This window comes from Schistocerca serialis, chromosome 6, assembly GCF_023864345.2.
Source record: "Schistocerca serialis cubense isolate TAMUIC-IGC-003099 chromosome 6, iqSchSeri2.2, whole genome shotgun sequence".
Lineage (NCBI taxonomy): Eukaryota > Metazoa > Arthropoda > Insecta > Orthoptera > Acrididae > Schistocerca > Schistocerca serialis.
Window position 1 is genome coordinate 355,951,187 of NC_064643.1, and position 144,179 is coordinate 356,095,365.

The following is a 144,179-nucleotide window of genomic DNA, read 5'->3' on the forward strand; positions in this document are numbered from 1 at the left end:
ACCGTAATTATAATCTTGTCGCTATTTGTGAAGCGTATGGTGTGGCTATTTAAACTCGTGCTAGCCTCGCATGTTATAAAATAATCTATGAGTTTTACTTAATGAATTAAAAGTAATCGGAAGTTTCTTTAGTAATGGTTAAAGAAATCTTAGGCATTTGACATTGTTGAGACAGAAGCGAATCCTCTGTTAGAATTGGCATTTTTCGGTCGAGCCCGCGTTTCATCGCTACCACGCAGCTCTTACTTAGCGTTTCTTTCTGGTTGTATGTTGGTTAGCTTGTTTTTCGACCAGTGATCTAATTTCACTTTTTTGTGGATAATCTGGCTGATCAGTCAACACCAAAATCACCGTACATAAGCAGTATTGAACAGTGAGGCAACGTGGGAGCTAGCACATAGCGTAATTCGCTGGCACAAATGTTCTTGCTCTGGAGAAGAGCTATCATACCCACTTGCTCAGAGACGCTATAAAAATATACAAATAGCTCCAGCAAGAAAGATGTTAAACGTAAACGGATTATGGATTCCGACCGTCGCAGGTGGAAAGGAAGCAACCACACCGGAAATGGCCACAGAAAAGCCCTTAGACGTTGGCACGGTAGGTAGATACAATCTGTGTGCGCGAGCTCGACTCCAGACCACAACCAGCAATGGAGGGTGAAACTTTGACAATGTCTGCCACTCGTTCTGGCAAACCGCCAGAAAAATCATCAAACAAACGTCGGACGAAGAACCCCAGACAGAAGCCAACAGGCAGTTTATCAACAAGTGGCCACGAAATCCTTAACATTCCTAATTTCACTTTGTAATCTTTGACATTTCACGAAGGCTGCCACAGTGCATCTTCCATTAAGCAGATAAGTGTATTATCCACTAAATATTCCTAGTAGTCTCATAGGCGTTTGGTAGGAGCTGAGGAATAATCATCCACCATGCACATGTACTGCTGTCAGGTAAGCTGTGGTAGAGGGAGAGAGTAGATTCCACCTCCCATGTACGGAGTGCCATAAGATATATAAGGTCTATACTTTGTGATTCATGCAGTGTATATGAGGTTGAGGGCAGATGTTGGACTCCCCCATTGGTGTTCTGGGCAAGGTCGTTGCGGAGGTGACATTCTGTTGCATTTTTGCAACCTATGATGAAGGATCAAGTTTGCATCAGCGCCCGGTAGATGGCCACGACATACAGTGATGAGTCAAAACATTATGACCACCTACTTAAAAACGTTTTGGTCCCCTTTGGAAAGCAATTCGGCATTGTTTCTGCGTGTCGTCGATTCATCAAGTACTTGACAGGCTTCCATATGTTTGTGGCGTAAGATGCTTACGCACATTTCACACTGTTGCCGTAATTTATGTGTGGTTGGTTTGAGGGCGCGGAGCTGGCTACCGATAGCGTCCAAGTTTGTTTTCATCGGGTTCAGATATGCCGAATTGGATGGCAAAGACATCAACGTGAGTTCACTGTCATGTTCCTCAAAGCATTGCAGCACGATTCTGGCCTTGTGATACGGGCAGTTATCCTGCTGGAAAACGTCAAACATAAGGGCTTCATGTTCTCCCCAATAATGTTCGCGTAATCCACAGCTGTCATAGTGCCTTGGACTGCTGCCATGGAGGCTCAGGTGAAAGTCGCCCTTAACATTACACCCATTGGCCTGAATCGGTGGGGAGCTGCATTTTTCGAGCAGCCGTTCGCCTAGATGACGGAGTATCTGGACACGACCATTGCCCTGGCTTGGTAATAAATGGGATTCATCCGACCTGGCCGACCAGGAGACACGATTCCTTTGATCCGCGATCATTCCTCGATGATTCCCGGCCCGCTGTAATCATAACTGACGATGTTGTTGCGTCAACAACATCGGAGTTCTTTGCTGCGGAAATCATGTTTAACAGTGTGCGCTGAACGTTGTGCTCCAAACACTTTTGCTTGCGGCAGCGCTGTACTCTGTCGTCATATCTTCCACAGATCGCCACCTATTCTGCTTTAGAGACCGGCCAAGCCTCCGATCCCTATGTTCTGTAATAAGGTATGGACGTCCAACTTCTCGTCGTTACTCGCGGTTTCAGCAGCATAATACACGACAGTAGCACGCGAACAAGCGACCTGCTTCGCCGTTTCCGAGATGCTCGCTTCCAGGTGCTGGGCCACAACAATCTGTCTTTTGTCAAAATCACGTAAGTCGGTAGATTTTCACATTTGCTCCTCTTAGTTGCTAGAAGGATTCCTCATTCGTCTCTGCTAGGCTCATATACTTCTCTTACTGCGTTACTACGCAGTGTACAGCCTCACAGTGGGCAGTGATCATAATGTTTTGGCTCATCGGTGTATGCTTGTCAAGTTTATTTTTGACATCTAGTAAGAGATGGTCGAGAGTGAAACCCAGGGAGAGCACAAAGCCTATTCGTCTCTAAAAGCACAAAATGTTAGGAGATAGTTTGGGATCTCAAGTGGAAATACCTACAGAGGATGCGACGTTCATTTCGAGAACATTCTTGCGCCATTTGAAGCTGACTGCAGAACGATTCTGCTGGCCCCAATATACGTAAAGCGTAAGGACCACGAAAATAAGATAAGAGAAATTAGGTCTTACTCGGAGGAATATAGGCAGTTGCCTTCCTCTCGCTGAATGACTAGTAGTAGTACAAAGCATACAGGGACCCAATGCTAAAACCCAAGATATGCTGTTCATTATGGTACGTTAGAAATATACATCCAAAAATAAAATAAGTTGACAGACATAAAATACTTAGATCTGTAGAAATTGCATTATTAGTATAATATTTGTGACCAAACCCAGAGTACCACATTAAATAATATACGGAGCTTTATCCAAAGCAACCATCATTTGCAGCCTGAAGGCCATATTCAAAACCAAACCTTATTTGTGCATTTATCATGTATACATTATAATGGTAGGTTATACACCCTGACGTAGGGCTACGTAACAAAAGACCATCTCATAAATTATACGCACCATCATGAGGTGTACAGATTTTAGTCATAAACGTCTGAACAAGTGTATTAAACAATTATGTATGTGCACATCCTAAGTGTGCTGGTAATTTAACTTCAGATGCTTTTCGCTCGGAGAGGGATTAATCATAAGTACCGTTGACACATACACCATTATACATTTTGTGTGACAAATGTATAATGTATCATACAATTCCTGTTTCTGGAGTAGAGCCCCTTGCCATTTTTCATATCATGCATCCACAAAATTTCTTGTTTACTACAAGGTGTAATGGCTAAAACATGAATGTATTATGAAAAATGTAGTGCTTGTATATATTCATTTATGCCAACATTGTCATCACTTGTGGTACTATCTTAAATTTTAGAACATGAACAGTTATTATGGTACATTAATTGCTATGAAGAGTACTTGTGATACGGTGCCAAATATTCTATCACCTTGAAATGCATTAGCCTAGTTATTCCTGGTCTAGTACAGTGTACTGTAAGAGGATTCTGTGCCGTGACCCTCATCACAGATTTTGGGCTCAAACTCACAATCCCTTTATATATCCGGTGCTAGCTACTGTGTGCCATGAATATTACAAATCAGTTGCTGCTTACACGTCAGTTTGAACACATTTTCAGTTATAAGTGACAAACTGTGGCGATATTATATGCCATTAACAACCAAAGCTACATAACAAATTATACCTGGTCCAGACATGAAATAATATTTGCAGGGTAGACATTTTGGGATGTACGTAAGATTATACTGACTGTTTAAGTTCTATTGAAGTGCCAAGGCATGGCTAATATCTGTAGATGGGTCACAGTCACGAATCCTGTAATAGACGACTCCGGCGTCTGCGCGAACTACCAACAGCATATATCTGTTCCAACCAAATGGAAAGATTCGACCACTATAGTACTGACTGTTTTGATGTTTGCTATGGCAGTGTTCATTACTGTGCCATACAGCATTCTGACGTCAATTCCTTTGCGTATAATAATATCGTTACACACATATAAAACATCTACAACCGCTCATTATTTAGGTAGTACGCATCTTTACTGTATCCATATCCACGGTCACGTGTATATACTGGGTGCAAACCATGTGCGACTTCTGACAGAGCTAATACTTGCAACGTCCAGTACACAACATACCCGTGATCAGTAGCTGTCATATTTTACAAAATAGTACCTCCCCCACACTATAGTATGTAAACCATACATTTAATACATTTTTAAGAAACTGAAAAAAAAAGAATCCTATTCTTAAATTCTGCCTGTACATTGAGCAGTTTGCAAGGTTCCTTGGCCTTCGCCCTCTATATTTCGAACCCTTTAAGGATATCTAATTTGGCCGGTTTTTTGCCTTGTGAAAAATGCTCATCATGTTATCTATGATACCTCAGTTCTTACATTCTGTCTGTAGCTCATTCTGTTCGACATACTGATGTGCTCTTGATATCGTATCTCGAAACTCCTACCCGTCTGCCCTATGTAGTTCTTATCATAGGTACCACACTGTAATTTGTAGGCGGAATTTTCGAATTTATTGTATTTTTTGCTCTCGGCTGGTTTACCAGCGACTGACTTAGTCTGTTCCTTAATAGACCCTGCGTCCTGTATCTAATTTTTCATTTCTTTGGGAATGCAGCACCAATTCGTGGTTGATATCCAAGCGATAGTGTACAGTAATATTCTTAATATTTTTATTAAGAACACGCTTCTTTTGTCTATGATCACGGTACAGATGGTTTACAGTTTCAACTCTGTAACCGTTAGCAACAGCTATTTGCTCAATTGTCCTGAATTCAGCACCTAACTCCGTCTCAACAAATGGAAGTTTCCATACGCATGCCAATATTGCGGTAGGAATGCAATATAATGGCTTCTAGGATGAATAGTGCTACTACGGATAATCGTGTCAGTTTGAGTGAGTTTCCAGTAAATTGCAAATCCTAAGAATTTCTCTTTACTGGACAGCATATGGTCTAGGAAATAAATTTTCCTTTTTATTTTATGTGCCAGCCTGTATATGACGTTCCTATCATGCGAATTAAATACCGTTTTCGAATTATAAAGTGTTTCCATTGTGCCGTTTATGATGATGAATGTATCATCAACGTACTGTCCATAAAAGACGACTCTGTTCCACTATTCTTTATTTTCTCTGAAATCCTACGGTTCCAGTGCGTTTATATAATCTGGTCCACCACGGAAGGAGGACTATGGGGAAGTAACTGAGTTTAATGATTTGCTAAAATTTCGTTTGGACTATAATTTCTTGAGTTTGATGGGAACGTGTATCTGCAATGTAATGGCGTAGCGTTGGGTAACTATTTACCAGGTCTCATAGCGGACATTAAAAGAAAACGCTCCGGAAACGAAGGTTTTCAGAGAAAATCCAGAATTGTGGTACAGGGTCGCCTTTTATAGACGGTACGTTGATGATACATTCATCATCGTAAAGGGCATACTGGAAGCACTGTATAATTTTATGGCGGTATCTAATTTGCTTCTTAGGAACGTCGTATACACACTGGAACAAGAAGCAGAAAACGGAAATTTACTTCCTAGACCTTATGGTATCCAGAAAAGAGGACTACTTAGGGTTTGCAAATTACAGGAAACCGACTCGTACCAACACGACTAGCCGTAATAGCTCTAACCATCCTAGACGCCTTAAGATACCATTCTTTAACGCAATGTTGACACGCTTTTGCAATCTGCCACCGGATGAAACGAATATAGGCACTGAACTCAGGACACTCGAGCAGGCGCTTTTGCCAACTGATACAGAGCTGAAGTTTAATGGCTCTGTACCGTAAGAACAAACAAATGAAGAGTGTTCTTAATAAAGAGATTAAGTATATTACTGTACACTATCGCAGGGAAGTCACCTACAACTTGGCTTCCGTTTCTCCCAAAGAGATGCAAAATCGCGTACAGAACGTCGGGTCTATGAAAGAATGGGCTAGAACAGCCGAGGTCAAAAAATACAATAAACTGGAAAATGTAGGTGTCTAAAAATTACAGTGTGGTACGTGCCATACGTACTACAGAGTGCAGACGGGCAGGAGTTTCGAGATAGGATATCAAGAGCACATCACAACATCGACCAGAATGGGTTACAGACAGCGTGTAAAAACTGAGGGGTATGCTCCGGGTACCACAGAGAATACGATGAGTATTTTACACAAGGCAAAAAAAGTGAGTCTAATTAGATATACTTGAAGATTTGTAAGCATATAGGGTGAAGGCCAAAGAGCCTGACACTCTGCTCAATGTGCAGACATAATTTAAGAATAGCAGACTTTTTGAATTTAAGAAAAATATATTATAATTTATGAAATGTGTGGTTTAGATAATGCAGTAATGGAATGTACTGTTTTGTGAAATGTGATAGCTACTCCTCACTCACTCATGTTGTGAACCTGACGTTCCAAGGTGTGGTACAGGGTTTGCGCCCAGTACACACACATGACTGAGGATAGCGATTACAGTAAAGATGTGTAGTAGATAGATAATGAATAGTTGCAGATGTTTTACATGTGTGCAACAGATAAATGCAGTATGGTGGTTTGTGCTGCGCCACAGTCATGTGGTATGGGGTTCATGGCTAGTCTATAGACATAAACCATACCTTGACACTTCACTAGAACTTTCAATGTCAGCATGACCTTACGAACATGTACCACCATCTAATTGCATATTTTCTTTTATGTCTGGATAAGGTATGATTTGTTACATACTAGTAGTTCTGGCGACTAATGACATATAATTTTTGCCATACATAGCGAATTATAATTGAAAATGCATTTACATTGGTGTGTTAACAGCAAGTGTAATATTCTTGGCACATAGCAGCAAGCACCATGTATGTAAGGGGGCTGGGATTTTGAGTCCAGTACCTTTGATGTGTGTTACATATTGTATTAGACTAGGAATAACTAGGCTAATGCATTTCAGGGTGGTATACTACATACATCAAACAAGGTTTTGCATCACCTCGGTTCCGAGAGTTACGGAAGCTGTACAGAAAATTGGAATAGAGGTCAACATAAATATCATTTCCGCCATTTTTATTGCTCATGGAAAACACACATTGCATGCTGTACCACCTTCACTGGTGGTGGTCCAGATTGCTGTACACACCAGTACCTCTAATACCCAGTAGAAGGTCCTCTTGCATTGATGTACGCCAGTATTCGTTGTGGCATACTATCCACACGTTCATCAAGGCAGTGTTGGTCCAGACTGTCCCACTCCTCAACGGCGATTCGGCGTGGATCCCTCAGAGTGATTGGTGGGTCACGACGTCCATAAACAACCCTGTTCAATCAATTCCAGGCATGTTCGATAGGGTTCATATCGGAGAACATGCTGGTCACTCTAGTCGAGCTATGTCTTTATCCTGAAGGAAGTCATACACAAGACGTGCACGATGCGGGCGCGAATTGTGGTCCATGAAGACGAATGCCTCACCATACATTGCCGATATGGTTGCACTATCGGTCGGAGTATGGCATTCATGATCGTACAGCCATTGCGGCGCTTTCCATGACCACCACCAGCTCACAATGCCACCCCAAAACAGCAGGGAACCTTCACCTTGCTGCACTTGCTGGACAGTGTGTATAGGGCGTTCAGTCAGACTGGGTTGCCTCCAAAAACATCTCTGACGATTGTCTGGTTGAAGACATATGCGGCACTTATTGGTGAAGAGAACGTAATGCAAATCCTGAGCAGTCCACTCGGCGTGTTCTTGGCCCATCTGTACCGCTCTGCATGGTGTCGTGGTTGCAAAGACGGACCTCGCCATGGACGTCGGTAGTGAAGTTGCGCATCATGCAGCCTACTGCGCATAGTTTGAGTCGTAACACGATGGCCTGTGGCTGTACGAAATATGTTATTCAACATGGTGGCGTTGCTGTCAGGGTTCCTTGGAGCCATAATCGGAAGGTAGCGGTCATCCACTGCAGTGGTAGCTGTTGGGCGGCCTGAGCAAGGCATATCATCGACAGTTCTTATCTCTGTATCTTTTCCATGTCCAAACAAATTCGCTTTGTTTCATTCCGAAACGCATGGCCACTTCCCTTGTCGAGAGCCCATTCTGGCACAAAGTAACAATGTGGACGCGATCGAACCGCGGTATTGACCGTCTAGGTATGGTTGAACTACAGACAACACGAGCAGTGTATCTGTGCATGGTTGGGTCCGAGCCAGTATTTCCGCCGTCGTGTGTCTGGAAGTGAGTGGGAGATGCACCAACAGTGCAGTCGCGACGGAGCAGCAGTCGCGGACGGACCAGCAAGCAGTCGGTCGGTTGCTGCGGACCAGGGAAGTCATCTCCGCGCTGTGTAATCGGCTGGGTCCGCTGGCCGTCCCTGCGCCGTCTCGGAACGTGTGCGATTTTCCTGTGAGCAACACCGAGTGTTTGTATTGCAGGAATTTAGCCGCCATGTGGTAGAATTAACTATATTGGTTGACTACAATTCAAGTGCACCAGCGGAATGTTCTGCCTTGTGGCCTTTGGTGTTCCGCTTACCACCCCTAACCACTAACGTAATTTCAGGCTGTGTCCATTCCACACCTGTTGTCGCTGTCCAACACGGTGTGTAATTTTGACAGCTTAACACATATACATATTTGATTGTGGATAATCACGCCCATAACATTTTGTGTTTGAATTCTCATGTACCGATTAGTAGCAAGCAAGTCGTTTGTCAGTCGGTCCATGGCTGTCTCTCGGTTGGGTTCCAACGGATCAAGTGTAGTTGGGCTCACCACCTGTCTCACCTAAGTAAACCGGGGCAGACCGACCTCGTGGAGGCTTCTGAGTGCTGTTGTCTTTACTATCTTTCTCACCGGTGTTTAATTGCCTGTTTATGATCTATCATAGCCAATTATTAAAAAATCTTGGTTTGTGTTTTATGTAAGTAAGTTTGAATTCCGGCAAGTGGATATTTGCTGAAGGTTATTGCCGTTGTGTGGTCTTTTCTTTTAGTCCAGTTTCAGCTGCTTAAAACTTAACGCTTATGGTTATTATTTTTTAAACTTTGGAAAATTAATTGTGGGATTTCAACCTTGGAATATTATTCTTAAAATTACCTTTCAAGCTTAAACATTGCGGCCTTTTGCCTTTGAAAGACAACGGTAAATTATTTTTAAAATCTTGAAAATTTTATTGTAGGCCTTCGGCCATTTATATTGCATCTTGTTTATGTTTATCTATCCACCCTTGTCTTGAGGCTTTCAGCTTAGCTGTGATAATAATATATTTTAATTATTTTATTAGCTATTTTAATAGCGTTTTTATCTTGTTGATTTTTAAGATTTCTTGTTGAGGCCTTCAGCAGTGAAAGAATTGCATTTTGAAACGCATAGTTCTAAGGGTTCGGCTAAGTGCCGCTGTGGTTGTAAATGTGTTGTTAAATTATAATAAATTACAACGTTATGGTGAAACTGACCCCAAACTTATTTTGCCCTTTCCACAATCCTAATCACCTGTTCTACCCAGCGGGTTTAGCGGACGTCTCAATAGCTCGCGTTTTATCGGCGATCGAAGTAGTCGTAAGTATTCTGCAAGCAGCTCATCTCTGCAGATGAGACGTTCTTTGAATATTTATAACCCGTATACCCCAAGAGCATTATGTAAACTGTGACACATCATCCTAACCTTGTCCTGGTACAAGTCAATCTGCCACCTGTATCAAAAGAATTTTGGATGAGGTAGAGTACTATTTTTTAAAAATATAGGTTAGGTTGAATTTGTGCAGCATGTTTAAGAAGTATGTACTGTCATTAATGTGTTCCAGTTTTAGGTATTGTTAGTAACAAGGGACATCAGACAGACATGTGGTTGATTTCGTGTATCCCATAAAGTGAATGTGTGAGTGGATCAAACTGGGACCTAATTGCTCTATTCATTTTTCGAAGATTTTGTGCCATGAATTTGCTACTTTTGGGCACTAGCATGGCATTAAAACAGAGTGTCACGAACCTTTCGGTAAATAATGTAGTCGTAGAACACATTCGACGTTTGACTGAACATGTTACCAAACATAATACATCCGTATACGTTTCAGTTTTCCAACAATTCCACAACTAACTGGCTATCTAGGGGGATGGGGTTGGGAGATTATACAATAAGTGTGAAACGGGTGTTATTGTCAAATAGCCTTCCATCTGGGCTGGTCAGGAGAGGTTGCACACCTTTGTATGAATCAGTAAAAGGCGTGAGTCCACTTATTCTCGACGACCGAGTTCCAGACACCCTCACGTCAGTCCAAATAACGAATAAGTAATCTGATTATCTGATAAGCTCTCACATATTGCTTGGAGGACGACGGTTCAAATCCGCAACAGACCATTCAGACTTAAGTTGCCCATGATTTCTCTAAATTACTCCAGTGAAGTGCTGGAATACTTCCCTTGAAAGGGCAAGGCCAATTTCCTTCCCCATACTTAAAAAGAAAAACAGACCGAGTTTGTGTTCCGTCTTCAGTGAACTCGTTGGCAACGGGACGTTAAGCTCTAATCATCCTTTTTCCCAGAAATCAAATAGATTTTTCGTACCCTGTTATGGGGAGAAATTACGACAAAAGTAGAGAAAATGAATGATCAACCTCTGAGTTAATAAATGTGTTGATCTGGAGGAAAATCATAATGTAGCTGAGAGAGGAGAACATTATAAAATTGATTAGAATAGAAAATGGTATGTTTCCAGACTAGTTTCACGGAAAGAGCAAAAGAAGCTTAGCGATTTGGTAGGCGAGTTCTGTGGGGGCTACATACAGCTTATATCAGGCACTCGTATAAAATCAGAAACAAATAGCGAATGCTTACAGAAGGGAGACACAAGACATGGAAAATGTAAATGAAACGTGTCAGAGTGAAACATATCAGAACAAAAATCTAGTATGAGCGTTCGTGGAAGCAGGATTGGCTCATTGCATTAGTAAAATTATTTGCCAACTCTTCAGTAGAGACACAGATCAGAGTACCTTAGTGATGGAAGCTGAAAAAATGAATTATATTTTGTGCCACAGACGAGACTCGAACGCGGGTCTTCTTGCTTACCAGATATAAATGTTGACCATTACACCACCGCAGCCCTATGGTCAAGACGGCTGCACGAACTACCGACGTCCAATGCCCTACCCGACAAAACTTCTATTCGTAACTTCAGTTTACTTTCCCCTTAAAGTGTCACTATTGCCCGGGCAATGTTGATAAATATGAGACTGAAATGTCCCGGGGAAAATTTAATTATAAGAGAGCAGAGTGTACTAATTAAATTATAAACGCTGGACTGATTATCATATTGAACATGTAACAAAGGGAGGTAAAAGGAAAGGCACAGGTAACTTACGAAGAGCTCCACTTGTGCTGCACTTCATTTTATATCCTTCTTGCTTCAGCTGTCTTCCAAATCATGCTCCTCAGGATGCAAAAAACCTATTCTTCTTCCATGGCAGTCTCCTCATCCAAATATTTTCATTTCTTGTTCTTTGAATCTCTTTCAATTGTTTAGAGTTTTTAGTTATTCACTGATAGAAATAACTTGTTTGGAATTTGATAAACTGCAATTTTAGTTATACCATAATTGACTGATATATTACACAGAACTCTGTGGATGTTAAGTGGCGCTACGCGGTACTTGCAGACATTTGTGTATGGCGGTGACCAAATTTAGACCAATATCCCACATCGACCTCGATCGTTGCTTTTGCTTCATAAGATAATTACAGATATTATTTATTAAAACCGCAGTGAGTCTGTGATTGACGTGTGAAATTATTGACTGTCAGTTGGGCACAAATATCTGGATAAAATAATAAAGAACTGTCTACTGTCATTCATAAGCTTGGACTAATCGTAATTTTCAGCTGAAAGGTGTGTGTGACACTCGCGTCCACATCCAGAGAGGATTTCTGTTAAATATTTGTAGTGAACAGATGCTGCGGTGCCACTGTTTTATGAAAGGTAATTTTGATGAGAACTTTTCCTGCAATTTTAATAAGTTATGAAATCATAATTTCCGAAATTTTTCGTTAGCTATTGTTGACATTGATTAAAATTTGGAGATTGAAGAGAATGGACTGTTAATAACAAACAAAGCTATTTATCACCATCGAGACGCTGCAAAAGCATTAAAACATTCTTCGGTCAGCCAAAAAAAAAAAAAAAAAAAAAAAAAAAATTACAGCAATTACATTTCTGGCAACAGCTAGAGAGAAGTCCACTGAATGACAAAAATGACAAAACTCTTTGGATGTCTCTTCTGGCAGGTTTAATGCGGCCCGCTACAAGTTCCTCCCTTGCGAAAACCTGTTCATCTCAGAGTAGCACCTGCAGCTTACATTCTCAATTATTTATAGAAATTATTATGCTCTGTCTACCTCTACAGTTTCTACCATCTACATCTAGTACCACGGAAGTTATTCCCCGATGTTAATTTCTTCGGCTGTTCTTCTGTAAAACTCCTTAACATCTCGATCCACACAATTTTCAATATTCTTCTGGACCACCACATGTCAGCGCTTTGGTTTTCTTCTTTCTAGTTATTCTTACAGCCCAGGATTCATCTCCTCAGAATGCTATTTAATTTCCGAAAATGCTTCTTGATTGTGTAGATTCAACAGTAGTGACGAGAGGCTGCATCCCCGTCCTACACCCCTCTTATCCGAGCACTTCGTTCTTCTTCTACCAGTCTTATTGTTCCTTCTTGGCTCTTGAACATATTATGCATCACCCGACTTTATTTGTAGCTTACTATCGTTTCTCTCAGAATTTCGAACATCCTACATCATTTCACATCGTCGAACCATTTTTCTAGATCGACCAATTCTATGAGCGTATCCTGATTGCTCTTGTCTTGCTTCCATCACCAAGCCTCTCTCGGGCCTTTACCTTTCCTGAAACCAAACTGATCATCATCTAACGGATCCTAACTTTTTCATTCTGCTCTATATTATTCTTGTCAGTTGCTTGGATCCATGAGTTACGAAGCGATAGTTTCGCACCTATCTGCTATTGCTGTCTTCGGAATGTTGTGAATAATGTTTCTCCGAAAGTCTGATTGTATGTCAGATTATACGCGCCACAACAATAGTCCTTTGGTTCTTATACGTCAAAATGGTTCAAATGGCTCTGAGCACTATGGGACTTAACATCTTAGCTCATCAGTCCCCTAGAACTTAAAACTACTTAAACCTAACTAACCTAAGGACATCACACACATCCATGCCCGAGGCAGGATTCGAACCTGCGACCGTAGCAGTCCCACGGTTCAGGACTGCAGCGCCTAGAACTGCACGGCCACCGCGGCCGGCTCTTATACGTCATTTCTTTCCTTCTTTGACTCATATTTTTTGTTATTTGATCTTATATCTAGGACTTAAATTTGTTCATGTTAAAAATGGAAAAAAAGAAGATAGAAAATTCCCTTATCCTAGATTCCGATATAATTTCTGGTGCAATAAAAATAGAGTTGTACTCAAAGAGATTCGTCAGAACGCTTTGATATTAAATCCGTATTATTCTTCAATGCAAACCAAAGGAGATGATTAAGCACTTTTGGAATCTCTCAAAGTATTTTCTGCCTCACCTCTGTTTGATGACTCTCTGTTGATATTGCGGACTGGTAGTCTAATATGCCTGAAGTAACTGAGGTAATAGAGTAGTAGGTGAGACGAGCCACGTGCCACGTTCAGGTAGATGGTGATATGCCTAGTTCTCGTAATTAAAACCAGTTTCCTTCTTGTCCACGACAAAATTACGTTTTGATCTGAACTGACGCATTCATGTGCCACTTTATCCTTTAACTGACACTTTTTGCAGAGCGGACTTAGTGTTTTATTGATGTTGTACGACTTCACACTATTTGGAACCTTAGTATAGATTACATCTAACCAAGTGAATTTGACAGCCGATGGTGGGAATTTTTTATGAACATTTCGTCATACTCTACTTTATTCTGTCGATGGATAACTCCTGTAAATTTCGCGTACTGGTAAATTCCGAAATGTTTATTGGTACAAAGAGGCTACGGAACGGTGAAGGGATTCTTCCCCCATTTGCTTTGCCATAATGAAATATGATTACACATAACGCATCTGTGATTCTGTTTCACGCATGAATATTGGCGGAGACATGTCGATTGTGCTAGAGTCGTTGAACAAGGTTTCAGTTACTGAATATCTAGTACCTGATAAGAAAATGAAAATAGTCCTGGTGTTAATAGTATTGACATGCATTAGAGGATTGCTAAACTCAGACCATGTTCGAGAAGAAGTTTGGCTGTTCTTGGAAATATTTAGAGGATCAGATAGCCTAAGCAGCGGCTGCCAGAATTTATGTCGCTATGTTGACCGGGATGAAGTATACTGATACCGCGCGGTGCAGGTTAGGCAAAGGACAGGTGTGAATGAAATGGGGCGTTTGTAATTTGTCAAAATACCTCAGTCAGGTTAACCAAAGGGGTTGCATTTTCTTCATCTAGTTCTTGGAGTTCGAAGAGATGTATAAACCCAGCTACTTTCAGAGAGTGACATTTGGAAGCCAGTGCGATTGCTGTATGACTTGTTCACGGCCCATCTGTATCAGAAGTGACTTAAGGTTATTGAAGATGACGCCGCTAACCACTTCATATTAGTGTATAAGTTATTGCTTCGCCAGCAAGGATAATGTTGACTTCATCTACAAATGTCTGAACTCCAGGTTTACGTCCGAGTAACCTGAAGACCTCCAAATTAGAATTAAGACGTCGCAGAAATGGTTCAATGGGTAGCGGTTATAACATTGCTGACAGCGGGCATCCTGATCTCAGACTTCGATGTAAAGCTACGAGAGATATATGGTACGTATTAACCTTAATTCCTGTTTTGGTGTGCGAGATGCATCCCATTATAATTTGAATGAAGCTGGGCTGGAAACCAGCAGTGATTTACTTACATAGTAACACACGATGCGATCGCAGGCCATTTTACAGCCTAAAAAAGCGAAGAGCAAGAAGTGCTCGTATCCACGCCATTGACACAACGTCTCTAGAGAGTGCAAGAAGCTCTCCTATGAATCGACGCCGTACCGCACTACACTGATACTCTCCCAATATCACGGAGTGACCGCCTGCATTCGGGCTTGAAATGAGCGTTAAAGCAAGTGATAGGTCGTTAATGCCATAACATTGTAGGTTTGGCTTGTTTGGCTGTAAGGATGATGAATCCCACAGTAAAAGTGTGCAGTGGAAGAGTCCAGTAAATATAGGCTGTAAAGTGTGTATCGTAAGAGTTATAGGCACTTTTGCAATAGAAGATATGTGTTTCAAAATACCGAAGGTGATCAGATGTTCATAGCTCGTAAGGTACGCTCTTTAGAGCCAATATTAAAGAGACATTTTTTTCTTGTTTCGCTCTGTAGTTCCTCCTCCAAAATATGGATATCAAAGTGGTTGGCAGTACAACACATGTATTTCACAGTAACCAATATGAAAAAGTACTCGTAGCTCTGAAGGTATGCTTTTTAGAGCCCATGTTTACTGCTTGTCTTGGTCCATGCTACCACCTACGAAAGCTAACCATCTGACAATCTTAGAAACAACAGTACCCGTATTTGTATTCCACTGTCAGAGGTATAAAAACGATGTCAGAACGATTTTCTCTAATAACTCTCGACTCAGCCGTTTCATGAGCAGTATTCCTTACCTCAAATTGACACATTTAACCTTTCCATCATCCCTGAAAGTTTGTAACTTCACTATGGAATCATGCTGTGTGTCCAACTTTGCTAATTTTTGCATGACCAGGGCTCGCAAATAATGTTTATACAGTGCTTAAAAGAGCAGCGTGTTTTGTTTCTGCTGTGTTGGAGGCAGAAAGAAAGGTACAGCGTGTAATAGTAGAATTATTTAATTACTGTTGAACGACACACTCCGGCAGACGATGAACCCTTAAACAAAGGAACATCATGCTAAAAAACTTTCTATAGCTAAGACCGCATAAATAGTTACATACTTTCGACAACCGGTTTCGCCATGTTTTCCTGTCATCTTCAGGTCTTCAACAAAACCTGGCGAAACCGGCTGTAGAATGTAAATAAGAATTTATCCGATCTTGGCTACAGAAATTTTTTACCAAATAAAACAGGTCGCTCCCTCTCATTTATCAACATTAGAAATTTCAAGCAGGAATACCAAGGCGCTATTCGCGACTGAGTTGCTGGAACACAGCTCTAAGGTGACATCACCATATCGCCATAAAAAGTTGTTATACGAGAACATACGAGGCGTGTTTTTTAAGTAAGTACCGTTTTGAAACTAAAAAAAGACGTGCTCAGATGTCTCAATAATTTTATTTTTACATGAAAGCCTGTACCTTAATCTACTTTTCTACATAAATTCCGTCAATATTGCCGGCCGTAGTGGCCGAGCGGTTCTAGGCGCTGCAGTCTGGTACCGCGTGACCGCTACGGTCGCACGTTCGAATCCTGCCTCGGGCATGGATGTGTGTGATGTCCTTATGCTATGGCTCAAATGGCTCTGAGCACTATGGGACTCAACATCTTAGGTCATAAGTCCCCTAGAACTTAGAACTACTTAAACCTAACCTAAGGACATCACACACACCCATGCCCGAGGTAGGATTCGAACCTGCGACCGTAGCAGTCCCGCGGTTCCGGACTGCAGCGCCAGAACCGCACGGCCACCGCGGCCGGCTGTCCTTATGTTAGTTAGGTTTAAGTAGTTCTAAGTTCTAGGGGACTGATGACCTCAGCAGTTAAGTCCCATAGTTCTCAGAGCCATTTGAACCATTTTTTCCGTCAATGTTAAGGCACTTGTTATAACGTTGTACCAGTTTTCGAATACGCTCCTAGTAGAAGTCAGCCGCCTGACTTGTTAACCACTGCATTCTCACTGTTTTGACTTCGTCATCGTCTTGAAGACGCCGACCGCCCAGGTGTTTCTTCAAGTGCAGGAACAGATAGTAGTCACTGGGCGCAAGATCGGGGCTGCACGGAGGATGATCTAGAGTTTCCCATCCAAAAGATGTGATGAGATCTTTGGTCTGATTCGCCACATGTGGACGGGCATTGTCTTGCAGCAAAACGAGGCCCTTGCTCAACTTCCATGGACTGTTGCTTTGAGTCCGATGTGACGTAGGCCACCCATGTTTCATCGCCCGTAACAACTTGGTTTAATAAATCGTCACCGACGTTGTGATACCGCTCAAGGAAAGTCAATGCACTGTCTAAACGTTTGGTTTTGTGCACAACCGTCAATATTTTCTGTACCCAACGTGCGCACAATTTTCGGTAATTCAAGTGCTCGGTCACAATGTCATACAAAACACTACGAGAAACATTACGAGAGTCATCCCGCAAGGAGTAAATCGTAAAGCGTCTGTTTTCTCTCACCTTATTGTCCACTTCCTGCACCAAACTTTCATTAACGACCGAAGGACGCCCGCTCCGTTATTTATGATGCACATTTGAGAGGCCATCTTTAAATGCTCCCACCCACTTGCTTACCATTCAATCACTAATAATGTTTTCTCCGTAAACTGCACAGATCTCACGATGAATATCGATCGCTTTTAGGCTTTTTACACTAAGAAATCTTACAACAGCCCTTACTTGACAGTCGGCGGGACTCACGATTATCGCAGGCATCTTAAACACTCAGTACACAACGTAAACAAGGAAGAATCAGACTGTAATGGCGTCAGTGCGTAGATTGAGGTACAGGCTTTCATGTAAAAATAAAATTTTAGATATCTTAGCACGTCTTTTTTTAATTTCAAAACGGTACTTATGAAACGTCCCCTTATAAAAATTATAAATGACTGTGCTTAAACTGAGACACAATATTTTTAGCGCAACGAAATATTACTTTCAAACATCCCTACAAAAGAATGGCCCTGACTAACAATAACCTATACCTTTCATGAATCACCTCACAAAAATCTTCGTTACTCGAACTACTGCAATACAGTGAGCGCCAATACTGCCAGCTAAATAAAGGATTCTAACTACTGAAGGCAGTAACTACTGATAGGCATAGTTAGCAAATGAAAGATTTTGATAGAGAACAAACAATGTATTTACCTTAATAGTGTTCAAAAGTCATTATATATATATATATATATATATATATATATATATATATATATCAGTTCGTGACATCCAGTCTTACAAATTTACTGTCTCTGATGGACACACGTCCAGATCATCCGCTCTCAAAACTCCGCCATCTCTCTCCCCACATCCACCACTGCTCGCAGTTCACCTCCAACTGCGTAACGCTACGCACTGTTAATAGCCAACTGCCCAGCACTACAGTAGCAAATTCCAAAAATGCAAACCAGCCACAGGCTGCACACAGCACTGTCAGTGATTTTCATATAGAGCGCTAAATGGCGTTACCATCATAAAAACCTAAACAGGCTACTTACACGTACTTAAAAAAAACACGCCTCGTAGTTAGCAGAGAGAACTCTATTTCCATTCTCGCAGTTGTTTACCACTAACGTCAGTGGTCATTTGGTCAGATGGTGTCTAACAGCGCTCTATTTGTGGCAATTCTGTGCGTATGAAGTTTGTAATCACTCCTTATTCGGGCATAAAAATGACAGCAGTACCGTATTACGCAGGACTGTAGTATGCCTCTTCGTTCAGTACTTCGGGAGCTCAGCAAAATATCCTTATAATCCCCTTTAACATGTAATATCAAATTACACGCGGAAGGTTATTACCAGTGTGCTTCAGTTTTATGTCTTTCAAGTGAGAAAAAGTAGACAAGGTCAGCGTGGTATCCAGCGCCCACAGGAGAGGAATTTTTTCGCTCCCCAGCGATCTATCCAGGTGAGTAAGGGTCTCAGGGCGCCCCTCTGGCGGCACAGCCTGAAAAATCGCAGGTGCTGGCCGCGGAGGGCGGCCGTGCCATTACTGGGATGGCCAGGAAGGCCGAAGAGGCGACTTAGCGCCCGGGCGGCCGGCGTCGCTTATGATGCCGGCCCAGGCTCGCTGCAGCTCAGCGAAGCTTGTTCTGCCGACGACGAGCTGCATACTCTTCAGACTCGAAAAGGAGTACGAAATCTTCAGAGCATAGGTAAATTTCCTCGTACTACGTATAGAGGTACCGATAACTATACTAGTTTTGTGCCTATGCTATAGACAGTCATTGAAATTCATTTCGGAGATAGGTATCCGCCATCCCCAAAATGTTAGTACTTATAAAAGTTATGGCTCTGAGCACTATTGGATTTAACTTCTGAGGTCATCAATCCCCTAGAGCTTAGAACTACTTTAACCTAACTAACCTAAGGACATCACACACATCCATGCCCGAGGCAGCATTCGAACCTGCGACCGTAGCGGTCGTGCGGTTCCAGACTGTAGTGCCTAGAACCGCTCGGTCACCAAAGCCGGCATATAGGTTATGACTTATGACAGAATACTTATCCTGACTTAAAGTGGTTAAAATTCTATATTTAATATCGACACATCAGTATACAAAATCGTAAAGCTTTTGTTCATATGCAGTTTCATTTAATGCGCTAAGTTTTTGCACTGCTGATGCCATGAAAACGGTACTCTCGTCACACGTTTGTAGCATCAGAGAGTGACAATTGAAAGTTACCTGTCACAAATGTAAATTTATGAAATGATTTCATTGCTCACTGCAAAGATGTTTCTCTACAGAGCAGTCGATCACTTTGACGAACTTTGTAAGAAAATTTCAAGTGAAAGACTTTGGCGGACTGTAAACCTAGGCTATGAGAGGCGAGCACGTCAAGTGGTTCTGCTGGTTACTGGCGGTCTGAAAGGGACAAATTGACTGTAACCTCTCTGTAGCCTCCTGTCAGCGTGTTTCCAGCAGAACTGACGCTGTTATGCTTGAGTTATGTATTAAGTAGAAATGGAGTCACTTTCTGTCGAGAATTCTCAGATTTCATGTGACAAATGCTTGCCAAGATTGTCCCTATGTTGCACTGCTTAGCATAATAGTATCTGCTACTTTTTTATGATTTTTACTCTGCATTTATCGGTATACAAATTTAAACTTCGTTGTATGATCAAACCGTCAGTTTTCGAGGCATGGTACATAATCGGGTTCAGATTCGTGCATGTGAATATTATGGCCATTGGTTTCGTAAGAACCTCGTGGAATAAACTGCATTTAACGATTTCTAAGTTCTATGAATATCTTGTTGTTCTAAACATTTCCTTATGGTGATCTTTTGTACCGCGTGTTTCATGCAAAGAGACTTTAATGCTTCTTTGTGACTTGTCATGCCTTATATGAAATAGCAATAAATATTTGAGCCGAAGCCAATGAGGTACGCTCGTAATCTTATGCCACTGTTTAGAAAATCTATTATTTTCATTTCAGTCTATACATTTTGCAGTCTGCATCAAACTATCACACGTAATGTTATAAAACTTTCTGCCTTCATCAGAGATTCCAGTTTTACTGACCTATTACTGCTACCAGTATAAAAGTTTCTCAAATAATCAGAAATATATTTCGGCTATTTCTTTCGATATTTATCAGGTCAGTAGGTAGATCTTCAGTTGGAGGTGCTGCGAGAAATGGCGTCTACGAAAGGCTTCTATATGTCTTTGAATAACAGATTTATAGTTAGAAAATGTTGGATTAACGGAATGAGCTATCCATACTCAATGTATATAATTTACCCACAATGAGGACTACGTACACATTCTTGAAACCGGGCCGTAAACTTATCACAAGTTAGTACGATCCACTCCCTCACCGTTCTCCTCCCCTCCCCTCTTCTTGGCCAAACACCTTATTTATAAATGGTGTGAGATTCAAAATCAGAGATAGGGTGTTGTCCTTTTCACGGAGGCGTACGAGGATAGCATGCATGATTGCCCGACTTCTCACTGATACTGACGGTATAATTTATTTCCCAAGATGACCACCTCCATATTGACGTCACCCTTATCTTTTGTTGCTACAATTTATGTTACAATGTGGCTGCTGGACGCTTTTCCACGATAGCTTTGTCTTAATTAGTATAGTGCAAGACACACTACGATGTAACTATCAAACATGACTGCCGAAGGCATCAAAAATGTGCTACAGGTACCACATTTATGCTTGTTAACGACCATTACTAACGCATTATATCTTTTTATAGTTGTTATTCATAAATCAGGAAGTTGTGATTCGCAGTTAAACCGGGCTCAATTTATGCAAACAATTGCTATGTAATAATCGCACAGTGGAGGCACAGGTTTCATTTAATATTAACAATTACACTACGGAGGTGGATAAGAAATTAACTTTCAAAATTAACTACAGTGTTTTCTATACAGTCAGACTGAACTATCTGGAATAGTAGGAAGGAATGGAACATTTGTATCTTTGCTTAAAGCAAACAAATTGCGGGAATGCCTCTCCCATGAACCACGTAAAGGTAACTGTGGCAGTATATTTGTAAGAGCAACCATCTCCATTATGCCGATACTGGGTGGCTGAGCCGTACCTCGAGTGATCTCTAGCACCGGTCTTTTAGGTCTTCTTCTTCTTAAGTTGCCAATCCTAAGATTGATTTGCAGCAGCTCTCCATTCAGTGCGATTGTCGGCCAGCCTCTTCAATTCCGTGAAACTTCCGCATCCTAGGTGCTGCATTATCTGGCTTATGTACTTTCTTCCAGGTCTGCCTCTTGCCCTTTTGCCCTCCACAAGGCCTTCCGTTATAGTGTGGAGAAGACTTTCATGTCTCAGAATGTGTCCCATCCATATATCTCTCCTCTTCTTGACCGTCTTCCAAAGAACTGGAACTTCCTCTGCTCTCTGCAGGACTTCTTCATTTGTCATCCTGGCCGTCCATGGAATTTTTAACATCCTTCGCAGACACCACATTTCGAATCCTTCAGTCCTTCTTCTTTCGTCCTCTCCAAGTGTCCAGGTTTCGCTGCCGTAGAGAAGCACACTCCCAACAAAGGTCTTTATTAACCGCTTCCTTAACGACAGACTTATCATATTTGATGCGAGGAGTCCTTTCCTTTTATAGAATGCAATCACCCAGATCCACCTATGAGACAGCACTGTGAGTCAGGGTACGCCAAGGGCTGACATCAGCCGGAAGTGCATTCACATAAACACATGTTAATGGTTCCACCCCACCTCTCAACAGCAGTGCATTTCTTGCTCCTGTGTCCCCGGCCCGGGAAGACATGTGCTAAACACACAGCAAATACTTTTAAGCTGCTCCTTCCATGTATCTTACGAACATGATATTGAGGAGCGAGTAATGCTGGCTCTACTGACGGCATTGTGGCCACAAGGGTTGTTTCTGGTTTCCATTAATGTAATGTGTAATTCTCTAAATTCTCTTCTCAACATATAAATTATGCAATCCATATAAAACAATAATATACTACAGAGTACTATATCAGTAGGTGATCATGAGCTACAGAACATGTCCAACACTTTGCCCTCTATGGGGCATTGTCACCCCATCATTGATAAATTTGTTCAGAAATGCAGTAACGCTTATTTTAAGGGAAAGAGATTCACGTTGACTTAGTTTTGGTTCAGAACATGCTCTGTTCACTTTTCCTGCTTGCTATCCGAGAGTGGAATGGTTGAGCCATTTGTCTGGTAGACAGGTCGACCTCATGGTTGTACGGACATCCACGTATGCAACTTCTGGCGTTGTTCACAACGTCCCTTCCGAGTTGTCCTTTTTTTTTTACTGTAAACCTCTGCATGAAGCACAACCTCTTTTGGATCGTGAACCGCTGGTGTTTGTTGACCGTCTCCATAAAGACGTTGTGCTTCCTAAGCGATGTTGCAACGACATATGCCTCTCTTGGTACAGTCTTTCGTTAATCAAATGGTTCAAATAGCTCTGAGCATTATGGGACTTAACTTCTGAGGTCATCAGTCCCCTAGAACTTAGAACTACTTAAACCTAACTAACCTAAGGACATAACATACATCCATGCCCGAGGCACGATTCGAACCTGCGACCGTAGCGGTCGCGCGGTTCCAGACTGTAGCGCCTATAACCGCTCGGACACTCCGGCCGGCGTTTCGTTAATCAACTTTGATGAGCACGACTCAGAAATCTATCTTCCCACTGGTTTTTAAGCCACTTGTTTTGTTGATGAATGTAATTTCCTTACGATTCTTCTAATTAACCTCCCATAGCATCTACAGTCATTCTAATTTAGCTCAGTCCAGACAGTTACTCCTAGATATTACATCAGTGTTGCTGTTTCCAGTGGCTTGTTGCCAATAATGCAATCTAAAAGTATCGGTTCTCTTCCCCTATTTAAGTGCGCTAATTATATTTCACTATTTTCAGGATGAACTATTCGTTTCCTGCACCAATAGTCGATCCTCTGCAGGGCAATAGATCAAACACATAACGCTGTTTGATCTAAAGTCATTCTTTCTGATGATATATTAGTTGCTGTTGGAATTTCGCTGCAATCAACTGGTCTTACCAGTCTCCTATGTTGAAAACTATCGCCTGTGAAGAGCCAAAGTCCGCATGCATAGAGATACTCTGTACGTCAGTGTACAGTGCATGGCGAAGAGTACGTCTTAGCAGTATTATCCACCTCTGAGACATACTCTAGAGAAATCACCATGTGCCCACACCCCTACCCCTCCAAGTACACACATAGTAGCACAATTGGGCTAGGATTTCACGGTCGGATAAGTTAGTACGTCGAACATTTACTATCTATTACATACATGTTGGACATTTAGATTATATTTTGAGCTTTGACAGGTGCGAGATTTTTTAATAATTAGTAAGGATAAAGCTACACTTAAGACAGCTAATGTTAGCACATGCAGCTGGGATGTGCTAAGTAACATTACAACGCACTCCACCTCCACTATAAGCCATGCGATTTATATATATAAGAACTGGTTTTAACAGCTAGCATTGTGTTGATGGAAGTTTATCTGAGCAGACATTAGGAAGAAGAAATGGTGTGCTTGCATTTTATAGGTACTTAGACCGGTTGGAGGAACTTGAATCAGTTTTGGATGCTACAGAAACCAAGCCACACCTCGTAGTGTGTCGAATAGGGAAACAAATATTCCAGTACAGAAAAATTTAACAGCTAACATGCTTTCCACGTGAAGGAAGGGGGGATGGGAGTTGAATGATAGAAGTACTTTCCACCAAACACTGTAAGGTGTTACACTTCTAATTTTTGGTACAGTTTTCGTTTGGAAAATAGAGCTTTCTGCTATAGACAGTGACGAGAGCACAAGTGGAGATTAGGCAGAGATGATGGACGTGTCCTTCACTTTAGGAAACAGAAAATTTTGTATTTAGTTTTATTATTATGATATTGGTCCACGTGACTGCTTGCGTGCCGAAACAGCTTTCTAACTGGTGTAATGGTTTTTATTCTGATCGAATTTCAAAATAATCGCTGAGAATATTACGCTGCACTATCTCGAGACGAAACACTTAAAATGTATAGAATAACATTTATGATCCCGACACGGGAAGACTGGCCGGAAATTACATTTATGAGCGTCCAAACAACTTTCAGGTCGACCTGTCTAGCAGACAAATGGTTGAAAATCAGGCACACATGTCTCGTCCTTGATAGGCGCGATTTTCTTCAGCAGTATGCCCGCTAGAACTTTGCTACACGTAGCAGAAAACCTATATCATAGTCACCCAAAGCACTCATTCCAGTCTCCGGTAGCAAGCAGGAAAATTGAACAATGCTTGTTTCGAACCAAAATGAGCCGACATCACATTCTTTCTTTAAAAGAACAGTCATTAGTGCGTTTCTGAACAAATCACTGACAGGGTATCAATGTCCAAAAACGATAAAGTGGAAGCAGCGCTCTGTAGCTCATGATTACTCACACATACTGTGGTCAGTAACGTCTAATCGTGTAGTACGTATTGCAAATCGTATGTGTTGAGAAAAATATGAATTGTGAGAGAAATGCATATGACAGTGATCAAAGCAAGTGTCTTACTTGTGGTCACAGTGCCATTGACAGAGCTAGTTGTTTTCATCATAATGTGTATGGAAGCAGCAGCTTAGAAGGTTTAGCTGCGCTTTTAGCATTCTGGTCCAGGGATCTGTGACATGTGGGAAAAAGATGAACTCTGGTGCGAGGTGGTGTGAGGCGTTGCATGTATCTATATTGTTGCGCAGTTGGGTGGTGCCTGCCCTCAGCGTGACCTCACTCGCACTGCAGTAACACAGCGGGACTCGTAGTGAGAGAAGGCAGCGGCAGCAGTGGCAGCGAGCGGTGACGAGCCTCATTGCCTGTATTGCTTGCGCTAGACCGCGTACAAGTTGCAGCTCTGCCGTCCGCCATCGTCAAGTTGCATTTACGAGTGCACCACCGGAACGGGCTTCACATGGACTGCATTTTCCCACTTTAGAAAAAAAAAAAATAACGATGAAATGTTTCCATCCTTTCTACTACGAGGATGTGCTGAAAAGTAATGCCTCCAGAGTTTTTACTCTGTTCTGAATATCGATTGGGGTATTTCATGTCATGCATATTACTCGGTCGACTTACTCCCCTCGCTGTGGCAGATTGCAGCCCGCAGCTGCTAGAGGGCCCCAAATTGTGACGCGTAACATGGAGGTGTGCAACGCAACTACGTTGCTGCATGAGAATCAGCGTGCTGTAATCGAATTTCTGGAAAACGTCTGTCCACACCTGGAGCACCCTTTGTTTCAGCACTACGGTGCCAGTCCACACACGAGCGCTGTGACGTCTGCAACAATCCGGCGCCTTGGGTTCACAGTCGTTGGTCATTCTCCATACAGTCCTAACGTGACCCCATCCAGTTTCCATCTGTTTCCTAACCTTGAACACCTACGAGGACTTCACTTTATTAGTGGTGAAGATGTGGAAACAGAGGGGAGGTTGTTGCTCTGTCAACAAAGTGAAAATTCTACAGTGACGGTATCAACGAAATGGTCTGTCGTTGGAAGAAATGTGTTCGTTGTCAGGGTCACTATATTGAGAAATAAATATGTGGACATGAAGAATACAGATACAAAATGTTATTAAATTTAGTTTTATTTTAAAAAAATTAAAAAGGTTTTTAAGCTTTCTCATAAAAATCCAGAAGCATTACTTTCAGTAATTTAAAAAGCTTTATGACATTTCACATAAAAATTAGGAGACATTACTTATCAGCTTGACCTTGTACTTCAAGTGGTACAATGTTAACATATAAAAAGACGCTTGCAGTAACTGGTAAATATGAAACTGTGTGCTACCCGTGTGATTTGTTTATGCGCCTCCACAGTACACTTGTTATCTACCAAGAGTATTTTTGTTACATATCAAACGGGCACTTACTTTACATACAATGATCCTGATGTAGGCCTAACAGCTAATAACAGTTTCCGATTGATCATTAACGATGCTAAAATTTATACACTAATACGAGGGTTGTTCAGAAAGTAAGTTCCGATCGGTCGCTAAATGGAAACCACAGTGAAAATCAGAAACATTTTATTTGAAATAGTTAGCTACGCTTTCCCGATACTTATCCACATAGATGCCGCTCCGACTTAAACCTTTGTCGGAGCGTTGTGCCAAATTTCCAACACCATCGTCCAAGAAGGCAGCCGCCTGTGCTTTCCGATAATTCTCTACGCTTGTCTATAGCGCTTAACCTGCGTCTAGGTGTTGTCTTCGTGTCCAGCGTTCCATGTGAACAGAGATGATACCCAGGACGAGCCAACTAGGGCTGTGTTGTGGGTGATCAGACACTTCCCTTCGAAAAGGCTGCCGGAGCGTCTTCCCTGCCGAGTGCGGCTGAGAATTGCCTTGAAGAAGGAAGTGCGTGGCAGCTGTGTTAGATGGGCTGCATTCATTAAGGCGAAGCCTCTCAGCGGGCCCTCCTACTTGGCGGGAGACATCGTTGTTCTAGGCACCTTTACTCGCTCACAGTGCACTCACAATTGATAAGAGCATCTTGATGTGATCGAAAGTCACACTAGAGACACTAACCAACACATCTGTCCAAAGCTTCATCGGGTTTTCACTGTGGTGTCCATTTCTCAAGCGATCGGAACTTACTTTCACGACAACCCTTGTGTACCGGTAACTGTTCTTAACAAGCACTTTTCCTGCATTTCATGCCGATTTATACTTAGCAGAGTGCTGGCGAGGCCTGTTTTTAAGTCTTGGGCGGCGATGTTTTGTAGTGACTTCATAGTGTGTAAAAAAACTATACTAATTATGATATCGATATCTAGTGAAGCAGCTGCTGACCATATTGTGCTATAAATTATAGTGATAAAGATAAGGGTTACAAAACATAGGGATGGCCATCTAGGGTGATAGACTGCATCCTATATATAAATGGGAAATTTGCCAAATGCAGGCTGCCTTCATATGCCTCAGCCAACAGGTCAACAGTCCTTGATATCCAGCCATTTATATGTAAGGCTTTTGGACTACAAGGGAGGGGTCGGAGGTGGAGGGGGATTTAGAAGAGGAAGGAAAGTTACACTGACGTTGGCCCTAGACGAGGCCTGGCCAAAACGCTTTCTTCGGAAGGAAATGCCGGTTTTCACACTAGGATATCCTGTCAGTGCCAAAACGCTTTCAAGGAGAGCTGGAAAAACAAAACCACACATCAGTGATGCAAATGGCTATAACAGGAAAACATGACGAAGAAGCCGTACATCCTGGTGTGCAGCGATGGAAAAAAAAATTATTACGTCGGATTACTCTTGTTTCAAACTATTTCCAACTTCTGGCAGAGGTTGGGTTTGACGTACGACTTAACAAACGTATGACCCAGGCAACTCATTGCCAATAGTGAAACATGAAGGGTTTCAGTGGTATTCCATGGGCTGCGTGGTTACTCTGCCAGGTGGCATTTTTGCCAAGTATCATGGGGCCATTTTGGCTGGTCAGGTCCATCCCACGGTACAGTGTTTGTTCCCAGTGCTAACGCTGTGTTCCATGACAACAGGGACTCTGTACACACAGTCCGCACCGTCCAGGACTGGTTTTGTGAGTATGAGAGTGAAATGCTCCTAGGGGAATAGGGGAATTCCACCACTCTTATTCATCATTCTGTGGAGTAAATTGTACAGCTTCCTTTGTGCTGACATTTTCTTAAGCAAATGAACCATCCTATACTTTGTGAATTCTTAGTAAAATACAAAACGAAACCTCTTCCTAATTCTTCCATATTGCCAGAGGCCTAAATGTGCCAAAGTTATAAATAATAATAATAATAATAATGATACAACAATTACTGTAAATCAAACGACATGTTGCAAATAAAAAAATGCGTATCAGTTAATGAAACTACAGACTCTGCGGAAAATACGAGTATATTGGCAATGTCATTGTGGGAACTTAGAAAAAATTTTATCCACTCGAAAAATTCTAGAATCCGTGAAAATTTAGAAAAATAAATGTTTCAAGCATTAATTGATTATTCAACTGAACCATGGGGCTCAGTGGTTCGATACAGTTAAGAGTGACAATATATCACTCTTTGTAAAGGATATTTAGACCTACCATGCTGAAAGCACCGATTCACTCAAAGCATTGTGCAGTAAAATGGTGTATATGATTTGTGTTACTCACGCTGTACAGTGTTGCAGAAGAAATTGGTAGATCATTCAGCGATGTCGACAAATTTATTGTCTGTGTCAAAAAGGTCTTCTGAATGCTCGTCACGTGTTGCAAAATTTGTTAGCTCCAGACATTGCCTTACCACCATCTCCCATTTTGAAAAAGTTTCGGGACGTGAACTGATTACTGCATCTATTGCTGTCAGAACTTCAACGTTAAACACCAATGATTCATTCCATGCTACTGAAGCTGCTTCAGTTCTTTTAGCCCAAGAATTAATTCCTAATACTTAAATTTCAGCCAAACTTTCGTACATAAAATGAGATCTTGAATTTCTTCCTGCTGCCGTAAGTGCTTTGGAACAGTCGGATACGCCTCTAGGGAAGCAGGCGAGGGAAAAATTTGTGAATAAATTAGAAGCTGTTCGTGGCGAAGTGGGAAAAGAGGAGTCGAAGAAAAAGAGAATGGTTTTTAGAAGGAAATACAGGGTATCATACTGTTTTTCATTTCGGCGACGTCCGCCCTGGTAGCTGAGCGTTCAGCGTGACAGACTGTCAATCCTAAGGGCCCGGGTTCGATTCCCGGCTGGGTCGGAAATTTTCTCCGCTCAGGGACTGGGTGTTGTGTTGTCCTAATCATCATCATTTCATCCCCATCGACGCGCAGGTCGCCGAAGTGGCGTCAAATCGAAAGACCTGCACCAGGCGAACGGTCTACCCGACGGGAGGCCCTAGCCACACGACATTTCCATTTTTTATTTCGGCGACATTGTTAGTGAAAACTTTCCCGTTGATCATTTAGATTTAGATGCAAGAGATGTTTAGTCAGATGAAGGAAATAGAAGTTTTTTGAAGTGTAAGATTTTCCTGAAAATTTGTACAAGGTATCCATTGTATATCGCAACTCAAAGGTCATAAACTGAAGTAAAAATGAGACTGTGAAGAAAAAGTTTGTCCTGATAATGTTAACAAAATGTATACTTCAATATCAAATTCCATAACTATTTTTATTACGACATAAAGTCAAGCGCTGGCACGTGTCGGGAATGACAGAGGAGAGAGGGCTGTGAAAATACGTCAGCCAATTGCAGACTGACCGACCCCTCTCCAGGACGACAACGTGACAGCAGTGGCCTCTATGCGAAGAAGACATTACCGCTGCACCCGACCGGTCGCAGCCAGTTCTGCAGCAGCTTGAAGACTAGTGACTAGTACGGCAGCGATTTAAGTATTGTTATACTGAAGAGATTTCTTATTTGTCTGTCACCCTTTGTTTGCAACACATCTAAGAAATTCTCAAGGTTAAGTATTGTCATTTACTTTTCGTAATAAAACTCATGAATACGATTTTTTTGAACTGGTTGTCCAGCGATCCGAGAAAGCAGGTTTTCTATACTCTCCATATTCGACGACTAGGCAAGATTTAACAAATTTGATTCTGATATGCGTTTTATTGTTAAACAGGTAGTTCATTATCATAAAATGACTTACTAATTTCTTTTACAATACAGTTATTACATCATTTTAATACTGTTAGGTCATATTTTTATGTTATTGTGTACGTTTTTCTTTAAATTTTTGGCCATAATGACATTTATATGCATATGGCAGTGATTATTTGTTCATAAAAATCCTAGTCCTTGTTAAAACTAATAATTACCGTTTTAAAGACGTTGTATTAAAATTAACCTGGCCCAAAATCATTACTATACAAAAGACACGATAGTATGCAAATTCCGTCTCACTGTCCCCTAATAAAATAAATCTATTATCACGACCATTGGGTCGTTATTTAAAACTAGTCACTTTAGAATACTCAAGCAAGCGGTTAAACATTCTCACTAAAAGCTTTGGGCCACATAGTAAAGATGATTACAAAAATATAACCAGATAAATGCAGGCTCAAAGGAAAGAGAGTAAAGAAGAATTCGAGTTTCTTGTCTTACCGGAGCATTGTAGTCGCTTCAGTAATTAGTTGCTTGTGACTACTTTCGAGCGGGAACGACACCGTGGCGTATTGGAATCACACCACTTTCACCAATCGTTGTAAAGCAAATAAATAAATCAACGATCGGAACAAATTACATAATCATCAACTTACATTATTTTCGTATTCAGTTTCTGGATAGTAATTTTCAGTAATTTATTTGTTGGCACCAGCAGTAGATAAAACTGAAGCGTTACTGACACATTACTGAATATATACGAAACCCTGCTCATTGTGCAGGAATTGTTACAAGCCAGCCCTTACGTTAAGAAATATTTATCCCTCGCTCTTTTCCTCCTCCTACTAGTCTGATGGACACTTTTGGCTTTGTGGGCAGTGTATATTAATGTTCTGCCACAGACTATAATATCGTGTTTCTCAAATTGCGGAAGGCCAGACGGAGTTTAGTCACTTGCTTTACTTGATGTAGATGTCATCCAATAACTTGGAGCATGCAGAAATGATAGGCAGCAGAGGACAGCAGTGAACTTTGTAAAGTTCTGCATGACACAAAATATGGATCACCAGGAGATGCAGCCATCTAATACAACACCGTGGTGAGCAATCCAAGTGGAGCCACTCGCTGAGGATTTGGTCGACAATTTCACCCAATTTACGGGATGCTGATGTCGGCTGTTTACTAGCTGTTATAACACACCCCACAGATTTTCTGTGGGGTTCAATTCAGGTAATTTTGCAGGTCGCTCGAGATGGAGTAGTATCCGGGAGTGTTTCGAAAATCACTCACATATTCTTCCAGCGCGATGATCTTTGCTGTTGTCTTTATATGGTTGTGTACGAAATGGCCTATTGTGGTCGACTCCAGATGTTTACTGTATGGAGTTCCTGTCTCGACGTTCTCTCTCCAACAGATTGGGATGGAACTTCGTTCAACGCCTGCTGCAATTCCTGTCGGATTTGGAAGCAATTTTGATTCCCAAGCCATTAAATACCTCTCCGTTCCCTCTCAGTTAGGATCTTCTTTTCAGAACATTCCGGATGCCGCGTTTCGTGGTTACGTGTTTTACACCTATGCTATAGACGAATTGAACAGAAAATGGTTCGAATGGCTGTAAGCACTTTGGGACTTAACATCTGAGGTCACCAGTCCCCTAGACTTAGAACTACTTAAACCTAACTAACCTAAGGACATCACAGGCATCCATGCCCGAGGCAGGATTCGAACCTGCGACCGTAGCAGCAGCGCGGTTCCGGACTGAGGCGCCTAGGACCGCTCGGGGATTGAACAGTCCGCCACGAAACACCAACAAATCCAGCAACTGTACAAGCCGTATACCCAGGGGAAGGCCAAACGCGATTGCCCCTTCTCTGCCAATCTGTCACATTTACACACGTTAACGTACAATGTCCGCTTAAAACATAAATGTCTCACTGATCGCTGCTGCCTTCTGCTCACGTAGCGGCAGTGCGCGCGCGGTTGATCGCTGCGCCATCTATAAATGCTTAATGATTATCTGTGTGCGCGCACTCCCGTGACAAAAATTTTTGTGCGGTAAGCTTATAGAGGGTCTGAAAAGCTTGTAGGGTGTTACAGTGTAGGCTGTGTTGGGAAATAATCGTTAAGCAAGAAATTAATTATGCTGCGCCGTTTCCGGGTTAATTGGCATTGACTTTAGCCAATCAGGTCATTGTCCGCGCAAATTCAACCGGCTCTCAAGAGACGGTGTCGCCAAACGTGTACTTTGTTTGGTTTCCGAAAACTGAACAGCAAAGCGTTACAAAAATTGGACACAGGAAGGTCGTGAGGATCAAAGCGGAGCCAAAGGCTAATAGGTCTCGTGAGCTATCAACATTGCTAGGAGAACAGCTGACACTAATTGCATCTGCCGAGGCACTTGATTATGTTCGTGCAACGACATGATGGGCTAACTTTAATGCTTGAACTCGAAACTGCGCAACACATCATTTGCCAGCACCATCTGTCTTGCAACATCCTTACAACATTTTGTTTTAACCACCATTTGTTCCTGATCACCGTGTATAGAACGCAGTGACCAATCCGGTTAATATACGGGACTGTGCGTATATTTTTTTACGAAAAACAGGACAAATCATCACATCATCCGTTATATGAATGTCACATCCTGTACGTTATAGACATTGTTGTGAAATATAATTGCACTTGTCTGTAACTCTACTGCTTTCTAATCATTTGTAGTTACTTGAACGTATATTTCCCAGAAAATTTCATAATGCATAAAAGAAGTATGTGATATATTAAGCCGGCCGGAGTGGCCGAGTGGTTCTAGGCGCTACGGTCGCAGGTTCGAATCCTGCCTCGGGCATGGATGTGTGTGATATCCTTAGGTTACTTAGGTTTAAGTAGTTCTAAGTTCTAGGGGACTGATGACATCAGATGTTAAGCCCCATAGTGCTCAGAGCCATTTGAACCATTTTTTATAGGTTAAACCAGTCTTCACACTTTACATTAAAAAAATTTCTGTAATACTTCATGTATCCATTGTCATGAAAATAAATGTGATTTTGTATTTTGACATATATGTCATCATCAAGTGTGACTGAATAAAATTTAAAATGTTTAGTTGACACTATTAACGGCCACTTAATGGCTATGGGTTGACGACCGTTTATGGTGTCCAATAAACATGTTCAAGGTGATTTTGTACTGATTTACTGCACTCAGCATCAGTTACTGATGTCGATACATTTCAGAAACCGAATGTATGGAATAGAGTGCGTTATTAAGAGCAAATATATTCATTTGTAAAATATGAGGTACAAAAATGTGTTGTACGACACATGATTGATTCACCAACCAACTTTTGTTTTCTTTTTATTTGGTGTCGAATTAAGATAGTTCTCAGAAAAGTTTCTACTTATTCAGCCGTTACATTCCATCTGGTAGTATTACATTGTTAATTAAAGAGTGATGTTAACCTGTTTTGCAAAACACGCGTTGTATGTTTCCACTGCATAACACACGCACTCTCCTCATTTCTACGCCGGAGAACAGAGTGACGTTTGATTATGATTTCGAGTGGCTCCTCTGAACTGTGTGCTAGTGCTTCTCTCTCTCTCTCTCTCTCATTACAAGATCATCGTTAACCGGCTGCCCACTACTTGGTGCAAGCAGAGCACGATATTATCAGCCAGTTTATGTTTGATTGTGGAATGATTGGCAATCAACGACCAGTAACGGTGTGGCCAAGTAACGTGTACTCTGCCTGCGACAGATAACGGACCTATTCAATTGTGATTACGTAAATATTCTGTTTTGTTATCGAGAAGCAGGAACAGTATGCGCACGTGTGTGTGTGTGTGTGTGTGTGTGTGTGTGTGTGGGTGGGTGGGTGGGTGGGTGTGCTTGTGGTGGTCGGTAGACCCAGGAGACTCATAAATTAGCAGTACAGTAGCAGGGGCTAATGTTAATCTAGTAAACACACCGATGGGCGTGCACACGGACGACGGCTAGCTGCTGTGGCGGGCACTGCAAATATTGTTGCTGCAGCGTCGCACACAACGCGCCGAGCGCAGGTGTTGTAAATTAGCGTATTCACCGATATATACAGTCGCAATGCGGGCGCTCCATTTCCTCTGCGAGCGGCCAGCCATTCGCGATAATGACTGTAAAACGAGAGATCGCCATGGAGCGCCCTTTCTGCAAGTTGCGGTATCAGAAAACGTTTAAATCCCGAAGAATGCTCTACATCTACATACATACTCCGCTAGCCACCGTAAGGCACATGATGGAGGGTGTCTTGTACTAGTCCTTTCAGAACAAAATTCAGTCGTCAGTTTAAAACATAATTCCATTTCGCTTCATTGCATAGCATGTCTCATGAACTTTCAAAATTAACTCCTTCCGCTGATATATTAGACCGACGTGCCATGTTTTTTCAAATGTATTATGCATAAATTCTTTAGACACCTTACTTATACTGTAATATGTTTTCATGTGTGTTCCTTGCTCCTAACACACTAATTTGACATGTACATAGGCCATTTGACAATAATCACATTTTTTTTTTTACTCATGTCTTCTGACTGGTTTGATGCGGCCCGCCACGAATTCCTCATCTATGCCAACCTTCTCATCTCAGAGTATCCCTTATTACCTGCGTCCTCAATTACTTCCTGGATGAATTCCAGACTCTGTCTTCCTCTACAGTTTTTACCTTCAAGAGATTCCCCTAATACCATGGAAGCTGTTCCCTGGTGCCTCTGCCTCAACATATTTCCTATCATCCTGTCCCTTCTTTTTGTCAGTGTTTTCCTAATATTCCTTTCCTCGTCGATTTTCTGGAGACTCTCCTCATACCTTACTTCATCAGTCCACCTAATTTTCAAAATTTATCTGTAGCACCAAATCTCAGCTGCTTCTGTTCTCTTCCGTTCCGGTTTTCCCGCAGTCTACGTCTCACTGTCATTAAACATGATTCTCCAAACACATATTTTCAGAAATTTCTTCTTCAAATTTATAGCTATTTTTGTTACTAGAAGAATTAATGTCAGAAATGCGCTTCTCGTCAGTGCTAGTCTGCTTCTGATATCCTCCTTGCTCTATCTGTCATGGGTTGTTTTGCTGCCTAGACAGCTGTCGAAGTGGAGGTATTGTTGAACCTCCACTTCGACAGCTGCCACCCATTCCATACCAATAAATCCCTTATGTACAGCCTAGCCACCCATGGTCGTCACATCTGCAGTGACGAGCAGTCCCTCTCAAAATATAACGACGGTCTCACTGAAGACTTCACTGACCATAATTATCCTTAGAACCTTGTACAAAAACCAATTTCCTGTGCCTTATCTTTCCAGTCTCCCACCACCTCCCAAAGTCCCACTATCCAGCCACAGAGAAGCATTCCTCTCGTCACTCAGTAGCCCCAAGAACTCGAGCAACTGAATTACTTTCTCTACTAGGATTTCAATTACCTCCCGTTGTGCCCTGAAATGAGAAATGTCCTGTCCCCTATCCTTCCCATCCCTCGCACAGTGGTATTGCGCCGTCCACCGAACCTATAAAATATACTCGTCCATCCTTACATAACCCCTGCTCCCAAAACCTTACCTCATGGCTCATACGCCTGTAATAGACCTAGATGCAACATCTGTCCCATACATCCTCCCAACACCACCTACTCCAGTCCGGTCACTAACATCACCTACTCCATTAAAGGCAGGGCTTCCTGTGAAACCAGTCGCTTGGTATACAAGCTAAGCTGCAACCATTGTGCTGCATTCCATGTAGGCATGACCACCAACAAGCTGTATATCCATATGCATGGCCACCAATGAACAAGAAACAAGTGGACCACCCTATTGCTCAGCATGCCGCCATACATGAAATCGCTCATTTCAATCATTGCTTTACATCCTGTACCATATGGACTTCCCAGAAACACAAACTTTTCTGAATTGAGCAGGTGGTAACTTTCCCTGCAATACATTTTGCACTCTCGTAACACTCCTGGCGTAACACTGAATCACTTGCACCCTAGTACCACAGTATACCAGTAGAGGAGCCGAAATAAAATTATTCAGTGAAATATGGTCAGATAATTCTTTTACAATGAGGTGATATAAATCACGGTATAGCGATATGCATGTATACTGATGGCGGTAGTATCGCGTACATGAGATATAAAAGGGCTATGTACTGGAGGAGCTGGCATAAAAAAAAAAAAAAAAAAAGACATCCATGCCCGGGGAAGGACTCGAACCCCCGCCGGAACCAGCCGCACAGACCATGACTGCAGTGCCCTAGACCGCACGGATAATCCCGTGCTGCAGCATTTTTATCCAGTTGATAAACCTGAAAAGATTTCCGACATGACTGTGACTGCACGACGGAAGTTAACAGACTTTCAACGTCCAACGGTCGTTGGAGCTAGACGCGTGCGACATTCCAATTTGGAAATCGGGGGAATTCAATTTTCCGAAGCCGACAGTGTCTTACTGCGACAACCCAGTGGCCAACGGCCTTCATTTAACGACGGAGAGCAGCAGCGTCTGCCTAAAGCTTTCAGTGCTAACAGACGTGCAACACTGCGTGAAATACCAACAGAAATCGATGTGGAACGTATGACAGATGTATCCTTTAGGAAAGCGTGGCGAATGCTGACGTTAATGGGCTATGACAGCAGACGACAGGCGCGAATGCCTTTGCTAACAGCACGACATCGCCTGCAGCGCCTCTCCTGGGTTCTTGACAATGTCGGTTGGACCCTATACGACTAGAAAACTGCCGTCAGGTCAGATGAGTCCCGACTTCATTTCGTAAGAGCTGATGGTAGGATTCGATTATGTCGCAAGCCCCACGAGGCTGTGGACCCAAGATGTCAACAAGACACTGTGCAAGCTGTGGTGGCTCCGTAATGGTGTAGGCTGCGTTTACGTGGAATGGACCGGGTTCTCTGGTCCAACTGAATCGATCATTTACTGGAAATGGTTATGTTCGGCTACTTGGAGCACATTTGCACCCATTCATGCTCTTAAAATTCGCAGACAGTTGTGTAAGTACCTGGCCACAGTTGTTAGCGACTAGTTCGAAAAACAGTCCGGGCAATTTCAGCAAATGATTTGACCATCCATATCCCACGACACTTATCCCATCGAACGTTTGTGGGATACAATCGAGAGGTCAGTTCATGTACGAAATCCTGCATAGGTAACACTTACGCAATTGTGGACGGATTCTGCAGGGGACTTTCGAAGACTTGTTGATGCCACGTCGACTTGCTGCACTACGATGACCAGAAGGAGGTCCGGCACGGTATTAGAAGGTATCCCATGACTTTCCTCACCTCATTGTGCAATTGGAAAGGAAAACGCTATAACAATCCATAGAAAGCTCGTGGAAGTGAACACCAACAGTGCACTAGCATATGGAAAAGAGGTTAGGTGACGCATTGAGTTCCAGTGTCGTAGAAGATATCTGAACGAAAAATAAGGAAATAACAGACCATTTCTCTGTGAATGACCGAAAACTGCAGGAGAAATTGTGGTCGTGTTGGTCGAAACCGGCGCATGGCAATCGACGCAAGCGTGGGTCGCGATAAACCGAAGTCTGTACCTAAATTAACTCCGATTTAACCATATTACTTGCTAACAAACTGTTACACCCACGTACTTTGTATGAGTTGAACAATTCCAAAAGTAGCTTTTCAGTGTTGTAGTTATATGATACCCTTCTAAGTGTTTTGTGAAATCCGTAATACTACGATTCCGAACACATTGAGCCGTATTAAATCCTTTATGTCACTTTGAAATTTTAATCAGGAACTTATAGGACAATTGTGCAGCTCTCCCAGGTGGTATCTCATACTAGATAAGAGCATCATTTGCAGAACGCCAGAGGATAATTTTAATTTTTTAGTCTGATCATTAAAATACAACATCATCAGCAAGATTACCAGTACATTTCCCTCACCCATTCCTTGCGTTACCTCCACATCTGTTGGTAACTATCAGTCTATGATTTGAAGCTGTGCACTCCCTAACGTGGTCACAAATGTTATTCGATACTATAGGCATACAAACATTCGTTGATAAGCACTGATGTGATAGTTAGCGAAATACTTTTCAGAAGTTAAGAGATAATGCATCCACCCTATTGCATTGATCTATAGTTTTTAGGATATCATGGTAGTTGCGCTTTGTCTGATTTTTTCAGTAATCAGTATGCTGGTTAGCATCAATAACGTCATTCTGTTAGGTGTAAAAGAGATACAATAGATGGATGTTAATGATACTGCTAGATGGGTTTGTATAATCACTTCTGCTGTCTTCGTTTTAGACTGGTGTAATTTGTGTTTTCGTCCAGTCATTGAGCATAGTTCTTGTTTAGAGGGGTCCATAGTCTGTTTCAGTTAAGGGGGGAGCTAACGTAATGGCAAATCTATTGCCTATTTAGGTTTTAGCGATTTCAGGTGTTTGTCAACTAATATTTATATCATCCATGTTTGAAATTTTGCAAGATGTGAAATGGGCCAGTACTGCTAGACACCACTTTATAAAGAAACACTCAAAAATGTAACTTAGAAGTAATTTTTTGCTTTGCTACCCTTGATTTTGGTGAGTGCTCGAACACTTGTTTTGGTATCAATGATATCTCTACATATTTCATCATTTTGAGAGTCTAAATATTATTCTATATTATTCTGTTACAATAATTAATTTTGTCAGTTTGACACAGTACCCTCTGACAAGCAAATGCCTTTCATCCTGCATCTGTATGAACTTCCTTTAAAGAAAGAGTCTGAACTTGAAGCAAAAATTTTCTACATCCTCCTGTCTAGAGCTAAATGTTTCAAATTCCTCCTTCATATCTTACATTACGTCTGGTTATTTAGTTTCACACTCGAAAATTTTTTGTCACAGTGAACAATGATTATTAGAAATCCTCATCAACTCATTAAAATCTATTTGTCATAGCTGTGCTGTGTTGGTGGAGAATAAATTTCCTTTTTGAACCAATAAAAAAAACTCTCATGTATTCAATGTGAGGGTAGGTTCGTATCCTAGCTTTTGATATTCAATAGTCAAAACGTATGCAAGTTGGAAGTGAACAAAACCTAGACTAAACATTTACTGTGGCCTAATGCGTAATGGTACCTTACCAAGCGGCATCTCCAATGGCATTGACTCCGTGCTGGATCTGAAACACTAATTCCTTACTCTGGCCTTCACTGAACTCATTCTGTCGCAACTTTCCTGCGTTCTGTAGAATGTTAATCTTTCCCTAGTCGAAATAATGGGTATTGCACACTCGTTATGGGTTGGAGCAATGTGTACAATTTTCTTTGCCCACAAATATTCCTGCAGGAATAATTAACTACTATTTTCCTATCTGTCACCATGATATGTGAAGCGTATCATCCTCACTTAGCAGAAAGCAAAGCTCTCAATGCTCTAGCTTATTTCCACACACTTGTGCGATCTGCCACGAGATAAAAGAGAGATAGAAATTTTTGGTCCAAAAAGTGCTTCTATATAATGGGGATCTCCCCATTGTGTTGAGTCTGTTACTGACATGCACCCACTTACCCTCGGTCCCCGCCTTATTTATGTTAAAAGGAATAATATATGGTTCTGCCTTATCCCTTTCTGCATGGAAGCTTGCCGTTCTCTTGCTAAATGGGAGTTTTACGATATCATTAACCACCTGCTCGGTTCGTCTCCAAAATGCGTTTCACTTGTTTGTTCATGCCAGTGCACATACTGATAGGTATTGTTTAGTTGGTTTTTGGTACATAAGATTAACTGCAATTGCATCTTGTTGATATAATATAATTATTTTCTGAGGATCTCATACTGTATTGTCCTGTCGTTATGGATCAAGCTCATGTAAGATCCATAAAATCCGAACACCTTACAATGGAATAAACAAATGGAATGGCCCTAAGTTGGACGCCAAAAGTATGTCAACTGAGGGTCGAACTGGAATGGAGCAGCCGCGTGTTGGGCCTCAAAAATGTCACAATAGGGGATGCAAATCGAATGGAATTACCCACGTTAGGCGTTCAAAATGTAGTAATTAAACTGATTAAAACATAGTTTCCAACAATAATTATATTTATTTGCTTGGAATGAATAGTATAGAAGGCCTAAAATCAATAAATTCCATACAATTAAGATGACTTTCGAATCTCCTCCTCCCATCTACGTTTTGATTTTTTACGACACATTACATGCCAGTTCATCCCGACGTACTTTTGCCTATAAATTAGGTGGTCACGTTATTCCAGTCGCTCCACTTTTAACTGTTTGGGTAACTCAGTTCAATGGTTGAAGGAAGGCAATGGTACTGCTGCAGGACCATATCCAGCAAAGAACTACGGTATTCAAACCAACTTTAAGATGGACAGCAGCTTACTCTCTTATTTATGTCAAGTTTGGAAGTGTAGTGATTAAGAGACTAGATACGTGTTCAAGAGGATAGCTTGTGAATTTTCCGTCTACTCATCGAGATCTCGGTTTTCCACGCATGCCTTAAATCGCTGACAGAAAATGCCATGATGGAGTTTTTGCGAAGGATGTGCCATATTCCTTCTCATCACTTCCGTAGCCTGAGATTAATCTTCAACGGTTTTGTTGTCCAGGGGCGTTAATCCCTGATCTTCCATCCATCCTTGGTATTATTCAACGTCGATCCCTCGTCTGTGACTAACGAATTCGACGAAATATTTGTCTTTAATCTTCCTTATTTCAGACTTTCCCCCATAACAGCCTCCTTGGAACAGGACTAGAAATTAATATCAAGGAAACCGAATACTTCATAGTCTCACACCAAACTAAAGCTTATCCTACCTTTGGATTGGTACAGAGAAAATCGAAACAATAACTCATACCTTGGAACCTTGCTAACCACAGACAACAGTGCCAAAAAATAAATAAGCAATAGAATACGAAAAACGGTTATATGTTATTTCGAATTACTGAAATTATTAAAAGCAATCTTACTTTTTAGAAATCGAAAGACTCACAGACTTAAAACTTATGATACCAGTGATGACATCCCTTCTGGGACATGGACGTTAACGAAATTTGTATATGCAAAATATCTTTCAAAGAATAATTCTGAGAAAGATGCTTAGAAGGATTCAAGATGACAACACAGCAGAATGAAGAATCTTAATAAATAATGAAGTATGTGGTCTGTATGGGGAACTAGACATGTATCCTAAATTAAAGCTACGAGACTTTGTTGGATGGCACATGCACATTGAGGTCCAGAATAAATGAAAACCTGTCAAGTATGTACACAACAACTTCTACAAGATCAGAGAAGGTACAAAGGTATTACATGTCATGAACTGGAAAACTACATGCCAAGATGAAAACAGTGTGACGTCAGCAGTGAATAGCTTTCATAGCTCGTCATGCTTGCTAGTAAGATAATGATAATAGTAATAGTAATAATAATAACAATAATAATAATAATTTGGAAGAGACAAATGTAAGATAAATAGCATAGTCAAGGGAAAATACACTAAACATGATGATTACATTTTGGATAACCACAGCGACTGCATAGAAGCGATGGAACAAACAGATGCCTATAAATATCTAGGATACAGACAAAAAATAGGAATAGAAAATACAAATATTAAAGAAGAACTAAAAGAAAAATATAGACAAAGACTAACAAAAATACTGAAAACAGAATTGACAGCAAGAAACAAGACAAAAGCTATAAATACTTACGCTATACCAATATTGACATACTTATTTGAAGTAGTGAAATGGAGTAACACAGACCTAGAAGCACTCAATACACTTACACGATCGCAACGCCACAAATATGGAATACATCACATACATTCAGCAACAGAAAGATTCACATTAAGCAGAAAAGAAGGAGGAAGGGGATTTATCGACATAAAAAAACCTACATTATGGACAGGTAGACAATTTAAGAAAATTCCTTATAGAACCAGCAGAAACTAGCAAAATACACAAATCAATCACCATTGCAAACTTCATAACCAGTTCTACAACCCTTTAGATCACATAACATCAACAGATACGAAGAAAGTAAATTGGAAAAAGAAAACACTACATGGCTGGCACCCATATCATCTAACACAGCCACATATCGATGAAGACGCATCCAACACATGCCTAAGAAGAGGCAATATATACAGTGAGACGGATGGATTCATGATTGCAGTACAGGATCAAATAATAAACACCAGATATTACAGCAAGCATATTATTAAAGATCCCAATACCACAACAGATAAATGCAGACATTTCAAACAACAAATAGAAGCAGTAGATCACATCACAAGCGGATGTACAATACTAGCAAATACATAATACCCCAGAAGACATGACAATGTACCAAAAATAATACATCAACAACTTGCCATACAAAATAAACTAATAAAACAACACGTTCCCACAAAATGAACTGGAGAATGATGAATACAAATTATAATGGAACAGAACCATTATAACAGATAAAACAACACCACATAACAAACCTGACATCATACTCACCAATAAAAAGAAGAAATTAACACAACTAATCGAAATATCCATACCCAATACTACAAATATACAGAAAAAACAGGAGAAAAAGTAGAAAAATACATCCAACTTGCTGAGGAAGTCAAGGACATGTGGCATCAGGATAAAGTTGACATTATACCAATTATACTATCAACTACAAGAGTCATACCACACAATATCCACCAGTACATCAACGCCATACAGTCACATCCAAACGTATATACACAACTACAGAAATCTGTAATTATTGATACATGTTCAATTACCCGAAAGTTCCTAAATGCAATGTAACATATACCGTACAGTTAAAAGGAAGTCACGCTTGATCAAGGTCCGCGTCACTTTCCATTTTTAATCAGACATAACGTCTGAGGAAGGAAAGAAATAATAATAATAACTGCTATGTAGCACATGGCAGCTGCAGTTTTCAAACCGAAGTCGATGAAAACGTTGTACTAACGAACATACAAATGTACTATGTAAATTATAGAAGCTTAAAATGTTTCCTTGTGTAAATCAAGCATTATAAAACTGAATGGTTGCTGGTTTTCAATCAATGTAACCCAAAGCCGCAGAGCCCAGCCGCCATTATCATTAATAAACTGATGGTAACTTCACACGATATTCCATCATCCCAGGTGTCTTCAGTTTGTGTGTATATAGTCCTGTATATCATAATCTTATGCAAAGAAGGACATAGTTGGATGGGGAGGAAAGTGAGGTGCACAGAAGAGAAGGCCGGTAGAGTGAGACCGTGGGCCACGCTGAAAGGTCGCGACACGTGGAGGCTCGCGGCGCAGCGAGGGGACGGCGGGCGCCGGATCGATGCGACGCGCCCTCGGCGGGCGCAGCCACCCTCCGCCAGCCACCACGCCCTACCTGTCCTGCGCCCCCGCTTTCGTTGGTCTGCTTCAGCTCGGCGTCCGGTAAACAATGCTGCCGCCACTGCCACCTCGCCCCTGACCGGCGGCCCGCATTCGACGCTCCGGTTACTGCAGGCGTCCGACCACGTGCTGCCGGGCGTACACGTCTGTTGACTCTTCGATTGACTCTGTGAGCGTGCGGAATATCAACGTGGCATGGGCCGCGCCGTGTTCTCCGCGTTTGTGTGTGTGTGTGTGTGTGTGTGTGTGTGTGTGTGTGTGTGTGTGGTGGATGCTGGGCGCCTCTGTATGTCTGAGGGCGTGTGAGAAGAGAAACACACACACACACACATACACAAGGTTTTTTTCCGGCATCTACCTGTCTTCGTGGAACCACATCATCTGACACACACTCTGATGTTTTCTGCAGGTCTGCGCCGTGAGGTCGACGCGAACTGGACTATGCCTGTTAGCACACACCATCCGTTCGACTCCACGTGTCCACATTTCAGTACCTGACCTGCTGCCCAGAGGAATATAAACATTAATTGTTTGCTTGTGCTACTCATACTTGGAAATACTAACCCACCAGAAACTACATTACTCTACTATACTAGTCTGCAAATGAGGTAGATGCTGGTGTAACGTTATTCAGCACACTCTTTTCAGTCATCAGTAGAAATATTTCCACTTGTGCCCCTAACAAGCTGTATAAACACATCGGGCAAAATAGCTGTACTGGTGTCAACTCGTGGTACCACAATGTAATACAGCCACACATCTTCTACTCTTGTACGCTGTAGAAAAAAAGCAAAACTAATAATTACCCAAATGGGATGGAAATTGTCAGATACGATTTACATGTTCAGGCAAACAAACGATTACCATTTCAGAATAGGTAATTTGTTCAAGAGAGAGAGATCCACAAATTGAGGAATTCACTAACGCATTTTTGCACACTTGCAAGCAGTTATACGGCTTAGCTTTGACTGATACACTTTTTGGATGTATGCCTGGAGCATATCATACCAAATACTACCCAATTAGCGCGCTAGATCGTCAAATTCCTAAGTTTGTTGAAGGGCCCTGCCCATAATACTCCAAACGGTGTCAGTTAAGGAGGGATATGGCGACCTTGCACGCCAAGTTAGGATTTGGGGAATCCGTAGACAAGCAGCAGAAAATCTCGCAGAGTGCGGGTGGGCATTATCTTGCTCAAATGTTAGCCTAGGATGTCTTGTCATGAAGCCAACAAAATGGGGCGTAAAGTATGTCGAGGTATTTTCTTTAATAACCGCTTCAGTTACATCAAATTACGAAATAGAAAACAGGCTGGCCTCCAATGATAAAATCTTCAGTTAAGTAAGTTTACCAAAAAGAAAACAGGTAGGCCTCCAATAATAACAGTTTAAGTGAAATTACCACATAGAAAACAGCCAGGCCTTCTTTAATAAGAGCTGGAAAAAATGGCTCTGAACACTATGGGATTTTACTTCTGAGGTCATCAGTCCCCTAGAACTTAGAACTACTTAAACCTAAATAACCTAAGGACATTACACACATCGATGCCCGAGGCATGATTCGAACCTGCGATCGTAGCTGTCACGCGGTTCCAGACTGTAGCGCCTAGAACCGCTCGGACACTCAGGCCGGCAATAACAGCTTCAGTTAAGTAAAAGTACCAAACAGAAAACAGGTAGGGGATTTCATGAATAACTGCTTCAGTTAAACAATCAAGAGTTTGAATTGTCTAATCACAAGGGGTGCATCACAAGGGGTACAAGGCTACACCAAACAGGAAGTCCAAGAAAGGTTTCAACGAAAGGACCGGCGTTTCAACACCAGTATCGACTCAAGAAAAACAACCAACAGCTACAATTCAAGGAACCAACTGGTGGTGAACTAGGCCAACTAAGAAATCGCAATGGTCGCAACAGATCTGTAGTCAAAACTTAACTGAAGTTCACGAATCGTAGCTGAAGCTTGTCGGTTCCAAGGATGACCCAGAATTTAGCAAAGCGAAATTGGCTTCAACTCTCCCATTGGTGTGTCACGTCCCAGAGTTGGCTGTCCAGGCTACACACGAAGACGGCACTCGAAGTCAGCCAGATTCAAATCGGCCCACAAATAAGCCCAGCAACCACTCGCAGGACTCCGTGCCCAAGACGCTTGCACAAGTGCTCTCCTTACCAGCATGGCAGACCTCTCACAAGGTCCTCCTCGCTCCGTTACCACTCCCCAACTCGCCGCGCCTCAACGTGACTCATCCCCGTCAACAAGCTCGAGCAAAGATTTTAGTGGCCTGAAACCAGACGGACATCACTCGACAGATCGACCTAGTGGCGCCAGCAATTCGAAAGGCGACGCCAGTAACCCGCCACTACTCAGTCCTTACAGCGACACATCGACGACATTCACGCCCCGTGTTGCTGCCCTTCTTTGCCACCCTGGGCATCCATTTCAGCAAAAAATGCTTTTCCTGCAAACGGCGAGAGCTTCTACTACTTCTCTTCCAGCTTACCAAACCTTACTTTGGTCAACTGGGTCGCCAGATCTCTCCAAAATTGTGAATTTTTGGTGAATTACGGGCAGGGCCCTCCTACAGTTCAGCGGTCTAACCCTCCAGTTGGATTGATACAATATCTCTCAGGAGGTCATCCTACAACTCTGTCAATTGGTACCAAGCCGAATAACTATTTGATAAGGAGCAGATGTGGACCTGATTGACTTGCCCAACTTCTGAACCTCTTTCTTTTGAATAAATCGTCAGATGCCTCCATCAGAAGTGGAATGACGCCTATACCTTTTTTTTCAAGTTGTATCAAGCTGAAGCGACCCATCAATGACTAGGCTATATTATGTTTCAGTTGCTGTTCCAAACAGCCCCTGACATTTTCTACGGCATTAAGATTGAGTGACACTGCTGATTAGTTGAGTTGCGATACGTTGCCAGAGCGCAGCTCTGCGATAACGGTGTTGTCATGTTTGAAGACGGAATTCGCTACAGCGTACTCGTCGAGAAGATACAGAAGAGAGTAAAACACTTGATAACCGACATCTTTGTAGTAAACATCGTGGTCCATGTTCAAGATAAAAACTCATGGTAGGAAAAATACTACCAAAACCTAACAGAACGACGTCGATCCTGATCTATGCCTCCCACATACTGCGGGTAAACGTTCCATTGCTCCACTCATAAGAGAAGAGGCTAAATTGAGACTTGTCGAAGCACATGTTGCGCTTCCAGACAGCTAATGTACACTTTTTGTCTTGTTTGGACTTCAGAAATTATGCAGCTTTATCCGGCGTTTTCAGCAATGATGTAATGCGAAATTCTTGAATCCAAACGTCCACAGCAGCTCATATAAGTTGAGGGCAACTGGTGCCTTAACGTGGTCATAGCGACCAGTTTTTCTGTCTGACTGTATCTTCGCTTCCTCATCAATCACATAACTCCTGGCAAAAGAGAAGAGCGTCCATGTTCATTTATATTTTTTTCCTTTTTACGCAGTCGTCTTTCCTCCTCATTTTTTCCCTGTGTAGTGTGTGTGTGTGTGTGTGTGTGTGTGTAACTGGGAGGATAGAGTAATTTGAAACTCGCTCTAAATGTATTCGGAGGCCTTTGTGAAGTCGTAGCGCTGTAGTACCAACGTACCCTTTGACTGCAGGAGCTGAAACCAGAGACGCTCGTCTGCAACATAGGCGTATGTCCTACTTCGTGGGCTGGATCTATCTAGTTTGGAAATTGTCTCTTTTGCCTGCACTCTCTCGGGGTGAGCACTGTGCATGGTTACAGAGGCGTTCTGCACTTGCTGCTCCAGCATCATGGACACAACATTCCGTCACATGAACTCCACTTTTGTTTGAGATTAACTTAGAACCGTTATTTTGGGCGATGATGTACAACATCTGCGTGTTTTGTCATTTCTTAATTTTTTCTAGGGTAAATTCACGTGTTTCATTCACTCCCATGGGTCTTGCTTTGTCTTCAGAGAATTACTGTTAAGCTGTAGTCCTGTGGTGTTCCTTCTAGTGTAAAGATGGGAGACAATTTTTCAATTTGTTTCGGCGTTCTTGCTACCCAGGAACACCAATCTACGTATTCGTTTCTCTTACTTTTAGCGAGGTTTCCTTTGTGTGAAAGTGACCGGTTTAAGGCCATATGCCAACCACGTCGGCTCCAGTTCACAGCTGTCTTTTTGTGGTGATGTTGTTCAATCAATAGATCATTTTTCGCTTAGCTTAAAAATATCCACATGCATGTATAATTCTGAATTATTTCTCGGCTTCTGATTTTACAAGGATAGACTGATTTTCGGCTTTTAGATGACCACGTGTCGGCAGTACACATGCTACTGGAGTGCTACAAAACTGTGGTGTTGGCTCGTTCTTGTATAAGTAACAGGGTTACATATACGTGTGGACATTTTCTGCGTATTAATGACTCACATATTTTTCCCGCCGTTGTATGTGCTGGGGATCGATTACACTAGTCCACCGAGACGTATCCCACTGGTACTCTCAAACACTTTCTACGTTGTGGTGAACATTTAGCCAGCTACTTTAGAATGCCTGAATTCGTGCGTGCATCAACATATGAGTGATTTGCACGTGCACCCCTCCAGTTGAGCATGGGCGGAAAGGGAAGTGAGTCACAGTTGGTTGGCGTTCACAAACTATGGGGACGGTGGCTTACTATTTGTCGGAACTCGCGGGTTCCTAAAAATGATTACACTATATTGCATAATGAGCTCATTTCGACATGAGATTTCTTTGGAGACACCTGAGAAGGAGGCAGCACGGAGAAGGGCTGATGTGATGTCTACTTAGCAGACCATCACACGCTGCCACTTCATCTCATCCCAGCTCAGTTTAACTTGTGTGAGTTCATACAGCAGTGTGACGAGCGAGTAGTAATTCCAAGGGAATAGGTGCATCTTGATCTCGATGTTTTTGATCCTTTTGGCCATGAGTGTAGAGAATCGTCCTGGGGTACGTGTCGATTTGTGATCAGGCGGTTGAGCGAAGAGCGAGGGTGAGTGGGTCGGTGCAGGCCTGAAGCCGTTACATTTTTTGGTTGATCAGATTTTACGAAGACACAGCTTTCTTCAGAGCTGAAGGCAGCAGCCAGGTGAGAGTGCATGTGATGCAAAGGAATGCTGAGACGGAACGCTGGCACCTCGCCAGCGAGACGTGACATCGCCGCAGAAGGTTCGATGATTCAGCAGCGTGCTATACTGGCTACAGTAACTGCAGTGACACAGTGCGGCTACCACCTCAGCACACTCGAAGACAGCCCGTCGTGCACTCAGGTGGAGCCCGCCGATTGTTGTGCAGATTGTCGGTTGCCACCTAGACTAGGCCCTGGTCGTCCACCATGTATCGACCACGACTGCGGCAAAGCCCTCTCGTCGGGTAGGAGGTTGTGCGGATGGCCTTGCCTGATCGGTGCGAAGATGGCAACTTGGAGATCGTCCGCGATGACCCAGAATTGGAAGAGGGATTGCTGATCACCAGTTTTCTCATCTATGTCCTAGTAGACAGCAATGACAGACTACGGCTGCGGTATGCATCAGATTGGATGTCCCTTGCTGCCGCAGTCAGAAACCAGGTGGCAGGCTAGCCATCTTTGATCAGAGTGTCGTGGTTCCACTAAAACTCAACAGACAATTATTCTCTCTGCTTCTAGCGACGCAGACAGAATGGAAACAAGACAGGATGTCTCCTACAGCTCTCAAAGCCCTTCTATTTGACGGGTCGAACCTGTATCTATGATGTAGTGGCTATGGTTGTACGAGCGTCTCTCTCCCCATTTATCAGGCACATTACCGCTCCTTGACTCGCTTCGTAATTTCAATAATGAGTGTACGTCGTTGAGATCGTTTTTTCCTTATTTTTCCTGCGTTTGAATTTTTTGTGGTGACCATTAGTAAGGTTAGATAGTGTTACCTCACAGTGCCTTCTTAAGGAGTACACCCGCTCATGTGTTTCCACCTGGTATGTTCCGAGTTTGTTTCATTGGCGGTACGCCATGTTCATATGACCACTGGCACGTAAGAACGGTGCTAACCTGCACCGTTCCAAGCTCGCCTCGTGGAACTTTAAGCCTTCATACTAAACTTGTTCTGCTCTGCAACAATAGCGTCGAAATAACATTGCGCAGTGAGTGTACCATGCTCGAAGATTTGGACGTCAGCATGCGCATGCAACATTATGCCTCTCCACACCATAGCGCCCGGACAACGAAAACATGGTCGTTCATGACCAGTTTCTAAGTAACTACTGAGCAGAAATATTGCACAACGAATTTTCTGTAATTAATGGAAGCAATTTATGAGCAGGGGGTCACTTTAAGCACTATTCATGGTTTGTTGTTGTCCCTGGCCCCATTTATGTCGACTGCTTTTAATGAAGGTCACTAATAATTAGTCAAATGAATACTTAACAGATGCTGGTAACTTAAACCGAGGATTAGAAACAATTCAACTGCTTCAAAAGGTATTATATTCAAGTACGTAAGTGGATGTGACTGTGATTGTTAACACGACTCAGAAATTGTTCTCTTTTATATCAGTGTGCGAGAATACATCGATTAATTCTGTGAGCGTAAATGTCAAGGGTAGTAATCCGATGTGTATTTTTTCATCTAAGGGTTTTATTTTCCGACATTTGACCGTACAAAATAGCTTCACTACACGGCCTGTTTCGTTACAAGAGGTCCAGTATGATTAAACATTAAAGTACCTATAAAACACAATTTGTAAACGTGTAGTTTTTGGACAAGGCATCAGCGCATAAATATTCAATTACGTACAGTTGTATTAATTTCAGTTCAAATCCTGAGTACACATCTGCGCTTGAGAGTGGACTGTTTGATGTGGAATGGAACTTTGACGGACGCTTGACACTGCTATGGAGGAAGGGAGTGGCAGCTTCTGACGTGGCTCCTATCCCTAAAGCAATCTGACGTCATTCTTTCCTGTGATAGGCCGAGGCTGCTAGAAACTTCCTACTCGTGTCCTCACGTGTACGTCGCTTTGGCCTCGCTGTGGAAAGTTCCAACACTGCTGCCACGCCAATAGAAGGCACAGCAGTCAACATAACCCCGAAATGAAGAGGGTTTGAAAGTGCAAAGATTTTATTAAAAGATTTAACGTTTATACTAGCATAACATCTGCGACAGATAAAATTTACTTAATTTTGAAAGACTCCTGAGGCGGACTAATGATACGTATGCATGAGTCCACGTGGTTGTTTCAGTGTACCGACCATATGACGAGAAAACAGTGCATTTTACGTTTAGCAGACTCCCAAGAACAAGCCCTAACAACGCAATCGGAGAGCGACGTCTGTTGATACCCACTAACGACAACGGTCCATACAAAAGTTTCGATAGTTTTTCAAGGTGTATTTCTTCGTCGTATAGACAAGATTAAGAGCAAAAGACCGGATTTCTGTATTACACACTCATTACACACTTTTTAATTCTAGCACTTGGTTCTATGTCTTCCAGTCTTGTTGTTGCCTCAAAATGGCTCTGAGCACTATGCGACTGAACTTCTGAGGTCATCAGTCGCCTAGAACTTAGAACTAATTAAACCTAACTAACTTAAGGACATCACACACATCCATGCCCGAGGCAGGATTCGAACCTGCGACCGTAACGGCTTGTTGTTGCCTCTTGGATCTTGTACATACTGTACATTACCCGGCTTTCCTGTAGTGTACTACTATTTTTATCAGTATTTCGAATATCTCGAACCTTTTACAATGCTGAGCAGTTTTTCTAAGTTAAATCTATCAAATACAACACCAGAAGCGCCTCTGTAATGACTCTACCTTTCCCGAAGCATCTAACAGATCGTCAGTGTTTTTCTCCATTTTGTGCATATCATTTATCTTAGAAACTTGGAGCCATTAAGCTAATGGTGCGATAGTTCTCGATCTTCTCTGCACTTGGTAACTTGGGGATTTTTAGAATATGTTTCTCCGAACGTTTCGTGATATGTCTCCAGCGTCATGCGTTCTACACGCTCACTTGAACACTCGTTCAGTGGCAGTTTTCAAAATTGATTTTATACGCGTAAGCTTCGAAGAGATATATGATCTGCTTATCTGATGCAAAGGCTTCTAAAGCTGCCTTAATCTCGACGCCAACACTGGCTCCCCTCTCCCCCATCTACATCTACATACATACTCCACAAGCTTCCATATGGTGTGTGGCGGAGAATACTTTGTGCCACTAGTAATCGTTTTCTTTCCTGTTCCATTAGCATGGCACCATACCACCTTTGGGGTAATTTTCCCACCCCAAGGATAAGAGAGTGCCCTGAACCTCTGCCCCTTCTCCGCATTCTTTGACAAGGCCGTTGGCAGAATGAGGGCGACTTCTTGTGCCGGAAGTGCTAATTATTAATAGAAATTTTAGCGGTGACGTGTTTCGTACCCAGGACCTACGACATTTTGATTACTAATCAGAAACGCTACCAGTAGACTGCAGCTGGTGATTCTACACATGAGTTTGAATAGTCGTTTGTTTTGCGCTTCTCCCAGTGGTGTTAGAAATTCAGATGGACTGTTATGTATCCCCTCTACATTATTTGATTTTAGTTCTTCCATTGCTCTTTTAAATTCTTACTAATAATGGATACTATGTCATCCAAATCAACTCCGATTTTATTTTGTGTCACATCATGAGACAAGTGAAAATAATTCGTTCTAAAATGTAGCTGGAGAAGTTTACGATAGAAACACGCCGTCCACTACCCACCTTAGAGTCCGAAATGTTTCCCCTGAACGTTTCGAAATCAAATCTGTCAAGGTGTCTCCTATAATTCTTACTAGCTTTTCGTTTATGCCAGGATATGAAGTAGCAGAACGTAGTTTATATCATTCACCGTTTTAAAAATTAAGAATGTAGACGTACTGACTTTCTCTCAACGTCATGTATGTCAATGTATGTCAATTTTTATGTTTCCAGAATGAGATTTTCACTCTGCAGCGGAGAGTGCGCTGATATGGAACTTCTTGGCAGATTAAAACTGTGTGCCCGACCGAGACTAGAACTCGGGACCTTTGCCTTTCGCGGGCAAGTGCTCTACCATCCGACATACCGAAGCACGACTCACGCCCGTTACTCACAGCTTTACTTCTGCCAGTACCTAGTCTCCTACCTTCCAAACTTTACAGAACATGCTCCAGGCTGTGGCTAAGCCATGTCTCCGCAATATTCTTTCTTTCAGGAGTGCTAGTTCTGCATGGTTCGCAGGAGAGCTTCTGTAAAGTTTGGAAGGTAGGAGACTAGGTACTGGCAGAAGTAAAGCTGTGAGTACCGGCCGTGAGTCGTGCTTCGGTAGCTCAGATGGTAGAGCACTTCCCCGCGAAAGGCAAAGGTCCCGAGTTCGAGTCTCGGTCGGGGACACAGTTTTGATCTGCCAGGAAGTTTCAATTTTTATGTTGACTGTCGGTTTCAAAATTATTCGACATTACTTTCGACTTCTTGTTCTAGTCATTTCAAGTTGGATAGAAGCATGAGCGTTTACATAACGGGAAATAATAAGAACTCACGATAATTTTTTACCTCCTCTATTTCCTTTTTTACATAGGAGATGAGCAGTGGACAGTTACCAATTATCTTTTTGTTCTCTAATATGTTTGCTGTCGTTTATGTAAAGTATCTACTGCTTTTTGACGTGCATGACTCCCTAATTTTGGTATTCTGTCGTCTTGTCTAGTCGGCTGATCTAATTGAGACGTGGAACACAGGGTCAAGGATACTTCAGCTCAATAAACACAAGGCAGTAATTATCAAGCAAACACGTATTCTGGATGGTAATTTTCAACATATTTTATTTAACAACTGCATGACAACAGCAAACTGGTTACACCAGAGTGATATACAGAATTTCCCTAGAATTTGAAACATTAGTAAACAGACAAAACGTCTATGGGTATCAAAGCCCGCCCCAGACAATAAATAATTTTAAAACCCTCTATAGATAAATCTTAGGAATCATACAAGCAATAAATGTTTTACTGAGAAAACTTACACAGAAGCAGGACATCTTCTAAGATGTAACACCAGAAACTACTCACAATTTCTCTTTCTGAATATGATATTAGAAACCCAATGCAATGAAAGGCATCCTTCAGACATTACAAAATTTCAGTAACAAGTAATGGTACATCAGACATGCACGGAAACTACAACCCAGATCCAGCCGGAATATCGACAGGGGTGGCCGAGCGGTTGTAGGCGCTACAGTCTGGAACCGAGCGACCCCTGCGGTCGCAGGTTCGAATCCTGCCTCGGGCATGGATGTGTGTGATGTCCTTAGGTTAGTTAGGTTGAAGTAGTTCTAAGTTCTAGGGGACTGATGACCTCAGAAGTTAAGTCCCCTAGTGCTCAGTGCCATTTGAAAAAAATATTTTTTTGAGCCGGAATGAAAGCTGAAAGGAACGGAGAAGAAGGAAAGAGGGACGCCTCAGCGTCACCAGGAACAAATAATAACATATTCAACTTAAATTCGCCGAAGAGCGATCGCGCTAAAGGCTACAGTTGGTTGGTTTATGGAATTAAGGCGACCAGACTGCTACGGTCATCGGCCTCGGCTACATTTCAGACTGGCCGCCGCCAAGGCGTCGTCCCCCAGTTAAACGACCAGTTACGGCGCTACACCGCAGATTATACCACTGAGGCAACATAAAACCACACCGCAGATTATAGCACTGAAACAACGACATAAAACCACACAGCATTTGGGCAGCATCCACAGTAATGCAATCCTTGAAACGTTATTAAGATTACAAAACAGGAATGCAGCCACATGGAACCAACAAACCATTCACATTCGGACTGTGATTAACTCTAATATATACATTCAATAAACACACACTCAATAATTACAAAACGACAGGACTCTAGCCCACAGTAAGTTTTTCATTATTAAGCTCCTTCTGGTTTACCTCTGAACAGATTATCTAAATACCAGCAGACAGCCAGAAAATCGGACCTGTGGTTATTTAGGGGTGCACAGACTCGCACTTAGGTAGAGACTCCTTGCCCGTATCTGAAGTGCGTTCAAACCAGCCAAATCTCATTTACACAGGTAACCACTGCTCAATAAGCTGTGCAGAGTGGTCAACATGAAACAGATAACATGGGCATCCAAACACAGCACGAAATTCAGTGTACATATATACAGCATGACTTTGAGATTCTGAATAATTCCCACCGCTTGAGTCTGTAGCGTATCCGGTTGCAGGTTGATACATTCCAAAGCCACTTTCACATGTTCACATCGTTTAGCAGCACAGACGACACAATGGTCCTCTCACTAGAAGCAGTACACACTCGCCGACCGCACGCACGTCTCCATCCACAGCCCCACTGCCCACGTGACAGAAAGAGGGAGCGCATGTGCAAAGAGCGACCTCTGGCCACCAGACTGCATACCGAAGCGCCAATCAACCGACCTAAAACCAGCCCTCTCCCCACAGCGTCGTGAGCTTCAATAGCCGAAATGTGAGCAAAGAGGAAAATCGCGGCCACGCGGTACAGAGATGATCTCAGAGATCTTAAATCAACACAGAGAAGCGACTGGCGCCAACGGCGCCACGTATCACTAATAATAAACTTGTATGTCTGAACATCCATTCCTGAAATGCTTGATGCCACCAGAGTCTCCTTACTGCCTGTAAATTATTAAGATAATGATATTATACTATTTATTTATTCAGAAATATAATAATTTGCTTTTCTGTAAACTATACGTATTGTTTTACTGACTGTTTCTTACGCTTGGTAAGGTACAGTCAATACTGAAGACATTAGATACGAATAACTAGCTGTATTTAGCACTAAATGAATGAATCGTCCCCGTGGTTCAGAAACCTGAATGAAAATGATGTTGCAGCGATGAGGAAGGTACAGTACTAGCTGTGGATATCCTTCAGAATTTGTTGTAGTGTAATGTTCAAAAGAGTATTTCAAAGAAAATGTAAGGTTATATTCACGGTCCAATCACATTAATGTCACCACCTATCATAATCCTGAATAACCACCTTTTCCAGCCGAGTCATGGAGGAAGGCTCAGGAAGGTACCGACGGGGAATCAGACTCACGTGCTGCGGCTATCTGCGATGTGTTTGATCCACTGTGCCCTCCAAAATGACGGAACAACCAGGGAATTCCACGGAAACATTACCCGCTCCCTCCTATGACCTGCATCCTTCCGACGACCATATTTACGATGCAGCATAAAACGTGCTTCATTTGAAAACGGCACCTGTCGCCACTCATTGGAAGTCCAGTTACTTGCGTACAAATTCCAGGCTCCGTCGCCAACGGACAGCAGTCAGCATGGGTGTATGAAACCCATACGCAACAACGTTCGCTGAGCGGTCGTTCAGGAGACATTGTTGGTAGCTCCTTGGCTCATCTGGTGGTGAATTGCTCAGCAGTTGCACATCTATTCACCCGTACACGTCTCCGCAATGGTCGTTCACCTCTGTCATCTAGGGTTACGGTGCAATACACTTTCCTCGGCGCCAGTATAGGAAAGCACCATCTTGCCATGCACTTTACACCTTAACCACGGCGTTATTCGAACAGTTTACACAGACGTTTCGGATATGCTTTCACCCTTGTTCCGAAAGCTAATGACCATGAACTTTCGGATATCAGACAAATCACTCTGTTTCCACCTTACGACAATGACTGTACTGTCGGTTGCGTGAAGCCCTGTGACACTCAGGAAGACTGAAAGCATTCCATTCGCCTAAGGACCAACCATTAATCCCAGAAAACTGAAGAACGATGCAACCACTTGTCTGGTGTGGTGTGAGCTGCAGCAACACATGATGGACCGAATACCTGGACATACTCGACTATAATTACAGTCAAAATGGAACAAATCGCTGGCAGTTTCTTGCGCATGAGACTAAAATTCAGTGTGAAAGAATATCCGTGAAATGAATCAAAAATGTTCAAATGGGTGTGAATTTCTAAGGGACCAAAATGCTGAGGTTGAAAGGTCTCTGTTGGATTCCTTTCATGTTTAATTTCTTAAATCTGTTGTCATTTATGGAGTAAATTCCTCTTCTAAATTTACTGTGGCGTTTCTGACTATCTGGGAGGAGACTGAGTAGTGGAACGTGTTACTTTTACACGTAAACAAGAACGATCTGTCACACTACTACACTTTAAAACACAGTTTATATGTAATTTCATGTCACACAGTCTCATACGGAACCTACATCCGCTTTCTGTTATATACTGTATATGATAAGATACTGTCATCCCCCTTCCCTTCTGTGTGAGAGGATGAATGATCAAATGTGTTTGTAGTTGCATGCTTGAGGGTAGCAGACAAGGCTGTCTGCTAGAGAACAGTAGGACCAACGTCGGAACAGGTAGCTACGCTTTCTTAAAGCAGAGAGGTTTCTATCCTTAGTATGGTTCTGTCCGTCCGTTGTCATGTTGGTATAGGAAGCTGCCCCTCTGGCCACTTCCGTTTGTCTTTGTGAGCCAGTCTCAGGAAGCACGCTCGGCAGTAGGCAGTTGCAGTCTGGCGGTGGCGAGCGTCTGAAGTGGTAAGATCTCCGGCTAAGCGCGTGTCTGCTAAGTCCATAGGACAATGGATTTGTTAAGTTCAGCCTAACTGAAAATTTAATCATCTTTATCTCGGGTTTAGCACTAAAATATCTAAGGTTATCTTAAATTGCAGCGTAGTGTAATTCTCGTGTGAAGTTCATATTAGTTTCCGGTTGTTGCTTTGTTACTACTTTGTGTGTAAAGTGGAACCACGTGTTGATCAGTAACTCTAAGTTCATCAATCTTAAATGTGAATGCTTGTGTGATTATAACGTCTCGTCTTGACAATATTTTACACTATAACAACTTTTCTTTATGCTTTTCTTTATGTTCAACCCACGTGGAGTGTACTTTGCGAGACCAGTACCACGTGCTTATATAACTGTTTGACCCATCAGGTTAATAGTAAGACGTTAGTAACCAGTTCAAGGTTTTGTTTTTGTCAATTGCTTTTCGATCTAATGTATTTTAATTATCAAAATTATTGTGGAGTTGTACGCTTTGTGTAAACCAAGTTGACCACGTGGAGCATGTGGTGTAATCATCAAAGTAGCCCTCAGCTATTCTTTTTGCGAAGACTTCACAAAGAGTTAATATGAATTTAGTATACCAGTGTGTGGTAATTACATGACGGACAGGATTGTGTTACGAACGTAATTTCTTTGGGTGAAAACTGAATCTGTTGGTTGTGGTTAATTTCTTCTTGCTTATGTTTCAATTTCTTTGGGTGTTGTTTTGTGAATGCAGGGTTGTATGCAGTCTCCCAATCTTGGCTCCATATTTGATGTGTTCCGTAAGATTTTCACCATCCTAAATAAGGCACCAGCTTGTTACGAATAGAATTTAATATGCTGAAATTTCGATGATCAATCTTAAAATAAATTTCCAAATATAAACTGATTTCTTTCTTTTTATTTAAATTCTCCTTTTATATATATATATATATATATATATATATATATATATATATATATATATATATATATTACCGGTTTTGTATGACTATTAAAAGATTATCATTAATGTTAGTCTGCTTGGTAAACCTAGACTAGATACCCAGTCGTGAAACAGTTGCTTAGTAATGCAAGATTAACTTCTCCCCAGACAGATCACGGCTTTTAACCCACCTTTATTCTACTATTAGCACCCGATTACAGCATAGCAAATTAATGTAGCAATATTACACATGGCGACCCTGTTCTGTGATTCCGCTAGACTCTGGAATCTCTGAAACGTTAGATTGCGAGCGTGTTATAATCTTAATTTTTTTCCTACAGCGCTCAAACAATTTCTGTGTTGTTTCCGAGCAGACTTTCAAAAGATTCACGGCGTTGTTGATCGGCGTTGCGTTGTTTGTCTTGTTTTGTTTTTTATACTTGTGTCTTTTATATGTCTGTGTGTTTTTTATTCTCGCTTGTAAATTCCACTGTTTCGATCTAAGATAAAAATTTGTTTTGCGTGTGAAAAAGTGCGTACTAGGTTGGGTATCTTTCGTGTGACTGTCGTAATTTTTGTGGGACACATTTATTTTGATTAGTGTGTCGCATACCGGTTATAAATTGCACTAATGCAGACACGTAACCAAGCTAAAAGTAAGCGGTCCGACAACTTAAGCAACATGGACCAAGGAGATAATAATTTGATTTCGAATGTTAATGCGTCGGGCAGTTCCGAAAATACAATGGGAAATACTTCAGACGAAATGCAAAACAGGACGAACGGGCTCACAGCAGAGCCAGAAATAAATCTGCCTCCTACTAACCAAATTGATTTGGCAGAACTCATGAAAACCTTATTGCAACAAAATAAAGAATCATTTGAAAAATCGTTCCGAGAACAAAAAGAGTCATCTGAAAAATCTATCCGCGAGCTAGGCGAACAAATAGACGAAAAACTAATCCAGCAGACAAATAAAGTCGACAAGTCGATGCAGAGAGTGTCTGATGATATCTCACAAAGAATAAACAATCTGGCAAGTGAAATAAAAAGTGATATTATGAAAGAATTAGGCCGTACATTTGAACAAATCGATGATCGTCTGCAAGCCTTAGAACAGAGCAAGCGGAGGGGCGATGCCGAATCTAAAGAAAGCGAAGAACGGCTACTTAGGAATTTCCAAGAGCTGAGGGAAGAATGCCAAAGGGAGCACCAGCAGGTACTCTCGAGGGTCCAAGAGGCAGAAACGCATTGTCCCACGTCCGTTAGCAACACAATAGCGGACAACAGTTTAGCGATCCACGCGTTGGAACAGCAAGTAGAACAATTGAAGCAGACTGGGGCGGAGGACAAGAGACAAATTGAGGATAAGATTGCGGCATTAGCGGACATTGTAGGCACGATGAAGCTGACGGAAAGCGAGAACAGTACTACAACGGTAGCGGCCGCAGAGACCGAAGAAGTGCGTTCGCTTCTGAGATTTCAGAAGGGACAGTTCGAAGTGAACAGGCAACACAAGGCTGTAACAGGCGAATTACAAGAACGCGTGGCGCATCTGGAAAACCGCATGGCGTGTGATTCCGAACTCGCCAATAGCACTAAAAATAGCCGTACGAACAGTGCAGAGAGGGACTCCGGCCACGAGGGAGATTTTGACGACAGGGAAGAATGTAATTTGAGGGGCAGACATGAGAAAAATAGAAACATTCAAGGGCCTCGACAGGAGGAAATGCGGGGATTTGATTTCAAACATTTCCTTATGGTAAGAAAGTTTGAGATATTCCGAAATTCGCAAAAAGGAATACATCCACGAGCATGGCTCGAGCAATTTGAGTTCTGTCTTCCTCCCGACTGGGCAAGTTCACATAAGATAGAATATATGTGTGGCTATTTGGAAGGCGAACCGGCGATTCGCATGAGGTCGGCAGCGCGTCACTGCAACTCCACTCGGGAGTTTCGACAAGCCTTTCTGTCCGCCTATTGGTCGGAAGCGGCACAAGATAGGGTCAAACATGGCATAATTATGCTGCCAAATTTGAACCAGTCTGGTTTCGGCAGCCCTGCACGCCTATTCGACCACATGCTGCAGGCAAATCAATTTTTATACGATCCATACGGGCCTGCGGAACTAATTAGGATATGCATCACCAAATTGCCGATGCACTTGCGGCACGTCATTCTTGCGGGACGATGCAAAGAGGACGTGGAAACGTTTAAAACACTTCTCCAAGAGTTGGAATATAATACAGCAGAATGCCCGCCTAATCAGGCACAAAGATATTACGGGACACAGCAGCGCGACCGCAGTCGTGGCCGTATTACTAATCAACGGCGTGACTGGTCGTCGCGACGCGAACGGAACAATAATCGGGACCGGCCGTATAGAAACTGGGGTGACAGTCGCGAACACAGGTGGAACAACAGAAATGATCGAGGACGTAGACAGAATCGTGAACGGAACAGTTACGGCAACCAGAATCGATTCTACGGTGAACACGGTGGGAATAGGACTATAGGCAGAGCACCTCATGATGTTGAAATTCGGCCAGCTAACCCTGGACATAATCCAGCAAATGGAAATGAACAAAACCGGCAATGACAAACGATCAGCGCACAAGGCGCCCAATCGGAAACAATGAACGACATGGCAAAGGAGTGCATACGGTATATAGAGAGGGAAGATATTAGAGAGGATTTGTTGCAAGAAACTACGAGTACTAAAATTTCGGGAGTAAATCCAGTCGTGACAGTTGCAGTAAACGAAATATGTTTTAAGTGTGTCATTGACACTGGAAGCCCTTTCTCGATAGTGAGCGAGGCAGCATTTCAAAAATGCGAAGGGACTGGCACTTGGCCCGTTTTTCAAGTGCGAGGAATTAAGGTGAAGGGCGCAATCTACGGTAAGAGCATAGAAATCCGAAGGCAAACTCGGCTTGATTTCACCTGCCAGGGAAGAGAGTTTGAGTACAACTTCTTTGTGCTCCCAATGCTGAATGTGGCAATGATTTTAGGAAATGACTTCATGAATGCCCACCATGCAGTAATTGACATGGGTGGAGGAGTAATGACAGTTCAAGTTGGGGATCAGCCAATTTGTTTAGAATTTGATGAATGCATATTACGTGCCGAGTCAGAAATTAGTTGCCTAAAATTTCAAGCTCAAACCGAGTCGCAACCCAGACTGGAGCTACTCGTGAACTATATAAGTGAGTCGTGCTCTCCGTCTGGTGAGCAGGGGAAAGATGTTGCGTTTGCTGATGCACTGAAAAAGAGCATCGCGGGTGTCAGAACCACGGACAGGGAAAAGGAGAAATTGTATTGTCTACTTAGGAATCATGAACGGGTATTTTCTGAGACTCCGGGGGCTATTAAGGGTTTTACGTACCAATTCAGAGTACGTGACCGTCAGAAGTTTTCTGTTAGACCATACCCTATTCCCGTGGCGTATAAAGCCCAGGTGGAGAAGGAAATAAACAAGATGTTAGAACAAGGAATAATTGAGCGGGCAGTAAGCTCGTACAATTCACCCTTGCTTGTCGTGCCAAAACGCGACAACTCAGTTCGTTTGGTGCTAGACTCGAGACAGATAAACACAATTATTATGTCGGAAACGGACAGGCCTGAGAGCCTTGAGGAACTCTTACAACGTTTCCACGGAGTAAAGGTACTATCATCTGTCGACCTCCGTTCGAGTTTTTGGCAAATCGTGCTACACCCATCTTGCAGATTATATACAGCGTTCCTGTGTTACGGAAATTGTTTCCAATTCCGGCGTCTCCCGTTCGGACTAAACGTCTCATCAGCTGCTTTTATAAGGGGATTAAATAGCATTTTACCTGATGATTTGAAACAGCGAGTGACAATTTACGTGGATGACATATTAATTGCGGAAAAGTCGTGGGAGGACCATAATGACGTTCTAAACAGACTACTGGATGTTTTTGAGAAGGCAGGTGTAACAGTCAACTTAGATAAGTCACAGTTCGGACGAGAGAACATAAAATTCTTAGGCCATATTGTCTCAGCAAATGGAATACAACCTGACCCAGAGAAAATTGCGGCGATAGCGGAGTGTGCAATGCCGACAAATAAAAAACAGTTGCGAGCATTCTTAGGCCTGTGTAATTTTTATAAGCGATTTATAAATTTTAGTGTACTTGGTACACCCCGTCTATGTGGACTAACAGGGAAGAACGCTTTGTGGGTCTGGGATCAAGAGGCACAGGATGAATTTTATAAATTGAAAAAGGCATTGGTTGAGGCTCCCATCCTCGTGCATCCCGACCTGACACAAGAATTCTGTTTAATGACGGACAGTTCCTTGTCAGGATTAGGTGCGGTACTGTTTCAAACGGAAGGAAATGATGATATTACAACTTGGAAAACAATCTCGTTTGGGAGCAGGGTGCTCTCTCGATGTGAAAAAAATTATTCTGTGACGGAACTCGAAGCACTCGCGATAGTTTGGGCATTCTCAAAATTTAGGTATTTCTTATTTGGGAGGACCACCAAGGTGTACACTGACCATCGTGCACTCCAATTTCTGATGAGCACAAAAATCACGCATGGGAGACTAGGACGCTGGGCACTATACCTACAGGAATATAACTTCACTGTAGAATACATTCCTGGACAGAAAAATGTAATTGCTGACGCTTTATCGCGCATTCCTATAGGTTTGGTTCACACAGAAGAAAGGGAACTGGGTGAAAATAATTTTAGTATCCTATACTTACAGAATGTAGCGTTCGAGAATTTTGTTACCACCTCTTTAGGGAGTATAGCGGACGAACAGGATAAGGACGCAGTATTGAAAGATATAAAGACGAAGTGGGAGGACAAGGAGAATGTAGGAATACGCCAGTACTACTTAGTGCGCAATAGAATATTATTCAAGAAACGAGCCCCGGACGACTCCAGATGGGTGTTGGTGATTCCGGAGGAACTCGTAAACAAAATTATATGGTACATACACTTGAGTTATGGTCACTTCGGAGCACAGAAATGTTGTGAAAAACTGAAAGAGACATGCTATTTTAATAACATGCTACGGCGTATTCGTGGTGTACTTAGAGTGTGCGGACCTTGTCAGCGAGCAAAGGCGGCCACAGTGACTTATGCTGCATCATTGCACCCGATAATACCAAGCAAACTTTGTGACCTCGCGGCCGTGGATCTATTTGGGCCACTAATACGATCTAAAGCAGGTTTTGCATATGTTTTCGTAGCGGTGGAGCTAACCTCCAAGTTTGTGTGTCTGACTCCGTTGAAGAGAGCCACAGGAAGGGCAGTGGCAACTGCATTTGCAAAGCAGTTTCTGCATGAAGTTGGGAGCGTGAAAAGGGTTATCTCGGATAATGGACCACAATTTAGATCGCAATACTGGCAGCGGATGCTTCGAAGAAGAAGAATTAAACCTATATATATATCTCTCTTTCACCCCAGCTCGAACCCCAGTGAGCGTATTATGCGTGAATTAGGAAAATTATGTAGGTTATACTGCAGTCGTGATCACCGATCGTGGGACATACACCTAAAAGGATTTCAGAACATAATTAATGAGTTGCCTAATACGTCAACAAAGCTTCCGCCAATCACTGTGCTAAAAAACAAGGAGCCCCCGAGCAAAATCAAAGAGGTGGTGCCTTGGCCACTAGAGCCGAGACTACGCCGGAACGCAATTGTTGACTTAGCTTTACGCAACATCAAGCGTGCAGCAGAAGCCAGAGTCAAGGCGTATAAGAAACACGTGAGAAAAACAGTGTTTCATGTAGGACAAAAAGTTCTTATCAGATCACACAAGCTGTCTAACAAACGGTCAGGTGTCTGCAAGAAATTTTTTAATCTCTTTAACGGCCCGTATCGGATAAGGAAGATTCCCCATGAAAACGCCATAGAAGTGGAAACTCTTCGATCGAAGAAATCAAAAGGGCTACACCATGTGTCAAACGTAAAACCGTACATTGAGTAGAAAGGGTAGTGTGGAGTAGAGAGGACGGTGAAGAGAATGAATTGATTAGTTTAAATTTGTGACATGCATTTTGAATAATATGTTGGTGAAAATTAATGATAAAGATGTTTTTATGTGATTGATTGAAGTGATGTTGTTAATTTGTTTTCTTTCCTTGTGCAATTAGGATTTAGTTTGATTCAAACGTAAAGATAAAAGGTTTCCTTGTGAACGAGTGAAATGCTGTTTTTTTTTTTTGTGTGTGTAAATTGAAAAGAGCCGCTCCTGGGAGAAGCAAGATCTGTGTTGAATTAATGCAAAACTCAGGGGAATATCCGATCTGTGGGTATTATGGGTCTGGCAAACCCAGGTCCCCAGCTGTTAGTAGCCTTGTTTCCGATTTTCTGCTTTCAGTGCTACTATCTATCTATTACTATTCTATATCTGTCAGTATAAATGAGGATCTCTTACTATAGTATGCGTGCTGTATGAATATTTTAAGATAGGAGAACTCTGAGAAAGGAATGAGTAAGTTTAGAATCTTGAAAACAGGATGCGATAATACAGTTGTTTAACTATTGGCTTCCCAATATGCGATGATATGTTAATATCGATGATATGTGTCTTTTTTTTTGTTCTTTATAGCTGAGTACGTAAAGTGCTGTCTGTGGATTTCGTAAGTATATTGATTCCCTTCAAGGTGAAAGAAGAATTGTGGTTTGTGTAATTTACGTGGCTCTGAAATATTATTGTGGCAGTCAAATACGAGCAGTTTTTCAGCAAATGGTGAATGATACAGAAATATGGATCCTTTCTGTAGTCTTGATTGATGTTGAGCCAAAGCCTAAAAAATTATTCTGCGTTAATACTTGTCCTAGAAAAGCAACGTTTATGTATTTTTGCTGATGCTGTGAGCATTACAGCTTACTGTTTTCGCTGGTGCGGGATGCACTGCAGCCTATATGATGTGTACTGAGGAAATTTCCCTCTTGAAGGTAGAGGATGATTAAATAATTTTGATTATGGGAACGAAGGAAAGCTTGGTTTAAGGTAATAAGGATGAAGCAAAACATTTGTCATTTAAACTACAGGAGGATTCGGATCTTTTGTGTCTGTTGTGAGTTCAACATGTTAAGATGAAACTGTTTTACAGAATAGAGGTGACCACAAGTTTGCCATTCATGAGAAATGAGTCCAGAATAACCACCACAGGCGAAATAACTGATTTGGAAGCGAAAGGTAACTTAAAGAAGGGACGAAATGGGTAAGAAAATGTAGTATAACCTGTATAATTAAAATATTTGTACCCTTCTCAGAGCCATCTGTGTGATTAATTCTTGTGATAACGTAATTTTAGATGAAATTTTCTTACTGTTTTATGTGTGAATATGAGTATGATAAATGTATAATTGCGAGTCTCTTTTCAGGTGTGCGAACTGGTATAAATGTTTTGGTGTGTAAATAACCATTGTTCTTTTTACTGTGTATGTTTAAGGAAAGTTTCTCCATATTTATCATGTGACAAGACGTATGCCGCGAGCGTCAAGAAGAGGACGAATTAAAACAATGTTGTAGTGGTATATACACGGTGTTGAAATAGCATTGAAGTAGCTTATTGGCTTAACTAGTAGTGGATAGAAGTAGAATATTGAGTAATGCATGTTTATGGGTAGTTAGTTTGTAGAATAGACAACAGGTGTGCATGTATGAGTGTGTAAATAACATGTAAACCCTATGCTGTCCTGACCTATACTTGCACAAGGCATAATCCTATTCATTTTAGTGAATTAATAAGTAGCATTGGATTTATTAAAACGTAAGTGAACCACATTAGTGATGTGGATTTAAATATTATATTGTCAGTTCATTTAATTCTTATTTTTTTACATTGTAAAGTCATTTCATTTTTATTCTTTTACATTGTCAAGTCATTTAAATTTTATTTTATATTGTCGATTCATCTAATTTTTTTTATTAAAAAAAAAATTAAGTCTCACTTTTGTTCTTAAAAATGGTGAAAGACAATACGAAGTGGTATTATGTATGACATTTTGTAATCACATAAGGATGATGAAAAATTTTCTGTGAATGCAGTTGAGAACGTGAAAGCGAACCGGCTAAACTCTTACGAGACAGCGGGAGCAGCCGGACTAGTTGTAAACTGGCGGGTTTCCCAGCAGGACACGCTGTCAGCCAGGCCACTTCGGGAGCGCGGCCGACAACAAAAGAAGGTACGCGGCAAACACTTTCCCTTGTACCTGGAGCTAATGGGCGGCCGCCCCGGGCGACCCTTCCTCGAGGCGATGACCTGAGATGGGCGAGCGGTCCACCGCGCGGAAATCCATCTGCTGGCAACGCACCGCACGCACGCGACCGTGACGAGACGGCCGCGGAGAAACAACACAAGGGGCGTGGAGCCTTTTGACACATACTGTCCAGAGAAACTTGCAGACGTCAACGACGCCTATCGACATTTCCTGACGGATGCCTACTGTCAAGCGACAGTAAATCATGGTTCGATGTTCTCTGGTCGCTAAGGGTGGCACAAAAGAAGAGCCATTAAGTGTCATCCTTGCCCAGGAATATCAAACCGGCGAGTCAATTGAGGATAACTCAAGAATGTAACAACACAAAGGGCGTGGAGCCTTTTGACACATACTGTCCAGAGAAACTGGCAGACTTCAACGACGCCTATCAACATTTCCTGATGGATGCCTACTGTCAAGCGACAGTAAATCATGGTTCGATGTTCTCTGGTCGCTAAGGGTGGCACAAAAGAAGAGCCACTAAGTGCCATCCTTGCCCAGGGAAATCAACCTGGCTTGTCAATCGAGGATACCGCACGAATTTGACAACACAAACATGGAACCAAATCGAAATGTACGTGACACAGACCACCAAGAGAAACTTCATGAGAGGGCAGAGACGGCGGGATTGCACGCAACAGATGGACAAAAATCCCTACTGACAGCTGCGGCGACGCACCCCCTTCCCCTCCCCTTATATTGTGCCTCGGAACAGTGGAACTAGTGAGTGTATCAGTGAACAGTGATTATACGGTTCTTAGTTCAATGCATATACGTGTGTTTCTGTCACAGAAACTTTGACTCGTGTGTTTTGCAGGGATTCGATTTATTGGTGTTTACTAGACTGACTCTTGTATTTTGCAGGTGTTCTATTTATTAATTTTTTTTAGACTTTGACTCTCGTATTTTGCAGGTGTTCTATTTATTAATTTTTTTTAGACTTTGACTCTCGTATTTTGCAGGTGTTCTATTTATTGTTTAGTTTAGACTTTGACTCTTGTATTTTGCAGGTGTTTTATTTATTGGTGTTTTTTATTAGATATTGACTATTGTACTGTTTTATTGATCAATGTTTGTTCTTGTGTGATGTATTAGATTTGTGTTATTTTGTTTCGTAAATTCATTCATGTGGCATTGCATAGTTTATCAGTCAGATTGCTATTCATTCTCATTGGACTGTGATCAATTAGCCTTTGCATGGGGCATATTTATAGTGAGGAACCCCTTAAGGGTAACAATCACATAATTAATTGTATTTTCGGTATAATGACAGTGCTCATTGTTTGCTAACTAACTGAAATATAGTAGAGTGATTAAATTAATGCCACATAGTTATGTTAATTCTACAAATTATTAGTTTTATAAGATATAGAATTTTTTTTGCGATAACCACTTTGTAAAACATGTTTTTTTTTTCTTATCAATTTTTGCTTTTGCGGATTATGCATTGTAATGTTCTGCTTTATAATACCGATGTTATTTCATGTTCGTTTTTAATTGCTGTGGCACCTTTGGTATTTTCATAAATTTTGCTTGTTAATAAACAGTCATAAATTTGCCTGTGATCAGTTGGCTCTTGCAATGAGCAAATACTGGTGAACTCCATAAGGGTAACAACCAGAAATTGTTTTCATATTAATGACACAGGAACCATTGTTTTTACTTGCTGACCGAATTAGGTCTACACTATCTTTTAAATAGGTGTCACAGATTGTGTTCTTTTTTTTCTGTTTGAAATTAGTAGATTTTAAAGATTTGTTGAAATTATTGTTTTAGCAAGTAGCTGGTGACCTTTTGCTTTTTCTTTACACTTTTGGTTTAAGTAGGGTGTGAGAAGCCTGCTTGGGAATGTCCTAGCATGGCCAGAAAATTCCCTGCACAGTCTTTTCCCGGAGCGTTGGGGTTATGAAAGGTCTCTGTTGGATTCCTTTCATGTTTAATTTCTTAAATCTGTTGTCATTTATGGAGTAAATTCCTCTTCTAAATTTACTGTGGCGTTTCTGACTATCTGGGAGGAGACTGAGTAGTGGAACGTGTTACTTTTACACGTAAACAAGAACGATCTGTCACACTACTACACTTTAAAACACAGTTTATATGTAATTTCATGTCACACAGTCTCATACGGAACCTACATCCGCTTTCTGTTATATACTGTATATGATAAGATACTGTCATCCCCCTTCCCTTCTGTGTGAGAGGATGAATGATCAAATGTGTTTGTAGTTGCATGCTTGAGGGTAGCAGACAAGGCTGTCTGCTAGAGAACAGTAGGACCAACGTCGGAACAGGTAGCTACGCTTTCTTAAAGCAGAGAGGTTTCTATCCTTAGTATGGTTCTGTCCGTCCGTTGTCATGTTGGTATAGGAAGCTGCCCCTCTGGCCACTTCCGTTTGTCTTTGTGAGCCAGTCTCAGGAAGCACGCTCGGCAGTAGGCAGTTGCAGTCTGGCGGTGGCGAGCGTCTGAAGTGGTAAGATCTCCGGCTAAGCGCGTGTCTGCTAAGTCCATAGGACAATGGATTTGTTAAGTTCAGCCTAACTGAAAATTTAATCATCTTTATCTCGGGTTTAGCACTAAAATATCTAAGGTTATCTTAAATTGCAGCGTAGTGTAATTCTCGTGTGAAGTTCATATTAGTTTCCGGTTGTTGCTTTGTTACTACTTTGTGTGTAAAGTGGAACCACGTGTTGATCAGTAACTCTAAGTTCATCAATCTTAAATGTGAATGCTTGTGTGATTATAACGTCTCGTCTTGACAATATTTTACACTATAACAACTTTTCTTTATGCTTTTCTTTATGTTCAACCCACGTGGAGTGTACTTTGCGAGACCAGTACCACGTGCTTATATAACTGTTTGACCCATCAGGTTAATAGTAAGACGTTAGTAACCAGTTCAAGGTTTTGTTTTTGTCAATTGCTTTTCGATCTAATGTATTTTAATTATCAAAATTATTGTGGAGTTGTACGCTTTGTGTAAACCAAGTTGACCACGTGGAGCATGTGGTGTAATCATCAAAGTAGCCCTCAGCTATTCTTTTTGCGAAGACTTCACAAAGAGTTAATATGAATTTAGTATACCAGTGTGTGGTAATTACATGACGGACAGGATTGTGTTACGAACGTAATTTCTTTGGGTGAAAACTGAAACTGTTGGTTGTGGTTAATTTCTTCTTGCTTATGTTTCAATTTCTTTGGGTGTTGTTTTGTGAATGCAGGGTTGTATGCAGTCTCCCAATCTTGGCTCCATATTTGATGTGTTCCGTAAGATTTTCACCATCCTAAATAAGGCACCAGCTTGTTACGAATAGAATTTAATATGCTGAAATTTCGATGATCAATCTTAAAATAAATTTCCAAATATAAACTGATTTCTTTCTTTTTATTTAAATTCTCCTTTTATATATATATATATATATATATATATATATATATATATATATATATATATATATATATATATATATTACCGGTTTTGTATGACTATTAAAAGATTATCATTAATGTTAGTCTGCTTGGTAAACCTAGACTAGATACCCAGTCGTGAAACAGTTGCTTAGTAATGCAAGATTAACTTCTCCCCAGACAGATCACGGCTTTTAACCCACCTTTATTCTACTATTAGCACCCGATTACAGCATAGCAAATTAATGTAGCAATATTACACAAGTCGTGAAACAGTTGCTTAGTAATGCAAGATTAACTTCTCCCCAGACAGATCACGGCTTTTAACCCACCTTTATTCTACTATTAGCACCCGATTACAGCATAGCAAATTAATGTAGCAATATTACAAGGTCATCGATCCCGAGACTTACACAGTACTTAAACGAACTTATACTAACTAATGCTGAGAACAACACATCCAGCCATGCCCAAAGGAGGACTCGAACCTCTGGCGGGAGGGGCCGCGCAATCTGTGACATGCCGCCTCAAACCTCGCGGTCACTCCGCGTGGCAAAATAAATCATTTATGAAATCGTTGTCATCTGTGAACGTGAGGAAGGATTTCTGGATCTGTCGAAGGAATCAATATGTAATGAGCAACCACTTTGAAAAAAGGGAAACTAGAAGAGACACGAAAAGGGTGAGAAATATCTGAAATGAGATTAGAATGAAATTAACAAGGAAAGTGACATCGTTATGTAAAAGATGCGAAGGAGTTCTGTTACCTTTGAAGGAAAATGACATATGACAGACGAAGCAAGAACATAAAAATCGAATAATCAAACAGAGCAGTCCCGACTAGATGTATTTTTCCGCTATCACACACCGATCGTAACCTGAGGAAGAAATTTCTGAGAACACTGTATTAAAGTGGTTTCAAATGGTTGAAATGGCTCTAAGCACTTTGGGACTTAACACCTGAGGTCATCAGTCCTCTAGACTTAGAACTACATAAACCTAACTAATCAAAGGACATCACACACGTCCATGCCCTAGGCAGGATTCGAACCTGCGACCGCAGCAACAAAGCGGTTCCGGACTGAAGTGCCTAGAACCGCTCGGCCACAGCGGGAGGCATATGGAAGTGAATCATGTACGCTGGGAAAGGCGTATTGTCATCATGTGGTAACTGTTTTCCCATCGACAGCTGTATTCATTTGCGTAGTGCACTAATCTAAAAGATGACCTACGCGGTACACTGTATGATTATTCTTTTGTTGCTGGTTTTGAGTGCGAAATTGGTTCCGTTCAGCTCCTTGTGGGCAAGCGTCTTACAATTAATGCAACATACAAATATTTGTACCTGATTACCAGTCAAGCCCTGATTTCTCTCTTTTTGCGAATCCACCCCGCACGGCACACACACCCCATGGCCAGTTTACGATATCTTGATGCTTCCTGTTGTATAGTACCTCATCATCAGGAGTCCGCTCTATGCGTCTTCAACATTCTCTCATAGCAATACTTTCCACAGCCTTCGATCTAGTTTAAGCTGTTTATCGTCTACATTTCACTTCCCAACAGGAAATCGTAATAGACCAATATTAGTATTTTATATCATGCTTACGCAGCCAATCATTACTTACTTTCCTGCAAGGTCCACATACCTCCAGTTACATATGTAGTGCCACTAAACAAATTTTATGCACAATCAAGACATCAAAGACCCTCTCACCATTATGCAATTCATTATCAGAAGTAGTCTACAAGGGTCTTCCAAAGGCAATAAAGGTAATATTATAACTAAAAGTAATTGGAAATTCGTTGTCATATCCTTCGTAGCCATGTCTTCCAAATATGTGCTTCAACATCTAACGTCCACTCCATAACGTAAACCACAATCACGGACGTATAAAGCCGTTTAATGTAGATAGCAGCATGACTAAAACTATTCACTTGCACGGTCCATATACCACCAGGTAAAACATACCTGGAAACACACACGTACGTAACACGACCGAGCACTTCATATATGCAACAAATAAACAAAAGATACCGTCATCAACGATCGAAGGTAGTGCACACTCATATAGAAATGGCCAAGAGTTCAAATTTCTTCACACACTGAATATCAACAGCGTGTTTTCTAACAACTCGCCATTTTGATGGGTTCAAGAGGTAAAGCGTGAGCGTGAGCACTTAAAAAGGCATAACGACATGGCTATTTCCCTTACGTTTAGACGAGACACACACTTCACTGAAAGCTTATACTGCAAATAGGGATAAACATTACAACAGGACACCTTTTAAATTTCTTTGTCTGCATTGCATTGTGGCAAATAAAAATTTGGGTCAATCGTAGCACATTTTCAATGAGTTCCATCTACTCCACTGCTTACACTGCACCAGTTGTTGACCACTATCTGATTACAAAAGGGGTCTGAAGCAATTATGTCACGGTCTTGATCTTTGTCGCTAGAATTTTTACGGAAGCATCCCGCTTTGTTAGTTGCTTGCAAGTAGTGTGCTTGCAGCTGAACCTGTTCATCTTACGTGTTTTTACTTAACTTGTGCTTCAGGTGTTTGTAAAACTGGTTGTTGTTTGGTTGTTCATCTCCTGCTACTGCCTTCATTGCAGCTAGAGTCAAAGTTGGAGGTGTAATTTTTTCTTTTGTTGGTTGCAATTTGTCGCTCTTTCACCTACAGGTGTGGCTATATAGCCTTCTTGTGGGTTACGCTACACCGTAATATTTTCCCGTACTCCTGTAACAACAACGCTTACTGCACTCTATGACCAAAAAGCCTCTACTAAAACACAGCGCACCACCTAACAGCACTGCCGTTACTAAATAAATGTTTCTAATTTATTTCTCCGTGTACAAATATACACTGCTTGCCTATCACAATTCCTGAGGTACAGGATTCAGTATGAGACGAAATAACTAATTTACATTTTCCTGTATAGCAGTTCCACACACAGGGGAACTGGGGACGTTGCCGACGGTGACAGTCTCGTGCTGGTGTATTGTTCAGAAAGAGTTACTCGCAGAGGCTTCGATGTAAAACAGACTGCTACGACTTGCACTTGTAAGATCCAACCTCTCCTAGAAATGCTCACGAAAGGAGTCTCTCAGAGTCAGTTGTTAGCATCAGTACCTTATTTGGATATTTCCTTAATGCCTCGGCACGAGTTGTGCTCTCTGGCACAGTTTCTTACTGATAATGATTTATAAGGCGTGTGACGATTTTAGAAACATTTCCAGTAAAGCACATTACTGTTTAGGTCGAAGTAAGTGTTAATGTTCAAGCAAAAATATTATGGAATTTGTAAATACCTATTCACTCAGTGAAGCAGAGGGAAAGTCGTATCTTCAATAAAGGAGCATGATGAATACAACTGTAGTTTAAGACGGCTCACGCCTAAGGTCACAGTCCGAGTAACAGTAGCAAGTGCGTCCGAAAAAATGTTCAGATGTGTGAATTCCTAAGGGACCAAACTACTGAGGCCATCCGTCCCTCGATTTACACAGTACTTAAACTAACTTACGATAAGAAAAACACTCACACCCATGCCCGAGAGAAGACTTGAACTTCCGGTGGGAGGGGCCGAGTAAACCGTGATATGGCCCCTCTAACCGCGCGGCCAGTCCGCGCGGCAAGTGCATCCGAAGTATTTTATAGTAGTGACCAATGTGACAAGTGAAAACTATGTGCCCGACAAGAAAGGTTTGGATTTTAACAGGCTCCCCTCCTTTATGTTCATCCCTCCATTACGCATAGCCTACGTCATAAATATTTCGTTCACGCGTTCGAGAAGAATCTGGTCACCTGAAAGTGCGTCCGGCAAATGTAACAACTTTTTTGTTACTAGCCGAAAGGCGTAATAAACTTCGATGTTATTAGCGACGGACCTTGATGGCAATGATGGAGCAGGAACTAGATCGTGACGTCGGTGAAATAACAATGTTTGCAATCGACACAAATAACTGTGGAAAATCGCCCCACATTCAAACCTCGATGGTTGCAAACTACGCTGAATATCCCTTTTCTGTCATCAACACCACTGGATCACCATGTTTTTCCGGCGACTCAGGAACACTTCGGAATTGCTCTCTGCAACTCATCTGTGGTTCGTTTTGTACGTATTAACCGATACCTATTTACCATATCTTTCTACGCATCACTGAAAAATCTCGAGTATCCAATGATTACCATTTGCGTTTATCCGATTTCTCTGGCGGCAGCGGTATACCATCACAACGTCTTCTTCATCTGCCGAGATGATTTCACTTCTTCATTTCACACTGTTTTGCCGCCACTCGGAAGAAAATGCTTTTTCAACATTTTATGGTTTCAACATAACGAATGATTTTTCTCACTTGATAACTCCATGAAGCACGTTTCCAGTACCTATATCTACATCTACATCATATTCCGCAAGCCCCCTAATGGTGTGTGGCGGAGGGTACTTTCGGTACCACTATCTCATCCCTCCAACCCTGTTCCACTCGTGGAAAGTGCGTGTGAAGAATGGTTGTCGGCGAGCTTCTGTATTGGCTCTAATTTCTCGAATTTTCTCCTCGTGGTCAATACGTGAGATGGACGTAAGGGGAAGTAATATGTTGTTTAACTCCTCCTGAAAAGTACTCTCCCGAAATTTCAATAGTAAATCTCTCTGTGATGCATAACGCCTCTCTTGTAAAGTCTGCCAGTGGAGTTCGTTTAGCATCTCCATAACGCTCTCTCGCCAGCTACATGATCCCGTGACGAAACGCGCCGCTCTTCGTTGGATCTTCTCTATCTCCTCTATCAGTTCTACCTGTTAGAGATCGCAGATAGATGAACAGTACTCAAGAATAGGGGGAACAATCGCCTTATAAGCCACTTCTTTCGTGGGGGAGTTTCATTTCCTTAAGATTCTTCCGATGAATATGACTCTGGTGTCTGCTTTTTCCACTAACTGTTTTACATAGTCATTCCACTTCAGGTCACTCTTGATAATTACACCTAGATATTTTACGGCATTTGCTGTATCCAGCTGTTTGTCATCGATAGTGTAGCTGCCGGCCGGAGTGGCCGAGCGGTTCTAGGCGCTACAGACTGGAATCGCGCGACCGCTACGGTCGCAGGTTCGAATCCTGCCTCGGGCATGGATGTGTGTGATGTCCTTAGGTTAGTTAGGTTTAAGTAGTTCTAAGTTCTAGGGGACTGATGACATCAGAAGTTAAGTCCCATATTGCTCAGAGCCATTTGAACCATTTTTTGATAGTGTAGCTGTACAGCAGTGGATTTCTTTTCCTACTACTACCTACTGACATGACATTATCATGCAATTGTAAACATAACAGAACATCCACTTATACTTGCATCGTTACATCTCTGTCCCAAACCAGTAGGAGAACTGGAACTGGATCTGTCACCGAAAATACTGTCACCGACGGATCTTTGGCAGTTACGACTCACAACGCTTCGTCACAATAGCCCTTCTACCGCAAAACATCTCCTACTTTTAAATCCTCTACCTAACTACTGCATCATAAATTCCCTATTTTCTTTTCACATACTTCGATTGTGGTCTGCCGATAAAATTACTTCCATATAGTGCTGCTTAGGAACAGTTTCCTGTGAATTTTACTCTTCACCCATTGTATTTAGAACTTATTCAGTTTCGTACCTTATCAAACTACACAATTTTTAACATAAGTCAGTATCATCACATCTAATATTTTATACATTGTTACATTGTTATACTGTACGTATTTCCACACGATTATCTACAACCGAATGAAATGATGAAAAAGTAAAAATGTGAACGTAACAGTAATGATAAATCATCAAGAAAATTTTCTTTGATAATCTGAAATTACGAAGATACATATTCGAAAATGTTGACGAACATGTATTTCTGTCCAATCAGTAAACGAGGTGGGACTCTGAATACACTCGATCACTTTATCAAAAACAGTTTATTAAGAGTAAGTATACATTTTATGAATATAATACAGAGTTATTCACATCAACTAGGACACAAAAAGTCTTTGCTTCAAAAGTTTTCTCAGCATCTTTACAATCAGAAGCTGATCGCCATCTTCTTCTCCTTCTCCTTCTTGTTGTTGTGTTCATGATGCTGTCATAATCTTCAGCTTTCTGAGAGGAGCTTGGTTCACATTTCCTCCTGAAAATCCAGATTTCTAGTGTCTCTTATATTTACAACAAATTGTAGCGATGTACGGCTCCAGCTTTCTCAAATGTGCGTTAGGTGACCATCTGCAATTACAATGCCATCACTTAATCATATAATTTCATTCAATTCACTGAAGTTATGTGATTCATGGATCAAATGACCTTGATGACGGAACTACATAACTCACATTAAACTGAAAAGAGCGTCCAATAAAACGAAAAACATGAGAATAAAATTTTGAGGAGACATGCAAATTATAATGGAGTACAGGATGGACCTAGCTCTAAAGACAAAATTTCCAATCCATGTCGACCGCTTCTTACCTCGTGTTCAAAATGTCGTGAGTGACACTGAAACCCGTTCCTTGGCTGACTTTCACATTCTCCAGTTTCGCCTCGATACTTCCAATTCATCACAGAGGGAAGGGTCCTCTATATTGTTCTTTGTCATACAGACTTATTTGACCATACTGGAAGCATCTGCCCTGCCTCTCCACTGTGTAATACGACGGGGCTACGGTTGCCGGATGCCGTATACTTCCACCATCTCAGAATGTAATGCAGCAGCATTTTTCACTTGAGAAAGTGAATTACAGCACAATACTACTTTTTATCTGTTGGCTGTGTTGAGTCTTTTAGCGGCATGCTACGGCACGGTGGCGCGAGGATACCAATGTGAACCACAACATCAGACATGTACCTGAAAATTAAACAAAAATCAATTAATTAACTTTATGTCTTACAAACTGATAATTTAAACCTTACGAACACCCCTCCTAATGGTGGCAAACCTTCAAAAATTTATACCAAACGTTTAGACCAATGCATGGTTTCGCGGTGATACGTAGTGATAAAATTCTCTCGAGCTTTCAGTTGTGTCAAATGGTTTAAAAGTCACTAGTTTCCAGCCAATTACTCTTCGGCTATTATCAAGTCCTGATGGTCTTTTGGTTGCTGCTACCGTCCTTACATAGCTGCCCTGCCTTCTGTGACGCCACTGATGCTCGCTCCGGCGCCATATAAGGTAATCTTATCTTTACACGCCCGCCCTGCTTGTTGCAGCCTGCCGATGGTCGGGTCGCAAGCCGTGCTTCAGTGCAGGCTGCCATCTATATTGAGCGTGTTGTCACAAATATTTATTTCGATCGTTTCTTTATTACGCTATACCAAAAACTATTAGCCTGTGTGATAAAAGACGTCCTTTCGAATGCAATTCGATGTCCAGTTGTACTACATAGGTATGTTTTTGTGGACTAATGGTTTTCAAGAGAGCTTAATACAGAAGCAATCTACATAAAAATTTGTTAAAACACTCTAAATAAACATGGTAGCTGCCGTTAAGCACCGATTGAGACCCGCTCATCGGAACGATGAAACAGGCGCCGCTGGTGCACAACGAAAACATTACATGGCGCTGGAGCGAGTTCCAGTGACGTCACAGAAGGCAGTTCAGTTACATAAGGACGGTACCGGCAACCAAAAACAGTTAACACTTGACAATGGCCGAGCAGTACTCGGCCGAAAGCTCGTGGATTTTAAATCACCTAACGCAGCGCTAAGTTCGACAGAATTTCATCACTTTAAAACTTTATTGATGCGGACCTGATACCTTCTGAAGAAGAGGAGGAGATTAATTTTTAACATCCTGTCGACAATGAAGTCATTAGAGACAGAGCTCAAGCTTGCTAGAGAAGGATGGGGAAGGAAATCAGCTGTGCCCTTTCAAACGAACCATCCCGGCTTTTTCCTGAAGCGATTTAGCAAAATCACGGAAAATCTAATATCATGATGGCCAGGCGCGCGTTTGTACCCTCGTCCTCTCGAATTCGAGTCCAGTGTGCTAACCACTACGCCATCTCGCTCACTGGAACCTTCGAAAATCACAAAGTAGTTTCATGACATTTTTATATATGAGTCGTCAACATCATACCAGTTCTACTAACTTTAAAATGACCTTTGTCAACGATACTAATTTTGAAAAAAATGACATGCATTTACAATATTCGAAATTGGGTATCTCCAAGTTTATTCTCTCCCCTCGATTTTTCTTTTCTTTCCCCTTCTGTAATTACTATCGCTTCCATTGACTTCGCTTGAACAATGATTCAGGTATTTCCTTACAGATTTTTCGCAACCTTTCCCGCAGAACAGTGGAACACGGAAAGCCTGTCTCTGTTTCGTAAAAAGAGAAAACTGAACGTATTTGTACTGTGAAACGGGGAAAACTTTTGTATTTCTGCAGCTGTAATCAACAAGGGAAACGGGGTGCGAAACAAAGGGATTGAAATGTTCGCTTGCGCTAGCGTGAAATACCCTTCTCCATATTTCCTCGCTGTCTAAGCATGTAGCTTTGTTACCATTACAGATGCAAAAATCTAATTAATTACCTCAGACTTTTGGGAAAGATAAATGATAAAAGAATGAGCAGCGAAAGAAGCGCCGCTAATACTCTTTATTTCTCGCGCTGACATTAATCTCGCCGCTTTCTCCGTTTCGCAGCGGGACGTACGCAGCGACGGCCCCGCCTCTTCCATTATAATTCTCTCGCTTGCTCTGAGCTTTTCAGCCCGCAGACCAACTCCACACCCGCAGATGTTTTCCACTGTCACCAGGAATTTGAAACACGTTTTCCAGCAGCGAAGACGACATGATGCATGGATAGCACGGCAGCGTGCATTTTATGTGGCGTTGGAGGAAATTTGGCTGATATATCACCTGGTGTTGGTATAAATCAATTAGCCTTAAGAAATTTCTAGTTACTTGTAGCGCCGGATCTAGGTCATGGTGGGATGGTTATGAAAGCGTGCTATTATATCAAATAACAATTAATAAACAGTTTATCATAACATTTGGAGCAGGTATGGCCAACCTTTGGTGACCCACGGGCCTGATTCACATAATTAAACAAATTCCCGTTACAATCTTCTAGGACTCATAGAGGGAAATGAGTACATCATATTTAGAATAGGAAAATATGTCTGGAAATTTCATCCGACGACGCTGTTGTTGTTGTTGTGGTCTTCAGTCCTGAGACTGGTTTGATACAGCTCTCCATGCCACTCTATCCTGTGCAAGCTACTTCATCTCCCTGTACGTACTGCAACCTACATCCTTCTGAATCTGCTTAGTGTATTCATCTCTTGGTCTCCCTCTACGATTTTTACCCTCCACGCTGCCCTCCAATACCAAATTGGTGATCCTGTGATGCCTCAGAACATGTCCTACCAACCGATCCCTTCTTCTAGTCAAGCTGCGCCACAAACCCCTCATCTCCCCAATTCTATTCAATACTCCTAATAAGTTATGTGATCTACCTATCTAATCTTCAGAATTCTTCTGTAGCACCACATTTTGAAAGCTTCCATTCTCCTCTTATCCAAACTATTTATCGTCCACGTATCACTTCCATACATGGCTACACCCCATACAAATACTTTCAGAAGCGACTTCCTGACACTTAAATCCGCACTCGACGTTAGCAAATTTCTCTTCTTCAGAAACGCTTCCCTTGCCATTGCCAGTCTACATTTTATATCTTCTCTACTTCGACCATCATCAGTTATTTTGCTCCCTAAATAGCAAAACTCCTTCACTACTTTCAGTGTCTCATTTCCCAATCTAATTCCCTCAGCATCACCCGACTTACATTGACTACATTCCATTATCCTCGTTTTCCTTTTCTTGGTGTTCATCTTATATCCTCCTTTCAAGACCCTGTCCATTCCGGTCAACTGATCTTCCAAGTCCTTTGCTGTCTCTGACAGAATTACAATGTCATCGGCGAACTTTAAAGTTTTTATTTCTTCTCCATGGATTTTAACATCTATTCCGAATTTTCCTTTTGTTTCCTTTACTACTTGCTCTATTTACAGATTGAATAACATCGGGAATAGGCTACAACCCTGTCCCACTCCCTTCCCAACCTCTGCTTCCCTTTCATGTATCTCGACTCTTATAACTGCCATCTGGTTTCTGTACAAATTGTAAATTGCCTTTCGCTCCCTGTATTTTACCCCTGTCACCTTCAGAATTTGAAAGAGAGTATTCAAGTCAACATTGTCAAAAGCTTTCTCTAAGTCTACAAATGCTAGAAATATAGATTTGTCTTTCCTTAAACTATTTTCTAAGATAAGTAGTAGGGACAGTATTGCCTCAAGTGTTCCAATATCTCTACGGAATCCAAACTGATCTTCCCCGAGGTCGGCTTCTACAAGTTTTTCCATTTGTCTGTAAAGAATTCGCGTTGGTACTTTGCAGCCATGACTCATTAAACTGATAGTTCGGTAATTTTCACATCTGTCAACACCTGCTTTCTTTGTGATTGGAATTATTATATTCTTCTTGAAGTCTGAGGGTATTTCGCCTGTCTCATTCATTTTGCTCACCAGATGGTAGAATTTTGTCAGTACTGGCTCTCCAATGTTGTAAGTAGTTCTAATGGATTGTTGTCTTCTCCAGGGGCCTTGTTTCGACTTACGTCTTTCAGTGCTCTGTCAAACTCTTCACGCAGTATCATATCTCCCATTTCATCTTCATCTACACCCTCCTCCATTTCCATAATATTGCCCTCAAGTACATCGGCCTTGTATAGACCCTCTACATACTCCTTCCGTCTTTCTGCTTTCCCTTCTTTGCTCAGAACTGAGTGTCCATCTAAGCTGTTGATATTCATACAAGTGATTCTTTTTTCTCCAAAGGTCTCTTTATTTTCCTGTAGGCAGAATCTATCTTACCTCTAATGAGATAAGCGTCTACATCCTTACATTTGTCCTCTAGCCATGCCTGCTTAGCCATTTTGCACTTCCTGTCGATATCATTTTTGAGACGTTTGTATTCCTTTTTGCCTGCTTCATTTACTGCATTTTTATGTTTTCTCCTTTCATCAATTAATTTCAATATTTCTTCTGTTGCCCAAGGATTTCTACTAGCTCTCGTCTTTTTAACTCTAGAGCGTCCAAGTTGTAGGTGCCGTTAACTATGAATGTGGATATAGGGTGATTTCGTGAAGATGTTAGAAAGTTTCTAGGATAGTGGAGAAGGATAAATGTATCTATTTGAAGTAAGAGTCCCTGTACTGGAAGCGAACGACTCGAAAATCACAAGCGAATACCGTTCTGATACTTCTGACAGTGGAATACATAAACTAGCATTGTTGTTGTTAAGATTGTAGGCTAGGAAACTTTCAGTGGTGGTAGTATGGGCCAAAACAAGGAAAAACTTCCTGCATCCATGGGCTCTAAAACGCATATCTGAGAAGCTACAAGCACTTTTTCATCTTCGCTGCTGTGAAACACATCTACATTGAACAAGTGTTCGTAACTCTTAAGGAATACATTTTAGAGACCACGTTTACTCGACATTTTTTCTTGTTTTGATTCATACTAGCAACTCTGGAAGTTGCCTACCCCACAGTCTAAGCAACAACAGTACCAGGATAGGTATTTCGCTGTTAGACGTATCAGATCGGCTTTCGCTTGTGCCTTTCAACTCGTTCGTTTCCGATACTGCGTCCCTTACCTCAAATTGATGCATTTATCCTTCTTCATCATCCTAGGAAGTTCCTAATGTCATCACGGAATCGCCCTACATGTACATACCTTTACAGGCGTCGGCGTCTATAACTTTGAAACTCTGTAGGGTCGCTGGATGGCGTTTCCGGACGCGGATAGCAACTAAAACGGCAACTTGTGTCAGCCCGAAATAAGATTTACAAACGGGCACGCAGAATCACACTGGTTTACTAAGACACGCAACTGCCTCTGTAAGGATCCATATTACCATCAACTGTCACCCTCTACCAAGCTAATCAGAGAGGATAACTCAACTGCCTATATTGAAACGTAGACAAAGAAAATGCAGCACAATACACAATAGCTAATCAATGGTATACAATGATGGAATCACGTTTCTCCGTGTACAATATTTTCACTACAAAATATAACACACTTTTACACCTCAGTCCCGCCGTCAAATTCCGTCATTCATTTGGCATAACTCCTCATGGCCTTCCCGTACACCAATTCCACCGCAACAAACAGGATCCGAGTTCAGCCATCTCGACGTACAGCAAACCACTGTGATTTACTTGGACAAATTCCAGCAACGCCTTTCATTAATGTAGTTCTCAAAGCACACTTTGTGTGCTGCACTGTTTTGCTCTAACTACGTTTTCCACCGGTCCTCCTGTCTGCGAGCTGCCGTCTTCTCCTAGACACCGGCAATACACATATCCACTATCCAGTTCAACGATGCCCAAGTACACTGGTTACGTCCTGTGTTCACCATTCAAACTCATGATCTATCACGCTGCTCGTTTCCATGGCGCCGCTCTCTCCTCCCTAATCTCTTTTCCTTCCTGATCATCAACGAACTCCTTGCCATTCGTCGTCAGTTTTTCCAAGCTCGAGCCCTCGGAAAGCACTTGTGCCAGCGATGCTGAATCAAAACATGAGTTGCCAGCGTTCCATTCAAGGACTGGTGCTGATTCCCAACTCGTCCGCCACTGGATACAATGACTCGAGTCAGTGTTGCTGCTATCACTCTGAACTTCAGATACCCTATCTCTGCGCCTCTCCATCCCAAGGAGGCTTAAAGTATCTCTGAATATGTCTTGAAATTGCTGTGCTTCGAAATTTCAATTTTATGACAGTCTCCTATTTTCAGTTTCAAATGTACGACTATCAAAAGAAATTACTGAAGTTGTCGATTCGACCTGCCTGCTTTGACGACGTCATAATGGCAGACATATTTGGGGAGCAAAATAACTGATGATAGTCGAAGTAGAGAGGATATAACATGTAGAATGGCAATTGCTAGGAAATCGTTTCTGAAGAAGAGAAATTTGTTAACATTGAGTATAGAGTTAAGTCTCAGGAAGTCGTTTCTGAAAGTATTTGTATGGAGTGTAGCCATGTATGTAAGTGAAACATGGACGATAAATAGTTGGACAAGAAGAGAATAGAAGCTTTTGAAATGTGGTGCTACAGAAGAATGCTGAAGATTAGATGGGTAGATCACGTAATTAATGAGGAGGTATTGAATAGAATAGGGGAGAAGAGGAGTTTGTGGCACAACTTGACAAGAAGAAGGGACCGGTTGGTAGGGCATGTTCTGAGGCATCAAAGGATCACAAATTTAGTATTGGAGGGCAGCATGGAGGGTAAAAATCGTAGAGGGAGACCAAGAGATGAAAACACTAAGCAGATTCAGAAGGATGTAGGTTGCAGTATGTACTGGGTGATGCAGAAGATTGCACAGGATAGAGTGGCATGGAGAGCTGCATCAAACCAGTCTCAGGACTGAAGACCACAACATCAACAACATGCATTTTAGATCAAATCTTTACCGGAAATTTTTGCTCGTTTTGCTCCATACTACTTCTTCCCAAAATTTGGAAAACAAAAAGCTTGCAGTAGAAACGATCTTCTTCATAGATGGAAAATTGGTCATAGTTCTCAAGGTACGCATTTTCGACCCTGTGTCTACTTAGAATTTTTGTTTCTAGTATCGTGTACATTCTACTGTGTGCGTTTGAGCCAATAATTATGATACACCCTGTATAAGACAACAAGCGTCTGGCGCAGTTGCGAAATCAGTTACTGCTGCTACAATGGTAGGTTATCAAGATTTAAGTGAGTTTGAAATTTATATAGTCGATGAGCGAGTGATGGGACACAGCATCTCCGAGGTAGCGATCAAAAGTAGTGATTTTCCCGTACGGCCTTTTCACTCGTGTACTGTGAATATGAGGAATCAGTAAAACATCAAATCTCCGACGTCTGCAGCCGGAAAGATATTCTGCAAGAAAGGGACCAACGACACTGAATAGAAACGTTCAGCGTGACAGTAGTGCAAACGTTCTGGAAACTGCTGCAGGTATCAGTTCTGGGCCATCAACAAATGTCAGCGTGCGAACCATTCAACGAAACATCATCGATATGTGCTTTTGGAGCACAAGGCACACACGTGTACCCTTGAGGACTGCACGACACAAAGCCTTACGCCTCGCCTGGGTTCTTCAACACCGGCATTGGACTGTCGATGACTGGAAACGTGTTGCCTGGACGGACGAGTCTAGCTTCAAATTGTATTGTGCAGATGGTCGTGTACGGGTATGGGGACAACCTTATAAATCCAAGTACCCCGCAAGTCAGCAGTTCAAGCTGGTAGAGACTCTGTAATGGTGCAGGGCATGTGCAGTTGGAGTGATATGGGACAGCTAGATAGGACTCAGACAGGTGAGACGTATGTAAGCATCACGCCTGATCACCTGCGTCCGTTGATGTCCATTGTGCATTCCGACAGACTTGGACAATTGCAGCAGGACAATGCAACACCCCACACGTCCGGAATTGCTACAGAGTGATTCCAGTAACACTCTTCTGTGTTTAAACACATCCGCCGGCCACTGAACTCCCCAGACATGAACATTATTCAGCATATCTCGGATATCTTGCAACGTGCTGCTCAGAGGAGATATCCACTCCTTCGTATCTTTACGGATTTATGGACAGTCCTACCGGATACATTGTGTCAGTTCCCTCCAGCACTACTTGAGACATTAGTCGAGTCCATGCCACGTCTTGCTGCTGCACATCTGCGTGCCCACAGTGACCCTACACGATATTTGGCAGTTGTACGAGTTTCTTTGGCCCTTCAGTGTATACATCAATGCGAATCGTCGTTTTATTGCCACTTCCCCAGTGGTTTTAAAAATACCAATGGAATGTTGTAAATCCCTACTACCGTATTTGTTCTTGAGCTCTTCTGCTATCGCTGTTGCTTTTAAATTCCCCAAATTTGTTTTGACTCTTCTACACGCCGAGTCAGTCCCTCTGACAATCATTTCTTTTACGATATCTTCACAGTGCTCCTGCAACCATTTTGCCTTAGCTTACCTGAGCTTCCAGTTTATTTAACTCCTAAGTCACTAGTATTTCTGTATTTCCGAATTTCCCTAAAATTTTTATACCTCCTTTCGTCTATCAACTGAAGTATTTTTTTTTTGTTGCCTTTGGTTTCTTCGTAGCTACCTTCCATGAAACTATATTTTTCCCTCCAATTTCTGTGATTACCGCTTTAGAGACGTTCATTCCTCCAGGTATTTTTTATCACAGTACGTATAGCCTCAGAGAACATCAAACGTATCTCTTCATTCCTTAACACGTGTCCAACTACTTTGTGCAGTAATTCTTTCTGAGAAATCTCTTAAACTTCAGCCTCCTTTTCGTCATTACTAAATAATGGTCTGTATCTGTATCGATTCTTCGGTACACTTTACAATCCAAAATCTGAGTTTCGAATCTCTCCCAGACCACGATCTAATCTAACTGCGATATTCCTGAATCTCCTGGCCTTTTCCAAGTACGCTTCCTCCTCCTGTGATTCTTCAATAGAGCATTCGCTATTACTAGTCGAAATAAATTGGACGAGTCAGTTACTCTTTCCTCTCTCTCATTCCCAGTACCAAGCTCATATTCTCCTGTAACATGCACTTCTACTCCTTCCCCTACAACCAGATTCCAATCCTCTATGACTATTAGAGTCTTATCTTTTGTACCTAATGAACTGCTATTCAATATCTTCATATATGTACCTCCTTGTCTTCTGCTTGTGATGTCAGAAACTATACCTGAAGTATTGTTGTCAGTGTTGGTGTACAGAGATTCCAACGATTATGAAATGTAGACGGTGAGTGCACTTCAGAGAAAAATAATGACCATTCTATTCGAAAACTGGGCGGCAGCAAGCAGAGCTCGAAAAAATTAAGACAGAGTGGTGGCAGCAAATTAGCAGTAACTATAAAATATCAAGAAAAACTGTAAAATTTGAATTAATCCAGACATTCTACATCATGAAATTCATTATTGTTATTTTCATGTTCTTCATTTGCTTAATATTTCTATATTTAAAGAATTGAAGATTGGAACTAAATAATAATATCTGTTTGCCAAAATATTTTAAAATACTTACTGAACTCAATACAGTTTTTTCACCAACACTATATATATATATATATATATATATATATATATATATATATTAAACGACTCAATTATATATAAACTATAAGTTGTATAAGGAAAAGAATTATGTTCTAAAACCTGCTTAAAAAATAGAAACACAAAAAATTTTTTATTCTCATACATTATGGGAAAAACAATTAAAAGCATTAATAAAAAAACTTAAGAATAACCAATATCTATATACTAAATATGAATATTAATACCACAATTGTAACTTTCCAAAAATATTAGACAAAGAAGAAATGGAGCATCAACTGTATTTAATAAAGCCGATATTTACTCAAATGCAAAAATACATTTTTAAGATTTCTTCCTTTCTGATAATGATTTTGACATTTTTCATAATAATTCATTATATAATTTCATAATTATTCTCAAAATTATGAATTGAAAAATGAAACTGGAGTGAAAACAGATACGTAAGACAGGTAACACAATAAATCAACAGTTACCGCAATTATAAAATTATTTTGAATATTTTCTCAATATCAATTTTATTTCTACATTAGCAGTCATTGGAAACTTATTTGAATTTTACTGACCTTATGGCATTGTATCATAGTTTTCTAGACCAACTCTTTTATCATACTGAAGTGAAAATTCTTTCTTAAATGCCTTGATGACTAAATTTTTTAACATCTCTGGTTATCTGGTTGCACTCTAATTGTATCTTTGCTTCATTTCATTCTCAATTAATCTTATCATAGATTCATCACTTCACTTTTGAATATTCTCATTGTTTGGGTGAGCCCCTTTATTCTTATAATAGTATTTTTACCACTTTCCTCAAAATAAGTTTTAGGGCTAGTCAACGCCTTAATTTTAAATTAATTCTTTCCTAACTCATCATTACATTCACCCATGACACAACCTGCTTCCACAATATTTTACTGACATCAATATATACTAAACAACCTATATCGAAATATATAACATTCTCCTAGCCTATCTAACATGTGATGCAAGCTGACCTTTGCATTTGATGCAGTGAATGTGACTATAAAAATAGCTGTACATGTGTTATGTCCCATACAGTAGTCTTTAAAGTTGTACTTTATCTGTACCACATTCTCGTTAATGAAATTTCTATCTAGATCATTTATTCAATCATCCAATAGTATATGATATCGTTTTGCATTATTTTTGCACAGCTTCATTTACATCAACAGTTGTCCAAGATACAATAAAATTCCATTTTTCATTGTTGTGATTATATTTATTTTTTATGCATAATTGACACACAACAAAAGAAGAGCTTTTACCTATTTTTATCCATTTTGGTAAACGAGATGATAAAGTCCTCTACATGTCGACAGTTTACATTTTATGAATCTATTCAATTTTATGTATAGTACCTTGTTCTATATATTTTTGCTGGATGTCACTCAGGATAATAATCAATATTTTAATGTTGTGCAAAGACAACACATATTCATATATTTTACTTCTATGATAATGCCATTTGCCTTAGCTCTGAATTTTACTTTACTATTTCAACCATTGTAAAATGCATCAATTGGATAAAAGGTTCAATAACTTCAGGTATCTGTTTTAACTTCTGAATTTTTTTATTTTCTACTGAATTAACCTAATCACATTCACACATATCTACTAAATTGCAGCTAGAATTTAATATTTTTGTACCTCTTGATATGGGTTTTGATATAGGCCAATAATCAGTTCATTACTTTTATTGTTAATGATTTCAATTTTTAAACATTCTTCATGATCATATAAAAATAACTATAAGAATGATCATTACTAAAACCATCCACTTTCCCTCCAGCTGTACTTACTTCACTATTGTTAAGAGCATATTATTTTAATTTTCTTTTGCTCTTTATCCAAAATGGTAATCCTTCCATTAGGCAAATATTTATATCTGTATATAGCTATACCATCTGCAGTAGTAGTTAAATAACAGAATGGACCTATATTAGGTATTACTAGAAACTGTTTTCCTAGTTCCAAAACCCTCCCTCAATTCATCTACATCAGAAGTACAGTTTTTAATAGTTTCTTTCTTCATATTGAATACATAGTTCATTAACTTTTCAACTTTGCCATTTGAAAAATATTACTCCTGCTTTTGGTTACATAGTTTCAGAGGACTGATATTTGACATTGGGAATAGGTCCTATAGAATATTAATTTTATTAGGTGTTGAACAAATATGGGAAGTGTCTTTCTTCAGTTGTTTCAGATCAAATGCTTTGAGAAGCTGTTAAGTAGTTATTGTACAAAATTGCCATTGCCTATAATTTTCCGTTCAAAATTCTGTATCGTTGCTAACATCAGTGTAGTTTCTATGTAGATGGTATATGTTTTTATTGTATTTTTAGAACTAGATGAATTGTGAATCATAATCTTTACCATTATGATCTATAATAATGCATAATTTAGTTGCTTAGCAGATATTATCCATCTGCAAAATTCATAATTTGTCTAAAATTTATTAATGGAATCAATATTCAAGTTGTGAACTATTCATAGATTTTTAAGATGTATACTAGTTTTTCATTGCATTTCATAATCAAACCAGAAGTATCTTTCAGTATTGGTACAAGGAATTTTCTTTGCAAATCCATGTTGACAACATTGAAACTGTTAACCAGTAACTGTGTTGTTGGTTTGAAGCAGCTTTGTATTCTCCATTAATAGTACATTCATTCTTATTATTTTTTGTATGCTTTGACTGTAATTTCTTTACCAACCTTTCTTCCACATACACCACCTTTTTGTTTTTATACTTCATATTACACTGTTGACTTTTAATGTCTACATTGAGGTAAGTGTTTCTATAACTTTCAAAACCACATTTATATGCTTCATATGTGAAAAATACACCTAAATGCTTCACATATACAAACTACACCACCAGCTTCTTGGTGATTGTTTAAGCATTCTTCATTGTAACAATGCCTATTGCAGTGTTCATAATATATCTCATTTTCTTAAGTATTGTGTTCTTCTCTTTTGCACAATATACAAACTTTTCTCTCTATTTCGTGACTTTGTTTGTTCTTATTGTTATATGGCTTATTACACATATTACAGTAATATATTCTAAGTTTGCTAATATACTGTTAGTTACATGAAAATAGTTTTAGTTTTATGCAGATACATTTTTATTGCTTTCTCAGGACTGCTATAGATAACTAAACTATAATTGTTGGTACATAGACATTTAATTGGATATCTAGTAGTTGCTCAATATATTTAATGTCATCTAGAGTAAATACTTTCTTGTTGTATTCCCTAATTTGTTGCATAATATGTCAGTCAACTCTTTTTGCAATTTGTATTTAACTCCTTCTCTGATTTTCTTCATCTCACTGATACTTAGTTCTCTACTCAAGATATTACTGATGTGATAAGTTACAGCAACTATTATTTCTCTTAGACAACACAGGTTATCACTATTCTTAATTCTTTTAATATGTCTATTAGCCCATTTCTCATCAGCTAAATCTACTATTTAATCATCTCTACCACTACTCTAGGAACTGCTAACATCTGAGTATTAAATGTGCTATCTGCTACATCAGCAGACTCATCAGATGATAATATATCTCTGATTATGTTGCATAAATTATTAGTTGGTATTATCTGATGGTTTGCATTCTGTAGAAATTATATAAAACGTTTTTATATTTTTATTCAGCTTACCCTGAAGTAAGTTCTCTTTTTCGCTACTTGTACCACAGAATTAATAGTTTTTGGTACACAACCTGTTTTATGTTGTTAATAGCAACGAGGCTGCTAATATTAGGATCGTTAAAGACAAATTGTTCATTAGATATAGATATTATATCTCTAATCTCAAATAAAGCCTTTTTAATGGTATGCCCTCTTTCTCTTGCTCATATGGTTTACTAGTAAATGAAAATATGTCATCAAGTCTCACCATTTTCTGTATTCTTTGTGGTTGAGGCTTTTCAAAAACACTAAAAATCTGTAGAAATTATTTATATTAGGCACATGTTTTGGTCTTGATTTAGACTTTCGTAATATTTTGTTTTGAAAAGGAATCTCCTGCTGCATAACTGGATTAGCTAATTCAGATTTCTTTAGTGTTCTGCAGTCACTAATACTATGATTTTTAGGTAAAGCTCTGAGAACTACTAAATTCATAACTATGAGTGACCTGAAACAAGGATAGATAAATTACATGAAACAATTAAATTACTTAATTTACATTTCTTAGGTTGCTATATCACCGTAAATTATTTCTCCTACAAACATCACAAATTTGGGAAGTTGTAAACTGTCTCAATGTGATCTTCAGTTACCTAGGGAAAAAATTTGTTGTAATTGTGAAAAAGGAAATGATTGATAAAATAGCAAATGTAGTGATTAATTAAGTTTCATTTTCAACTCACTTTATATGTTTTGCCGACAGTAAACTTTTTTTAGTTTCTTTTCAATTATTTCTTTCCCACATTTTCACATCATTTCTATTTTATTCCTATCTTCTCATTGACAAATCTTGCTTATCCTTTAGAGCTTATCACTAGATGTAGAATTTAAGTAAAAACAGTAAAAATCTAAGATTTCTTCACATATGATATACTTTTTGTTATCTCAATCAGTGCATTCATCACTATCCATGGATCCATGGATAATAATATCTTAGAATTGTTAATCACTGAATATGGTTTTAAATGGTTTTCGTAATAAGATTTAGAAACATATTGTCCACATAAGCAAAAAACGTTAACTCTTCAGTTTTTTGTAATAGTCAGTCAGACAATACTTGAATGACTGCATCTATTTATCCTTTGTGTATTTGTGTGTGTGTGTGTGTGTGTGTGTGTGTGTGTGTGTGTGTGTGTTAGTTTGCATTATCAGTTGATTTCTCCAATTCACAGATTCTACACTTCTTCAATTTAATTGCTTCACATTATTGAGAAAGATTTTGACTATTTTTAAATAAATTATTATGTAAAAAACATAATGGCATTACAAACCATGTAAGAACTGTTTATCCAAAATCGTAAAATATGCATATTAGAACCATTAGAATGATATTATTGCTGAAGCAGAAAGATTCAGTAACCGTTTGGAGAAGAATTATGGGAAAACTGAAGAGTTATTTACAGTAATTAGTAATCCAGGCAACATTTAGCATCAAGGTAGAATTGGAACCCCAATTAAATTGTTTATAATTAAAATTTATGAAATACTATAACAATTTATAGAAATTTAATATTCTAAACATATGTAACGTACCTGATTCAATCAATTCAAATTTTAAATTCTCAAACAATTCTAACTTTACATCATTTCTATTAAGCTTTATTACAATATTAAAATACAATTTTCCTTCTTTAATAACACAAGTGGTAAAAGTAACATTATAATTGATTCGAATTAGCTTTAAATTAATTTGCCGTAACAACTTCTCTTTACGTATATAAAATTTATAGTTTAATGTTTCCTTTATTTAACTAGTTATTGTGTTAATTATCAGAACTCAACAATGTCACATATACTTTGTCACCTTCATTTCTCAAAACTTTTCCTAAAACATTTACTTCAGGATAATTTTTTTTATTCCTTGCCCAGAAAAATCTCGTTTTACTTTTCATCCATCCAATGCCTTCAGCTTGTATGTGATTGGGTCACATAAATAACATTTTTCTTCCAAAAATTTCAGTTGACCAATTAGAAGTAGAACGTTTTTTGAAAAATCATTTAATTTTACTAATTCAAACTTGAGCTCTTACTTTAAATGATGGATCATTATTAGATGTAATGGCAGTATGTCTATAGTTTTTGTCATTAACTTCTGCTGGGTTAATTTCATTGTTGAATGTTATGTATAATTATATTCATTATCTAGTTTTGTACCTAAGTCCACCCACTTATAATTCTTTTGAAGAGCAAATCTCTTCCTTATTTTTTCTTTAAATGTTCTATTAAATCTTTTAACAATAAAAACAATTACTTCAGTAGAAACCGAATAATGATCAATGTTACATTTCTTATAAGTTCTTGAAATTCTTTATTGTAAAGTTCCTTTCCATTATCTGTCTGTAAATTTCCTGGAGTTCTCCCTCTAAATGTTTTTTCAAAAGCATCAACTAAAATTTTACCTAATTTGTCCCTGATTGGAATAACCCAAGCAAATGTTGCAAAAAATAACAATATAAGTTAAGAAATATTTAAAGCCTTTATTTATTTTTAAAATTCCTCTCAAGATTCCTGAATCCAGTTCTACTGGATCACCTTATCATAAATCATCTGAGCCAAATGTAACAACATTTTTTATTTTAAACTTTTTTCTCATTGTTTTATGTAATTCACAAATAATTTTTCAAGTAGATTACCAGTAATGGATTGCATATTTGAAGAGGTGAGCGGTTTCATCTCTCCATGATTTATGAAATTTTTGACAAATTTACTCTTCTTAGTTTTTCATACTGTGCAAAAATCTTTAGTTCTCTGCAAACTATTTTTACTTGTTTTCTACAAGGATTGTGCAGTTCTGTTAATTATCTGCATTTCAAGTACGAATCATGATTATCCATTTATGCAGATTAAAAATTTATCAATTATTTTTAAAATATATCATCATCCTTTTGTTCTAAAAACAATTCACTATACATGAGTAAGCCTGCCAGGACAAGGACATTTTAACATATTGATTTAAAGACATAAACTTTTTCTATATTCTTGGCTTTAAGCAATCGGTTATTTAGTAGAGATGGATATAAGCACTGTAGTTCATCGACATTATATCTTTTATCTCTATTTTAGAATCAGTAGGTGACAGGTCACCAATTACACTGGTTTCGAAATTAAAAATTGTTTTAATTTTTACATTATTCTCAATTGTGTATTTTAATACTACATCACTTTATGTTTTTCACATATTTTGTTTTGGAAATAGCGTAATTGGTTTATGTATGGAGTTAGATCTGACTTTGTGCAAATATCCTGCAAAAGCTTTTCCTACTTCCATTTTTGTAAAGTAATTTCTTAGGTTATCCAGATGAATGTGATTAATTTTGACTTTGTTGTGGTGGCATAGTTATTGAATATTTTAGAATACTTACATATTCAGTATTTAAACAATTTTGTTAATTTCATTTTCTACCTATTGTTTGGTAACTGTAACATAAGCAATTATTGCATCTTTTCGATTAACAAATCTTCTAACTTAAAAATGAAGTATACTTTAGTTACTTTAAAGATGTTATGTAATTCTTTAAGAAACTGTTTATTTAATTTCCATTTTTATAAATACTTGATTGGAAATCTTCCCTTCCATTATTAATTTTTCTAATTCCTTATATTTGGTATTTCTAGTGTTTTACTTATTTCTCTAGTTTCCAAAAACTTCCATTTATTATTCTCAGAATATCATCTAAGTTATTATTATCTGGTAAAGCATATTGGCGCAAATGACGATATATTATTTCATCAAAATTTCATATTCGCTCTTGATTATAGAATAAGTCACTTGAACCAAAATATTTAACCATTTCTTATTTAAAATTTTGTAAAAGAAATAGAAATTTGAATATTTTTGTGAATTGCCTAATAAACCAAAAAATTTTATCAGGTGAAGTTCATTTAGATATTTGTGATAATGTTGGCACTCACTGAATATCTTGTTATAAGAATAATGGTAAGAAATTTGTATTTGATTTACTTGGAGGATATATTAAATTAAAGTTGTGTAATGCATTAGGATACATATCCATTACTTTTTCGATATTCTTTTGCTCTTTTCCCTTTTTTGCCATTGCAAGATTGTGTCTGTTTTATCACATTTCTAATTATTTATAACTGAATTTGCAGCAGCTCAGCCAGCTAATGAAACAATAGTATGCATATATGTTAATGCAGCCACAAGTAATGGTAGAAATCTTTGTTTGTATTGTGTCATTAAGGAATTTCTTTCTTTTTTTAGATATTAATTTTGGTTTCACTATAGGTACGCTTAGTGTTATGAGAAAATTTCCACTAGTGTTTTTCCTCTCTTTTCTTAGCAACAGTTAAAAAATCATGAATACTATTTAAATGTTCATTGTTAATGTTAATTTTAATTGATTTAGCTTTAGTCTTGCCACTGGGTAGCACAGAATAATCGATTCTGAAATAATTGTTCATGTATATTGATAACTGTTGATGTATACTGATAAAAAACTGCCAATTGGCACATCTGATAGGAGTATGAGAATTGAGCCAGTAAGCTGAAGGATGGGGTAATAAAATCTCTCCTTAGTGTTTCAGTAAACCATATGTATTTTCGTTATCTCCTTTCGAAATTGCAATGAACTTTTTGTCCTTGCTGGAATTTCAAGATAACAGCAGCCTATAGTCCAATGAACTAAATGGTAGCTTAGGACAGAATACGAAGATAAAGCCTGTCTCTTGAGCGTTTCGTAATTATATGAAGGAAGCTACCAATTTTGATCAACATCATGCTCCCTGATTGACATTTCTCTGTTTTTCTGAGTGGAAAATCGAGTTGATGGGAGCTGTGTTCTAATCAAGGGTAGGGACACTCCAAGCAAGTCCAGTACACAAATGAACTGACATTTATATTCCAGAACAAAGAAATCAGTAATTTCGAAGTGTACACTCTCACATGATCGTGCCACACTGAAAGAGCAGCACTTTTGGGAACAAAGACCCCAGTCGAACCCTAAAAAAAAAGATACTGAAGCTACCCATCTCCTTCATTAAGAGGAGAGACGATGATATTTAGGGGATCAAATTTTAGATCAAATAATCTTTGTCCTTGCCTTGTCCTTTTAGAACATGGTCTGCATTGTTACATTGGCTGAAGCATTGTTAGCGACAGTGTGTGGCAACAGTGGGTAGAACCAACCAGTTAAAACTGATACCAATATTTTATTTCTGAATAACTGGTATTTTTCAGTGATTGTTCAGTCTCCGTTATAACATGTGTTTTTATTTTTTACTAATAACTGGAGAAGTTAATCGAAATATCAGTTGGCCATAGCAGCTGTGCTAGTATTTCACATCAATTTCCATTGATGTGAAATACTACATTATCATGTAAAATGGGAAAAGCTATCACCTAACAATGCCAATAGAAACGAGCAACAAACACAAGACGTAAGAGTTGGTATAGAATTTCTGCGGACAACACTGTACTGCTTACCATGTGGTGTTGCTTGATAGATGTTATGTGTGTACATGCAGTGTGCAAGACATGCCCCATCTGGTCTATATGCTAGTGTCTCACTGTCGTCGTCGGTCATTGGTGGTATTACAGAGTGGAACCATGCCTGGTCTGGAAGTATTTTATGAAATGGTGTATCAGTGAAGTACAGAGATCCTTCTGATTTAAAACGTTGACAACGGGAGGAACCACAACCCATTTGTGACGTAATATACGGAAGAAATGTAGAACTTCACAGTTCATGCAAAGTTTACAATAAAACTACAAAACGGCTGCTCTGCTCCCTGTGTCTACATAACATGTCATATCTGCTTGTAGCCCTTGAAAGCGGACAGATTAACACGAAAAATAGAGATTTTGAACTTCAATTTCCATCCATTAGCACTGACTATTCATAATGTATAAAAGGTGTTATGAACTCCGATTACAACATAACTTTTGAGCCCAAATTTCAAAAAATTACAGTCATTAGGAGAATATGGGTGATTTTTGTAGTAGTCAGTATCTTATAACTTTTTGAGATAAACCTCGACTTGTAGACAAACTAAGTTTCCTTTTATTTGTGTACTGAATTTAGTATTTAGATTCATTGTATCTTCAAACTGGATGTGTCAAAATTTTTTAGTCTTTGTTTGAGTTATCTGTTTATGACAAGAAATAATACGAATAAAAAATCGATGTTGATTATTTCAGAAACTGGTTATTCTGAGCAGTTTTAATTGTTCGTCTAAACTGTCACAGCAACACGTGGCTGGTAACAGCCAGTAGTATTAGTAATGTAATAAACATGGCTTTGATGTTGCTGCAAACACGTGTTTCGTGCTTTATGTGAAGTAATAAAAGGTATATGATACGACATAAAGATTACCTAATTAACATAAACGAATAGGAGTACTCAGTTAATATATATCTTTAATGAATAATTACTATACATACTTAAATATTCCTGCGAAATTTACTACTAACAAATTTACTACTATGTGAATCCGATCGATAGTGCCTTATTTAGTATGTTAATGAATTCTATATTTCCATAATTAGTAGTGTGTTAACGAGTCACTTATAACCTAGTCACTTAAGAATGCGACCCAGGCTAGGCTCTTAAAGGCGTTGAAATACGATTACAGAATACATTTATATTTAATCAGATCATACTAGATATCACATGGTACTAGTTTCGCACACTTAGAGTCATGATTAGGTTAAATTCATGAGCGATTCTGTCGCAAGATTCGAATCTAGGTGGAGCAGACTCAAATCCCCATCAATGTTACCAAATTCAGGTTTCCCGTGCTTTCACTGAATCTGTTATATGAATACTGTAATGGTTTTGTCAGGAAATGCCAAGTTCCTTTCCCTGTCCTTATCCTGCATCGTCTCTGCTGCCCTCCTACATTGTTTCTTGTACGATTCAATGTATGTCACGTGAGACTGGTGACTCTTACACATTAAAGTAAATAATGAACATGAAACCTGTGGGTATTGTCCAAGTTTGTGTGGATTTTGTTTGGAGCCGTAGAAGGGGGGTGGGGGTGGGGGGGTGGAGAGGTTAGGCTATGACAGAAACAGGAGGAAGAAGTACAACAGAAACATCATTGGCTTTGAGAGATGAAAAAGTGAGTATAGCAGGTGACTGAATAGCAAAGAGACTAACCCAACTTATAAACTCCCAGACAGCGCGCTAGATACTGAATTTAAATGACGGAAGAAGCAAACGTAAAAATGGCGCAGGAAAAGTAGAATGCAAACGTCATAAAATGAGACTGAGAAAAAGCACAAAATCAGAAAATAGGAATGACTGCACGACATCTACGAAGGTGTAAACCTACGAGTGTCTGTAGGAAAGATATATGCCACCTATACTAAAATTAAAGAAACTTTTGGAAGAAAAAGAAGCAACTGACTGTCAAGAGATGATAAACCAGCACTAAGTGAAGAAGGGGCGGATGGAAGGTGGGGGAAATTTAAGGAAGGGTTCTACACAGGAAACGAATTTTAAGACATTGTTGTAGTAAAGACTGGGGACGTAGACAATGATGAGGAGTATGATACTGTGATGAGAAACTGACATAGAACTCAAGCACTATAGTGAAAAAACGCTCCTGCCAAAGACGTCATTCCACCAGAGTTACTTAAATCCAGGCGAGGTATCAATATAAAGGAGATTTTAAATATACTACAGTTCAAGCAAAATGGAATAATTGCAAATCCAAGGAAGGCAGATTCCGACAGATGCGAATATCATGGAAACATCTGTTTGAAAAGTCATTACCGCAACATATTTTCGCTATTATTGTAAGAGAAGGGATAGGCGTGGTGTTGGTTGACTTCTGGGGAGAGCAGTTTGTGTTCTGAGAAAAATGAAGGGACATGTGAGACTATATTGATCCTACGACTTGTCTTAGATAGGTTGAAGAAAGGCGAACCTACGTTTGCAGTCTTTGTAGAATTTCAGAACTCTTTCGACTCTGTTCACTGGTGTATTTGAAAATTTGAAGCATTCGGGAGTAAAATGCAGGAAACGAAAATTTATCTACAAGATGTACAGAAACCATATTACGGTTTTTAGAATCATAGGATATGAATGAGAAGCAGTATTTCAGACATGAGTGAAAGTACTTAATCTCTGAAGTTATTCATTCAGCACAACGACCCGCCACCAAGAGCAATCAAGGAGAAACTTGGAAAGGCAATTAAAGGTCAGAGAGAAAAGAAAATACTCTCCACATATCGATTAAACTGTTGTTCTGTCAGAGACAGCAAAGGATCTGGAAGTGCAGTTCAATGGATTGGATAGTGCATGAGAAAAGAGTGTGGATACCAACGAAAGTAGAAGTATGGTAATGGAATATAGTCGAAGGATGATAGAATTAGATTAGGAAATAGGACACTAGCACTAGTAGGCGAGTTTTGCTATATGGCCAAAGTAGAGTGCTTATAAAAGACAAATTTACAACAGCAACAAAAGTGTTTCTGAAAAACAGATATTTGTTGACATCTAGCACAAAATTTGGAAGCAAATTGTTCGAAGTGTTGCTTTGTACCAAAGTGAAACGTGAGTAGTAAAGAGCTAAGAAGAAGAGAGAATAGGAGCTCCTGAAATTTGTTGCTACAGTAGAATGACGAAGATTAGATGAGAAGATCGTGTACCTCATGGGGAGGTACTGAATCAAATCAGAGAGAGAAGAAATTTATGGAACAACTCGACTAATAAACGGGGTCGGTTCATAGGATGCTTGCTGAAGCATGTGGGAATCGTCAGTTCGGCGATGGAGGTGGACGTAATAAAACTGTAGAGCTAAACTACAGTAAAGAGCTTCAAATGAGTGGAAGTTCCAGTAATTACGCAAAGAAGAAGCGTCTTCCATAGGATAGACTTACGCGGAGAGCTACATCAAATCAGTCTCCCGATCACAACAACAACGGGAAAATATAACTTCTAACGGCCTTGTATCGTAAACAAACGAAGAACTATAGATGTTGGTAGCACTAGGTTAGGTGATGGAGAACCATATAGACATTTCTTTCAGTTTATTACGGCGTTAGGTGCTATCGAATGCTGACTAGATCGCTATCGTTTCAATGTGTTGCGAAGCCGGTCATCTCTCTGTCACTGATCAGAGCCCTTCACTATCGTGTAAGCCTGACTTACACCGTAATGAGTGTTTCCATGATGCCTGAACTCTGGTAAACCAGTCAGTATATTTCAATGTAAGATTGTCTATGTCAGCATGATTCCTAGTCTGTCAAGATCACTGAATCTATATTAACAAGAATACTCTAAGCTATCTTCTACGTTCTGCCCATTGCCTGTTTCGGTGAAGTGTATGAAGCCTACAAATTAAAAATGTGCAACGACATACCCTTTCTGTTGACTGTATTTCCACTTTCTTAGGTAGCCTTACTGTATATGCTACATGCCAATTATAGAAGATAAATAAGAGCATATGACCAAAAAATGTAATTCTGTTAGGAAGTTTGGTCGTCGGTTTAGGTCCACATGTTACCCTAGCTACAATTTGGCTCAATGGGTTATTTCTTGATTCCCCTTGGTAGCGAGAATTTTTGTGTAGCTACACTCTACCATTAAGTGCATAACACGCAAACAGTTCGATTCTGAATATTCCATGAGTGCAATTCATGTTATATCCCAGTTTTCACAGGTCAGAAACATAAACGTGTCACTCTATATTTCACACTGCTAAAGTAAAATGTTACTTTCATACCATAGATAAGTCATAGGTAAAGGAGAAGTTTTTATGTGGATTTGACATTTTACCCAGATCATGTAATTCATTTCGCATTTTAATGTAAATGAAATAATGTTTGTTTTCCTCTCAGAGTCAAAATAGTAGTAGCTGAGGGTTACAGTTTTATTTTTACTAATTATCTCTTAGTTGTTTCTTACATTATGTTAAAGGAGAAACAGCAGACTGACACCACTATTTATGGAATCCCAGAGTAAAAATCTTTAAATACAGACCACAGTTTTACATACTGGAAGTCTGACATTAGCTGCTGGGATTATAGCGAAACATGAATAATGAATGAATGAATACGTAGACAGTGCAGCAGCAGTATACATCTGAGAGGCATTTTTTGAGTTTATCATATTCATAACGCGAAATTTGTTAGTGAATTGAGTAAAAGTAAAAATGTGACTGCTCACTCATAAATACGTAATGGATAAAGTGCACAGTAGCTACATTTTTGTAAACACATGGCGCTTATCATTTTCAGTACAGTCCGCGAAAAAGTTGAATGCAGCTGTTTATGCATAATTCTCCGTCACATGTAAGAGTACTTATCTGCTTCTGATTCATATATCTCTATGCACGCCGATCCCTGTAGCATTGTAGAATAATTCAGGATGACACCAATAAATAATTTACGTTGTATTTGAGCTCTCAGTAACCTATACATGAGAACGAAACGCTGATTGATATCTGATGAAAAATTCAAGCACAGTGCATTAACTACCATCAAACAACGACTTTAATTAGCTTCTAAAAGTCTATCATTCATCAGTGACAAATTCAGCGTAACTGATTGTGCTCGATCGTTCTATCAGTGGAATATTTTACCTTTTCAAACTATAAATCCATATTTCAAACCGTATTTCCTCAACGTCGTACATATAATTTTGTATTACTTACAAAATTGAGCTTCTCAAGTTTATATGTTGCCATCGGTGAAATATCTTAGCAATTAACACGCAGTGTTTGAGAATCAGTTTCATAATGTGCCGTGGAGCATCCTATAATGTAGGGAAAGGGGCGCAGTAGAAAAATTTCGTTTCTCCATTGTGCTATTTTCTTAGTAACGGCTTCAATTATTTAACAGAGCCTACTTTTCGACTTTAAAGGTAAGCTTTATGTTGCGGTCGTCCACGTAAGTTCACTGCCTTATTTCAATAATTAGTGGACTTGGTAATTTTGGCCAGTAAATAATTCCGCTTTACAATCATGAAGTTATGTAAACTAATAACGATGTTGGTGAAATTGTAGATTCATGGATAAAATAAATGACGTTTTGAACCCCAGTGAACTCACCGGTGCAGAAGTTGACTGTTGCAAGTTAGTTCATATTAAAGATATTTAATTTTTAAAGTTAAGAAGGCTTGTAATGAACATTCTTGTTTTATTACATATCGGAAACGATGAAGAACTAAGTAAATGTATAAGAAGTATCTAAGAAACAGTAAAATACGTGCCGTTTTTCAAACAAATTGAACAAATAATCGTAATCTTTCATCTTCCATTTTGCTGAAGAGATGAGAATGTCAGCTGATACACTTTTGTTCCATAAAATAACTATTATTTTGAAATCATTTTTAGCCAACTGTATTTTATTATTTTCATGTATTACAGTCCATTTCTAATCCCTGATATATTCAACATGAGGCACACGCCTTGACAAATATACAGTATATATGTAATCTGCAAAATCACAGAACGCTTTGCCTGATTATGCTGGTATACGTTTTGCTGCAGCTCAGCAATTTGTCAAGGAGTGTGCTTAATGTTGAAGATATCAAAGGAAATGGACTGTAAAACATCTCTTCAGCAAAATGGAAGATGAAGGATATATATATATATATATATATATATATATATATATATATATATATATATATATATGGAAAGCGTTTTAATTTTCGCTTCATCTACCTGATGATGAAGTCATCAGACCTTAGAAAACGATCAAAATATATTACTAGTAAGATAATGGAATAGAAATGGTTATAATTAATTTCAAAATAAACAGAATAAGTAATTGCGGCATGGAACAGATAGGAATACACTCCGCCTTGCGTTTTATGTACTTCAGTTGGTTGTTAGTTATGCTAATGAGCATCATATTCCCGACGACCTTTGCATGAAGGATGGAAACCAGGATATGGAGGATGAAAATGTCAAGAAGCTGACTTATTTCTCCTCTTATGGCATCATGCTATGAGAGCTACTTTTCATTAAGGAAGTAAGTATTTGGTGCACAGAAGTTCATAATAAAGATAATATGTGGCGTCGAGAGAGTGACCTCTTTCAGAAAGCTCGTTGCAATTGCGCATACAGCCTGCAGCCCCAAAATACCTTTGCTTCCATACGAAGCTATAGGAAAACAGTAGTAAGATTTTGTAAATGTAATACGTGAAAGAAAAATATGTTACACTACCCATCACTTAGCTTCCTGAGGCACAGAAAAGAGTAACTTATTGGCTGCAAAAATCTTTGACCACTTACCTAGATAATGGAAAATATAATAGATGATAAAATTAACATTAAACAGAACCTATAACCACATCAGCTTCTCAACCACTTCTGTTATAGAGAACTAGGTTTTAGTGGTGTGTGTGTGTGTGTGTGTGTGTGTGTGTGTGTGTGTGTGTGTGTGTGTGTGTGTGTGTGTGCGAGGGAGAGAGAGAGAGAGAGAGAGAGATTGGAAATCCTTTTTATTGTTAACCAGCCTTCTCATCTGACTTATACTACTGGTCACAAACCCCTCTCCTGTTCCCATATTTTTTTTACAATGTTTTGCTACTATAAACTAACCTGACCCATATCATAGTCACGTACCACAAGTGTGTTCAGTAGCCCACTCACATAACTGAATTCCCTTATTGCTCTAGCTGTGGTCACTGTGAATGATGCTTCGACGACTGAAGCTGGTTTTCTTCTACTGCTATAGGACAATGAATCGAACTGTCATGTATTGTTAGTACCTCTCCATGATATTTTTTTGCATTAGTGTGAAAAAATGCAGAAATAATCACTATTCATGTTATCAAATTTCTTTTAATTTCCAATACTAGCTAGTTTCACACTCATCTTTGAAGACTGCCAAAACCCAAAAAACTGTAAATGGTTGTGAAATAAATTCTATGACACACTGTTTTGTATAGGAGCACAAATGCAGGCAGAAGGAGGCATCTTGAATAATTACTGTATGGCCGTTCTAGGAAATAATTTGTTTAACGTCCGGTTTCGAAGCTTACACGTCACATTATCAGTCACATGTGTCAAATCATAAGATTAAACTTGCGACATGAATGGGACATAATATTCCTTGTCTACAACTCACTTTTTCTGCTTACCTGACAAATCGCTATTTGCGACATTTATTTATAGAGAAGACATGTTCGGTCCCGTCCATGTCGTAAGCTTAACGTCGTGATTTAATGTATCTAACCTGATGATGTGGCTTCTAGGATACGATACCGGTCGTTATACAAATTATTGACAAATGAAGCCAAGCGGTTATTATTCGCAATTTGATAACATTAATAGTAGTAGCTGCAATTTCTTCCCGGACAAAATATCCCGCTGTAACCGTGTTCTTCCAGCCATCATGGCAAAAAAACCACTTTTGGTCGTTGCTGTGACAGCTATTGGTGACTGTAAAGCTATCTGAAAATAAGATTTTTGTAGTATTCATTCTTAACAGATGCAATTACATGCTAACGAAACTTTTTAAATGTATTTAAAAGAAACTTCTGTGTTTTATCAGTATCTAAAGTGATTTTTGTAGGCGCATCTGTGATAAAATGTGGCAGTACATTGCTATTTTGACTTTCTTTATTTGGTGAAATATCCTTCCCGTTATGCTTTGATGCCACATTCTCTCTACACCGATAAAGATTGACTTCCGAAAATTTTAGTTTTATACACTAATTTCATGTTTTGCGCTGAATAATTTCGAATTTCAGTATTAGTATTACGTTGTAGGTACAACAATAATTTTCTGACCGAAAGTGACTAAAATCTTCCTCTTAGGAGCCCGGAAACTGGCGCCATGCATCCATTCCACGACTACAAATACATAAACACATAACTATAACAACATTTGCAAAACATTTTTAACATAAATGAAATAATTATGCTGCAGCCATTCAATGGAAAAAATTGAGGAAACTGCAGCTTAGTTCTTGGTATCGGCCCGCCTGAGGAGCGTCATATTCCACATTTGAATGGCCCTTGTGTAATCTGAATTCTCTTCAGAAACAGCAAGTAAAGAGTAGAACAAACGAGTCTGCATAACACTTTGTGAGCATTCACAGAAACGAGTACGTGCATTACCGCTTATTACACTAGTAATAAACGTTAGGAAGACGTGTTTTATTGATCTACACTGGGCGCTGGGTGATCTACACTGAAACTGGTACACCTGCCTAATATCGTGTATGTCCCTTGCGAGCAAGCGAAAGTCCCGCAACATGACGTGGCATGGACGCGACTAATGTCTGAAGTAGTGCTGGAGGGAACTGACACCATGAATCCTGCAGGGCTGTCCATAAATGCCTAAGGGTACGAGCTGGCTGAGAACTCTTCTGAACAGCACGTTGCAAGGCATCCCAGATATGCTCAACGATGTTCATGTCTGGGGAGTTCAGTGGCAGGAGGAAGTATTTCAACTTAGAAGAGCAGCCACTCTGTAGAAATTCTGGACGTGTGGGGTGTCACATTGTCCTGCTGGAATTTCTCAAGTCCGTCTGAATGCACAATGGACATGAATGGATGCAGGTGATCAGACAAGGTGCTTACACACATATCACCTGTCAGAGTCGTATCTAGACGTATTAGGTGTCCCATACCACTCCAGCTACACACGCCCCACACCATTACAGAGCTTGAACAGCTGACAAGCAGAGTCAGTATTTTCATCAGGTTATCTCCATACCTGTACATGTCCATCCCCTCGATACAATTTGAAACGAGACTCATCCGATCAGGCAACATGTTTCCAGTCGCAAACAGTCCAATGATGGTGTTGACTTGTCGAAACGAGGTGTAAAGCTTTGTGTCGTGCAGTCATCAAGGGTACACGAGTGGCCTTTAGCTCAGAAAGCCCATATCGATGATGCTTCGTTGAATGGTTTGCACGCTGACATTTGTTGATGGTCCAGAATTGAAATCTGCAGTATTTTGTGGAAGGGTTGCACTTCTGTCAGGTTGAACGATTTTTTCCGTCTTAGTTGGTCCAGGATCTTTTTCAAGTTGCTGCGTTGTCGGATACTTGATGTTTTACGCGATTACTGATATTGACGGTACGCTCGTGAAATCGTCGTACTGGAAAATAACCACTTCATCGCTACCTCGGAGATGCCGTGTCCCATCGCTCGTGCGCCGACTGAAACACCATGTTGAGACCCACTTAAATCTTCATAACCTGAAATTGTAGCAGCAGTAACCGATCTAAGAACTGCGCCAGACACGTGTTGTGTTCCATAGGCAATGCTGACCGCAGCGCCGTATTCCGCCTGTTTACAAATCTCTGTATTTGAATATGCATGCCTATACCAGTTTCTTTGGTGCTTCAAAATAGAAGTTCACACAACAAAAATTTGATAATACAACGCCAAATAAATAATGTACAGACAACACCAAAGAAAGTGGGGTACACTGATGTATAAAACTTAAGGCTGAATATAGCTTTCGCGTGACGTGTCCCTGCCAAGTAAAAAAATGATAACAGAAAGAAATTCACTAAAGGATGAACAGATATGACACTTTTACTCAAAGACAATAATTATGTCGAAGTCATTGCGATTTATGATGGTGTCTTGGGCAATTTAAAAGACGAGACGTGGTTCCTAACAAGCCGGCAAGCCTCTGCATATCAGCAACGTTGACTGGAAATTACCAGCTGCTATTAGACCTGACCAACAGGCCACAGCAAGGAAACCGACGAGATCGCCCACTGACGCAGAAACAAACCGCCATCAGCACCCTACACTGTGCATCCTATATATGGCCTATCGGACACTAAGACAATGGTAAACCTAACTGTTGCAGATTGCTCACGCTGATCGAGAGTTCAACACCGGCACCCAGCGGCAGCCGCCGAGCAACAGCACCACACACATCAAAGGTATCGACATGCATGATAACCACTACTAACAAAGTCTACCTCTGCATGAGGTGTCGCAGGCAGCAAGACGTGCTCTTACCATCCGATCTAACTATCGCAGAGGATTTTTTCCCTTGGCACTTTTTCTCTTCTGCCCTTCAAACCGCTACCCATTGTTCGACTTCGACCCAATCTATCTACAGATGAGCTCGTGTTAACTGTTAACCTTAACCAGACGTACGCAAACATCGCAGTACCCACATCCTGCGATATCTGACTCTAGCGAAAGCTAACCCTTCTGCAGGCACGGCAGTAGACCTTTCGAGTTGGCCATCAAGCCGGTGTGGGCGTGGAGGGGCTCCATCTCTACTATAAAAAAAAATTAAAAAAAACACCTAATAAGAAGTGTGGTCATTGCGCACAACTCAACATTCTCCTACGCTGACCTCAAGGTTGATAAGGAGTTGATGCCTAAAGTTGATAGGTGTTGCTGTGGTAGGATGATCCGTTCCACCACCAGGGCTCTTGACAACTGCTAGATGGTTGTTCGTTAACGTCGGCGTGCTGCAGTACGTTTTCACAACCAAACCCACACGTCCTCGATGGGTTTCAAGACGGAAGAATGGGCAGGCCACTCCATTCGCCGAATATCCCCTCCCCCGTTTACAATAGCTCCTCACTTTCGCAGTTCTACGTAGTCGCGCATTGTAATCCATAAAAATGAAAGCACCCCCGAAAGTGCACATGCGTAAGGAGTACAGCGACAAAATAACGTTGAATGAAGAGACTACCGTGTTCAGAGATTTTGAGGTCAGTACGCCCAGGCATATGGCGAGAGCTTGAAACACATAATGCATCCAGAAACATGGTCGAACTAGATCACAGTCCAGATATAATCGTTTGGGAATGCTCAATGTTCCATGGGCGTAATGATCTCAGAACCTCTGTACACGGTACACTCACTGTTCGACGCTGTTGTGACACTGCGCTTCTCCCAAGTTTCCGTCTTTCCAGGATGCATACCGCCCTCAATTCTACACTCATGCTCATAAATTGAGGATAACTGCAGAATGTGGTGTCACACAACGTGGCACTACACAAAACTGATGCTAATAGCATAGGCACATGGGGAACACACACGACACAGATCTGTAAGTCCACGGTATTGGTGATAAGTTGACAAAACCGTCCCGAAACACATGTGCTAAAAAAGGCCACTGTTTGCTGCGCATGTACCCCGACGTCAATATGGGATATGATCACCATGCACACGTACACGGGCCTCACAACGGGTTGGCATACTCTCGATCAGGTGGTCGAGCAGCTGCTGGGGTATAGCCTCCCATTCTTGCACCAGTGAGTGTCGGAGCTCCTGAAGTGTCGTACTGGTTTGAAGACGTGCAGCGATACGTCGACCGAGAGCATCCCAACCGTGCTCGATAGCGTTTAGGTCTGGAGAACAGGCAGGCCACTCCATTTGCCTGGTATCTTCTGTTTCAACGTACTCCTCCACGACAGCATCTCGGTGGGGCCGTACGTTATCATCCATCAGGAGGAAGGTGGGACACACTGCACCCCTGAAATTGCGGACATACTGGTGCTAAATGACGTCCCGATACACCTCACCTGTTACAGTTCCTCTGCCAAAGACATGCAGGGGTGTACGTGCACCAATCATAACCCCACCCCACACCATCAAACCACGACCTCCATACAGGTCCCTTTCAAGGACATTAAGGGGTTGGTATCTGGTTCCTGGTTCAGGCCAGATGAAAACCCGGCGAGACTCACTGTTCAGACTATGCCTGGACTCGTCCTTGAACATAACATAGGACCACTGTTCCAATGACCATATACTGGGTTCTTGACACCAGGCTTTACGGGCTCTCCTGTGACCAGGGGTCAGTGGAATGCACGTTGCAGGTCTCAAGGTGATTAAACCATGACTGTTCAGGTAATGTCCCGAGCAAGGGTACCTGCAGCACTCCGTGGCCGTCTGCGGGCACTATGGTGAGATATCGGATTTCTTGTGGTGTTTTACACTATGGACGTCACGAACTGTAGCGACTGAACACGTTTCCTGTCTGCTGGAATCGTAGTCATAATCTTGAGTTCACACTTGTGGCACAGGGCCAGTGCTACGACCTGCTGTGTTTAACCAGCCTCCAGTCGCCCTAGTATTCTACCCCTCAGAACGTCATCACTATGTGTTCTTTGAGGCATTTTCAACACAGTCACCATTAGCACGTCTGAAAACGTCTGCACACTTACTCGCTGCGCCCTGCTCTGACATGCACCAACACTCCTCTGCGTGTGTGGACTGCTGCCAACGCCACCGTGCGACGACCGCAGGTCAAATTTACCGCATAGTCATATCCCGATGTGATTTAAACCCGCAAACCGCTCACCAGAGCGTTGTTTCACCATGTATCACCATTATCCTTAATTTATGAGCATGTTTGTATTTTCTGGATGAAAATGCTCGACAGCATCGAACTGCACGAACGGAGGTGCTATTTTAACGAGAGGATATTCGGGGCATATACTGGCCAGCCAGTTCCCCCGACTTAAATCCCACCTAGAGCACGTGGGTTTAGTTGGGAAGATACAGTGCGCCATGTAAATGTGCACCAACGACAACCCAACAGTTGTTAACCACTCTATTGGGGGAATGGAAATTCGGATTTCGAGGTCAGTAGTGTCAAAGTTCGACCAGCGATACCACAGCCGCAAACTTTCCATAGGCCTAAATACTCTCACAAGGTGGTAGCAAATACTTGACGAATGGATGTCCTGTCACCTTCACAAAGGCGGCTATCGACGGTGTGCAGTAAATCAGCGCCCCGCTACTAGAATGTGTAATGTCAGCATCCCATTTCTACTAGGAATGTATTGACACACATACGCCCTATAGACTTCACCAGCCGACGACAGGCTTGCGTCCCTATGTCTTCTGATCACCTACGGCCTCTTCGCAGTTTCAAATTTCATGCGGACAACTGGAATGCAGTGGTGAGTATATCTCCGTGATGCCACCTAATCGAATGTACTTATCGCTATACTGCAGAGTGTCACCTTTTGTTTTACAATCGACACAGAATGTTTTTACTCACACACTTCGTCTTACGCTTACAGAAATGAACACAAGGCTCACCATTAGTTACGGCTGCTGATATTCTTTAAAGCTACAAAAAACATTTTTGTTTTCACGTTCACTCCGCTAATAACGAAATAACTCCAGCTGATATCTTCAGCGATCTAACTGATGCATTTGGCTGTGTGAAACAGATTCTCCCACCAATATCAGGCGTTATTCATTTGATGGTGTGTGTAATGAACGAATAATATCGTTCCTAACAAAAAGAAACAGAAAGTTTTACTTTGTAATTCAGCCAATATAGGCAGGGGAGATTCTCCTGACGAGATAAACTATCTGTGGCATTCGACATAGTTCAGTCGTAGGCCCACAATTATTTCTCATACATGTAAAGGACCTACTGTTTACTGTACAACAAGCAGAATCAGTTATTTTTGGGGATTACAACACTATTCTGATGTGTCAAAACATACATACAGTAACAGAAGAAATAGTAAATAATCTTACAAATGAATCAATGCCGAAGGAAGGGGAATACCGAAGTACTGAGAAAAGATTAAACGCTTTTGAAGTTTGCTAAAGATGTGGATATGACAGTAAGCTTTTCGTTGAAGAGGAGTGGACATCCCAAAAACGAGCAATCACACATGGGGGAAACCAAGCATAGGTAGAATGAAGTAACTGCGAAGAAAAGTTGGCTAACAGAAGAAATACTTGAGCTGATCGACGAAACAAGGAAGTATAAAAGACTTCAGGAGCAGACAGGAATAGAGATATATAAATCTTTTTTTTTCTTCATTCTTCTGACTGGTTTGATGTGGCCCGCCACGAATTCCTCTCCTGTACTAACCTCTTCATCTCAGAGTAGCACTTGCAATCTACGTCCTGAATTATTTGCTGGATGCATTCCAATGTCTATCTTCCTCTACAGTTTTTGCCCTCTACAGCTCCTCCTTGCTCCGTCCGTCATGGGTTATTTTACTGCCTAGGTAACAGAATTCTTTAACTTCATCTACTTCGTGACCATCAATCGTAATGTTAACCTTTTCGCTGTCCTCATTTCTACTACTTTCCATTGCCTTCGACTCTCTTTGATATACTTTCAGTCCATACTCTGTACTCATAAGACTGTTCATTCCGTTTAGCAGATCATGTAATTCTTCTTCACATTCACTCAGGATAGCAATGTGATCAGCGAATCGTATCATAGATATCCTTTCACCCGAAATTTTAAATACACTCCTGAACCTTTCTTTTATTTCCATCATTGCTTCCTCGAAGTACACATTGAACAATAGAGGCGAAAGGCTACATCCTTGTCTTACATCCTTTTTAATCCAAGCACTTCGTTCTTGGTCGTCCACTCTTATTATTTCCTCTTGGCTGTTGTACATATTGTATATGACCTGTCCCCCCCCCTATAGCTTACCCCTACTTTTCTCAGAATTTTGAACACCTTGCACCATTTTACACTGTCGAACGCTGTTTCCAGGTCGACAAGTCCTATGAACGTTCTTGATTTTTCTTTAGTCTTGCTTCCATTACTAACCGCAACTTCAGAATTTCCTCTTGTGCCTTTACCTTTCCTAAAGCGTAACTGATCGTTATCTAGCGCATCCTCGATTTTCTTTTCCATTCTTAGGTATATTATTCTTATCAGCAACTTGAATGCATGAGCTGTTAAGATGATTGTTCAAAATTCTATCACTTTTCACCTCTTGCCGTCTTCGGAATTGTGTCGATGATGCTTTTCCGAAAGTCAGATGCTACATCGCCAGTCTCATACATTCTACACACCAACGTGAATAGTCGTTCCGTTGCCACTTCCCCCAATGATTTTGGGAATTGTGATGGAATGTTATCTATTCCTTCTACCTTATTTTATCTTAAGTCCTTCAAAGCTCTTTTAAATTATATTTCTAATACTGAATCACCTATCTCTTCTAAATCGACTCCTGTTTCTTCTTCTATCATATTAGACAACTCTGCCCCCTAATAGAGGCTTTCAATGCATTCTTTTCACCTATCAGCTCTGTCGTCTGCATTTAACAGTGAAATTACCGTTGCACTCTTAATGTTATCACCCTGGATTTTAATGTCACCGAAGGTTGTTTTGACTCCCCTGTATGCTGAGTCTGTCCTTCCGATAATAATTTTTTTTTCGATATCTTCACATTTTTCCTGCAGCCATTTCGTCTTAACTTTCCTGCACTTCCTATTTATTTCATTCCTAAGCGACTGGTATTTCTCTATTCCTGAATTTGCCGGATTAGTTTTGTACTTACTCCTTTCATCGATCAATTGAAGTGTTTCTTCTGTTAGCAATGGTTTCTTCGCAGTTACCTTCTTTGTACCTGTGTTTTCCTTCCCAGCTTCTTTAATTGCTCTTTTTAGAGATGTCCATTCCTCTTCAATTGTACTACCTACCGATCTATTCCTGACTGCCTAGAAAATTCAGCCGTGTCTCGTCATTCCTTAGTTCTTCCGTATCCCACTTCTTTGCGTATTGATTCTTCCTGACTAATGTCTTAAACTTCAGTCTATTCTTCATCACTACTATATCGTGATCTGAATCTATGTCTGTTCCGGGGCGCACCTTACAATCCAGTATCTGATTTCGAAATCTCTGTCTGACCGTGATGTAACCTAACTGACATCTTCCCGTATCGTCCGGCCTTTTCCAAGTATATCTCCTCCACTTGTGATTCTTGAACAGAGTGTCCCCTATTACCAGGTGAAACTTGTTACAAGACACAAGTAGCCTTTCTCCTCTCTCATTCTTTGTCCCAAGCCCATATTCTCCTGTAACCTTTTCTTCTACTCTTTCGCCTACAACTGCATTCCAGTCTCCCATGACTATTAGATTTTCATATCATCTAACATACTGTATTACCCTTTCAATATCCTCATAGACTTTCTCTATCTCTTCATCTTCAGCTTGCGACGTCGGCATGTATACCCGAACTATCGTTGTCGGTGTTCGTTTGGTGCCGATTCTGATAAGAACAACCCTATCACTGAACTGTTCACAGTAACACATCCTCTGCCCTAGCTTCCTATTCATAACGAATCTTACTCCTGTTATACCATTTTCTGCTGCTGTTTATAATACCCTATACTCATCTGACAAGAAATCTTTATCTTCCTTCCACTTCACTTCACTGACCCCTACTATATCTCGATAGAGCCTTTGCATTTCCCTTATCAGATTTTCTAGTTTCCCTACCACATGCAAGGTCCTGACATTCCACACACCGACTCGTAGAAAGTTATTCTTTCATTGACTATTCAGTCTTTTTCTCATGGGAACCTCCTCCTTGGCAGTCCCCTCCCGGATATTTGAATGGGGGCTACTCAGGAATCTTTTGCCAATGGAGAGAACGTCATGACACTTCTACAATTACAGTCCACATGTTCTGTGGATACACGTTACGTGTCTTTAATGGAGTGGTTTCCATTGCCCTCTGCATCCTCATGCCGTTGATCATGGCTGATTCTTCCACTTTTAAGGGACAGTTTCCTACCCCTAGGACAAGAGAGTGCCCTCAAGCTCTGTCTTCTCCTCCTCCCTCCTTGACGTGGGAGTTGGCAGAATGAGAGGTGACTTCTTAGGAATCAAATAAATTGGAGCCACAAGGAGTACAAGGTGAAATGGTTACAGAAATAAGAAATCAAACAAGAATGACCATAAGAAGAATGGCCTAAGTATAATGAAAAGTCAGTACTATCTTCAGTGAAATTAAAAGCAAAGCTGTAAAGATTAAGAATGCAGTCTGGGCTATTTTCTGATGCTGCTGTGTTGTACGCGAAGGCGTTTTCGTTGAGTGACTGCAGGGAATTTCGCTATTAAACGCAGAGGAAAGACCGTGTAGGTGCAAAGAGTACTTTGACGGCTGGTACGGGGAGGAATGATTTTCAGATGATGTGGTAGAAGAGGAAACTGGTTTCGATATGGAAGAGAAATGGGATCCAGTATTAGATTTAGAATTTAAATGACTCACTATAAATGTCTAAAGTCGTTGAGGAAAGCGACAACCAAATGACTGTTCAAGTTAGTGAGTGAAATCTACGTGAGTGGCGACGTGCCACCAGCCTTTCGGAAAAACATCATTCCGAAGATAGCACTATACAAATTCCACAAGCCACCGTATGGTGAGTGGTGGATTTGACTACTAATAGTTTCCTATACCGTTCTTCTCGCAAACTGAGCGAGGGAAATACGACCATCTATATGTCTCCAAACGAGCCCTAATTTTTCTTACTTTCGTGATCCTTCCGCGAAATGTACGTTGGCGGCAGCTGAATAGTTCTGCACGGAGTTTCTAATACCGGCTCCCAATATTTTCTTAATAATTTTCCTCCAAAAGAACGTCTTCTTCCCTCCCAATTTTCGCGTTTTGATCGAATCTATCGATAACAAATGTAGAAGACTACCTTTGAATTACGTCGATGTTTCCTTTAATCCGGCATGGTGAGGGCCCCAAACACTCGGTCAGTACTCAAGAATGGATGATACGACTGTTCTTTACATGGTCTTTCATACAGATAAACCGTACTTTCCTAAAATTTCCCCAGTAAACCGAAGACGACCATTTACCTTTCTAACTACAGTTCTTACGTGCTCGTTCCTTTTCATTTTGCTTTGCAACGTTACTCCTAGATATTTAATCGAAGTGACTGTCTTAAGAAGCACACTACTAAAGCTGTATTCAAACATTATAGAAATGTTTTCCACGCTCATCTGCATTAACTTACATTTTCCTTTATTTTGAAAAACCTGGCATTCATCACACCAACCAGAATTTTTTTAAAAGTCATCTTACTGTTTATCCTACAGTCACTCAACGAAAACGCCTTCGCACACAACAAAGCGTCACCAGAAAATAGCCCAGACTGCTGCTCACGCTGTCCGTCAAATCATCCGTGTATATGCATTACAGTAAGAAAACTATAAAGTTATCAGTCTGTCTATTTGAACACACTAATTTCAAAAACCGTCCGTTGAATTCTCAAGCGTTTTCACGGGTGACTTGAAAGTAGCTTGAGGCAACATACACTGATGCGAGAAAAGTCATCCGTACCTCCTAATATCGTGCCGGATTTCCTTTTTCCTGGCGCTGTGTAGCAACACGGCGAGGCATGGGCTCAATAAGTCAATCAAAGTCATCTACAAATATTGAGCCATGATGTTGCTCTAGCCGTCCATAGCTCCGAAACGTTTGCCTGTGTTGACTTTTGTGCAAGAACTGGTCTTGCAGGAACTGACCTCTCGATGTTCGATGAGATTCATGCCGACCGATCTTGGTTTTAAAATATTTCACTCGAATTGTCCAGAATGTTCTTCAAACCGTTTATGAACAATTGTAGCTCGGGAACATGACATGGTTGTTTGGGAACATTAACTTCATGAGCGGCTACCAATGGTCACCAAAAAATAACCATTTCTAGTGAATGATCGGTCACAGGCCCAGGATGGGTACTGCAGGTGATGTACTGTTAGCAAAGCCACAGGCGTTAGTCGTCTGTCGCCATAGCCAATTAACTCCAGATTTCAGCGAACTGTCCAAATGGATACGTTGTTCGTATATCTCACATTAATATATGAGGTTATTTCAAGCAGTGTTCCTTATATGTTAGCACTGACAGGTAGAAGCAAACACCGTTGCTCTAGGTCGTTAAGTGAAAGCTGTCAGATACTGCGTTGTCCATGATAAGGGGCTATGCTGTGCCTGAAATGTGGTATTATTGACACATTCTTGACGCTGTGGTATTCCCTAACGTTTTCCGAAATGGAATGTCGCCTGCTCCAACTTCTACTACGCGTTGAAACTCAGTTCGTTCCCACAGTACAGCCATAAACACGTCGGAAACCTTTTCACATGAATCACCTGACTACCAATGACAGATAGCGCCAGTGCACTACCCTTTTATACTTTGTGTATGAGACACTAGCGTTGTATGTGTATGTGCATGTCGTTGTACAATGAGTTTCGTCACTTCGGCGTATAGGCTTTATTTAATCAAAACCGGGAAACGAAAAGAGAAAAAAAGTATCTAAATTTAAAGTTTTACCTGAAACCTTTGCGCCTGTCCTTTTTACATTAATACTAATTTACAATATCACTTAATAATTGTAATCAACCTGTACATGAAGCACATCCTGCTTGACTGCATTTTTCGCTCCTTTCAGTTTGAGTTGTGAATATGAAAAACTGATCTTGTTGTCACTGTTGAGCTTAGGAAGGCCATCCAGGTTTTCAAGTTGTGCTTGGTTCTTTACAGCAAATCTCATAAGAGTGTAAAACTGATGCTGTTGTCTGCATGGCTTCCTTTATTAAGTATCTGCCTGAATGATCGTAAAGGATAGTAAAGAGTAACAGCAATTTTCTGAACAACGAACACTTTGTGTCTATGTACTGAATTGAGCCAGAAAATCATTCTATATGACATTAGCGAAATTTTGTTCTCTTCAACAAAATCAACAAGTCGATGTAGAGCAAAGGCGTCTCAAATCAAACATTTGAGAACTTTTGTAACATGTGATCTCTAATTTGAGCTCCAATTAGAATGCACACTAAACAATATTAAGCATTTTACTTTATATACTTTCTTTCACTCTTCTCTATTCCTCTGTGCTATTATTCTGTGATATACAGATCTGAATATTTTCCCCACTAGGTAGAATATATACTGAAAAAAAAATCACTGATTTATTTTCGAAAATATTTCATTTTTGTTTGTTCTCTAATTTCAAATCCACTGTGTTTCATTCTGAAACTTCCATTACCAACAGTGAATAGTTGTTCTGCTTTGTCTTTGTAAGATGGGCGGTTGTCATATAACAAGAAGTGGAGTGGTCGCAATGTTGAACCTTGTGGAACACCTGTTTCCCTTTGCTCCTCCGGGAAGATCTGCGTGATGTAATATGGTGCTTTGTTTTCTTTCAGTTAATTATGAAGTGTAACGATCCGGCCTGTTCCGGGACACTATGAATCAGGATGGGCGGGAGAAATGATAAGGGAGAAGGCAGATTTATGCCGGGGCGTATCGTAAAACAGGGGTAGTATTGACAGATGTCTATTCAAGCGCCCTTATAGAACATTCCGGCCGTCCCCACGGCCGCGTGTGCTCTTGCAACGCGGAATGAGTTGACGCCCCAATCCGCCAGTGACTTCGCCGGCCGAAGTGGCCGTGCGGTTAAAGGCGCTGCAGTCTGGAACCGCAAGACCGCTACGGTCGCAGGTTCGAATCCTGCCTCGGGCATGGATGTTTGTGATGTCCTTAGGTTAGTTAGGTTTAACTAGTTCTAAGTTCTAGGGGACTAATGACCTCAGCAGTTGAGTCCCATAGTGCTCAGAGCCATTTTGAACCGCCAGTGACTTCCGTTGTCCTGGGCCACGGGCGGTAGCTGCCGTGATACCGAGCAGCTCAACAGCAGACGACGCCATGTTTTCTGCTCCCGGTGAAGAACGATCTTCGCCTGTCCAGGATTTCCGGAGTCTTCCAGGCTACGCAGCGCCGCGCTTATTCACGGTTCCCACGTTATGTGGTTGGGTGCAGCAGATAGTTACCGAGAAGCTGTGTCTCAGTAAACTCTCAGTAACCACTCTCAGGGATCGACCAGGACGAACGATAGTCGATGACTGGGTGGCAGGGATGCTGCGTGGAAGCGCCTCCGCGGGACGGATCGTAGACGTCCATTGACCGAAGTTCCCCAGAGAGCCGATGCTGGCCGGACAACAGCTCCCTGCATCGATGAAGTTTCTCAAGTACCACGGCCAGTGTGCCATAGATAGGCGCGCTTCTCCAAAACTCAGTGAGGCAATCAGCGACAGGTAGTCAGCCGATCTTCATTACGCAGGTTGAGTAGTGGTTTCTCTGAACTCAAAAGTCCGTCATTCCTCTTCGGTTCTATAAGAGGACAGAGTTGCGGCATCACTGAAGTCGTTGAGCCACTACTCTAGATTATTTACAGCTATGCTTCTGACATCTAGTGGACAGGGAGTAGCTCACTCTGCCCCAAGCACGGGTTGCTACGCCCAGTTAAACTTGCAACTTGTGAGATGCTCGGTAGCATGCAAGTGCCTGGGTTACAACGTGTTACTTCATTCTCGGTCACACGGTGTTAGCCGATCCGTGCGTTCGACCGTTGACCGGTGTCGCAAACACCAGTCTGCCCAGAGTGGTTTGTTATAATGTCAACAACACGTCCAGCGGCTCACTTGATTAGCACATCTGCCGGGCTGGCCTATACTTCCTGGGTGTGGTAGGAACAAAACTTTAAAAATTCACATTTCGGGCGCCGAACGTTTCTGGGGTGTAGAAGTGTACTGCTCACTGCTTCTACCTTGAAAGTAATACACTGTCTCTAAAGGAAAGTGATTTTCAGTTAATGCCTTGGATAGATCAAAAGAAACCGGGCAGATGAAATTTTGCTCTCTACTCAAGACTTACTGACATCTTCTTCCGTCTCTCCTAGAAGTACCCTACATGCATTTCCAAATTACTGGCTGAGCAGCCCTTATTTTTTTGGAGAGTTTTTACGCCAATGTCTCTCACTGAGCTGAGACAGGAAACAAACGCTCACTGTAAACCGTTAAATTATCGCTTTTGAAAGTCTCTTTAATTTTCCAAAAGCACACCAGGTAACTCTTCCGTTTATTTCTTTTGCTCCTGGTCTATTGCTGAGTGCCATAAACCCTAACAACAATGTTACAGAAACAGCAATAACCTTGGTTAGTTTTATGAGGTCGAGACGGTATCAGAGGGACTAGGACATTATTTTTCTATACCGGTTATCAGTTTGATTCCTGTACGTTCTAAATGATAGAAATTCTTCTTTTCCCATTGAAAGTAAAGCCGATTGAGGCTGGGGAGGTAGGCCGTACAACCAATGTTGTGTAAGGTCCTGTGCAGCCGTGCCTTAGTCTGCCTTTCCTTGGGCTCTCCTATGTGCCAAGACCTTGGTCACTGGTCTCTTGTAAGTGGTCATTTGCTGACCGTTTTTGGTAACTGAATGGAAATCGACCTGCTATTGAGCGCGTTTAGTAAATTTTCAGCTATAGTTGTTTGCGATACTATTTTATGTTCTCTTGTTTCAGAGAAAACTCAGAAACGTTTGAGATTACTGTAGTGAAAGAATTTCTCAGAGTTCAACACTTCAATTTGGCGCAACCCGCTGAAATATGACAGTGGAGCTGTTAAGAACTGAGCATCTGGGCTTTCGGTTATCACTATTGTAAAATAGTTTCTAATTCAAAACGGGCTCGAAATTGACAAGTAAAACTCAATTAAGCAACTGTAAGTGCTATTCAAACACTGTGATGAATTTCAGAAGACTGATATTTACACGTAAATATTTACGATGTATTTTATTTTGTTAAGACCGAAATCACTTGCACAAGTTTAATAACGTGTGTATCCGATGATCCGATAACAATGCACATAATTTGTAACATATTAGAGCTATGGTTACTAATCTCTTAGAGACCATTATTCCTGAGTGTAATCAGATATTAACTATTTATCGCTCCCCCCTCCCCCCAATTCCTTCATCCGCCACCATGCCATTAACAACATCTACACCTTGTTACACTTTAAAATGAACAATTTTACTGCTAAAATGGCGAAAGATAAATCATATTTAGTTTTTGTAAGTGCTTTATTAAACTTAACTACCGAATCAATGAGACAATTGCTACTGCTTATTCTAGGCAACTTTTTTTGTAGAATGATGAAATAATCTGGGAGTACGCATTAGGAGTGATTTGAAATGGAATGATCATATCAAGTTGATCGTCGGTAAAGGAGATGCCAGACTGAGAGATTCATTGGAAGAATACTAAGGAAATGCAATCCGAAAACAAAGGAAGTAGATTACAGTACGCTTGGTCGCCCACTGCTTGCATGCTGCTCAGCAGTGTGGGATCCGTACCAGATAGGGTTGATAGAAGAGATAGAGAAGATCCAACGGAGAGCAGCGCGCTTCGTTACAGGATCATTTAGTAATCGCGAAAGCGTTACGGAGATGATAGATAAACTCCAGTGGAAGACTCTGCAGGAGAGACATACCTTCACCGAGGAGTCAAGCAGTATATTGCTCCCTCCTACGTATATCTCGCGAAGAGACCATGAGGATAAAATCAGAGAGATTAGAGCCCACACAGAGGCATACCGACAATCCTTCTTTCCACGAACAATACGAGACTGGAATAGAAGGGAGAAACGATAGAGGTACTCAAGGTACCCTGCGCCACACACCGTCAGGTGGCTTGCGGAGTATGAATGTAGATGTAGATATAGAATAATATTCAGTGCATCACGAGTGCTGCCTGAAATTCCTCCTTAAAAAAACAAAGATAGAGAAGGAGCGATCTAGAGCTAAGCTTCCAATTGACGGTAGACACTTGGTAAAAAGCGTACTGCCTCCTCTGCCTAGCGGTACTTGCTTCACCATACCCTGCACACCCATTTAAAATAAGACAAGTTAAAATGCATGCGCTCTAATTATTTCCTGTAAATCATTTGACTGCTAGTGTCCTTACCTCTGACCGCGCAGAAATTGGAAGACTTCATGTCTGCAATGATTTGTGTATGACTATTGTCATTAAAATAATAATAATAACAATAATACTCAATGGGCGCTGTAGGAATGTAGTAGCCTTTATATAGTTATTGTTCTGTAACACTGTCGATTATTTCGTTTATTTTGTGAAGTCAGTATTGAGGCTGAATCTTCTTGGCAGATTAAAACTGTGTGCCCGACCGAGAATCGAACTCGGGACCTTTGCCTTTCGCGTGCAAGTGCTCTACCATCTGAGCTACCGAAGCACGACTCAGGCGCGGCCCTCACAGCTTTACTTCTGCCAGTATCTCGTCTCCTCCCTCCAAACTTTACAGAAGCTCTCCTGCAAACCATATCAGCGCACACTCCGCTGCAGAGTGAAAATCTTATTCTGGAAATATTGAGGCTATTTCTGGTCCGTTGCGCGAACTACCTACAACTCAGAGAAGCATTTTCATGAGACATTTAAGGATACGTGACGTATATCTCTACTTTACTGTCATGGATCCACGGTACAAATATAAGGTATGTATGTAGTGGATTGACTTCGAGAGGTAGGGTATTTTTCATATACTCGCTTCACAAGATGTGAACTCCATCCTGTCTTGTCACAATTTAAAGCTACTAATTAAAAATAAAATATAATTATTAGTAGCATATGTAATCAGTATTATGATCTTATGAAATTAAAGTATCCTTCTTCTGAAGAGTGATTGACTTCATTAACAAAACGAAACTTAAGTACAATGTCCTTGGATGAATAATCACACAACCGCTTTACGTACCATAGAAATATCTCTCCTGTGACGTTGTCGGATATGTGCCTACACGACGAAACTTTATCGGCAGTAGCGTGTACACCTAGAACGTTACTGGGCCGATCCTGCAGACATATGGCGGCTGACGGACTGCTTGTGGATATCATTATGATATGGGATGGGTCTGCCGGCCTGGAGTGCTGTGACGAAACTGCTGGTATTGCCAACTGGTACCACTAGAACTGGAATGCTCTACGACCGGACGGAACTTCTAGTACTGCCGACTTGAGGACTAGAGCGTAATTAACTACAAACGGTTCGGCGGCGGACTAAATAGTTGGTGGTGATGGATGTCCGGGTGACGCTGCGAGAGCACGTGGCCTGCCCTGCCGATAGCGCTTTCTGCTGCTACAGGCATGCTGCCTGTCGGTGAGTTTGACGCCCCCAGACGCTGTGGAGGTGACGAGTAGCACCGTGGTAAAAAGCCCGGGCCAGATATAGAAAATTCTCTGTTATGTTAACTGGGGATGGAGGGGGGGGGGGGGGGACAAAGGAAAGGAAAGGGAAGGAACTATTGATATCAGCTGCATCGGGACAATGTGGAATCAGCGGCGACGAGTGAAAATGTATGCCAGACCGGGACTAGGACGCGCGATCTCATCCTTAGTAGACAGTTGCGTTAACCTCTGCGCCACTTATCAAAAATGCAAGGACTATCTCGCCATACTCCTGCGTAGCGCTACCAATCATAACTACCTGTCCATGTCCTACATACTACATTTTAGATCGCAGTGGAGGTCGAACGTAAATGTGCATCAGGACTGAAGGATCATTAACCGTCGAGGTGAATCAGTTATATGAATGCGTGGCGTCTGCTCTTTGGCATGCATTCATATCAACATCTGAGTCTTGATGGAAGTCCTTTGCCGACGTCCTCTTGGCGAGACGGCTGCCCACACGACCTGCTTGGTGTGTGAAGGAAACGACTAGCAGATAGATACAACATAAACAGTGATAATAGTAACAATCTCGTGACCGAAACATACTCGAACCGTTTTGTTTTTAGAACCCTTTTGTTTTTCCCCTCATTTTACTTACAGGGAGTAACTCAAAAATGGTTCAAATGGCTCTGAGCACTATGGGACTTAACTTCTGAGGTCAAAAAATTCAAATGGCTCTGAGCACCGTGGGACTTAACTTCTGAGGTTATCAGTACCCTAGAACTTAGAACTACTTAAACCTAACTAACCTAAGAGCATCACACACATCCACGCCCGAGGCAGGATGCGAACCTGCCACCGTAGCGGTACCGCGGGTCCAGACTGTAGCGCCTAGAACGGCTGCGTTTAATTCTCCTGTGTCTTGGTTCATAGTAGCTGCAGGATCAAAAATGGCGTCTCTTCTTTCAGGCATATATAAAAGTACAGACGCAATATATATCGATAACGGCCAATGATCCCTTCAGTGCAGATGCACACCAAACTTGAACTCCTATGGGAATCGGCGAGATGCTGAACGGAAGGAGGCTAATAAACAGGATCACTACATCACACATCTGTATTGTGTGAAGTGAGATGAGAATTTGAGTTTGACAGGAGGCGTGCTATGGTAGTCTGAGTGGTTGTGCTGACCACAGTGTCTGGATGGCACAGTGGTGAGCTCATCTTCCAAGTAAGCAGGAAACTTGGCTCGAATTCGTTCCATCACAAATGTTCAACTTTCCCCACTGAGATAGATCAATGTGCCCTGGCAGCTAACGTCTTTTAACACTTTCAAAATGGTTCAAATGGCTCTAAGGACTATGGGACTCAACATCTGAGGTCATCAGTCCCCTAGACTTAGAACTAATTGAACCTAACCAACCTAAGGACATCACACTAATCCATGCCCGAGGCAGGATTCGAACCTGCGACCGTAGCAGCAGCGCGGTTCCGGACTGAAGCGGCTAGAACCGCTGTAAAACAGCGGTCGGCTTTAACACTTTGTCTTGAAGTATATTTTAGTACTGTGAAGTTACAACAGCTATCTTTATTTACCGAAGTTCTGGGAATTTCATGTTTATTGCACCATCGTATTAGCATCCGTAAACTTTGAAGGAGGTAAAGTTTTGTGACGTATTGGCGCAGAACAGGGAATAGCTTTTCTCTGCCGACCCCTTCCAACGAACTGCCGTCAAAACTCTCATTTATATGAAATGTAAAAAACAAGGTACCCGCCCGCTTCCAACTAAATCCTGTCACGCTGTCGGTATGATTCCGCAGAGTTCGAAGACAGGAACAGGTGATGCGGGCGGCGCGCACTGGGTTAATTACGTTCCGCTGGATCGCGCGGCTGTGATGAGCAGCAGGCGGCCGCGCCACTGCACGCCACGCGAGGTCGACACGTGTCCAATTAGCGCCGAGCGCCGGCGCCGGCGCCGTAGCGCCTGTACCTGCAACAAGCTGCCTGTCCAAACACACGCCACCGGACCCGACGTCTGCTTTCAAAGCGAATCGGCGGACTGCAGCTCAAAACCTGTCTCACGAATTTCACAGTGTCGTCCTAAAGAATGTTGGCATACGTCAGTTACGGACAGCTGAATCAGGACGTCTCTTGCGGTTGACCAGTGGCATAAACCTGATTTGTTGGAAGAGAATCACGAGTGTATTCAGATGCTCACAATGCTGTCGTTACTGTCAAAAAAGCACTGTAGAAAATAATAATCCCGGCTAGAAGCCGTTGTAAGGTGCTGTTGCAAATAGTACAGGTTTGTTATGACGTTACTTTGGAAGCTGTCGTCAGTTATTTTGGAAGTATCTGCGCTCACAGAGTGCTACACAGCACACCGTCACATTCAGTGAACTGAAGAATACTACAGTTTCATGAGATTTTGTCTACAACTGACAGTGTCTTCTCTACTTTTCTTTTTAGGGTTCCGTGCCTCAGCTCGAGCCGGCCGGAGTGGCCGTGCGGTTCTAGGCGCTACAGTCTGGAGCCAAGCTACCGCTTCGGTCGCAGGTTCGAATCCTGCCTCGGGCATGGATGTATGTGATGTCCTTAGGTTAGTTAGGTTTAATTAGTTCTAAGTTCTAGGCGACTGATGATCTCAGAAGTTAAGTCGCATAGTGCTCAGAGACATTTGACCCATTTTTGAGCCTCAGCTCGTAAAAACGGAATCCTTATAGAATTACTTTATTGTCTGTCTGTCTTTCTGTCTGACTACTATCCGTCTGTGAACACGTCTTTTGGCTTAGGAAAGAGTAGAGAGGTATCGAATTGCAGTTTATGTCAAATACTTAAGTCTACGGCTCTTTGGCGTTGTAAAATATTTAAGCTTCTAACTCAAAGCAATCAAAAGATATGGCCATTTGTCTCACATACCTTGATACTCGACAACTCAATTATCAAAACCTACAAATAGACTTTACATAAATAATTAAGCTTATATGGAATCCTCAGAGTGTGAGGTGCCGGTTTTCTTCTTTTTTCGGCGGATTTTGACGGAATGTGACTGAACTAGTATAGTGACGCAATATCTGGCACCTTTCTCTGGTGTTTCTTTAGATGTGTGCCGATACGGCGCTTTACCTCACTGATGTATACAAATTCGTATTCACAGCAATATTTACAATCTCCAGATGTGGGAACGGGCCTTTTCGGAGGCGAACACATCGCTGATTTTGTTACTCTTGTCTACTTCAGTAGATACGTTTACGGTCAACTCGTCACGAATCGCTTGCCGCCCTTTCTTTGATGGCCTGCAACCACAACCACGACGTGTTGTGGTTCCCTCTGTTCATTCCCTTTCCTTTAAAATGTTGTGTCCACAGTTCTAGGTATTTTTGTCTCTATTCGTTTTGAAAGAGAGTTGTAGTTCACGGAGTTCCTCCTACAGGTTTACTGCGTCGCTCATCGTATGCACAATCTTGCATAAAATGATCAGGGCGGAATTTTTTCTTTACAGAGTGTTGGTGAGAGGTGCCGTGCAGGTATCTGTCAATGCTTCTTTGGTTATGCACTTGTTATATTATTTGCCTCCACAGCAGAGTGGTCAGCGCAGCTTACTGGCAGCCAAAGGACTCCGGTTCGATTCCCGCTGCTGCCAAGTCTCTTTCGTCGGTGGGAAAACCGGAACGCAATCCGCCTCGGGATACCAGTTGATGAGCTAACTAGCCAACTAGTAGCAGCTCCATGTCAGGAAAAGTGACAATGGCAGGGAGAGCCGTGTCCACATCGTGCTAAGTGATGGCAGGCGAATAACACAGCCAACCAGTTGCAATAGAGAGTGGTTTTCAATTAACCTTAACTGCACTTTCAACGGATTTAAACCCATTTTCCTCAGAGGGACAAGAAATAAACTTCACATTATCAAACAGTCAGTAAAGCGAACTAACATTTCCACATGAAATATGTCGGCATGTCCAAAATCTTGCATCTAATGATGCCATTGGAGGACTATGACACGGTGAACGGTTGGTATCGATGGGCACACCAGGGCCTGTGGACAGAGCTACGAGCTGCAAATTGTAGTAGAAAAATCAAATTTATTTTTCATATTTTTTATGGGTAACGATTTTCACGCACAGACTTTATTTTTCAAACGTTATTAGCAGTCTCTGTGCTAGAAAGATATCTACTACTTTACTTTGTAAACACACTGTACGTTTTCATTTCATAGATCTTCTATGTCGCCGGCCGCTGTGGCCGAGCGGTGCTAGGCACTTCAGTTGGGAACCGCGCTGCTGCTACGGTCACAGGTTCGAATCTTGCCTCTGGCATGGATGTGTGTGATGTCCTTAGGTTTAGGTAGTTCGAAGTCTAGGGGACTGATGACCTCAGATGTTAAGTCCCATGGTGCTTAGAGCCATTTGAACTATTCTTCTGTGTTTGTAACTCCGTCCTTTACCTACTTCTTTAAATGATTGGGTTTTATTAAAAGTTACGGTAATGGGACTAGTAAAATGTGGTTGTTACATCAGATGTGCTGGCGGGTATTCAGTTTCACCGTGGCCTAAACCAACCTGCACGCCTCGTGTTATATTTATACAGAACTATATTTAATGATTAGAAATGATGAAGTTTTTGTATGTTCATCATTTCGATTGGAGGTTTGTGAGACTTCGATCCTTACGATGTTATTTATTATACGGCTGCCAGTTTAGGTGCTTCAGTGCACCATCTTCAGTCCTTAACTGACGCTGGGTGGTTAACTCCAGTCGTAGACGCGATTCATCAGTGGCCAGCGTCTATGATCTGATTATCGCAGCCTACGTGCAACAACGGTGTTGTGTCTCCAACCAACATGGTACATAATTTGCTTTCTCCGTTTTTTCTAATGCAATTTGAAAATAACGTCATCTTAGAGTTTGCAGTCAGGCTGCGCGGAATAACCACGAAAGTTCTCCTGCTGTCATACAAAATTGTACTTAGACCATAACTTCAGATGTAGGCCCAGTGTGTCCAGGCCCTCAACTGACGTCTGTCTAGCCAACATGCTGCCATCACTGGCTGCAAGGCAGAACCAGCATTCATCAAAAAACAAAAGACACCTCCACCCTGCCCTCTAATGAGCTCTCACTTGACACCACTAAAGTCACAAATGGCGGTGACTTAGCGTGAGTGGAAGGCACCCTATAGGGCGCCTGGCACGGAGCTGTCCTTGAAGTAACCAATTTGTAACCATTTGCAGTGTCACTGTGGTGCAAACTGCGCTCAAATTCCTGTAACAGACGCAATACGATTCTCCAGAGCCATACCAGGAACACGATAGTTTTCCCTCTCGATAGCGCCACATGGCTGTGCGGAGCCCGCTCTTCTTGCGACTGTACTTCTCGTTACCACAGCTGCCAACAGTTACGTACAGTGGCTACGTTCCTGCCAAGTCTTTCTGTAATATCGCCGAAGTATCATCCAACTTCTCATCGCCTTAAGACACGACCTCGTTCAAACTCAGTGAGGTACTGATAACGGCTTCTCTGTAGCATTAATGGCATTCTTGACCAATATCAATTCACCACGTCCAGTCTCATGGGCTTACTCTCACAACTGTTACAGCGTGTATTTAACTGAAATCCGATTTGCATCCTCATAGAGAGGCTTCTAGCGCCACTCTGATGCGACTGTTGCAAAACTTGAATAATCATCTTTCCGGTGTAGAATCACGCCTATCAACTTTTGTTTATGTTGCACAACTCTTTCTTGCTGCTGCACTTTCTTTCCGTCAGTGCATAATCTAGATTCTGTGCGTGTAAAACATAGAGATGTCAATAAATGGGCGTATGTAGTGTAATTAATGCCATTCGTTATGTCTGAGGATGGTCTCTTGTTCGACCGGAGTTGTTGGTTTGAATGTAGTAAGGTGCACTTATAATTTCAAATCGTCATATTTTCCCAAAAATATTTAAATGCTGTAATTCATGGCCCCTTTATAATAAAAAAAATACAGAAATCAAATGGCAGTTACAAGAGTCGAAGGGCATGAAAGGGAAGCAGTGGTTGGAAAGGGAGTGAGACAGAGTTGCAGCCTATCCCCGATGTTATTCAATCCGTATATTGAGCAACCAGTAAAGGAAACAAAAGAGAAATTCGGCGTAGGAATTAAAGTCCATGGAGAGGAAATAAAAACTTTGAGGTTCGCCGATGACATTGTAATTCTGTCAGAGACAGCAAAGGACCTGGAAGAGCAGCTGAACGGAATGGACAGTGTCTTGAAACTAGGATATAAGATGAACATCAACAAAAGCAAAACGAGGGTAATGGAACGTAGTCGAATTAAATCGGGTGATGCTGAGGGAATTAGATTAGGAAATGAGACGCTTAAAGTGGTAAATGAGTTTTTCTATTTGGGGAGCAAAATAACTGATGATGGTCGAAGTAGAGGGGATACAAAATGTAGACAGGCAATGCCAAGGAAAGAGTTTCTGAAGAAGAGAAATTTGATGACATCGAGATAGATTTAAGTATCAGGAAGTCGTTTCTGAAAGTGTTTGTATGGAGTGTATCCATGTATGGAAGTGCACGTGGACGATAAATAGTTTAGACAAGAAGAGAATAGAAGCTTTCGAAATGTGGTGCTACAGAAGAACGCTGAAGATTAGATGCGTAGATCACATAACTAATGAGGAGGTATTGAATAGAATTGGGGAGAAGAGGAGTTTGTGGTACAACTTGACTAGAAGAGGGGATCGGTTGGTAGGACATATTCCGAGGCATCAAGGGATCACCAATTTAGTATTGGAGAGCATCGTGGAGCGAAAAAACCGTAGAGGGAGACCTAGAGATTAATACACTAAGCAGATTCAGAAGGATGTAGGTTGCAGTAGGTACTGGGAGATGAAGAAGGCTGCACAGGATAGAATAGCATGGAGAGCTGGATGTAACCAGTCTCTGGACTGACGACGACAACAACAACAACAACAACAAGAAAATAAGATAAAATTTGTGGCCCTGTAATTTCGGTCAAGTTCATTTTAAGGTTCCTCATGTTAATGGAATTACTCTACTGTTTCAGTTATCTCGTCATGCAACGGAAACTACTTCGAAAAGCGATATTAACGTACGCACTGATGAGACAAGGTTTCTCCACACATAAAATGTGCTACTACATACTGAAATACTGATTTGGTGTTAAATGGGAGTTATTTACTGAATTCCAAAGCCGTAGCGGTTTTGGAACTTGGTTTGAAGCTATCTTCGGTCTCATTTTCCTCGAATGTACTGTATTCAAAAGCTTTATCTCCCAAAGTGACTACCCACGGGGCGCCACTCGCCCGTTGCCGCCGCTACCTTGCATTGCTCGGTCACGCTTGTTACGCAGCGTCCGGTGTTCGTGACAACCGCGAAACAGCCACGATCGCTGTGCGAAGTAACGGCACAATAGCTCGCCACTACCAGCGCGGTCTACGCGCCGCCATTGTGCTAACTGTCACGACGTGATGTCCAGGAATAATCGCTTTTTGTTTCGCTTGTTTCGGTTCGTCCGTGTACGCAGTTGGCGAATTTCCGCCTTTTTTTAATTCAGTTTTGTTTCCCAAAGCGAGACCGAAATTCGACCTCTGCGAGGGGACGCGTGCAGTTAGCACCGCACAGTGCATGCATACAGACAGTCTCCCGTCAGATGCGCTGAATATGTATTAACGAATTACATTTTTGGTCAACGATGGCCGACTTTGAAAAACGCGTTCTTCAATACTGCACTCACAGCATCGAACTTTGTAACCTGGCAGGGCACATCTTGCGGAGATTACAAGTTCCGTTCTAGAGTTACGCACACCAGTGATCTATCAGCGTAGATAACACTTCACACCTGGCCTCTCTATGTTTCATTAGGTCATTCATACGACGTGACATATACAAAGAGAGAGATAGTTCAGAGGTATGGGACAAACCCAATTATACATTAACAAAAGACCAAGAATTCGTAGAATGCTTATCTGTTCTGAACTAAAAATACACTGTCTCTTTTCGCTGGCTCTCTTTGCTTTGATTTATTATTGCTCGCGTAACAACTAATATGTGAGATAAAATATCTTGCTACGAAAAGAGCCCCGAAATACAATTTAGGAAAGGTATGCTGTGGCTTTCTTTGGATCATTAATTTTCAATAAAACAAAATATATTATGTTCTTATTATTCTGGATCTGGCTTTCTATTAAAGGAACATATTTTCGTTACTGTAACTCGCCATAAAGTTCAACATATCTTCCTTACATTACAGTTATTGAAAACATTACCGAAATTTATTTCGTTATCAATACTGATGACACAGTACGCAATGATTGTTCAACATCAAAATTTTGCAGTGGATTTTTGTTAACAGTAAAACACTAATAAGTACCACGACTAACACGAGAACATGAGACTATTATGATAGAAAAAGATGTTTTTACTATAAGGTTTGCCAAACCAGAACTACGCACAGCAAAATTTCTTTTATGTTATGAAGAAAAATTATCTTTTTGCACTCTTAATAATATATTAGCAGCAGCCCGCGTCAACCTGTAAAACACATCATAAAATCTGCTGCACTGCTCTGCAATCCCGAAACCTGAAAGAAATAATTTTAGTTTACTATTACCTGCCCGCTTCTTTGCGGTATGATTGGTTTCATTTAATGCACTTTGAATGCGCCGCGGTAGCGGCTCGTTCGTTCGTAGCGCAGCTCTGCACCACGAATAATATTTAAATAGCTGAAAATGTCTTAAAAGGATGTGATAAAATACCAGGCAAGCTTAATACAAATCATAATGCAAGTTTTCACTAAGTAACTCTATTCAAAACATTTAAACAGATTAAATTATTACACACCTTTACAATGAGTACGTAATGGCGTACGTCTCTCAGTCTTGACAAAAGAATGCTACACAAGCATACAATATAGCGTCACAGGCTCTTCTTACGTAACTCCAAGAAGACGACAGATAAATTAATGTTCGGTCATTACTATTGATACTTGTCACATATTCTCATCTTTGTTTGATATTTAATAAGTATCGTCTGTGGCGCCGACACAGATATTATCTTTAAAAAAAATCAGTATATAATTGTATACAAGAACAAAACATGACACATAATGCTTTCTCTTTATTACATAAAGTTCACACAATCGTTGTCCACGCAATTACAATCATCAAGTTCAATTATTCTTTTCTCTTTTTTTTTTACCACATGTAATATGTGTTTTGCTAAGAGATGTTACACTCTCCACTACCTAATATTATTTCTGCTTATGAAAGACAAGTACTGCCCGGAAGATTAGTCGGAGAGTCGCTGTTTGGAAGAAACGATGCTGCTTTCTCAGTTGTTTTAAGTATGAGGGGCGTTCAGTAAATAATGCAACACATTTCTTTCGGTTAATTTCGGTTGAAAAACACTGCGAATTTGTTGAGGGACTTCGTAGAATACACACGCTTCAGCCCATATGGTCTGATAAAGGTCCTACAGGTGGCAGCGCTATCGTAGCCTTCAAAATGGTGCGCGTTCCAGGCCGACCAATAGAATGGTAACATGCGAGCGTACAAGCTCTCGCAGTAAGGTGACGTAAGGCGTTCACGTTAAACGGAGGTTGCATTGAAAAACTGGGTTTTTAGCGAGAATATTGGGGAATAATACCGTGTATTAGATTTCTGAATAAAAGAAACATGCTTTCAGAAAAAGTGTACTGCATTACTTTTTGAGAACCCCTCATTTAGTCAACACCATACTTGTAAAAACGGTTCAAATGACTCTGAGCACAGTGGGACTTACCTTCTGAGGTCATCAGTCACCTAGAACTTAGAACTACTTAAACCTATCCAACCTAAGGTCATCACACACATCCATGCCCGAGGCAGGTTTCGAACCTGCGACCGTAGCGGTCGCGCCGTTCAAGACTGTAGCGCCTAGAACCGCTTGGCCACTCCGGGCGGCCCACAATTGTAGATTAATATATACATATGTCGCTATCTACATCGAGAAAATTACAGGCCTGTTAACAATAGACTGCCACTTGTCTTACAGCTATACGCTGACGAGCCCAAACTTTACGAATGCTAACGACCGCGAGATGGGCTCGGCTATCTCCCTCTCGTCGCGTTCCTGACACATATGTTATAAAGAAATTAAGAGGACTTGCTGACATGTAATGCCTCGGCAATTTTTTTTTAAGGTTCAAATGGCTTTGAGTACTATGGGACTTAACATCTCAGGTCACCAGTCACCTAAAACGTAGAACTACTCAAACCTAACCTAAGAACATCATACATATCCATGCCCGAGGCAGGATCCGAACCCGCGACCGTAGCGGTCGCGCGGTTCCAGACTGAAGTACCAGAACCGCTTGGCCACCAGCGGGCGGCGCAATTTTTTCTCTTTTCTAAATATCGGTTGACGTCTTACGATCCAGGCATATTTCTCGGTTGACTTTCCAATTTCGCTGACAGAAGTTGTCATCTGCAGCTAGCGGGCTTCGAATCGTACCGTGCAAAACGTGACTATTTCTGTGCACGAGGAATAGTGAGCTGTAATGGGGCTTATAACCTCAGGAAACATGCCTCCAATCGAAATCCATAAAAGAATGAAAGCTGCGTACGGTGACGATTATATTGACAGCAGTAATGTGCGACGTAGGGTCCTTCGTGGCTGTAATGATTGGAAGACGAAATGGCTACAGGAAAAATGTGAAGACATCGAAAAAGATATGATTGTCGGAAGGACAGACTCAGCATACAGGAAAGGCAAAACAACCTTTGGTGACATTAAAAGCAACGGTGGTAACATTAAGAGTGCAACGGGAATTCCACTGTTAAATGCAGAGGAGAGAGCAGATAGGTGGAAAGAATACATTGAAAGCCTCTATGAGGGTGAAGATTTGTCTGATGTGACAGAAGAAGAAACAGGAGTAGATTTAGAAGAGATAGGGGATCCAGTATTAGAATCGGAATTTAAAAGAGCTTAGGAGGACTTACGGTCAAATAAGGCAGAAGGGATAGATAACATTCCATCAGAATTTCTAAAATCATTGGGGGAAGTGGCAACAAAACGACTATTCACGTTGGTGTGTAGAATATACGAGTCTGGCGATATATCATCTGACTTTCAGAAAAGCATCATCCACACAATTCCAAAGACGGCAAGAGCTGACAAGTGCGAGAATTATCGAACAATCAGCTTAACAGCTCATGCATCGAAGCTGCTTACAAGAATAATATACAGAAGAATGGAAAAGAAAATTGGGAATACGCTAGGTGACGATCAGTTTAACTTTAGGAAAAGTAAAGGGACGAGAGAGGCAATTCTGACGTTACGGCTAATATTGGGAGCAAGGCTAAAGAAAAATCAAGACACTTTCGTAGGATTTGTCGACCTGGAAAAAGCGTTCGACAATACCAAATGGTGCAAGCTGTTCGAGATTCTGAAAAAAGTAGGGGTAAGCTATAGGGAGAGACGGGTCATATACAATATGTACAACAATCAAGAGGGAATAATAAGAGTGGACGATCAAGAACGAAGTGCTCGTATTGAGAAGGGTGTAAGACAAGGCTGCAGCCTTTCGCCCCTACTCTTCAAGCTGTACATCGAGGAAGCAATGATGGAAATAAAAGAAAGGTTCAAGAGTGGAATTAAAATACAAGGTGAAAGGATATCAATGATACGATTCGCTGATGACGTTGCTACCCCGAGTGAAAGTGAAGAAGAATTAAATGATCTGCTGAACGGAATGAACAGTCTAATGAGTACACAGTATGGTTTGAGAGTAAATCGGAGAAAGACGAAGGTAATGAGAAGTAGTAGAAATGAGAACAGCGAGAAACTTAACATCAGGATTGATGGTCACGAAGTCAATGAAGTTAAGGAATTCTGCTACCTGCGCAGTAAAATAACCAATGACGGACGGAGCAAGGAGGACATCAAAAGCAGACTCGCTATGGCCAGGAGAGGTCTACTAATATCAAATACCGGCCTTAATTTGAGGAAGAAATTTCTGAGGATGTACGTCTGGAGCACAGCATTGTATGGTAGTGAAACATAGACTGTGGGAAAACCGGAACAGAAGAGAATCGAAGCATTTGAGATGTGGTGCTATAGACGAATGTTGAAAATTAGGTGGACTGATAAGGTAGGGAATGAGGAGGTTCTAAGCAGAATCGGAGAGGAAAGGAATATGTGGAAAACACTGATAAGGAGAAGGGACAGGATGATAGGACATCTGCTAAGACATGAGGGAATGACTTCCATGGTACTAGAGGGAGCCGTAGAGGGCAAAAACTGTAGAGGAAGACAGAGATTGGAATACGTCAAGCAAATAATTGAGGACGTAGGTTGCAAGTGCTACTCTGATATGAAGAGGTTAGCACAGGAAAGGAATTCGTGGCGGGCCGCATCAAACCAGTCAGTAGACTGATGATGACAAAAAAAAAAAGAAAGAGCACCATCGACGTCTTCATTGCGTTAGTCATGAAGCGGTACCAGCAGATGTGAAGTTTTGGCTCCGTCAACAAAGCCAGAAATTATACAGCAACGGCAAAAAAAAAAAAAAAGTTAAAAAAAATTTAAAGCACTGTATTTGAACTTGTAATGACATTAGCTATTTTACAGTTGTTCGAATTCCAAGGGGCAAATTAGCTATTTTTCAATCGTGATTATCTCCTTAAAAATTTCTAATTGTGAGAAATTATCAGTGATGTCATAACTGCGGCTTAGACTTCCAAGAGGAGTTCCAATCCTTGCCCTGCTCCTGGGGGTTTCACTTGTGTCCCGTTAGTAGAAATGTCTGCGTCGCCATGGTGGCTATGATGAGAAATAAATTTGTAGTTATGAAGCATAAAGATTATATATGTAACGTTAACGGAGCTTAGTTTATTTAAAAAGCATTTAGAGTTTTCACATAAGAAATTTGAAGTTATTATGCCCTCGTATATGAGCAAATACAGGTAAATTGGAGATCGTTCTAGCAATGATACGGGCCGCAACGGAGAATTCTGCAGCCGTAAGCGATGTAAGTGACACCAAGGGGAGTCTGCTGTGTGCCGGCGGATGAGAACAATCATCTCGGAAACCATGAAGCTGATCGGCTTATAGCGTGCTATTGCGGTGAGTGTCATCTTCTGGATATCGTTTAAGGGCGACAAGATGTTGGACGCACACCCCTCATCATAGTCCATTCCAAACTTAGTAAACCACGCAATTCAATTTTGCAACGTGAATACATGTTACTTTAGTAATAATGAATGTAAAGCTAAGCACATAATGTCACGTAGAGGAAGGTGTAAGTAGATGAACGACGAACATTAACTTCAAGAAGGTTTATTCAGCACTCACACATAAAAGAGCGCGGAGCGAACTACCTCCGGCCAGAACACATGCGGCATATACAGGGTCTTACAAAAAGCTACGGCCAAACTTTCAGGAAACATTCCTCACACACAAAGAAAGAAAATATGTTATGTGGACATGTGTCCGGAAACGCTTACTTTCCATGTTAGAGCTCATTTTTTTACTTCTCTTCAAATCACATTAATCATGGAATGGAAACACACAGCAACAGAGCGTACCAGCGTGACTACAAACACTTTGTTACAGGAAATGTTCAAAATGTCCTCCGTTGGCGAGGATACATGCATCCACCCTCCGTCGCATGGAATCCCTGATGCGCTGATGCAGCCCTGGAGAATGGCGTATTGTATCACAGCCGTCCACAATACGAGCACGAAGAGTTTCTACATTTGGTAGCGGGGTTTCGTAGACAAGTGCTTTCAAATGCCCCCATAAATGAAAGTCAAGAGGGTTGAGGTCAGGAGAGCGTGGAGGCCATGGAATTGGTCCACTTATACCAATCCATCGGTCACCGAATCTGTTGTTGAGAAGCGAACGAACACTTCGACTGAAATGTGCAGGAGCTCCATCGTGCATGAACCACATGTCGTGTCGTACTTGTAAAGGCACATGTTCTAGCAGCACAGTTAGAGTATCCCGCATGAAATCATGATAACGTGCTCCATTGAGCGTAGGTGGAAGAACGTGGGGCCCAATTAAGACATCACCAACAAAGCCTGTCCAAACGTTCACAGCAAATCTGTGTTGATGACGTGATTGCACAATTGCGTGCAGATTCTCGTCAGCCTGTAACATCCCCCTTACTTATCGACCTTAATGACAGTGAAAAATTAAACTGCGTGCATCTAATGGAAATTTGGGAAAAGCAATCGCAACCGAAGTTAATTTGTCGGTAAAGAGGGAGGAAATGGTTACATCTAAATGAAAGGAAAAATGCAAATGAAATTGATGGAAATTAATTTTGTGAAAAGGGTAAAATTAATAATGAAAGTAAACGTGCGGTCGTTACGTTAACAATTAATGGGCGTTAATTAGATATTTGAGATTTGGGGAAAATTACGGTCGCCAGTCCCATGGACAACTACTATAATAACTGAAAATGAAAGATGAATGCACATATAATTAGCACTAAAAGCGTTGCAACTGAAGGTTGACACGTGCTGTGGAAACTGAATGTTTGTCAGAAGTAATAAATTTCGCTACAGTCTGACTTAAGTTAGCAAAAGAATTAATAAAACTGGAAAATTGAAAGTTCATTTAGTGACTGAAATTAATAGTGAACTTTGTTTCTGAAGCACTACGAAATTCAATAAAATAAGGTTAGTCTTGGGCTACCTCAAAATTCATTTCAAAAGCTGCTTGAATCTACGCAATTTAGAAATAAGAGAATTAACTTTGAACTTGAATTTAATGATTCTGAACAATTAACAATAGTAAAATTTAGTACGTACCAAGCTGCGCTGCAGTCACAGGTAAGCTAAAATATGGCAACAAAACTCGCACTCTTAATTTGTGCTTGTGTAATCTAAATGTTGTGGTTAGCTATGAGTACTTTAACTGAATTTTGAAATTAAAGCAGTGAAATGGAACGATATTACTTTAATGCTGGCGTTTGAATTTCAACGACACTCGGGTTCACTCCGGAAAAGGAAGGGACCCTGCTTGGTAATGCAATTGGGACAATGAGCAACAAAGGTTCATGCTACATTGCTGTAGTTTAGTGAGAAAAATTTAACAGTTTGAAAAGCCGAGGTCTGCCATACAGTTCTAAACCTTTACGTGCTTCCAGTATTCCTTGTTGGTTGATTGAAGGTTTGAAGTCGTCGATCGAGGAAGTGGCGACAGTCACCATTGTCGGCCGTCGCTGTTGCAGAAGCTGGATGTTGGCGCGCCTTCTTCTCGACATGGTCACTAGGCGAAACGGGCTCTTGATGTGCGCCAGCTAGTGCTTTCTGTCCGTGACACCGTGTCAGAAACTATCATAGCATTTACATGCTGCCAAATCCCGAAAGCGCGACAACTCGCGGAAGCGTCACACCACACACCTGCTCCACCGCCCTACTCTAGTCAGACTCTTTCTGCTCTGCCCGCGCTCCACGCGGCAGAGTTAACACTACCAAAGGTCTTAAACACTTTGGTTCTCCACACGACCTATCGATGTTATCGTTCGATAGCATAGTTTTCCCTAGGCCAGACCCAGCGTAAAAATACAAATAATATTTCCAAAACAAAGCAATTATACATCGACATAAATGCATAAATATATACATATATACAAACAGTAAAACAATTAAAATATATAAAGACACAGAAATGTCATATCTTCAGGTAACAAAATAAGGAAAAAATTCATAGTACAATAGATGGAAATAGGAGGATACGCGTTTGAGGCGTTCCATTCCACACATGTTGATTGTGAAAATTTACAATTTGATCACGTTGGAATGAAGCCTCATCCGTAAAGAGAACATTTGCACTGAAATGAGGATTGACACGTTGGATGAACCATTCGTTTACCGGGTTCGATCCCTGGCGGGGTCAGGGATTTTCTCTGCCTTGTGATGACTGGGTGTTGTGTGATGTCCTTAGGTTAGTTAGGTTTAAGTAGTTCTAAGATCTAGGGGACTGATGACCATAGGTGTTAAGTCCCATACTGCTCAGAGCCATTTGAGCTTTTTGAGACATTCGCAGAAGTGTACCCGTGGAGACTAATCAGCTGCTGATAGTGTCTGCACACGCTGTACATGGTACGGAAACAACTGGTTCTCCCGTAACACTCTCCATACAGTGACGTGGCCAACGTTACCTTGTACAGCAACAACTTCTCTGACGCTGACATTACGGTTATTGTCAACTGCACGAAGAATTGCCTCGTCCATTGCAGGTGTCCTCGTCGTTCTAGGTCTTCCCCAGTCGCGAGTCATAGGCTGGAATGTTCCGTGCTCCCTAAGAAGGCGATCAATTGCTTCGAACGTCTTCCTGTCGGGACACCTTCGTTCTGGAAATCTGTCTCGATACAAACGTACCGCGCCACGGCTATTGCCCCGTGCTAGTCCATACATCAAATGGGCATCTGCCAACTCCGCATTTGTAAACATTGCACTGATTGCAAAACCACGTTCGTGATGAACTCTAACCTGTTGATGCTACGTACTGATGTGCTTGATGCTAGTACGGTAGAGCAATGAGTCGCATGTCAACCCAAGCACCGAAGTCAACATTACCTTCCTTCAATTGGGCCAACTGGCGGTGAATAGAGGAAGTACAGTACGTACTAACGAAACTAAAATGAGCTCTAACAAGGAAATTAAGCGTTTCCGGACGCATGTCCACATAACATGTTTTCTTTATTTGTGTGTGAGGAATGTTTCCTGAAAGTTTGGCCGTATCTTTTTGTAACACCCTGTATATACAGCTACAGAACATTCCACTAGAATGCTTCTTGCCATTTGTGGATACTTCTGGAATGTACTCGAATCGAATATACAGGGTGAAAAGTATTTAAACCGACAAACTCTGGGAGGTTGTAGGGGACATCAAAATAAATATTTTCCTCTAATGTCATTTTCTCCTATGAGGAGTATTTAAACCGGTAGAGGAAGATTTCTCTGGTGGGAAGTTAATTAAACTAACAAACATTTTAGCATTTTTTTTGGCCAAGAGACAATACATTAACACAACCCAATTTGAGTTGCAGGAGATTTACAAAAATGCCTCCAGTGACACGTAAACAAAGGTTACACCGTCATATCACGTTCTGTCTGACACGGGCAAAAACCCCAGGAGTATCCTGAATTGTTCCTGCTGCTGCTACTATCCGGGCAACCAGTTCCTCTTCTGATGCAACAGGAGTTGCGTAAACAAGGTTGCGCATCTCTCCCCACACAAAAAAGTCCAGAGTGGTCATATCTGGGGATCGAGCAGGCCATGGTACAGGACCACCTCTGCCAGTCTACGTTTCTAGGAACCGTCGGTCCAGGAATCGACGCACACGACGACTGAAATGTCGTCATGTTGAAACCACAAGCGTTGTTTTGTAGGAAGCAGGATGTCTTCCAGTAATTCTGGAAATTCTCTGGCGAGAAAATTGTAATAGTGCCTGCCATTTAAGGGCCTAGGTAGCAGATACGGCTCAATTAAACAGTCCCCAACAACACCGGCCCACACATTAACGAAGAACCGCACTTGTTGAGCGCTAGTAACTGTGGCATGTGGGTTATCCTCACTCCAAACATGCGAATTGTGCACGTTGAAGACTCCATCACGCCCGAACGTTGTTTCATCGGTAAACAACACACAGGATGGAAATGTAGGATGCATTTCACACTTACATTCGTCTGATTCGTCCCCATGTTAGATGCAGTTGCACTAGAGCTGATTGAAGGATCCCGCTCCACATGCTGCAAGACAGCTTTCTCAAATTGCAGCGTTCTTACCGTGCGACGGCGTCCCTGTCCTGATAATCTGCTAAATGACTCGGTCTCACGCAGACTTTGGTACACGGCAGCAATGGTCGTATGATGCGGGATACGGCGATTAGGATATTGTTGTTGATAAACCCTCAGTGCAGCTCGTGCGCTACGTGGTAGACACCAGCCATATCAGTGTACTCTCTCCAGCTGTTTCGCTCCATTAGTAAACAGAGACAATGCACTACTACACTGGTGGACAGCATTTGCCTACAACTGAAGAGCGTAATACGCCCTCTAACAACGCAAGAGCGTAATGGGCCTCCACCGGTTTAAATAATCCTCATAGGAAAAAATGGCATTAGGGAAAACTATTTGTTTTGATCTCCGCTACAACGTCCCAGGGTTTATCGGTTTAAATACTTATCATCCCGTAAAAACTGAAATTTTTCAGTTCAGGTGGGGTTTGAACTCACGACCCTCCATGCAACAATCTATTGTCATAACCACTAGACCACGGCGACAGCATTACTTGGCTGCTTCTGCGACAATATAAAGGGCGAACATTAATAAAACCGGCAAACTGCAAGGACGGATTCCTGACTGGAAATGGTTTGAAAAGGTCCTACGAACGTGTGTCCCTAAACGGACGTTGTACGTGCATCGACAACAAATTGTCACGGAACACAGTACAGAGCTGCATCTTTTCCACGTCACAACAGATGTTTAAACACCCCCGGTGTTTTGACCGCGCATTAGTCTTTTAATTAGTGACTGGAATGAATCTCCAAGCAAGGCAATGCACGTGTTCACACGTAGCACCATGGAATGACGCACTCTTTCGCACGTTCCGGTGTCTCTCCGAATAGCGCCACAGGCGTCGTGAACAGGCTGTTGAAGAGTTTGCACATCAGTATACACAACACTTGTGATATGAAACCCAGAGTTAAAAATGTAGGGGGTTTACGTCCGACGATTTACCAGGCCATGCTACAGAGCCTCCGCGTTCTATCCAACGTCGGAGCAAGACGTTGTTGAGGTGTCGGCAAAGTGTAATGCTGAATTGGGGTGGTGATGCGTCAGGCAGAAACATTCTCAAGCAGCCAAAGCAGAGTATTCCACATCAAGTCCAGGTAAGTTCGTCAGACGAGGCGTTGAGGAATAATCACTAATCCAAGTACGTGGGTCGCCAAGAATCCCTGCCGCCACATTGGTGCTGAAACGAGACTGACGAGACCCCTCAGCCATTTCCCGAGGTTCGTCTGTAGGCCACAGATGACGATAATGTAGACTGATGATGCCATTTCTGGTAACGGTTGCTTCGTCAATAAAGAGGACTGATGACAGGAATTGTGATGGCCTGATACAAAAAACTATAAGATGGTACAAAAAAACATCGATTAAACCCTTCTCGTGGAGGTAAATCCGGTGCTGATAATCCTTGCACTCGTTGCAGGTGATAGAGATAGTAGCGGTTGTCATGCAATTAACACATAATCGTACTTTGCTTACATCATGTTGACAGGCCACTTGCATGGAGCTTATAATAAGGTTCGTCTCAATATCCTGTGGAACCATGTCCTCCAGATCTATATGCTGCCTACCTCTACGTTCGTATGTCTGAACGGACTCATGGTCACACAAACGGCCAAAAACGGATTGAAATGTTGTGGGATGTGGTTGGTGTGTGCGAGGGCACTCGGTTTGGTTCAGCCGTGCTGCCTTTCGAAAGTTTCGATCTGTTTGTCCGTACACAAACACCATCTCGGCCTTTTCTCGACATGAGTACCGGACCATTCTGTTGCTTACAGTACGCTGCCTCAATCATACAGCCTGCAACTTACGAAGAATACACGGCACATGTTCAGAAGAAATGTCATTCGTCAACACCATCTACCGCGACAACGACGCACCTCCGAACATATGTTCATAGGACCTTCTTTCCTCCTTTTCCGGTCAGGAATCCGTACCTGCAGTTTGTCGGTTTTTTAATGTGCGCCCTGCACACACTTACTGTCATATATGTGCATTACGAATGTTGAGCAAAGATAGTCTCTGCCCGAACACAGATTCTCTGAAAATAACTTTAGTCACGCTATTTGGCTTGTTTACATTCGGTATAATACGTGGGAGTTGCGGCCAGCGGTAACTTGTGTGTTGTATTATAGATATAACGTTACTGGAAGACATACATTATGTTTTCCTGAGTAAATTGTGCTCCAGAAACAGTTGCTAATAATTGCTGGTTACGCACTAAAGTCTATCTCATGATGCAAATAATTCTCGCCACATTCAGTGCTCATTTCTTGCGTATTTGTAACTTGTCACAGCTACACAGCCATCACAAAATAATCACAACAGGCGACCGGTTACATAGTTTCTGGAATCCTTTTACTACCTAATAGCCCGTGAATTTTATTCAGGATGATTTGAAGAACAATCTACGGCAATGTGGGGCACCAATCGATCGGAAATGTGTGTGCCCCAGGACATCTCCTGTCCATCTCCGATTTGTTGAAGACTGTACACGGAACTCTTCACGGCACAAAAATGAAAAGGTGCATTTTTGCAATTAAATCGTTAGTTTCCATTGCCGCAATATGGGGTATATGGTACATCCAGATCTTCCAAGTCTTCTCTCACAATAGCAAATAAAAATAATATAACTACATAAAGGATTTCCATTACACGTTGTAAACCCTTGTGTCGTTTAGCGCCACGCATTCACTGATTCTGAGCATCACTAATGAATCCTCCCTGGAAAAAAATTGCAAGACAAATTACCGCAAGACAGATGATTCAGCAGGGAGCCTCTTGCCTTTCCCCATGGGCCATCTTCCTTATGTTCTTGTTAGCTGGAGACAGCTGCGTATGGACGATGCACTGTTCGGTACAGAGTGAAGGTCATCAGCGGTCGTATTGGCATCTACCTTTTTGACTGAATTGCAGATGTAAATTTCAACTGACAGTGAAGCTATAATCAGTGCGATATAAGTGGTAATGTAGACTGAACGTAATTATAACGACACATAAATTTAGGTGACAAAAGTTATTGGCTATCGATATGCAGAAGCACAGGTGGCGTTAATATCACGTACATAACGTATAAAATGGCAGTGCATTGACGGAGTTGTCATTTGTACTCAAGTGATTCATATGGAAAGGTTTCCAATGCAATTATGGCCGCACGACGGGAATTATCTGACTTTGGACGCGGAATTGTAGTTGGAGCTAGACGCACGAGACATTTTGTTGCAGAGAGCGTTAAGCAGTTCAAAATTCCGAGAATACCACATTTCAGCATTACATCTCACCACAGACAACGCAGTGACCGACGGCCTTCGCTTAACGAACGCAGACCTGCGAAGCCGTTAGCCGATCATTGACTGGAAATGGTTATGTTCGGCTACTTGGAGACCAGACCACTGTTGTTCGCGCTTGGTGTGAAGAACATTCTCCACAGTTCTAGCGAATGGTTTAACCAAGCAGATCGCCCAACATGAATTCGGCCGAACATTTATGGCACATAATTACAGAATCCTGCACCAAAAACACATAATTATGGACGGCTGTAGAGGGCTGTAGAGAGAGAATGGATCAATATTTCTGCAGGGGACTTCCAATGATTTGTTGAGTTGATGTCACGTCGAATTTCTGCACTTTTACGGGCAAAACGATATTAAGAGGAATTCCATGACTTCTTTCACCTCAGTGTATTCCAGTCTACTGTAGCTCAGGCATCTACAAGCACCAGTCCCTAGAGACTAATGCTTTTACGTGCATGAGTTACATAGGAATATGTATAGTTATAATTGCATTCAGTCTACTTGAGTATAACAGCTGCTCAATCAGCAGAAACCTAGATCTGCAGTGCAATAAAAGGGACAAATGACATTACGACCAATGCTGAATTTTTTTTTCTGTCCTGGATTATATCAACGTCGTGAGGCACAATCACCTCCTTTCAATCGGACATGATGGTACGCTGTTGTTTAAACTTTACAACTCTAGTAATGAAATTTTGATTTCCATGCAATATGAAATCTACACAGGCGATCGTTGAAATTTGCAGATTTAAGAATGAAGGCTAACTGCGACATTTTACTTATTGTGCTTTTACAATATGACAGGGCTAATACCTGATAGAATAAATAGTTGACTTGGGAATATACAGTATTTGATACTTAGTACACCAACCTCCCACCTCTAGGAGTTACAGTGGTTCTCAGTTCGATGTCCATCAAGACGAGCTAACTTGCATGAAAAACGCGGGCACATGATCCCATCCTGCAGCAACTCTATTACAGGCTTCACCAATAGCGGCGAAAGGTGAACTGTTGTGCGCCAGACTCTCGGCAACACATGTAGCTTTGATCAAAGCCCACACACGATATGTCCATCATAGCACTGTATGGAGAACCAGAATAGGCGATATGGTGCCACTCATACGGCTAGTTTCATCTTTGGGCGGGCCACGGTCAGCCCAGATCTCTTACAAGGAAACCTCCCCATCGAACCCCCCTGAGATTTAGTTATAAGTTGGCACAGTGGATAGGCCTTGAAAAACTTAACACAGATCAATCGAGAAAACAGGAAGAAGTTGTGTGGAACTATGAAAAAAAATAAGTAAAATATACAAACTTAGTAATCCATGCGAAGATAGGCAACATCAAGGACACTGGGAGTTTAGAAGCGCCGTGGTCCCGTGGTTAGCGTGAGCAGCTACGGAACGAGAGGTCTTATGTTCAAGTCTTCCCTCGAGTGAAAAGTTTAATTTTTTATTTTCAGTTTATGTGACAAACTCTTATGTTTTCATCACTTTTTTGGGAGTAATTCTCACATCCACAAGAAAACCTAAATCGGGCAAGGTAGAAGAATCTTTTTACCCATTCGCTAAGTGTACAAGTTAGGTGGGTCGACAACATATTCGTGTCATGTGACGCACATGCCGTCACCAGTGTCGTATAGAATATATCAGACGTGTTTTCCTGTGGAGGAATTGGTTGACCTATGACCTTGCGATGTAATGTTTTCGGTTCCCATTGGAGAGGCACGTCCTTTCGTCTACTAATCGCACGGTTTTGCGGTGCGGTCGCAAAACACAGATACAAAACTTATTACAGTGAACAGGGACGTCATTGAACGAACGGACAGATCATAACTTTGCGAAAATAAAGAAAGTAAAATTTTCAGTCGAGGTAAGACTTGAACCAAGGACCTCTCGTTCAGCAGCTACTCACGCTAACCACGGGACCACGGCGCTCCTGAGTTCACGTTGTCCTTGATGTTGCCTATCTTGTGCATGGACTACTCAGTTTGTATATTTTGCTTATTTTTTTCATAGTTCCACAAAACTTCTTCCTGTTTTCTCGATTGATCTGTGTTCAGTTTTTCATGGCCTATCCACTGTGCCAACTTAAAACTAAATTTGAGCGGGGTGCGATGGTGAGGTTCCCTTGTTAGTAACACATACAGTTCTCCTCTGAGACTTCACATGACATGTCCATCGTGGTGCTGTACAAAGAACCAGTACTCGCATGAATAGGTGATGTGGTGCTACTCATATTGCCAGTGTCATCATCTGGCGTGCCATGCTCAACCCAACTTTCTCTTGGCAAAACATGTAGTCCTCCTAAAAGCCCTTACACGATACGTCCACAGCGGCACTGTATGCAGAACGGGGGAACTTCAACATAGGCAACTTGGTGCCAGGCACGTGCCCAGCGTTGTCATTGGGAGTGCAACAGTCAGCACAACTGTCTCTTGGGTCCACATGTAGTTCTCCTCAGAGCTCCAAGCGATATGCCCATCTTGGCACTGTACACAGGGCTGCAGAACCGGAATGCATCTAATTAGGCGACTTGGTGCAACTCACGTGCCCAGTGTCGTCAACGGGAGTGCCACAGAGTGCAACCCTATCTTGCCAACATAGGTAGGTCTCTTCAGAGCTTCCACACAATATGTCCATCGTTGGGCTGTACACAGAACCGGGAGGTGTTTAAAGGATCGACTAGGTGCCGCCCAAGTACCAAATACCATCATTGGTTACACCACAGTCAGCAAAACTCTCTTGGCAACACATGTAGTTTTTGTCAGATGATAAGTTCATCGCGTCTCTGTATACAGAACCAGGACGTCTGAGTGGGTGACGTCGTGTCACTCATGTGCCCAATATCGTCATTGGGCATGTCACAGTGAGCACAACTCTCTCTTGGCAACACATGTAGTGTTCCTCAAAGTTCCATATGATATG